General features: G+C 42.7%; 5 protein-coding genes across 5 annotated transcripts; all 5 read right to left on the bottom strand.

Moving 5' to 3' along the window:
- Positions 1–24,535: 24,535 nt before the first annotated feature.
- Positions 24,536–25,030, bottom strand: LOC137657490 (uncharacterized). The gene has a single exon (XM_068391829.1). The coding sequence runs from the start codon at positions 25,028–25,030 to the stop codon at positions 24,536–24,538; it is 495 nt and encodes a 164-aa protein (XP_068247930.1).
- Positions 25,031–26,037: 1,007 nt separating this feature from the next.
- On the bottom strand, positions 26,038–27,255 carry LOC137657489 (uncharacterized). Its single transcript, XM_068391828.1, has one exon. It carries the CDS (start codon positions 27,253–27,255, stop codon positions 26,038–26,040), a length of 1,218 nt encoding a protein of 405 aa, XP_068247929.1.
- A 122-nt stretch (positions 27,256–27,377) lies between these two features.
- Positions 27,378–28,432, bottom strand: LOC137657488 (uncharacterized). Its single transcript, XM_068391827.1, has 2 exons — positions 27,949–28,432; positions 27,378–27,856 (listed from the first exon to the last, which is right to left on the bottom strand). The coding sequence occupies exons 1-2, from the start codon at positions 28,430–28,432 to the stop codon at positions 27,378–27,380; spliced, it is 963 nt and encodes a 320-aa protein (XP_068247928.1).
- A 244-nt stretch (positions 28,433–28,676) lies between these two features.
- Positions 28,677–29,174, bottom strand: LOC137657487 (uncharacterized). The gene has a single exon (XM_068391826.1). It carries the CDS (start codon positions 29,172–29,174, stop codon positions 28,677–28,679), a length of 498 nt encoding a protein of 165 aa, XP_068247927.1.
- A 4,132-nt stretch (positions 29,175–33,306) lies between these two features.
- On the bottom strand, positions 33,307–123,111 carry LOC137657955 (uncharacterized). Its single transcript, XM_068392675.1, has 9 exons — positions 122,959–123,111; positions 112,708–112,846; positions 107,843–108,060; positions 103,971–104,094; positions 103,178–103,251; positions 97,804–97,889; positions 90,810–90,893; positions 48,407–48,491; positions 33,307–33,803 (listed from the first exon to the last, which is right to left on the bottom strand). The coding sequence occupies exons 2-9, from the start codon at positions 112,788–112,790 to the stop codon at positions 33,622–33,624; spliced, it is 936 nt and encodes a 311-aa protein (XP_068248776.1). The 5' UTR covers positions 112,791–112,846; positions 122,959–123,111; the 3' UTR covers positions 33,307–33,621.
- Between the last annotated feature and the right edge of the window lie 9,055 nt (positions 123,112–132,166).

Below are 132,166 nucleotides of genomic sequence, written 5' to 3'. Positions count from 1 at the left end.
ACCAGATGAGCAGTACTTAAAGTAAAAGTAAATAAAGTATACCTAACATCCAAGGTCGAGAATAAGTGACCTGAGGAAGGGAGCAACGAGCTGAGTATTCCACAAAATATAAGACATTACAAGTCAGTACAGGCGACATTTCGTATCGCACTAAAACCATGTAATTAATCCATAACCTCCTTCCAAATACCTATTTAATCTTTTGATAATGGTTCTGTTGTCATTTGTCAAATGGAAGAGATCCTGTTTGAACGCCACAGACATTCACTCGCGAACAAGAGAATTAATTGAGTTATTTTATTGATGAAATGTTTTAAATCCAAAATCTATTTGTGATAAAAGTTAAACTAATGAAGGTAGGGGTGTAACTTCAAGAACACATAAAACTTGTGGTCTTTATCATTTTTCGATTCTCATATGAAAATGGGTTAACTCTCTCTCTCTCTCTCTCTCTCTCTCTCTCTCTCTCTCTCCCATCTTAACCTTGAGTGAAATTGTAAATGCCAGGAGAAACCGGAGCAAGCTTCCAGAATGTGCGAAGAATAACAACATATCTGAATGTTTAGACAGGGATGCGTTATTTGCATTATTCTCTCTCTCTCTCTCTCTCTCTCTCTCTCTCTCTCTCTCTCTCTCTCTCTAGGATATCAGTTATTTATTCATTAGTGGCTAGGGAAATTGATGTAAATCATGTTTTCTATGGAAGAAACTGCGGGAGGGTAGAATATAGTCCGAGGACGCTTGAATATTCAACACAGGCTGCATACTACACCAATCACAACTCTACCTTAATTATCGTCCAGGTGAACTATTATTATTATTATTATTATTATTATTATTATTATTATTATTATTATTATTATTATTATTATTATTATTATCTAAACTACAACCCAAGTTGCAAAAGAATAATGCTATAAGCCCAAAGGCTCCAACAGGGAAAAATAACCTAGTGCGGAAGGGAAATTAAATAAATAAAGTGCAAGCGATGTAATGAACAATTGAAATAAAATAATTTAAGAACAGCATTAAAATAGTCCTTTCATATATAAAATATGAAAGCTTTAAAAAATAACAGGAAGAGAAATAAGGTAGAGTAGTCTTCCAATGTTTATCTTTTTTTGTCTTGTGTATCAACAAAGTGCTAATGTAAGTCCAGTTATTGTAACAGACTTAAAGTCCGTAAGACCAATGTAGCTTATATCAATATGCTTATAGGTCGAAACCAACCATGCCACAAGAGGCCATAAAAGAAATTGGAACCTAACGCTACCCAGCTGTTAAGGATTTACCTGGCGAGACATCAGTCTCTTACCAGCGAGTGTTACCCGACTTCCCGGCCCACCACGTGACACAATTGGTAGTAATTCATTCAAATTACCCCTAATGAGTCAATATGGATAAATATCAACACAACATCGTGTTCAAATAGAAATAAATTTCTACCTCATACTTGGGATCGAACGCTGGCCCCTTCTAATGAAAGGCCAGGTCAAAACCAACCATGCCACGAGAGGCCATATTGACTCATTAGGGGTAATTTGAATGAATTACTACCAATTGTGTCACGTGGTGGGCCGGGAAGTCGGGTAAAACTCGCTGGTAAGAGACTGATGTCTCACCAGGTAAATCCTTAACAGCTGGGTAGCATTAGGTTCCCATTTCTTTTATGGCCTCTCGTGGCATGGTTGGTTTCGACCTGGCCTTTCATTCGAAGGGGCCAGCGTTCGATCCCAAGTATGAGGTAGAAATTTATATATATATATATATATATATATATATATATATATATATATATATATATATATATATATATATATATATATATATATATATATATATATATATATATAATACTGTTTACATGGAAGGACCTGTCTGAGGCCTTTGTCCTGCATTGGACCACAGCACTAGCAACGGCTGATGATCATGAGATATATATATATATATATATATATATATATATATATATATATATATATATATATATATATATATATATATATATGTTTGTATGTATGTACGTATGTATACAACAACAACAACAACAACAACAACAAATGAAGCCGTTTCTAGTCCACTGCAGGACAAAGGCCTCAGACATGTTTTTATTTATGTATGGAGGTTTGGCTAGGCTTCATTACCACTATATCCAGTGCGGATTGGATATATATATATATATATATATATATATATATATATATATATATATATATATATATATATATATATATATATATATACGTGTGTGTGAATAGTAACGTATATATGAACTTTCATATGAAGACAGGTAACAACAGTATATGAGCAAATATCTCTCTCTCTCTCTCTCTCTCTCTCTCTCTCTCTCTCTCTCTCTCTCTCTCTCTCTCAGCTCCAGTATCCTAGACTGGAACTGCAGCCAAAGCAGACGGGAGTGGCAGATGAGATGCCTTAACTTGAGACGAAAACCTAATTTTCGCTTTGCAATTTCTCCCGTACGTCACTCACGCAGGCGGTTACACATCATACGCGTATTATACGTGATAAGTGCAACTCGCTTTGACGTGGATTTGGTCTGCTTCTTAGAGGGAGAGATACTCAAGTGAATTGCAATAACTCGGCGGAGTTTATTTCTGAATTTACTTATGCGAATTTCTTCTTTGGTATAAAGTAAATTTTTCTATTATTTCTCTTTTTAAGTGTTTCTGTTTTGAATTAAATTTTTAGAAGTTTTAGTTAATAATCATTAATTTTTGTACCGTTGTTCAGTTAGTTAGCTTAGCTAATATTAATAATTTTGTTATTTCTCTTATTTTTTCTGTACTAAATGAAGTTTTTAACTTTTAGTTAATAATTAGTAATTCTTGTACCGCGGTTCATTGAGTTAGCTTAGCTAGTAACAACAACAATAATAATAATAATAATAATAATAATAATAATAATAATAATAATAATAATAATAATAATAATATACTTTGAGAGCTCTAAAATGAAATTAAAGGTTACGGGAAAAATGCCGTTCATTTTAAACGTACTTTGATAAATTAAATCCACCAGTTTTATGGCTTCTTAATTTTATAAAACTACCTCCTTGTAACATGTCACTTTTTTTCTGGTAAGACCAACAGATTACACGATGTCTGTACACAAACAAAAAGAAATGAGCTGTGTAGATACTAGAAACTATTACTGTCTTATTTCTGATAGTTTTTTCCTATCATGCTCAATATAGAGATGGGTGTTCGCCTTGAATATTTACCGCCTGTATTATTTTTTCTCACTGGTCATTATCACGAAAATTTTATCATTTATATGAAGATATACAGTAGCCTACGTGAGTTGAGGAACTTTTTTTTTTTTTTTTTTTTTTTTTGTGGGGAGGGGATCTTTCGTACTGCGCAAGGTTTATAATATATTACAGTTCTGCTGCTTGGGTGATTAAGGCTACATTTTACCTAAGCTTCCACCCACAGAAGAAAAAAATGCCATGAGCTTCCAAAGCAAGTTACTATGACTATCGAAAAATAATAACTTGAAAGGGAAGCTATATAGGCCTACATTTAAGTAATAACCGGAATAATTTTGCACTTTAAATTTAGGTACTACATATGATATTTGGTGATATTTTGTGTAATTAAATGTGAGTAGAATTATACTCTCGAAGAAGAAAATGAGCCATAAACCTTAGCAGCAAATGGGTGACCTGTATGCCGTAATTAAAACTAGGTTAACAACTTGGTTTTCTCAAATCCTGATGGGTCTAATTTTTATTGCAATATGTTTGCTGTAAACCAATTCTTCTCACTGATTTACTTGCTCTATAGTTAAAGATATATTTTCCTGATATTAGTGATAATGTAATTTTAATGGTCCTAAATCGCACAGACATCGTATATTAATAAAAAAATCTTTATTATTATTATTATTATTATTATTATTATTATTATTATTACAAGCTAGGCAGGGGTGTAGGAGCAGGGGGCAGGGGGTGACCCACTTTTTTTGCTGAAAATATGCTTTTAAACATTTAGATTTACATTTTGTAAATGCATTTCATCTCTGGGAACAGCTCTTGTACAGTCTGCGACAACAGCTCTTTGTTCTCTCACAGCATTGTTCTTCTGAAATAAGACAGGCAAAGCGACGAGAAATAGTTGAGTTTATTAAAGGCCTTGGTGACCATAAATTGTCTCTTCTTACTGAAGTGACTAAGGTTGTTAAGCTGTTGCTTGTCATGCCAGTATCAAACGCACAGAGCGAACGCGCTTTTAGTGCCATGCGAAGAGTGAAAACGTACCTTCGGAGTACAATGACTCAGTAAAGATTGAATCACTGCATGATACTTCATTGTCATTCGGAAAAATCTGATACCCTTGACTTGATCGATATTGCGAATGAGTTTGTAGTAAAGAATCAACATCGTCAGTATATTTTTGGTAAATTTACCAAGTAGGCCTATCTGTATATATATATTACCTTCCCAGCGAAAGGATGCGTGCTTTGCTGTTCCCGAAAGCGGTTGTGGAAGCTATCATACCCCAGTCACGACCTGAGATCCCTTGCGTCCAGATTCCCGTAGACACAGACGTCCTGCATAGGCAGGACATCCACCTAGATGAGAGGATGTCGGAGGTGTCTGAGGACACTAAAAAGGACCTCCTAGCAGGAGGTACCGAGGAGGAGTCCACCTTGGCTCCTGAAGATAAAGAGGATGACGTCAAATCGGAGTCCCTTCCATCAGTTCCGGCTCAGGAGCCATTACCCTCTACATCTTCTGCCCCTCCATTACATGATATGAGACAGGCAATGGCCAGTCTCATGGCGATGATGGAGAGCCTTCGCAAGCAAGGCAAAGAAAGAGAGGCAAAAATAGAAAGGCAGATGGCCCAACTTCCCGCTTCTCATGGGTCTTATAAGATACTTAAGGTTCAGGATCTACCAACTTGCTCTGATGTGAATCCCTGGAGGTATAAAGAATACATGCCAATGACCAGTGGCAAGATATTCATATCAGAGAAGTTGGGGACCATCGCTATTGAGGAAGTTGAATTCTGGCCAAGCTTTCAGTCTTACCCAGATTGCTTCATCCGTCTGAAGACGGAACCAACATTGAGGGAGGAGACAGAACCTAAGGAGGTCATAGTTCTTGACCACGGTAGAGCTCAGGCTCTTCTATCCAGCAGCCTGAAGCAGAAGGGCTTCACTAACTCCAAAGTGTCAGCCCTTAGCAAGAAACATCCCACCTTTCTTGCTCCAGCCTCATTAGCCTTTCCCTTTACGGATAAATGTTTTAAGGCAGTGATGAAAGCAATAGAGGCAGGCAAACCTTGCCTTACACTCGAGGAGTGTAGACCATTATCCTTAGCCCTGCCCATGGAAGATAAGGACTGGAAAGAAGTCCACCTTGCCTTCTCAGTAGGGAAGTTGGAGGCAGATATCGCTGGACGTCAGTTCAGTGAAAATCTCCCTAAGTTGTCTGACTTTCTCTTGCGTAGAGAGCAAGAGACCAAAGAAAGACTGGCCGCATCTCTGTCTCTACAGATTTGTCTTAAGACGACGGCCAGCAACAGTAGAAGCCCAGATATGAACATGGTTATGGCCAAAACACATTTGGCTACTGTGGTCAAGGACCTGTATGGCTTTGTCAAAGCCAGACGCACGTGCAGGGAGTTCGTGTTTGCCTCGGCAGCAGTAAAGCACAAACCCAGGAAGCTGATAGCTTCCAATATCTGGGGTAAGGACCTCTTCCCGAGTGAAGTGGTCAAAGAAGTCGTAGACAAGGCCGCCACGGAGAATAGAAATCTTCTTCAGAAGTGGGGCATGTCGGCGAAGAGGAAGTCTCCCCCGGTTGAGGGTCCCCAGCCTAAAAGGAAGACTAAACAACCTAGGTTGCCCTCTCGCCCTATCAGACAGCAGCAACAACAAAAACTTCCCGCAGTTCCCATGACCGCGATGTCCCAGATGGTGGCTCAGCCTCAACCAACATATCAGATGGTGCCTCAGCAGCTGGTTGCCCAGTCACCAGCGTTCAACCCTGCATTTGAGAGGCAGACCACTACCTTTCGTCCCAAAGGTAGAGGGTCTAAACGGGGTTCCTCTAGATAACCCCCAAGAGGTAAGGGTGGTAAGGGAGGATGCAGTTAAGGAGGTAAATCCTCCGGAGACCAGAAGCAATGAGTTGCTTTGGGTAGGAGGGAGACTCCAACAATTTCAGGATCGTTGGACTTTCGATCCTTGGGCCCACAGCCTAATCAAGAACAGACTTGGATGGAGCTGGAACGAGGTTCCACCACCATTTCCTCAATTCTTCCAACACTCTACCCCCGTACTGGAAGAATACACCCTAGAACTTTTGAGCAAGCGGGTGATAAGGAGAGCAAAGTCCATCAAATTCCAAGGAAGGCTGTTTTGTGTTCCCAGGAAGGACTCAGACAAACTCAGAGTCATCCTGGACTTGATGCCACTCAACAAGTTCATAGAAAACTACAAGTTCAGGATGTTAACCCTTCAACACATAAGGACCCTGCTACCAAAAGGGGCGTACACGGTCTCGATAGACCTGGCAGATGCCTACTGGAATATTCCAGTCAACCGCCCTCTCTCCTCCTACCTAGGATTCAAGCTACAGAAGAAGCACGTCTTCAGAGCCATGCCCTTTGGACTAAACATAGCCCCAAGGATCTTCACAAAGCTTGCAGACGCAGTCGTTCAACAACTACGCCTAGAAGGTAGTAGCGTACCTGGACGATTGGCTGGTGTGGGCAGCATCTAGGACGGACTGTATGCAAGTATCCAACAAAGTGATCGACTTCATGGAACATCTGGGATTCAAGATCAACGCCAAGAAGTCTTGACTATCTCCATTGGAACTTAAAGTCACACCGTCTCTCCATTCCCCCAGGAAGAGGAGGAAGATAGCCGGATCTGTCAAGAGACTACTGAAATCCAACAGGATCTCAAGATGCCAACAGGAAAGAGTACAGCTAAAAGATGCATAAGGAGTCTGGAGAAAATACCCATCAAACGCTCGAAGAGATCTAAAAAGACCGATACCGACCCTACTACGATCACTTCTCAAGCCATGGTCGAAGGCCAAGAACCTGAAGAGGACCGGGCCCTTGCAACCACCTCCACCATCAGTCACCATCCATACGGATGCCTCGAAGGAAGGATGGGGAGGTCACTCCCATCAACGGAAAGTTCAAGGGATTTGGTCGTCTCTATTCAAGACCTTCCACATCAACTTTCTGGAGGCCATGGCAGTCTTATTGACGCTGAAGAAACTCTCCCCTCGCAAATCAGCCCATGTAAGACTGATCCTGGACAGCGAGGTGATAATAAGATGTTTGAATCGTCAAGGCTCGAGATCACTCCAAATCAACCACATTATGTTGTCCATCTTCCGCCTAGCGGAAAAGAAGAGATGGTATTTATCAGCAGTTCACCTCCAAGGGTTCCGCAGTGTGACAGCAGACGCTCTATCCAGTCTCACGCCGATAGAGTCAGAATGGTCCCTAGATGCAGACTCATTCTCCTTCATCTTACGTCAAGTCCCGGAACTGCAGATCAACCTCTTCGCGACAAGCGACAACAAGAAGCTACCTCGTTATGTGGTCCCATACGAGGACCCTCTAGCGGAAGCGACGGACGCCATGTCCCTCGATTGGGACGGATGGAACCGGATCTACATGTTCCCTCCTACCAATCTCCTAATGAAGGTCCTCAACAAGCTGAGATCCTTTCGGGGAACAGTAGCTCTAGTGGCTCCCAAGTGGCCAAAGAGCAACTGGTTCCCTCTAGTATTGGAACTGAAACTGAGGCTGATCCCTCTGCTGGACCCACCACTGTCTCAACAGGTCCAGAAGTCAACTGTCTTCGCTTCATCACAGAGAACCCAAAGCCTTCATCTCATGATTTTCTCTTCTTAGCAGTTAAGAAAAGATTTGTGATCTCGTAAGGCAGTATAGACTTCTTAGAAGAATATAAGTCTAAGTCAACCAGAAGACAATATGAATCATCTTGGAAAAAGTGGGTTGCTTTCGTTAAAGCAAAAGGACCAAAAGAAATCTCAATGGACTTCTGTCTGTCCTTCTTTATCCACCTTCATGAACAAGGTCTGGCAGCCAATATGATAAATACATGTAAATCAGCTCTGACTAGACCTCTACTATACGCCTTTCAAGTAGACTTGTCAAATGAAATCTTTAACAAGATCTCTAAGGCATGTGCTAGACTTAGGCCTGCAGCCCCTCCGAAGCCCATTTCATGGTCTTAGATAAGGTCCTACACAATGCTTCAACAGTGAGCAATGAGGATTGCTCCCTGAAAGATTTGACTCAGAAAGTCATTTTCCTGTTTGCTATAGCCTCAGGGGCTAGAGTTAGTGAAATAGTGGCCCTATCCAGAGATGAGGGCCATATTCAGTTTACAGAAGTGGGAGAACTGAATCTTTTTCCTGATCCAACATTTCGCACTAAGAACGAGCTACTCAGTAAAAGGTGGGGTCCCTGGAGAGTCTGCCCTCTGAAGGAAGATATCTCGCTGTGTCCAGTTGAGTGTCTAAAGGTCTATCTTCGAAGAACTTCAGACTTCAGGGGAGGACAGCTCTTTAAAGGAGAAACTTCAGGATCAAACCTATCACTAAAACAACTGAGGGCAAAGATCACCTATTTTATTCACAGAGTGGATCCTGACAGTACAACCGCAGGTCACGATCCAAGGAAAATCGCTTCATCACTGAACTTCTTTCAGTATATGGATTTTGAGCGTCATCCAGAGTATTCTACAAGCATTATGCGAAGCAAGTGCAGGAACTTGAGCAATTCGTGGTGGCGGCAGGTATTGTGCTAAAACCTGTAGTCTAGTGCTGCGATGAACAGTGAATTGATTGGGACCATCAATCAAACGGGTGAAGATATTGACACCTCTTAGTGCAATACTTTGATGTGAGTGTCTCCAAGGGGACACTTAAGGACTGTTCTAATTAGATGAGGTGAAGAAACATATATATATATATATATATATATATATATATATATATATATATATATATATATATATATATATATATATATATATATATATATATGTGTGTATGTGTATGTGTATGTGTGTATGTGTATGTGTATGTGTAACACTAGTGCCGTGTGTACTTACACAGTGTGAATAGACATTCAACATTATGAAAATTCATATTAGAAAATTTATCAAATTTTCAAATTACTGTGGCATTAATTAAGCTTTCCCTTTCAGGTGAAAACAAGAATTTTCAATATTAAACTTAGCCGGTGATTATATAAGCTGCAGCTCTGCTGCCCGACAGAAAAACTCTACGTTCAAAATACGCCAGCGATCGCTATGCAGGTAGGGGGTGTACATCAACAGCGCCATCTGTCGAGCAGGTACTCAGTACTCTATGTAAACACAGAACCAATTTTCTCTCTGTCGTGCCACCGGCAAGACCTACTAAATTCGCTGTTGCTTACTGGATTGGTTTTCACAGATTTTGGTGAAGTACACATTTCTAGTTATTAGCTTTCGCTTTGCAGAGGTTATCTTCAATACATCCTTGCATTCTTTTATTGATTTTGGATTATTTGTTGACGACTTTGGATAGATTTTGAATTCCCCTTTGACTAATTCAAGATGGCTGACCCTTCTCAAGTCCCTAAATACAGAAAGTGTAGTGCTAGGGACTGTTCAAGGCGTCTTCCGAAGGCCTCTATCGATCCGCACACCGTTTGTTCCAATTGTCGGGATAAATCCTGTCAATTAGAAGATCGATGTGAGGAATGCGTTGGGCTTTCGGAATTCGATGAAATCGAATTCCAGAAATATTCACGTAGGCTAGAGAGAGATAGAGTCAGGAGAAGTTCATCTCGCTCCGTTGATATTTCCTCTCCTCATGCCCCACAACCTATTCCTTCCCCTGTAGTGGTTGCTCCTGATCCCCCTTCTAGCACTCAACAACCTTCGATGGCAGATATGATGCGTGCCATCCAGGCTCTGGGTGAGAGAGTCGAGTCATTGGCGAGTGACCGTAACCAACTCATGGCAGACGTCAAGGAGTTGAAGTGTAAGAGTGCAGTGGGTAGTGACAAAGTGAGTGGTAGTGTTGTGGAAAGTGTTGTAGATAGTGTTGCGCTTGAGGGTTCGTCTGTTCGTGCCTGTCGTCCTCCCAGTCCGGGACCTCTTGCAAGCTCCCAAGCTCAGGGGAGAAGCAATGTCGTACGACCAAAGGGTTCGAGAGGCTTTAATCAGCGAACAGACGTTCCCTCCGTGGTTTCGGATGTATCTAACCAAGATCGCCCCACCCACAAGAAGATGAGAGAGCCCATTTATTCCTCGTCTGCGGAAGATGTTTCTCGAAAGAAACAATGGACCAAGGTCTCACGGCCTCTTAAACGCAAGTCGGTCCCTTCCGCGCAAGTCCAACGGCCCAGTTGTAGCCACTGGGTCAGTTCGGACTCGCTGCAGTCTTCCGATGACTGCACACCTCCTAAGAGTGGCAAAGCGGTACCGCATCAGGCAGTAACACCGTCTGTTGCCGCACCTGCTACTGTAGACCCTAAGTGGTCTTTGCTGCAGACCATGCAGACACAGTTGACGTCATTAATGCAGGACTTTCGTGCGGAGAAGGTTGACGCTGCACCAACTGCTAGCCTACAACCACCCACGGTTGTGCGTCCAGTGGACGCTGAGGCTACCTTCTCCCGCACTCCAGCTGTGAGAGTCCCGCCACCCATGCGTTCCAGTGTACCCTGCCAGCCGCATGTTGACGTTCAGCGACGCACGGAACCTTCCGTTGACGTTCGCGAGTTACAACAACAACCTAAGTTGTTTTGTTTTGACGCGGTGCGTCAACCTCCGCAACCCAGTGTGGTTACCACTACTCGCCCAAAGCAGACTAGACAGTCAGGAGTAGACGCTTTGCGCCCCCGCGCTGCTATGGTTGTTGCCAGCTCACAGACTGGGCAACAGTTCCATGACGTTGCGTCCGGTTCAGTCACGCATGCACCCGTGCTGCCGGACTCAGCTGACCAGCCAATTCCTACTCCTTTGCCGCTTCCTCCTCAGTATTCAGATGATGGACTCTCTGATGATGACGACGCGGCACACATTGACGACCCGCATACGGACATCGACGAACCCAAGACCACGCAACCCTCCTTGGACTTTAGGAAAGTTCTTGCACTGTTCAGGGAGATGTATCCTGATCAGTTTGTTTCTGCGGCCCCACGCTCTCCTCCATCTGAGTTCGCTTTAGGCACGCAATCATCCGCGCCTGCCTTTACGAAGCTCGTCCTCGCCCGCTCGTCTAAGAGAGCTTTAAGAGTGTTGGGAGAATGGATACAGTCCAAAAAGCACCTTGGGAAGACAGCATTCACGTTTCCTCCTGCGAAACTCTCTTCCAGGTCGAGCGTCTGGTATTCCACGGGAGAAGTTCTCGGCTTGGGAGTTCCTGCCTCTGCCCAGGGCGACTTCTCAAGTCTAGTAGACTCTCCCCGCAGGCTAGCCATGAGACGCTCCAAGATTTGTTGGACTCCTTCAGACTTAGACCATCTGATGAAAGGAGTGTTCAGAGCCTTCGAGGTTTTTAACTTTTTGGATTGGTGTTTGGGAGCGTTGAGCAGGAAGATCTCCCCTTCTGACAAGGAAACTTCCATGCTCATTATGTCCTGTATGGACAAGGCCATACGGGACGGTTCCAGTGAGCTTGCGGCTTCGTTCGTTTCCGGGGTCCTCAAGAAACGGGAGAACCTTTGCTCCTTCTTGTCAGCTGGAGTAACGCAGTGTCAAAGATCGGAACTTATGTTTGCTCCTCTCTCAAAGTGCCTTTTCCCAGAGGAGTTGATAAAGGAGATTGCTGCCTCCTTGATTCAAAAAGACACGCATGACCTGGTTGCGTCATCTGCCCGCAAAGTCACCCCTTTGCCTACCGTGTCTAGACCCAGGATGGACACTCCAGCGTCCAGATTCATTCCGCCCTTTCGTGGCAGAGCCTCCAGCAGAGGAGGTGCTCGTGCCGAAGGGAGACGTGGGAATAAGAAGAAAGGTACCAAGTCCTTTAAGAGCAGAGTCTGACTGCCACCTTCTTCAGACAGCAGTGGGAGTCAGACTCAAGAACTTCTGGCAGTCCTGGGAGAAAAGGGGCGCAGATGCACAATCTGTGAAGTTGCTCAGAGAAGGGTACAAGATCCCGTTTGTACGCAAACCCCCTCTAGCAACGTCTCCCATCGACCCCTCTCCCAGGTACAGAGAGGAGGACAAGAGACTAGCTTTGAAGCAAGAGGTGTCTCTCTTACTAGAAAAGGGAGCGGTAGTCAAAGTCCGGGACCATCAATCCCCGGGGTTGTACAACCGTCTCTTCTTAGTGGTAAAGAAGACAGGAGGGTGGAGACCGGTGCTAGACGTCAGTGCTCTGAATGTCTTTTGTCACAAAGCAGACGTTCGCCATGGAGACGACAAAGTCTGTTCTAGCAGCGGTCAGGAAGGAAGACTGGATGGTCTCTTAGACCTAAAGGACGCTTACTTTCACGTCCCCATCCACCCAGATTCCCAACCTTTTCTAAGGTTCGTTTACGGGAAGGTTGTCTACCAATTTCAAGCCCTGTGCTTTGGCCTAAGCACGGCTCCTCTTGTCTTTACGAAACTGATGAGGAATATTGCCAAATTCCTGCATTTAGCGGACATCAGAGCCTCCCTCTATTTGGACGACTGGCTTCTAAGAGCTTCTTCCAGTCGTCGCTGTCTGGAGAATCTAAAGTGGACTCTAGATCTGACCAAGGAATTGGGTCTCCTGGTCAATATGGAAAAGTCCCAACTGGTCCTATCCCAAACTATAGTGTACTTAGGGATGGAGATTCACAGTCAAGCTTTTCGGGCTTTTCCGTCGGCCCCCAGAACAAGTCAAGCCCAAGGATGCATCCAGAACATGCTAAAGAAGGACCGATGTTCAGTCAGACAGTGGATGAGTCTGATAGGGACGCTTTCATCCCTGGAACAGTTCATTGCGTTAGGGAGACTGCACCTCCGTCCCCTTCAATTTCACCTAGCTGTTCACTGGAAAAAGGACAAGACGCTAGAAGCGGTCTCGATCCCCATTTCCGAGAAGATGAAGTCATCACTGACTTGGTGGAAGGACAACATCTTCCTCAGAGAGGATCTGCCCCTGGCTGTTCAGACCCCCAACCACGTTCTCTTCTCGGACGCATCGGACACGGGCTGGGGTGCGACATTAGACGGTCGGGAATGCTCGGGAACTTGGAACTCGAATCAAAGAACGTTACATATCAACTGCAAGGAGCTACTGGCAGTTCATCTGGCCTTGAAAAGCTTCAAGTCCCTCCTTCAAGGCAAAGTGGTGGAGGTGAACTCGGACAACACCACGGCCTTGGCGTACATCTCCAAGCAAGGAGGGACCCATTCTATGACGTTGTACGAGATCGCAAGGGACCTCCTCACCTGGTCAAGAGATCTAAACCTTTCTCTAGTAACGAGGTTCATTCAAGGCAACATGAATGTCATGGCGGACTACCTCAGTCGGAAGGGTCAAATCATCCCAACAGAATGGACCCTACACAAGGATGTGTGCAAGAGACTATGGGCCACATGGGGCCAACCTACCATAGATCTCTTTGCAACCTCGATGACCAAGAGGCTCCCAATTTATTGCTCACCAATCCCGGACCCAGCAGCAGTTCATATAGATGCCTTTCTACTGGATTGGTCCCATCTAGACCTTTATGCATTCCCCCCGTTCAAGATTGTCAACAAGGTACTGCAGAAGTTCGCCTCTCACGAAGGGACAAGGTTGACGTTAGTTGCTCCCCTCTGGCCCGCGAGAGAATGGTTCACCGAGGTACTTCAATGGCTGGTGGACGTTCCCAGAACTCTTCCTCTAAGAGTGGACCTTCTACGTCAGCCACACGTAAAGAAGGTACACCCAAGCCTCCACGCTCTTCGTCTGACTGCCTCCAGACTATCGAAAGACTCTCGAGAGCTAGAGGCTTTTCGAAGGAGGCAGCCAGGGCAATTGCTAGAGCAAGGAGGACATCCACTCTTAGAGTCTACCAGTCGAAGTGGGAAGTCTTCCGAAGCTGGTGCAAGTCGGTATCAGTATCCTCAACCAGTACCTCTGTAACCCAAATAGCTGACTTCCTATTATACCTGAGGAAGGAAAGATCTCTTTCAGCTCCCACAATCAAAGGTTACAGAAGCATGTTGGCAGCAGTCTTCCGTCACAGAGGCTTAGATCTTTCTAACAACAAAGATCTACAGGACCTCCTTAAGTCTTTTGAGACCTCGAAGGAGCGTCGTTTGGCTACACCGGGTTGGAATTTAGACGTGGTACTAAGATTCCTTATGTCAGCAAGGTTCGAGCCACTTCATTCAGCCTCCTTTAAAGATCTCACTTTAAAGACTCTTTTCCTCGTTTGCTTAGCAACAGCTAAAAGAGTCAGCGAGATACACGCCTTCAGCAGGAACATCGGATTTTCATCTGAAACGGCTACATGTTCTTTACAGCTTGGTTTTCTAGCCAAAAACGAACTACCTTCTCGTCCTTGGCCGAAATCGTTCGATATTCCAAGCCTTTCTAATTTGGTTGGAAATGAACTAGAAAGAGTCTTATGCCCTGTTAGAGCTCTTAAGTTCTATTTAAGACGAACTAAACCTTTACGAGGACAGTCAGAAGCTTTATGGTGTGCTATTAAGAAACCTTCTTTACCTATGTCAAAGAATGCAGTTTCCTATTATATCAGACTGTTGATACGAGAAGCTCATTCCCATCTGAATGAGGAAGACCATGCTTTGCTGAAGGTAAGGACACATGAAGTTAGAGCTGTCGCAACTTCAGTGGCCTTTAAACAAAATAGATCTCTGCAGAGTATAATGGACGCAACCTATTGGAGAAGCAAGTCAGTGTTCGCGTCTTTTTATCTTAAAGATGTCCAGTCTCTTTACGAGAACTGCTACACCCTGGGACCATTCGTAGCAGCGAGTGCAGTAGTGGGTGAGGGCTCAACCACTACATTCCCCTAATTCCATAACCTTTTTTAATCTTTCTCTTGAAATGTTTTTTATTGTTGTTTTTTGGGTTGTCCGGAAGGCTAAGAAGCCTTTCGCATCCTGGTTGATTTGGCGGGTGGTCAAATTCTTTTCTTGAGAAGCGCCTAGATTAGAGGTTTTAATGAGGTCCTTTAGTATGGGTGGCAACCCTTGATACTTCAGCTCCTAGGAGTCGCTCAGCATCCTAAGAGGATCGCGAGGCTCAGTAAGGAAGACGTACTTAAAAAGGCAGAGTAATTGTTCAAGTCGACTTCCTTACCAGGTACTTATTTATTTTATGTTTGTTATTTTGAATAACTGCTAAAATGAAATACAAAATACTTAGCTCATAATAATGTAAACAAGTAATGCTGGTCTCTACCCACCCCCCTGGGTGTGAATCAGCTTATATAATCACCGGCTAAGTTTAATATTGAAAAATGTTATTTTTATTAATAAAATAAATTTTTGAATATACTTACCCGGTGATTATATATTAAAGGACCCTCCCTTCCTCCCCAATAGAGACCCAGTGGACCGAGGAGAAAATTGGTTCTGTGTTTACATAGAGTACTGAGTACCTGCTCGACAGATGGCGCTGTTGATGTACACCCCCTACCTGCATAGCGATCGCTGGCGTATTTTGAACGTAGAGTTTTTCTGTCGGGCAGCAGAGCTGCAGCTTATATAATCACCGGGTAAGTATATTAAAAAATTTATTTTATTAATAAAAATTAACATTTTTCTATGTTTTGTTTACTTGTTATGTTTCTTATATTGTATATTTTACCTGTTATTCCATGTTGGTCATTTCTTGCCAATAAATTATCAATAGGTATTTGCGTCTTATTTCGCCCTACCATTGAAATTTAATAAAATATATCAGAGTTTACTTACCCTTCAATAAAACTGCATATATTTAATTATGAACAAAAGTATAGCTATACCCTTGTTCTGACAAATGATACAACATTATGTAATAATGATTGTTCCAACACGTAATAACATACAGAGAGACCTGTATGTAGGGATACTATGTCTGTTCTGATACTATATACAAACCTTGAGACTCCCTTTCCTTAGTTTAGTATGACTCTTCCCTGTAGGGGGCAGGAAGCACTAACATGGTTTATGCTTAGCAGTAATGACGTATAACGGTAACGCCATATGTCTCAATGGTCGTCTGGATGACCAAGAGGAAAAATTGTCCCAAGGTTAAGGCACTTTTAAAAATCCACAGATACAGTACTTTCTAGTAATTCTCTGCTAAGCTTCCATCAGGACGACATGGCATGAGCCCAAAAAATGGATTTTGGCGACTCGAAAAATCTATTTTTGGGTGAGATAGCCATGCCGTCCTGATGGCCCCGCCCTCCTTTTCTATAAGAAAAGACCTTGGCAGGATCCCTCTCGAAACTGCGATATCTGCAGCACCATGCTCAATGCTACAAGGAATAGCGCACTGGGTTGACTACAGTGCCATCTAGATACTCTACAGTAGTACAAGAGGAAAGGGTACCTTGATAACGGCTTCCCTTCTAAATTTGCCACTTTCCCCCTCGAAGCGAAAACGCTATTCGGGGTGAAGATCGCTATGTGTCGTACCAAGCATACGTTCCCTGATTATGCGATATCCTTGAGAGAAATTTTAAGGATACTCGCGCCAGGAGTTAGAATTCTGGAGACCTAACGGTTAATTCTCTGGGAATATCACTGTAGCCAAATATCCCTTAGAAAGCTACCTATAGGAGCCTTCCATCAGGATGACATGGCTCTCACCCAAAAATAGATTTTTCGCTTCGCTCAAAATCCGTTATATACTGTACAGTACATGTATATTATATATAAGTACTGTATACTGTAGTACAGTGAACCCTCGTTTATCGCGGTAGATAGGTTCCAGACCCGACCGCGATAGGTGAAAATCCGCGAAGTAGTGACACCATATTTACCTATTTATTTAACATGTATATTCAGACTTTTAAAACCTTCCCTTGTACGTAGTACTGTTAATAAACTACCCTTTAATGTACAGAACACTTAATGCATGTACTACAGTACCCTAAACTAAAACAGGCACAAATATTAAAGGCGACTTTATATCATGCGTTTCCTAAACACGCCAAAAAGCACGATAAAAAATGGCAACCAATGTTTTGTTTACGTTTATCTCTGATCATAATGAAGAAACAAACGCATTTACACATCTGTGTATAGGTTAGTTTTTGCATCGATTATATTGATTATTCAGTACAGTATGTTGATTTTGTTATTACCAATGTTTTACTTAAATTTTCTTAGGACTTCCAAATGAAATGTTTTTCTGTATGACGCCGCCTGAAACGACAGCGTCATAAAGTACGCTCAGTAAACAAACGAAGGCATGTAACACGCATGATGAAAGTGATAAATAATGATATTACAGTAAAAGCTTTTATAAAATTTGTCATTACAAATATTATTTACCGTATCTATATAAAATCATACATACGTAGCAAAGCAGGAAAACAATTTACGAGAGAGAGAGAGAGAGAGAGAGAGAGAGAGAGAGAGAGAGAGAGAGAGAGAGAGAGAGAGAGAGAGAGAGAGAGAGAGAGAGAGAGTTGTTTTACATACGTAAATGTAAATTTTAAACAAAAAAAAAAGCCCCATTTCATATAAAATAGATTACAAATATTTTACTTTATCATATTACAGTAGTCTGTAATATGCCATTTGATTACAACAGCTGATTCATTCTCTCTCTCTCTCTCTCTCTCTCTCTCTCTCTCTCTCTCTCTCTCTCTCTCTCTCTCTCTCTCTCTCTCTCTCTCTCTCTTCGTGTTATACAATACTTACATTTAGATGAAGAAACTAAAATTAGTTTTCTTAGTGTCAATTGAATACGAAACGAAAAAATTATGCCGAGTCTACATCCATTTCAATCATAGCTAAAAATATGGCATGCGATTACATCAGCAAACCACTATTTTTTGGGAAACATCATCGTACTCTAGAAAATTGCTACTCTTTAAATAGTTAATTGCACATTAAGAAAGCGTGTACTTTTGTTTTTAAGTTTCGGGTGTGTTTTAAAAATTGATTATTGTTGACTTCTTTTTGTTTTACTTTTGGTTGTGATTAGATCAGCTGACATCTAGCTGCCGCTCGAGAGTGTACGAATACACTAACAAAGTATCGTTTATACAATTTCTTAACTTATTCAAACCGTCTACAGTATACAGTTGATATTACAAAAGCACCAATGTGTTATAACCTATCAAATTTTTTTGTTTATTACATTTAACCCCCCCCTCTCTCTCTCTCTCTCTCTCCTCCTCTCTCTCTCTCTCTCTCTCTCTCTCTCTCTCTCTCTCTCTCTCTCTCTCTCTCTCTAACAAATGATATCTTTGTTGCTCCTCAAAGTTTCATTTATATTGAAAATCAATCATGATTCAATTTTCCTTACTTTCTCCAATCTCGCACCATCGGTCACATCGCGGTATTTTCGAAATTTCCGGAAAATCCGGATATATGTATATACATGGGTTATGAAAAAAATCCACGAAGTGGTGAATCCGCAATGGTCGAACCGCGAAGTAGCGAGGGCTCACTGTACAGTGCTTACTATACTATTTTGTTACTAATTTTTAATATGCATATAAAATTTTGATGTCTTTACCTGGGGTTTTGCACGCATTAGCTATTCTGTTGCCCGCCATACGACATTTTCATCATACGATACCAACTCCGGAATGGATTAATGTCCTATGGCGGGGGTCTACTGTATTTGGTTAATAGTTTGACGTCCCCAGTATTTTCCTATAAAGAAATTCTAGCTATTTAGGCAAAATTATACTAGTGAAGATAAGATCTACACATGTAATATTTCCTCTTCCGATAAAACGTTTCGATCATTTACGATACGGCCTCAGTGGTACTAGCGTAGCCGAGATCCCGACTCGAGTTAAGCTAGCCTAACGCGTTTTAGTATACTTTAGTAACGTTATCCCCCGTTTAACCTCTAGTATCGTTTTATTAATTCGGTCGGAGACATAGATATCTCCTAGAATTACTAGCATAATTCGATACTCTTCTCTTTTAGAGAAATGAGGATAAACCCTTCCTTCCCCCTAAGTGCCGCCATCCCAGGCGACAACCCTAACTTTCATTATTGCCATTGAGTAGTGTACTGCAGCTTGACTGTGATAGTGTTTTCTGTCGATCTTCGATGCTGGTGAGTATCCCGGCTTTGAAATACGACAGTAACTCAGGGTATACTGTCTTGCTGCCGACAACGCTACCGATGGGGGAATAGTCATTCCCCTGCCGGTTACACCGTTGCCGACATAGGAAGCTCGGCTTCCCTAGTCCACAACCGAAAGTGGGTTGTATAATTGCCGCCACCTTTCTCCCTTGTGGACTAGAAGACATGTCTTATATTCGGCAATGTCTCAGGCTAGGGAATCGTTATTCCTCTACCGTCCAAGACGGCGCTGGTATAGGAAACTATGTTTCCTTGATTTACAGCCGAAAGTAGGAGGCATACCTGCCACCACCTTTCTATGTAAAATATAAGACCTTCCCCTTCTGTCCTTTAGCCATCACGATTCCTGTGACCGGTATTCTACAATCACCCCGCTTGTCGGGCTGACTGCGTTACCGGCCGGTCTCCTACAAAGGCGGTTAGGTTGCCACTTTGACTGTCTCCCTAACGGAAGCAATGCTTCAGGGAAGGTTGAGCCGGCCCTGATGGCTGCCGGTGGGAAACCCATTACAACTTTGAGTATTCTTCAGTCCTCCCTTGGACTGCCATCCACAAACCCTGTAACCGGCAGTACAGCCGGCAACAGAAATTGTGGCTGGATGGAAGCTAGAATCAATACATTCTTCTCTCCCCTTCCATTTGAATCCTCATTCTGGAAAGAAGGCAGTTGAGATAGTAGTCCCATTCAACCCTAATTATTGTACTAAACTATAATAATACGGTAGTAATTCCCTCCATTCTTTCTCTCTCTGTCGGCTAGTGCCGCCAGGTACTAGCCTAGGTAGCATACCGGCAGAACTACAGTACAGTAACCAGTATTTCTGCAGTATAACAATACAGCAGTTAGAAAACTACAGTACATAATAATACAGTAGTATGAATTTCCAACATACTCTGTGTATCCTTTCACAGTCCATTGTTGAGACCCCTTAGTAAGTGTTGAGGTGAAGCATTCCTTCAACATTCTGATGTATCCTAGATCATTGGAACACCAATAATTACCCTGCAGTATTAATATTCTACATGTGGTGGAGTTAGTGTTAGTATACACTGACTCCAGCTCTACGTACGAGAGTTATTCCACTGTATTTTCCCTAACAAGAAAATTAAAAATATTAATATTGTGGGAGGTCACAGCAATTGCCTGGATGGGAAACACAGATATGTGTCTTTCCTATTTCCTTTCTAGCCTACTATTCTAAGCTATATTAAGAATAGAAATGTATACTATTTTAATGCATGTGAAAATTTATCAGTGAGATAAATTACCCCATACTCATTTCACTCTTTCTTTCCTTACAGGAGGAGGCCAAGGTGAAGTGTGCAGTCATTGTTCTGCAACCACAAACGCAGGGACTTTTGTGGCCACAAGATGTGCAGGTCTCATGCCCGCTGCTCCATCGCAACTGAAACCCTGAGTTATTGGGATCCGAAGGGTTGCACCGTCTGCTTGGCCTTGATGACCGATGGTTTCGGTGATCCTGAGAAGACCGAGTCGAGGGATACTGCGAGGGAAACGCTTCGAAAGTGGGTAAGAGGCTTCCAGAAGAACTCTCCGAGACCTTACCTGCCAAATGAAGCTATGAGAAGCCTTCTGTTCCCTAAAGCCCAATCCGACGCGGTTGTGCCTCAGGCACAGGTCAAGACTCCCTTCATCGAACTGACGATAGAGGCAGACATTAACAAGGCTCTTGAAGGCATGGACATCCATCAAGAACGGATGTCGGAGGTGTCCTCAGACACCGAAAAGGATCTTCTACAAGAAAATCCTGAAGAAGAGGTGGCCCAGCCACCCGAGGAGAAAGAAGGATCCTTATCAACAATAACGGAAGACCATTAGTTTTCTGTGACGGCATATCAATCTGTGCCGGCAACCTCTTCGGCCCCAACCCCTCATTCGGACCCACTGTTAACCAAGGGCGAAGCACTCATGGCACAGCTGCAACTGATGATGGAATCGTTCCGCAAGGAACAACAAGAGATGAGGAGGGAAGTCAGCGAAGCGCAACGCTCCGGCGCTTTCAGAGGCTCTCACAAGCCTATCAAAGTCTCCGACTTACCCCAATGCTCCTAAACCAGCCCCTGGAGGTATGCGGAGTATATGCCCACGATGAATGGGAAACTATACATCTCTGAGAAGATGGGGGCCAAACCCCTAAAACCCCTCGAAGATCTCTAATTCTGGCTTAACATTTCGGCTTACCCATAATGTTTTGTGAGATTGCGGGATGAACCAGCATCTCGAGAGGAGACGGAACCTAAGGAGGTCATGATCTTTGAACATGACAGGGGGCAGGCTCTCTTGACTACTGTAGTACCCTAAAGAAAGCCAGCTATACCAACTCGAAGGTTTCAGCTTTGAGCAAGAGGCACCCTACCTTCCTTGCTCCTTCCTCCAGAGCTTTTCCCTTTTCGGCCAAAGCTCTTATCTGTGTGCTAAAAGCGGTTGACGCGGGTAAACCATGCCCTACGCTAGAGGAACGCAGACCGTTGTCTCTAGCCCTGCCTACCCGTGAGAAGGAATTGGCCTTCTCAATCTCGAAACTAGGTCCAGAGATAGCAGGACAACAGTTCAACGAGAACCTTCCAAAGTTGTAGGAACATCTTCTGAGAAGGGAACAGGAGACAAAGGAGAGACTAGCCACCTTTTTGTCTCTCCAGAACTGTATGGAGATGTGTGCAGGCCTCTCGAACACCCCAGATATGTACATGGTCTTAGCCAAGATGCACATGGCTACCCTTGTGAAGGACATGTACGCTTTCGTAAAGGCCAGGAGGGCCTGTAGAGAGCATGTGTTTGCCAATGCAATGGTCAAACACGAGCCCAGGAAGTTGATTACTTCATGCATCTGGGGCAAGGACCTCTTCCCAAAAGAAATAGTCCAGGAGGTAGTTGCTGAAGCCGCTACGGAGAATAGGAACTTTCTCCAGAAGTGGGGCATGTCTTCCAAAAGGAGATCATCCTCTGATGCTGGTCCCCAACCCAAGAACAGGAAAACAAAGAAGCCACGAGTGTCTCACAGACCTGCACAACATCCTACTGTTACCATGACCACAGTGTCCCAAATGGTTGCCCAGCCGCAAACCACCTTCCAAATGGTGCTCTAGCAGCTGGTAGCCCAGTCACCTGTTTTTAATCCAGGCTTTGAGAGGCACACCACTACCTTTCGCCCTAAAGGCAAAGGCTTTAGAAGAGGCTCCTCAAGAAACTCTCAAGGGGTAGAGGAGGACGGGGTCAGGGGAACAAACCCTATGGATCATCTCAACAATGAGATGCTCCAGGTAGGAAGAAGACTCTTCCACTTTCGGGATCGTTGGACCTTTGATCCTTGGGCCCCCAGCCTAGTCAAGAATGGACTCGGGTGGAAATGGAACAAAACTCCACCCCCTTTTCCTCAATTCTTCCAACACTCCACCCCCTTATTTGAAGGATATACCTTAGAACTCTTAAACAAAAAGGTAATAAGGAAAACAAAGTCCATCAAATTCCAGGGAAGTCTGTTTTGTGTTCACAAGAAAGACTCGGACAAAGTCAGTCATTCTAGACTTGAATCCACTCAACAAGTTCATCGAGAACAAGAAGTTCTGGATGCTAACCCTACAATACATAAGGACCCTGTTACCAAAAGGGGTGCACACGGTCTCAATAGACCTGGCAGATGCTTATTGGCACCTACCAGTCAGCCGCCCCCTCTCCTCCTACCTAGGATTCAAACTACAGAAGACAAATTTTTTCTTCACAGCCATGCCCTTTGGACTAAATATAACCCCAAGGATATTAAAAAAACTTGCGGACACAGTCGTCCAACAGCTACGCTTAGAAGGCATTCAGGTAGCAGCATACAGTACCTGGATGACTGGCTGGTGTGGGCAGCATCCAAGACAGCTTATCTGCAGGCACCCACGAAGGTGATCCAGTTCCTGGATCATCTGGGCTTTAAGATCAACTACAAGAAGTCTCGCCTCTCTCCAGCTCAAGAGTTCCAATGGTTAGGAATCCATTGGAACTTGCAGTCACACCCTCTCTCCATTCCACTGAAGAAGAGGAGAGAGATTGCGGGTTCTGTCAGGAGACTACCGAAATCCAGCAAGATTTCAAGACGCCAACAGGAAAGAGTACTGGGCTCTCTCCAGTTCACAGAAGTGACAGACCAAGTGCTAAAAGCACAACTAAAGGATGCGTCAGGAGTCTGGAGAAGATACGCATCAAACGCTCGATGAGATCAACAGAGATTAACACCGACCTTACTGCGATCGCTTCTAAGGCCGTGGTCAAAGGTCGAGAGCCTGACAAGGTCAATTCCCTTACAACCACCTCAACCTTCAGTGGTCATCCACACAGATGCCTCGCCGATAGGATGGGGAGGCCATTCCCATCAAAGATATTCGCTCCACTCAAGACAACAACTCTGGGAGCGAACGAAGACAGAAGACATCAAGGCAGGAACAGAAAATTCAGGATGTAAACAAACCACCATTAACAATGCTCACCTTTATTTCGTTAAGTCAAATACAAAATTTCCCAGATAGCTCTTGGTAAATAAGTATGAGTTATTCAAACATAAATAATCACATTTTATACCCAAATTAATATAAGCAAAGAATGAAAATATAAAGAAAATCATTTACAAACAAATTAATCAAATAGGAGGTTTACTCATATCCAACATTCTCCCCACCATAGGAGTACTTACCAATACTGTACTCCTATATATACATAAAGGATCAAACGCATATATAAGGTACAGTATTACAAATTCAATTTCTCTGGAGCCTTTACAGCACGACCCGTACGTGTATATGACAATGTACGTTCAACAACAGGTTGAGCAGTACTACATTCACCTTTATCAACATCCTCGCAAGAATTAACAGAAACGGGTCCAGACAAAGAATTCTCATGAGTATCACTACAAGGTACATTATAATCAGATACTAGGTCAGAGGTACTTGAAATCTCAAGATCATGTAATTTTTGAACGGGTCTATTGATAACACCCTTTGAAGTTTCAACATCAACACTTCTAATGAAACCATCTTTACCCGTATACACTTTTACAATAACTCCAAGCGGCCAAGACAACCTAGGAACATTATCTTCACTGACCAACACCATAGAACCTTTCTTTAAATTACATTTAGACACAAAACCTTTAATGTTACAGGGCAAATTTCTTACATACTCCGAACTCCATTTCTCCCAAAACTTATCTAACTGCCTTTGGCAGGCGGATTCTCGCATGCACAAGTCTCTGGAAGTTACGCAAGAAAAATGTTCATCAACATTATCCGGTTGAAACGACCAATAAGAAAATGTGAAGGAGTCAAAGGATTAGAAATGTCAGGTTCTTCTCCCACAAAGATTAAAGGCCTTGAGTTAATGCATGCTTCGACTTCATGCAGTGTAGTTTCTAATTCACATCTAGATAGGCATTTCGTACCTAAAGTTTTCTTGAGAGCCAACTCAACTGACCTTATCAAGCGCTCCCACCAACCTCCCCACCAAGGAGCATGGGCCACTATAAACTTCCACTGAGGAGCTAGTGGGCCATAATGCTGCTGTAAGACATGAGAAGCACTAACAAATGTTTTTGCATTATCAGAATAAAATGTTGAAGGAATACCACGCCTTGATGTAAATCTACGTCTGGCAAGAAGACAATCTGGCAGAGATAGAGAATCGGTAAGCTCTAAATGTACAGAACGTACAACAGCACATGTAAAGAGTAAAATATACAACTTCTTGAGGGGCATGTCAGCACAAAACAAAGGGCCAGCATAATCTAAACCAGTTACAGTAAAGGGAGGAGCAGATTTGACTTGTAGTTCAGGAAGAGGCGCTACAGGCTGACGGCAGGCCTTCGAATCTTGCCTGCGGCAAGACACATTCTCTATATACAGCTTTAGCTAACCTCCGAAGTCTAACAATCCAATAACTATTTCTCAAAGTAGACATAAGAGTAGACACACCAGCATGTTTTAAAAGAACATATTGGAAGCGAACCAAAGCCTTCACTATATGACTTGGGGGAAGAATAATAGGATCATTGCTTCCATAGCACAGATCAGAGTACTCTAAACGACCTTTGATTCTCAAAAGACCTTCATTATCCAAAAAGGGGTCTAACTTATTCAAAGGGCTTCCCTTTTTAAGCTGTTTACCTTGAGTTAAAGCTAGGATATCCTGAGGATATGCTTCCCTTTGCACACAATGAAACAATTTTGTCTTAGATTTTGTCTTAGCCTTGGTTAACTCATCATAAGTCAATGGACCAAAGTATTTGGTAGATTGAGGTTTACAATTCTTAATAAATCTCAAAGTCCAAGCCACAATATTGAGGGCTTTAGGAAATTTACTCCATCTGAAAAATTCAAAAACTTGGGGAAAAGGTTCTACTGCTAAGCAAGCTATGGGAAAAGGTTCTACTGCTAAGCAAGCTATGGGAAAAGGTTCTACTGCTAAGCAAGCTACTACAATCTTATTACAATTTTCATCATCATTCAAAGACATCTCTACTTGCTCATGCTGTAAAGTTAAGGTCCCTTTAAGCCAAGGTGGACCAAAAAAACAAATATCAGAAAGAACAAGTCTTTCAGCAGCTATCCCTCTAGATGAGATCAGCAGGGTTTTCCTTACCTGGATAATGATACCAAAAACTAGGAGAGGTTAAAGTCTGAATTTCAGTAACTCTGTTTGCTACGAAAGTCTTCCGTCGACTAGGATCTCCCTTAATCCAAGATAAAGCAACAGTCGAATCTGTCTAACAATAATAGGACACCTCCTCCATAAGAAATAGTGCAGTTTTAACAAATACTAATAAACGTGTGCAAAGTAATGCACCTAACAACTCTAAACGAGGCAATGAAACTTTCTTGATAGGGGCTACCTTACCTCTACTCAAAACTAGAGCAACCTGAAATAGATCATCTCCCAGTGGAATTCTTATATACACACAGGCCCCAAAGCCTCCTTCAGATGCATCCCCAAAGGAATGAAGCTCTAAACCCTTTATGCCTTTCCACTGTAGGCTAGGAAAATAACTTCGCTGAATCTTCATAGGGTAAAGTTCCTTAAAACCCTTTAACCAATTTTGAAATTTCAAATTTAATTCTTTAGGCAATACTTCATCCCAGTTAAGCCCAAGTCTCCATATATCCTGAAAAAGAATTTTAGCAAGCATAACAATTGGACTAATTAAGCAAAGAGGGTCAAAGCACCTGGCTATGATGCTTAGAACATTCCTCTTAGTAATCACTTCAAACTGAGATTCAATAATAAAGTCATTAAATGTAAAACAATCTTCAGAAAACCATTGCATACCAAGAATTTTCACAGATTCATCTCCCCCATATAATTCAAATATCTCATGGAATTTCTCCCTTAAAGCTTTACTATTTGAATTCCACCTAGACAATGACATACCAGCTTCAGCCCTAATCTTGCTTGCCTCATTAAACTTGACACATGCTTCAGCATCACTGTCAGCACCTGACAACCAATCATCTACATACAAGTTATTATATAATTCATTAACAACTTTAGAATGGGGATAATTTTTCAAATGAGTTTTGATGGTAGCATTTAATAAAAATGGGCTGCTCTTATTACCAAAGGGAACACGAACAAATCTCATAATACGTACAGTACCATCACAATTCCATAAGAATTTGTGTACATCTTGGTCCTCTCTCCGAACCTTGATCTGCAGGAAAGCCTTAGTAATATCAGCCGTTAAGGCTACCTTCCATCTTCTAAATCTTATCAATACTCCAACAAGATCAGGATTCAGAGAAGGTCCACATTCAAGACAGTCATTTAAGGAAATGCCATTATAACCCACTACCGAGGCATCAAACACAGGCCTAACCTTAGTAGAATTACTACTCTCACGCACAACAGGTCGGCGAGGTAAATAATATACAGGATAAGATGTAACCATTTCAGAGGGAGGAGCTTTCTCAATAATACAATCTCTCATATTCTGTTAAAACCTCATCATATCTTCTCCTTAGATCAGGAAATTTTTCACGTTTGACATTTAAATTATCTAACCTTTTCCTGGCTAGTTGTTCATTATTTTACAGCCTTTTTTTAGCAACATCAGATTTCCAATGTAGCTACCTCATACCTATCATCATTAAATTTTACAGTTTCAGAAAATGTACTCATTACATTACTTAATGCACTATCATTAGAAACAGCCTCTTTAGTACAAATACCCACAGATTCCAAATCCCAAAAGTTATTCAAAGCAGATTCAGAAACATTATTGATACAAAAAAGTTGGGAATTTACATTTCCTTTATCAAAGGATTCATTACAAGAACCAGATAAAATCCATCCAAATAAAGACTCTTGGGCAACTAAGTTTTCATACTGTACATATTTATTAGGTAACATGAACTTCCAATAAGCATCTAACCCTACTAAAATATCAACATTAACATGACGACTATTCATATAATCATCTGCTAACTGTAGGGAAGAAAAATGCTTAATTTTTACATCAGGGTCACTTGGGCGGAACAAAGGTGCACAAATATCAGGTATTTCAGATGCAAGTAAGGAATGACTCTCCCCTTTAATATCAATCAAATTTAAATCATACACATTACATTGATTCCCTTTAGAGGCTTTACCACCCCCAAATGATGAATACGATATACTGTACATTCATTCGTAACCCATCTAGGTTGGACCTTTTTCACAAATTTACAAGAAACATAAGATCTGTCTGATCCAGTGTCAAAAAGTACAATAGCTTGGTACATGCCCTTCTTACCCCAAACCTTGACCTTTGCAGTCTGCAACACACTACAAGTTTGAGACAAAATATTATTTGGGTTAGATTCACAATGAGTCACACCACAATGAGTGACATTTTCGGTAGGATTAGTAAAAGAGGAACCACTTGTGCCTGCAGCTCGTCCATTAGGACTACTCTCATTTGCATTAGATTTAGTGCCAGTACAACACAAAACATTATGCCTTCCTTTACATTTCACACATTTTGCTGAGCAACCCCTGGAAAAGTGTCCCTTTCCCAAACATCTAAAACACAACTTAGCAGACCTAATAGCCTCCTCCCGATCAGCCACAGAGAGTTTCAAAATAGCATTATAATTTTCACTTTTGTGACGTTTATTACAAAACATACACTGAAACCTATACCTATATAGGCCTACACCAACTTCGTTAGACGTTTGAAGGGCTGAGGGTGAACTCTCAAATTTACCTCTTGTTTCAGATTCAACAAAACGATCATCTGACTTTCCTGCATGAATATCCTTAAAGGTGTCTGATCACTCTCGGCGCTCTATTTTTCTCTGTAAAAATTTCGATAACCATGAAAGATCACTCTTATGCCCAGAACCTTCTCTGGACCATTCCAAGCGGATGTCACTGAGTAACCGAGATAAAATAACAGGTGTCATCTACTCCTAAAGCCTCTAGGGTACGTACATGGGTTAAAAGTTCATCTTGCAATTTCAACAAGGATGATATGTGCTTGGAGCTACCAGGAGCAATCTTAGTAGGCAATGCAACACCTAACAAAGCCTGAATATGAGCAAAAATAATACGTTCTGGTTTGCCAAACCTCTCCTTTAACATATTGCAAGCAATAGGATAATTGACACTAGTCTGGGATAATCCTTGAATCACTGCTCGTGCTTCTCCTTCCAACAGTGACTGTAAATAACAAAATTTACTTATGGTAGGAATATCACTGTCATCTACTAAGGTAACAAACCTATCCCAGAATGATTGCCATTCAGTTAAAACTCCACTGAATTTGGGCAACTCCAATTTAGGCAATCTTACATTAACGTTGCACGAAGAATCGACAGAAGCAGAACCGCTTTCACTAAGCCTAGGCTGACTTTCATCTTTAGCCATATCAACTAAACTTTGGGTAGCCTGTATCCTGGGAGCTCTTACCTCTCACCGAAACTTATCTGCATACTCAATGTCCTCTTCTAAGTCCTTGGAATCGCAAATTTCCAATTCCAACATTGACTGCACATCATCCAAAGTGGCCAGACGTTTGTCAAATTCGTCAACGGCGTCTTGCAACTCCACTTTGGTCACGTTCTGGTTGTCCAGCAATACTTGCAAAGCGTTTGATGACCGAGTAGCCCATCCACGGGCTGTGGCGCGGCTCTTCCTTAATTTTCCTTCCTTCATTCTGCCTTACTACACAAAAATTGGATTCAGCAACTATATCCAGAGAATCCCGGGTCTGGGCACCAAATATTTGCTCCATTCAAGACAACAACTCTGGGAGCGAATGAAGACAGAAGACATCAAGGCAGGAACAGAAAATTCAGGATGTAAACAAACCACCATTAACAATTCTCACCTTTATTTCGTTAAGTCAAATACAAAATTTCCCAGATAGCTCTTGGTAAATAAGTATCAGTTATTCAAACATAAATAATCATATTTTACACCCAAATTAATATAAGCAAAGAATGAAAATATAAAGAAAATCATTTACAAACAAATTAATCAAATAGGAGGTTTACTCATATCCAACAAAAGAAAAGTGCAAGGGAACTGGTCGCACCAGTTCAAGACCTTTCATATCAACATTCTGGAAGCCATGGCAGTCTTACTAACGTTGAAGAAACTATCCCCTCACAGATCAGCCCACATCAGGCTGGTCTTGGACAGCGAAGTAATAGTGAAATGTCTGAACCGACAAGGCTCGAGATCGCCTTACATCAATCACGTGATGTTAGCCATCTTTCGCTTGGCAAGAAAGAAAAGATGGCACTTATCAGCAGTTCACCTGCAAGGATTCCGTATTGTGACGGCGGACACTCTATCCAGGCGAAAGCTGATAGAGTCAGAATGGTCCCTAGACGCAGACTCATTCTCCTTCACTTTGGAAAAAGTCTCAGAATTGCAGATCAACCTCTTTGCAACGAGCGACAACAAGAAACTACCTCAATATGTGGCCCCATACGAGGACCCTCGGGCGGAAGTGATGGACGCTACGTCCCTCAATTGGAACAGATGGAATCATACTTATCTGTTCCCACCAACGAATCTCCTGCTGAAGGTCCTCAACAAACTGAGATCCTTCAGGGGAACAGCAGCAGTAGTGCCCCCAAATGTCCCAGGAGCAATTGGTTCCCTCTAGTTATAGAGCTGAAGCTGTTTCCTCTACCGTGTCCAGTTCTATCCCAATTGGTTCAGAAGTTGACTGTCTGCGCTTCATCACTGAGAACCCAAAACCTACATCTCATGATCTTAGCAGCTAAGAAAAGGTTCGGGATCTCAAAAGATAACATCGACTTTATAGAAGAATACAAGTCAAAGTCAACCAGAAGACAATATGAATCGTCTTGGAAGAAGTGGGTTTCCTTTGTCATGCAAACAAACCAGCAAAAATCTCGATAGACTTTTGCCTTTCCTTCTTCATCTATCTTCATGAACAAGGCCTGGCTTCCACCACAATAAGTACGTGTAAGTCAGCTTTGATTAGACATCTTCTTTACGCTTTCCAGGTGGATCTGTCAAACAAAATCTTCAATAAGATTCCGAAAGCATGCGCGAGACTCAAACCAGCAACCCCTCCAAAGCCCATATCATGGTCCTTGGACAAAGTCTTGCACTATGCTTCGAACTTGAACAACGAAGATTGTACCCTAAAGGATCTAACACAGAAAGTGATATTCTTGTTCGCTATAGCCTCAGGGGCTAGAGTTAGTGAAATAGTGGCCCTATCTAGAAATAAGGGCCATATTCAGTTCACAGAAGAGGGAGAACTGAATCTTTTTCCCGATCCTACCTTTCTTGCCAAAAACGAGCTGCCCACCAAAAGGTGGGGTCCTTGGAGAATCTTCCCTCTGAAGGAAGATTGTCTCTCTATATCCAGTAGAGTGTCTTAAGGTCTATCTTCGAAGAACTTCAGACTTCAAGGAGGGACAGCTCTTCCTAGGCGAAACCTCAGGATCAAACTTATCCCTAATACAACTGAGGGCGAAACTCTTCTTCACTCGACGAGTTACTGCACTGTAATTGTTCAGCGGCCACTTTCTTCTTGTTTAGGATAGAAGGGACTCTTCAGCTATGGTTAGCAGCTCTTCTAGGAGAAGGACACTCCGAAATCAAACCATTGTTCTCTAGTCTTGGGTAGTGCCATAACCTCTGTACCATGATCTTCCACTGTCTTGGGTTTGAGTTCTCTTGCTTGAGGGTACACCCAGGCATGCTGTTCTGTCTTGTTTCTCTTCCTCGTGCTTTGATAAAAGTTTTATAGTTTATATAGGAGATATTTATTTCAATGTTACTCTTAAGAATTTTATTTTTCCTTGTTTCCTTTCCTCACTGAGCTATTTTCCCTGTTGGAGCCCCTGGGCTTATAGCATCCTGCTTTTCCAGTTAGGGTTGTAGCTTAACAAGTAATAATAATAATAGTAATACTTTATTCGCAGAGCGGATCCTGACAGTACACCCGCAGGTCATGATCCTAGAAAAGTTGCTTCCTCGTTGAACTTCTTTCAACATATGGACTTTGAGAGACTCCACTCATATACTGGGTGGAAATCTTCCAGAGTTTTCTATAAAAATTACGCGAAGCAAGTGCATGAAATAAAACACTGTGGTGGCGGCAGGTAGTGTTATAAAACTGTCGTCTAGTGCTGCGATAAACAGTGGACTGGTTTGGGACTTAACAGTGGAGTGGGTGAACAGGTATTAGCATCTTCGAGTGTAATACCCTTTTAATGAAAACCACTATGGTGAATTTCGGACTGTTTTATATAAGTGTAGAATCTAACCAATAACACCAGTGCCGTGTGAACATTTGTACACAGTGTTGAGACATTTCCAACATCTAAGTGAAATCAATCAAGTAATTTCACAATTGTGAGTGGCACCTATGGATGATATATAATATATGTATTTCTTCCCTTACAGGTTAAAAATATATATACCCAAAGATGTAAATATGTCACAAGGATTCTATTTATGATACATTTTGCTTTGTATTTTTATATTTGTCTATACAAATAAAATACGTATAAACGTATCTGCGTCTTATTCGCCCTTCATGAATAAGAATAAACGATCCAGTCTTTTATTTTTTTCCTAAAAATAACATACTTGAGAGTATAACCTCTGAAAGAACAACCTGGTAATCTTTAAAAAAGTTCCACTTTGTTCCTACAGAATACAAACTTTGACGCCTTATAGTCGACATCGACAATTTCCCTGCAGGGGGCAGGGAATCCCTAAGTTAGTTCCAAACTTTGTGGATATGACAAATAACGGTAATGTCATACTGTATATGTAAGATCTGGGAGACCATATAAGGAACTCAGTCAAAGTTAAGGAACTTATACAAACCCACAGATATAGTACTTTCAAGTAATTCTCTGGTAAACTTCCATCAGGACGACATGGCTGAGCCCAAAAAACGGATTTTGAGCAAAGCGAAAAATCTATTTTTGGGTGATATGGCCATGTCGTCCTGATGGACCCTCCCTTCTTTAAAAAAAAAAAAAAAGGAGTATACAACTATGTAACGAAAGTCCCCACCCGAAACTACTCTGTCTACAGCTATCCATGCTTAAATGCAACAAGGAATAGTTTGCCGTAGTAGTACGGGGAGGGGATCCACCGGGTAACCTTGATAACGGCTCCCCTTCAATTTCGCCACTCTTCCCCCTCAAAGCATAAAATCTATTTAGGGTGAAGATTGCCATGTGTCGTATCAAGAAATACGTCCCCTGATATTTTGCGATATCCTTAAAAGTTATATTAAGGATATTTGCGGCAGGAGTTAGAATTCTGGAAACCTGTTGTTAATTCTCTGGGAGTATCACTGTAGCCAAATATCCCTTAGAAAGCTGCCTAAAGGAACCTTCCATTAGGATGACATGGCCATATCACCCAAAAATAGATTTTTCGCTTTGCTCAAAATCTGTTATTAGGGTCACTTTATCACTATACTAGTCCTTTTTTGTAAAGTATTACAACACAGTAACAATGTTGTTTAAGTCAAAATTAAATGTCAACATTCATTACTCATTGCCTTTATTACTGGTTACACAAAAAAACTTTCCCAGTTTGTTACTCTTCCATATAAAATATATAAAAAAATATAGGTAACATGCACTTCCAAATCTGTAAATAAGAAAATTTTTTATTTGTACTACATATGCAACACTTGAAAATTTTCAAGTGGTCCCTACAATTCAAATTTCCATTTGTTATCGAAATACCTGCGATGTCATATTATTGTGTTCAATATAGATCCATCCCCTATCCTGATAGTTGTTGCTAAAAGATTATAACTATATACAGCAATGTGCATATTCAATTATTAGGTTCACTAAAAAGTGCCAGTGCCAAAGAGTTGAGAACGCGAGGGATGTCCAGAGACGCCAAATCCTTCAGTAGTAGTTTTCTCAGTTGATAACTCCGATGTTATAACTTCCCAAAATTGTTTTTCTTTCATTTCTTTGGCCAATTCTTTCACATAGTTTTGATTTTCTACAGAAGGTTCATCTTTTGCTGCAAATAACAAAAACACATATACAGTAAATTGAATTTTTTAAACTACATCTACATAAAATGTAAATTCACAGATGATTGATTATGAAATAAATATGAGTGAATTAAAAAATCTGTTGCATAAGTAGTGAAAATAGTAAAAATCTTCTGAATTTAGTGAGCTCTGTAAAGAAGACAAGTTTTCTGAGCACCTTGAAAATGCCATTAATTCTATGAATCTACCCTGATGTTCATATTGCTTTTTCTTCAGGAAATTGTTTTAATCAACACTTGGATAGATCGTAAAATTTAAAAATTTTCTTTCACCTCAAATAATACATGCCCGAAAACTCTACCGTAAGTGGTAGGAAGCTCAGGCTGTTACCTCTAAAAAGTTGTTCCCACACAATATACAAATGCTCATCCTTTACATAGGAGAATGATTACGAAGCTGAAATATCACAAACTTTAAGTAATTTGTATTTTTCCTAACAGTACTTACCTCGAACTACTTTCTTAGGAGTATCTGGGATCTACTCCCAACCGATCAGAGTTTTGTGTAGTTTACCCTAGTCCCGTTTTCTATGAGGGGTAACCTCAGGTGGAGTGATACACTCCCTGAGGCTAACCCCAGGTCAGAGAGCATGCTTGCTCAGGTCTCGATCTCCAGTAAGTTCTTGATAGCTTAGGTATCTATGAAGTCCAGTAAGGCACTCAGGATAGGATGGGCGGGTCATTACCTGAAAGTAGTTCGAGGTAAGTACTGTTAGGAAAAATACAAATTACTTAAAATTTGTGATTTGTTCCAAAACGGAGTACTTACCTCGAACTACTTTCTTAGGAGATTTATACCTTAGAAGGTGGGAGTGTCCTTCAGGACCTAGAGACCGTGACGAGAATAGAAGAGAAACCTAGGTAGGAGACTAGATACTGCTGACCTCAAAGAAAACATGAGAAAATAGGGAAAACTACGCAAAAAACCATCTTAGTGTCTAAGTAACTCACTTCTGCAAGAATCCTAGGAGACATGTCCTTCCAATGATAGTGTATCCCATGGCAGTTTCAGGGGGCTACCCGAGTCATTTCCGGTAAGGGAATAGGGGAAGGAAGAACAAGGGGGATCAGGAAGGAACCTGTGTCTCTTGGACTTACTACCCGCAGTTACCACTGGGGCTACACCTTGAAACCGTTTGGAGTGCGGAAATGACGGGACCGAGCGAGAACCGGCCCAGGGACTTTCTCGAGTAGTCCTTCAAGTAGCGAGCCGTAAAGGTCGACTGGTTAGACCAAGTACTTGCCCTCAGGATTTGGCCCACTGCCATGTTTTTCTCAAATGCCAAATTAGTATTTAGACCCCTAATGCTGTGGGGTCTGGGCTTTCCTGGAAAGGGGACCCCTGCACCACTGTAGGGCCTGACGATCACTTGCCTTATCCAGAAGGAGAAAGTGTTCTTGGAGACTGGTTTCTTCACAGTCCCGAGGAAAATGAACAGACTCTTGATCTCGGGATGAAGTCTAGCTGTCCTCCCTAAATACTGCCATACTGCCCTGACAGGTCACAGCAGCAAGTCCCTCGGGTTGTCCGAGCGAGGAATAGCTGGCACTGAGAACCCTTCAACTTTGAGTTCCCAAACAGCTGGATTCTGAGTCTTGGCTACGAAGGAGGGTAAGAATCTGAAAGTAGTTTCTCGCCATCCCTTCGAGTGTGAGATCTCGTACGACAGGCTAAGAATCTCACCTACTCTTTGCTGATGCCAGAGCTAAACGAAAGACTGCCTTGAGTGTGAGCTCCTTGTCTAGAATGTCTTTTAGTGGCTCGAAGGGAGGTTCCAAAAGCATCTTCAACTACCCTAGCCACATTCCCCTGGGGCACTCTAACGGCTTGGGGGGAAAACGACTGCTCGAAGCCCTTAAAGAGCGTCGAGATCTACCTGGAGGCACCCAGGTCTATGTCCTTCAGGAGGAAGACTTGGGATGGACATGCCAACTTCGTCCCTGAGATAGACCAGGAAGTTTGCTATCTCGTGAATGGAGGCCCCTAACGACCTGATGTTCTTCGAGGAGCACCCCTTAGAAAAGGTAGCCCACTACACCTGGTACACCTCGATTGACGAACACCTCAGGTACCCTGACATCCTTGATGCCGTCCTCGACGGAAATCCTTCCTTTTTCAGGAGACGCTCGATAACCTCCACGCGTGAAGGAGGGACCAAGGGTTTTTGTGGAACCTCTGGAAGTGAGGCTCGTGAATGGAGGCCCTTAACGACCTGATGTTCTTCGAGGAGCACCCCTTAGAAAAGGTAGCCCACTACACCTGGTACACCTCGATTGACGAACACCTCAGGTACCCTGACATCCTTGATGCCGTCCTCGACGGAAATCCTTCCTTTTTCAGGAGACGCTCGATAACCTCCACGCGTGAAGGAGGGACCAAGGGTTTTCGTGGAACCTCCGGAAGTGAGGCTGCCGGAGAAGGTCTGGTCTGTCTGGAAGTGGCCCAGGTGGAAGGCGTGCCAGTTCCTTTAGATCCGCTAACCACTCTCTCTCTCTCTGGCCACCTGGGCGCTACCAAAGTCACCCACAGGTTGGCCGTCCGTCTCATTGGAAGACGTCCTCGAACGCTGCTGCTGGATCTGGCACAGGAAAACAAAACACGGGGAGCTGTGCGTTTAGTCTCGTGGTGAAGAGGTCTATCACCGGCGATCCCCACTTCAGGGAGAGGGTTTTGACCACTTCTGGGTGTAGGGACCACTTGGGCCCTACCACTTGACCCATCCCGTTGAGGCCGTCGGCCAGGACGTTCCTCTTCCCCGGAGAGAACCTGGCTGAAGAATTGATTTGTTCCACTTCAGCCTATTCTAGGAACTTCATCGTGAGACTGCACCGTTCCTTCGACTTCAGTCCTCCTTGCTCTTTCACGTAGGCCACCACCGTGGCGTTGTCGCACCCCGGAGCCAAGGAGCTTCCCCGGGGTAGATGTAAGAACTCTAGGCACGCTCTTTGTACGGTCCTCATCTCCAGCACGTATGTGTGCAGGTTCGTCTCCTCGATTTCCCATTTACCTTTTGCCCTTTTGTCGAGAAGATAGGCACCCCAGCTCTCCTTGGATACGTCCGTGAACAGGTGCATCTCCGGAGGGTCGATAGCAAAGGGCATTCCCTTGAGGGTGTTCGTTCCGATTGCCACCACCCCAGGACTTCCTTCGTCTCCGGGGACACCAGGACTATCTTGTGCGGGGAGTCCTATCAGTCTTTGCCAGTCCTTGGCTCTCCTGGGCTGGCCCGATATGAAGAGCCAGAGTATCTGTTTCAGGGTGTCCAGTTTCTCCGCGGAGGGGAAGGCCCTTGCCATCCGGGAGTCTAGAACCAACCCTAGGTAGGTCATCCTGGTGGAGGAAATCAGCCGGGACTTCTCCAGGTTGATGATGATACTCAAGATGTTGCAGAACTGCAGGAGCTTCTCACCTTGCTCCCTCAGTACTTCCACTGAGACTGAAAGCAACAACCAGTCATCTAGGTACCGAATCTGGCGGACATCCTGTTCGTGCGCCCAGCCTGAAACTGTTGCGAAGACTTTCGTGAAGCTCTGAGGGCTGTCGACAGTCCGAAGCATAGAGTTTTGAACTGCAATGTTTTGGTACTCCATTTTACCCTTAGGAACCTCCTGTTGGAGGGATGAACAGGGACCTGGAAGTAGACATCTTTCAGGCCTATGGACCTCATGAAGTCCTCCTCCTTCAAGGTCGCTAGGACCGACTTTGGAGTGTCCATCTTGAAGTCGGTGTTGCACAAGAATTGTTGAGGGCTGAAAGGTCTATGACCGGTCTCCAGAACCCTGTCGCCTTCTCCACCAGGAAGAGCCTGTTGTAGAACCCTGGACTCGGTTTCTCGACTGGTTCTACTGCCCCTTTCGCCAGCATTGCCGAGCCTTCTTCCTGCAATACTGCTACTCTCAAGGGTCCTTGGGTGCCAACCACTCCGCCTGTTGATCTGGGATCCTGGTGGGGGTCCGCTAGGAAGGGCAGCCTGTACCCCTCCTTTAGTACTGCTACAGTCCACGGATCCGCTCAGTGGTCCTGCCATGCTTGCCAAGATCGTTTGAGGCATCCTCCCACCTGAGGCGCCGGCAGGAGTAGGGGACCTCCCCTCCTAACTCCTTCGAGAGCCGCGGCCTGAATGCCCTCTCCTGGAGCCCGAGTAGGAGGGTCTGAAGGCTAACTGAGGAGTCGAAGCTCCCCTACGGGGGCAAGGCAAGGGAAAGATTACGTGTGCCAACTTCCACATCTGATGGGCGGACGGAGCCGAAGAGGCACTGGGCAAAGGTGTGGGGGTCTCTCTCCAGTGGCCACTAAGGCAGGCACTGAAGAGGCAATAGCCCCGTTCGACCCGCCAGGGGAAAACCACTTTGCCTTCGTCACGGATGGAGCCGTTAGGAACGGGGGTAGCCGTCATGGGTCTACCCCCTCCCGGGGAAATCCGTGGGGTTTAAGTACCCTGCCATGTCAGCGGCCACCTCCGATGCTTGGATGGGGCTGGCCGGGACGATGGAGCAGCTATCTCCATCACGGATGAAGCCACTGGGACGGAGGTAGCCGTCATGGGTCTACCCCTCCCAGGGAAATCCGTTGGGTTTAAGTACCCTGCCATGTCAGCGGCCACCTCCGATGCTTGGATGGGGCTGGCCGGGACGCTGGAACGGCTATCTCCATCACCGATGAAGCCACTGGGACGGATGTAGCCATCATGGGTTTACCTCCTCCCGGGGAATCCATGGGGTGTGAGTACCCTGGTATACTAGCGGTTGACCACGAAGCCTGAATGGAGCTGTCGTGGTACCGGGTATGGATGCCATGCTGCCGGGTCGAGCCAGTGGCTACCTCCGCTGGAAGGATGAAGCTCCTGCGGAGATCCATGGAGTTGCGGGCTTCCCCGTGCTGGCTGGTTGGTTCCTTCATTCAGGGTGGGCCATCGAAGAACTGGAGGCCGGGACAAGGCTGCTAGTCTGAAGGGGCGACTCTCCGCTGGGCGGGAGAAGTCGGAACCTTCGCAGGATTATGCCTGTCGACCGAGACCTGGCTGTCGAAGTCTTGGAGGCTGGGACATGGCTGCCAGACCGAAGGGGCGACTCTCCACTGGGCGGAAGGAGTCGGAACCCTCGCGGACTTATGCCGGTCTGCCAGAGCCTGCTGTAGGGTCGCCGGAGTTCACGTCGAAGGACGGGCAACGCCGTCGGAACGGGGGCCTCCGTCCTGGGTCCAACAACTCTTCCGGAGGTTCTCGTATCTGCGGGCTTGCCCGTTGAGGAAAGCCGAGGGCTGCGCTCGTGATGAGCTAGGTGGCCTTTGGAGGTCAGGACTCGGCTGCCAGACCGAAGGGGCGACTCTCTCCGCTGGGCGGATGGAGCCGGAACCTTCGCGGACTTATGCTTGTCGACTGGAACCTGCCATGATGAGTCCCTCCGTCGGGTGCCGCTGCTGCCAGAGGAGTATCTATCCGGGGAGCTCGTCCTCGAACGCCAACTTGAAGGGCCCGGCGCCGCAGCTAGCTCCAGCAGCCTGTCGAGGTGAACCACCACCCACTCACTGCTCTTGGGGGATCTTGAGTGTCGACTCTCATGGCGCAACCTCGAGGGGGAGCGAGAACACGACAACTTCTTGCGGGACTTCTCCCTTCGTCTCCTAAGCTTCCTCAGCGCCTCGTCTAGGGGGGAATCCACGCAATGGGGTCCGACGGCGGAGAAGGCTCCTCGGCGGCAGAAGTGACTGAAAAACACGCCAAAGAGGCTGGAGAAGAATTAGGGACATTTTTCCCCCACATGGGGTCATCAGAGGAGACGTGGCCTGCTTGCACCAGGACTCCGCCTCCCATACACACTCCCGCCCCTCCCGCAGACCCCTCACTCGTTTGAAACGACCCCACTATCCTGAAGATCAAACTCTTGGGGAAGGGCCGCGGGCCTCTTCCCCGCAACGGACTTACCTCGTCCACTACTCTGGGTAGGGGAGGGTGGTAGGGCAGCTCTGTCAGACGAGACGCCCGGCGAAGCAAGGGAGGAAGGGACGCTAGGCTTCTTAGGCGACCTCTTCGTCCCCTACTTCTTCTTGGTGCTATACTGCACCCACTCAGACTCCTGGGGAAGAGCAATGGGCCTCTTCCCCACAACTGACTTACCTCATCCCCTACTCTGGGTAGGGGAAGGTGGCTGAGAAGCTCCATTCGATAAGGAATCGGGAGAAGTAAGCGGCGAGGAGAGTCTTCCTATGTGACCTCTTGGATGCCTTCTTCTTCTTGGTGCCGAAGCGCACCCACTGCACCTCGTTCCAGGACTCGCACTCCGGACACGTGGCTGTAGGTTAACATAAGCTGCCCTTACACGACGAACACAGAGGATAAGGGTAGGAAAGGGTATAGAATGAACACAATGGGTCCACGTGGGGACCGCGTAAGACACAAAAGGGGGGTCGGGGACACAAAGGATCGCACTGGGTAGGGAGAGAGCGTCAAGATGTTATCGCGACGCGACCAGAGAACTTACTGGAGATCGAGACCTGAGCAAGCATGCTCTCTGACCTGGGGTTAGCCTCAGGGCGTGTATCACTCCACCTGAGGTTACCCCTCATAGAAAACAGGACTAGGGTAAACTACACAAAACTCTGGTCGGTTGGGAGGAGATCCCAGATACTCCTAAGAAAGTAATTCGAGGTAAGAGTACTCCGTGTTGGAACAAACAACAATTAAAATTTATGAAGAGGTAGCATTTAGGTACTGGCCCCCTCCGCTGGCGTACTGACTAACCACTTTTCAGCTGTCGGCGAGACCAGATGTTCCTACTGACCGGAGTTTTGGCTAACTTAATTTTGTATATTAAAAACTTTTCCAGTGTGTTTATGAATTCCATGATTTTAGAAAGGGATTTTGGCATAGTTTCAGTGCCTTCTCGAGTGAGGGAAGTGATCCTTTCCTCTTAGGCTTTCCTGCAGAGAATATGACTACAGCCTAAGGCTTCTTGTGACAAGTGTGTGTGTGTATTGGTATCCTTTAGGGTATGTCACTGCCTGGTCATCGGTGGGACTGGACTTCCAGACCCTTCTCAAGTTTAGTTGGTGGTCCTTGGGGATAACTGTCTTCAGTGGCAGAGAAAATCACTTTCCCCTTGAAATCACCCCTAAGACTGCTTAAGCCTTGACCTTTCACTTAATCACTAATACTTCCCCTCTGTCCTCTTCCGTTCCTTTCGGCTGAGAGGATTCTTTTATTTCAGATTTTTTATTACAATGGAGCCCCAGCTGCCTTCCCGAGAGCTTCGGAACGGGAAAGCAAACCATGGTGTCACCAGCCTGGGAGGTTGTTTCCGGGTCTCAATTAGACCCCTGACTTCCCTCAGAGGGGGGGGGAAGGCAACCTTATATGCTTTAAATGATACAACAGTGCCACAATGCCTCATTGGGATATCTCATGAACAGTCGATCATTGAAGGTACTAGGCACATAGGAAGCGCATACATCACTCAGGATCTCTACAAGAACTTAGTTTTCTAGTGTTTCAAGACCACAGAGGTTCTCCTTCCCCCCGGCAGCTTGTCCCTTCAGTATCTGTAAGGTACTAGGTGCAGTTACAGATCAGCTACCTTTCAACCAGTCATTCTTCTGCAGCAGACCTTGAACATTGGATCATGGTGATGAAGTCTAATTTGGCACTCTAATATGGCCTTTGGACAAGTACCCTCACCTTCTTAACTGACATGGAGGATCCCTTGAACTCATCAGAGATAGCACTTTGGAGAGCATCAGCTGCATGGAATTTGTTCAGGAGAGCTTAGGACTTTTCGTGCTACTATTTTGTGGGCTAACCAGATCTGGAAGAGCACAGAGGCTATTGTTACCAAGGCTCAAAGGCTACTGCCTAACAAAGACTGCAGTCTAGGGGCCTTTCCTATTCCTGAAAGTGGAACCAGAGGCGATGACAAAAGGTGGAAGGAAGTGGTTAATACTAGCCAACGTACCAGGTTCCTTCAGGCATCGATTGTTCTTCCAAGGCCCTGTTAACAATACTCTTACCTTTCGAGGTAGATTTCAGAATCCTCTCCAAGGAACAACCATTGCCCCACCCAGACTACCCATGGGGAGTGACGATGAGATCGGGCACCTTTTTGGAGTAGATGTACTCAACGGCACTGTCAAGCCTGGTAATACTGAATATGGGGAGGGGGGGGGGGGGTGGTCTGCCCCACAGCACCTCCAGTGAAAGTCTCACTTGTACAAGTAAGTTATAATGCATCTGGAGGTTATTGTAAGTTATAATGCATCTGGAGGTTATTGTTAGGCATGGCTGCTTGAAGCTGGCCACCACCTTGTCCCTCCGAATGTATCTCTCCAACCAAACCAGCGATCAACCGATTTTCTTTCAGGTGCTGTGTACCAAGCTTATCTCGCCCAAGTGTGGTTTGGTTAGCGATTTTTTCATATATTTTTCTGATTTCTTTTCGAATAACCCATTTACATTTCCTCAGACATATCGTAGCATCAAAATTAATCTTGAAATGTTTGACCTAACTTTTATTTATCTTATTCATAATTTCATTTCAAAATGTTTCGTTTTTTTTTTTTTTCATAGGTTTTGGTGATGTGGTCGAGTAGCTCTTAGAAATTCATGCTGAAAGGGAAGCAGCAACAGAGGAAGCCATAATGAGTGCCGCTGCAGTTGAGGACACACTTCAACAAGAACCTTGGCAGCAGCTAACAGATGAGGATGCTGCTCTTGTGGATCTTTGAATGTGTGCCGTGTCTGCCATTTTGGTAGCAGTCGGCAACTTGAAATCCATCGTTGCTGAACATGAAGTAGGCCTACTGTAAGAATTTTTTTGTCTAGGTTAACTTGCTTTGATTAACTTTAGGCATTTAATAATATTTTTTTTTTTTTTAAAGATTTTGATGAGCATTATTAGTAAAAGTAATTAACAGAGTTGTGCCTGAGAGAAAGAGTTGATAATTTAAAATTTTCAAGAAACTGTAATTTCAAGTTGAATTTTTTTATTTCTTCCTAAGATATAGTAATTTCACATCAAATTTTCGTTTTTTATCTGTTCTTTTTTATCACAGAGTAAATTTAGATGAAAAAGATTACGATGTGAAAGTGCTGGACTGAGAAAGAGAATCATTCAGTCTAAACTTCATTATAAATTGTCATTAAATTTTAATTTTTAATGTTTCTTTTTCATTTTTTCATTGCAGATTTCCTGAGATGGTTCAGTGCGAACCAAACATTCAAACTTTATTCAGATCTTCATATTCAAAAACAGAACAAATTGAGACAGGAGCTCATACCCAAGTTTGTTATAACAGGAGTGAAGACATGCATGAGCCATCAGTCCCTGAAACCTCAAATGGTTCACAAAACTTTCCTTCTGCTGAAGAAATCTTCACAGAGGATGAGATAGAGGTGTTTAAAGGGTTTTTGGCAGTGGATGGGTAAGAGGAAATTCCACCCAAGGGTTTTTAAAGATTTTGAAAGCAGGAAATTACTGTAGCGTAAAGTATACTTGCACCCAATGGTGGTAGTGTTTGCGTGTTGGAGTTTTCACCATCCTTGGTGTAATTTTACACTTTTTCAAGTTAAAGTCATTAAAACTTAAAAACCTTTTAAAATCATTTTAATGTTTTATTTATCCATAAGAACAGTTTCATAGTAGAATATACAGTATAAGTCATAGTATTGAAAATGGGTAGTAAAAATGTTGGATTACTGTATATTGGACTGGGTAAGTTGCCATTTGCTTTGGCTAACGGCATTATTCCCGTTACTGAATGTGTATCAAAATCTGCTATTTTCCAGTTCTGCGAGGCCATAGATCCACCAAATTTGTGCATAATTGAGGAATATATTGTACATTTTGTTTCTTGTTTTTTGTTATCAGTCAGGCACATGAGAGAGCAATAATTAGTAGTGTTGGTTCTTGGAGTCGAAGCAATAGGCTACGTCGTCTATAACCCCCAATGCGTTTGTGCACCAGACCAAAAGACTGACCAGACGTTCATTCCGTAGGCGTGAGTAGTCTCCTTCTAGTACCCCTTTTGCTTGGCGACACGTGGGTCATTGGTCTGTGCTGGCGACTTGGGCTGGGTTAACATAACCCACGTCTTTGGACAATGAACTATTCCTCTCAAGTACGAAGTGGAGGAACATCCTTACATACCAATGGATTGGCATTAAAAAGTATGCATTTTTCAGGTTTAGATACGGCATAAAGTTGTTCCTTCTGATGGCAGCTGATAGGGTGCTCACTATCTCATCGTGAATGGAGACTGCAGAACATACTCATTTAATGGGGAGAGATCAATGACAGGTCTCCAGGCCCCAGTTGATTTCTTCACGACAGGGCTGTAAAAGTCTGACGATCCATCTTGTGTGATCTCCTAGCGTGCCTTTGTCCAGCATCTTGTCCACTTCTGATTGGAGGGCGAGGAGTTTCTCTGAAGTTGGATGGTATATCAATCATGTCATCAGAATCCGAGAGCCAATGATTGGTTTGATAAGCATTCCCCCCACTTGTTTCAGCCACAGAAGGGGACTGGTTCATCTTTTACTTTGTCCCCTTCTGGAAAAGTCAGGGCGGGGTCAAAAGGATTGTCTAGGGTCAGATGTCCTACACGAGCAAGAGGTCAACAATAGTTTCTTCAAATCAGACTATCAGAATCATTGATTTCACTGCTTGTTTTTGGTGTCTTTATGCTCTTGAAAGAGACCACTTTGTGAAAAAGTCCTGGGAGGGAAGAGGGATGGGCTTTGTTTAATGGAGGTATTTCTCAGAGCCAGAGCTTCTTGCTGTTGAGCTGACTTCCAAATTTTTCCATCAGGCTTTGAAAGGTCGTGAGAAGACCCAAAGAAGACCACAGCCGGCAACCAATAGTCCAGCTAGGAGGCTTACCATGGAAATGGCTTTCATTTTGGCAGACTCTGAAGTTGAGAAACCTTTTGGCAGACTCTTAAGTTGAGAAACCTTTTGGCTCTGAACCAAATCTCTCCATAGATGTCTCTGGAGTCAGGGTAATCACAGCAGCAGACAGAGGAGACAGGATGATGTCCTCAGGTACATAAAAACCTTCTCTGCTGTGAGAAAGAGACTTGGCAAAATCTTAACAAAGTGATTTGTTCAGAGAATTACTTCTCCCAGATACTCAAGAGTCAGCAGTATTGGTTGCTCCAACCAATAAGTTTTAGGGTGGGCTTTCAGCCCTTAAGAGTACTGAATAAACGGTTAATGGTGGCCTTACACGACCTGAATGGGACCATGGAAACTTCCCCTAGGGTGTGGCCATTCATTTTCCTGATCAGGGTAAAAACATTAAGGAAGGTTGACTTGGTCTTCAGGTTTTTTTGTCTCCGCTAGGACAGGACCTACTGTAAGTCTTGACCAGATGGATCCGTGTTCTTCAAATTGCTTTCCAATAGAGGAAGTTGGAAAGATCCAAGGGGTTGTTGAGGTTCAACTCGTTTCCTTTCAGGTGCAAGTACGGAGCATGGCGACAATGGCAAATAGACTGTTGTCTCTTGCAGCCCTGGAGGTAAACTTTTATACCGTGCTATCCTTGGTAGACCGGGTAACAACTTGTACCTCTGAAGGGCAAGCACGTTCACTACGGGATGAGCTGGCGACTGTTTTGTCCTTGAGTTGCTTTTCCGAGGTCCTCTTCAATCAGATTGAGGTGAGTTTGAGTACCTAGAGGTAGGATCTCTATCCCCTTCAGGAGTTACTAGCATGCCTGGAAGATCCTTTGCATGATTGGTACCTTCTATACTTAGACTCCAGGGACTGTGCCTGCAAATGTTCACATGTATGCTTCAGTTCGCAAACCTGACCTTGCTCACTAACAAGTTTGACAAGTGAACTCTTGCAAACTGAGCGCACACAAACAGGAGATTGTGCTTCCACAGGCAAGTGTGAGTGCCAGGTATAGTTCTTACTCGCACAAACAGGACAGTACACTTTCACTGGTGAGGGAGAGTACAGTGAACCCTCGTTTATCGTGGTAGATAGGTTCCAGACCCGGCCGCGATAGGTGAAAATCCGCGAAGTAGTAACACCATATTTACCTGTTTATTTAACATGTATATTCAGACTTTTAAAACCTTCCCTTGTACGTAGTACTGTTAACAAACTACCCTTTAATGTACAGAACACTTAATGCATGTACTAACGTACCCTAAACTAAAACAGGCACAAATATTAAAGGCGACTTTATATCATGCGTTTCCTAAACACGCCAAAAAGCACGATAAAAAATGGCAACCAATGTTTTGTTTACGTTTATCTCTGATTATAATGAAGAAACAAACGTATTTACACATCTGTGTATAGGTTAGTTTTTGCATCAATTATATTGATTATTCAGTACAGTATGTTGATTTGGTTATTACTAATGTTTTACTTAATTTTTCTTAGGACTTCCAAATGAAATGTTTTTCTTTATGACGCCGCCTGAAACGACGGCGTCATAAAGTACGCTCAGTAAACAAACTAAGGAATTTAACGCGCATGATGAAAGTGATAAATAATGATATTACAGTAAAAGCTTTTATAAAATATGTTATTACAAATATTATTTACCGTATCTATATAAAATCATACATACGTAGCAAAGCAGGAAAACAATCTACGAGAGAGAGAGAGAGAGAGAGAGAGAGAGAGAGAGAGAGAGAGAGAGAGAGAGAGTTGTTTTACATACGTAAATGTAAATTTTAAACAAAACAAAAAAAACTCCATTTCATATAAAATAGATTACAAATATTTTACTTTATCATATTACAGTAGTCTGTATAATACTGTAAAGTTCAGTACAGTATGTTGTTGTTAAAGTCGTGGCGATGAAATTCTCACGAAACAAAAACACGCCATTTGATTACAACAGCTGATTCATTCTCTCTCTCTCTCTCTCTCTCTCTCTCTCTCTCTCTCTCTCTCTCTCTCTCTCTCTCTCTCTCTCTCTTCGTGTTATACAATACTTACATTTAGATGAAGAAACTAAAATTAGTTTTCTTAGTGTCAATTAAATACGAAACGAAATAATTAGGCCGAGTCTACATCCATTTCAATCATAGCTAAAAATAGGGCATCCGATTTCATCAGCAAACCACTATTTTTTGGGAAATATCATTTTATTCTAGAAAATTGCCACTCTTTAAATAGTTAATTGCACATTAAGAAAGCGTGTACTTTTTCTTTTAAATTTCGGGTGTGTTTTAAAAGTCGAGTATTGTTGACTTTTTTTTTTTTACTTTTGGCTGTGATTAGATCAGCTGTCATCTAGCTGCCGCTCTTGAGTGTGTACGAATACACTAACAAAGTATCATTTATACCATTTCTTAACTTATTCAAACCGTCTGCAGTATACAGTTGATATTACATAAGCACCAATGTGTTATAACCTATCAAATTTTTTTGTTTATTACATTTAAACCCCCTCTCTCTCTCTCTCTCTCTCTCTCTCTCTCTCTCTCTCTCTCTCTCTCTCTCTCTCTCTCTCTCTCTCTCTCTCTCTCTCTCTCTACCTACCTCTCTCTCTCTCTCTCTCTCTCTCTACCTCTCTCTCTCTCTCTCTACCTCTCTCTCTCTCTCTCTCTCTCTCTACCTCTCTCTACCTCTCTCTCTCTCTCTCTCTCTCTCTCTCTCTATACCTCTCTCTCTCTCTCTCTCTCTCTCTCTCTCTCTCTCTCTCTCTCTCTCTCTCTCTCTACCTCTCTGTGGGCTACTTTTCACTACCTCCCATTCCTTACCTCTCTCTATCTCTCTAACAAATGATAGCTTTGTTGCTCCTCAAAGTTTCATTTATATTGAAAATCAATCATGATTCAATTTTCCTTACTTTCTCCAATCTCGCACCATCGGTCACATCGCGGTATTTTCGATATTTCCGGAAAATCCGCGATATATGTACTGTATATACATGGGTTATGAAAAAAATCCGCGAAGTGGTGAATCCGCGATGGTCGAACCGCGAAGTAGCGAGGGTTCACTGTATATGCACGCTATCACTACAAGGCGAAGGGTGGGTCTATTATGCTACCCACCAGGAACATTGCTGAAATTATACTTCTATGACAGGAAGATGGTTTGTATGTGTGTAAAATTAAAAAGCAGCTAAGTTAGGAACACAGAGAGTATGTCTGTACTGTTTGACAGCTGAAGTCAAAGTGGCCTTTTGGCGGTTAAGGGGGAAGAGGCAACTCAGTGGGGGGGGGGGGGGGGGGGTGTCAGGGCTTCCACACCATCTGCCAGCAACCACCAACACTCCTTTGTAAATTTTATCAGCCAAGTTCCAGTTTTGCTGAAATCATACTCCTGTTAAAGAATTAAGGTTTGTATTAGTGTAGGAGCAAACAACTTATTCATGAGGTAAGCTGAAATTTTAAGTTAAACACCTTATGCAATTAAAAGAAGAGAGAAATCACTACAGGTAGGGCTGAAGAGAAATAGTACAGAACCTTTGGCTCTGCTTACTACAGGCATGGCCCAAAATAATTATTATCACTTCAATTCAGTAAGATCTTAATATGGCAATGAGGTTGTCTCAAAGCACAAGCATTTTCATGCATCTAGTTCTGTGGTGAAAAAAAAATATCAATACTTACAGAAGTGAGATATTTTAACTTCATATGGTAGAATGTCCATAATCTCATATTTCAGCAGAAATTCATATGTGCCACTTACACCATTCTGAAAAAAATGGAGCACTTGATTATTGACAGAACACCTAAATAAATATAATGATTTAATTGTTTTACTTTGAAAGCTATGAAAAAAAAAATCACTACTTTCTTCAGAAATAAAAATTAATAAGGGATCATTATAAAGGTTCTTCCAGCCAACAGATTCACCCTAATGAAATCATATTTGATTTTATCAAAATTCTTGGCTTAAAATAATTTTTATATAGAAAGTTTGGTGAATATTTTTATTCCTTAAGATTCTGTCATAAACTATTCACATATTTAGTCCTATATATTTACAAGGAAATATCACAATTCTTTTTAGTAATTTGTATTTTCCTTAGTTATACAAACCAGGGACCTTTAATAAGGATGTGACTCCAGCAAAGCTGGAATAGTTGTTAAACTTTTAACTATGTAAACAATTGTTCTTTCTCTGGTAAAGCAAACCTCACTTTGACCTTTAACCTATGACTTGTGGGGTTGCTGAGGTGGGTAGTGAAACTTGAAAGATCTCAGATTTGTACTGCATAGTTATGACAAATACAAATTCCTCTAAAAATTTGGGATTTTTTCCATTGACCTTTTTATGGGTGTTGGCATTCATACAGTTTGAATTTGTATAATGGAAAGTATTTTCCCAAGTTTTACTTTGAGAATAGCTTTTATTGATGTTTTTTTCTACTTTTTATGCTTTTTAAATTATCTCCCACATTTAAAAAAAAAATCACAATTTAGTATCGAATATAAGTTACTTGTACAGTACTCTCTTGCCTTCTTCACTCATGTGTCCCAAGAATCTATAGATTTAACTTTCTTTTTCTGGCATATGGACTTAGGCCTTTCATTTATCCCTATGACCTTACTGAGGGTGAAGTGGCTGACATTGAGTCTTGGGAGAATACGTACCTATAACTATTGTATTACTGGTCTTGTTCCTAGCTGTTTAAAGTTTTTTCTAGCTGTTTAACCAAAGATTCTTTTTGGTTAGTAGCCTCCTCACAAGACCCTGAGACCCCACAACGAGAGGGGCCGAAGGCACAAACAACTGGCAGTGAGGGAGGAGAGACAGACCCCGGACCCCCTGTCACAAGGGTTGGAGTAGCAGACACAGGGGAAGGGGTGGAGAGCATTAGCACTATGGCAGGGATCAGGATCACACAACAGATAAGAGGGAACACTGATCTACCCGTTTAGATACTAACGCTATTGTGTTATTGGGTCCTTTGACTGCTCAGACAGTACTACGTTGGATTACTCTTTCTGGTTACGGTTCATTTTTACTTTACCAACGTATACACCAAAGAGTCTGCCCTATTCTTTCCACATTCTCCTCTGTCCTCATTTATTATTATTATTATTATTATTATTATTATTATTATTATTATTATTATTAGCCAAGCTACAACCATAGTTGGAAAAGCAAGATGCTATAAGCCCAATGGGTCCAACAGGGAAAAATAGCCGGTGAGGAAAGGAAACAAGGAAATAAATAACAATATAAGTAGTAATGAAAAATTTAAAAAGTTATTTTAAAAATAATAACATTAAAACAGGTAATTCATATATAACTATAAAAAGACTTATGTCAGCTTGTTCAACATACTGTATAAACATTTGCTGCAATTTTGAACTTTTGAAGTTCTACTGATTCAACTCCCGGGCTTAAGTCCTGCTATCAATGTGGATGTCATGAGATTCAGGTAATAAAAGTTTATGGCAGGCATAACAACTTTTATTTGTGTTCCATCTACCGGAATCCAGACATGGATGATTCTATCTTTGCTTGTCTTCTTACCATTATGGCTAAGATACAAGAAGATGATAGAAAGGCTTCTTTTGTCTTTGTTGGTGATTTTAATGCTCACCATAGGGAGTGATTAAGTTCTATCTCTCCTACCGATTGCCATGGCTTAAGAGCTTTAGACTTTGCCTCTGAATCAGGCTGTGAGCAAATCATAAATGAAGCTACTCACAGGTCTGGTAATTGCTTGGACCTCGTATACACCGACTCCTCTGGCATTATAACTAGTAAGGTTGGTTCTCCAGTCGGGACATCTGATCATGCCTTGATTTCATTAGTAGTGAAGACTGAGCAGCCTGTCCCTAATATATCATACTCTTGTAAAATTTATATGAAATCCCAAGCAGACTGGAATGGGATTTTGCATGATCCTCTGTGCTTGAATTGGTCACAATTATATAGTAGTGTAGATCCTGTTGTCCCTTTGAATGAGAATCTAGTCAACATAATTGATAGGCGTATCCCTTCTCGTGTGCTAAGGTACCGAGTGAAGGACAAACCGTAGTTCAATGATGATAGTAGACGTGCTTATTTGGAGAAGCAGGAGGCCTATCATCTTTGGAAGGGTAACAGATCAGATTTGACCTGGAACAACTATACTCGGCTTCGAGATTTTTCTCAGAGAGTTTATGCCTCAACTGAAAAGGAGTAAAATTTAACCGTAAAAGAATCCCTTTCTGGTACAACTCGGGAACATAAGTGCTGGTCTACCCTTAAATCTGCACTCTTTGGTGTAGATGTAACAGTTCCTCCTTTACTTAAACCAGATGGCTCAGTCACTCACTGTCCAAATGAAAAGGCAACCTTGTTGGCTGATGTTTTTGACAGTAAACAGAGTAATGAAAAACTTGAACTTCCTCATTCCTGTTTTTCTGAGGCTAAACTAACTAGTTTAGCTTTTTGATCTCGTGAGATTAAAGCTCTGTTGATGGACCTTGATGCTTTTGGAGGTGTAGACCCAAATGGCATTTTTCCTTTGTTTTATTTATAAAGACAGCAGATTTCTTAGCGCCAAAGTTATCTGTTATTTTGTGCAAGTTAGCAAGAAGAGGAACTTTTAGCACTTATTGGAGAATTTGTAATGTTACTCCTCTATGTAAATGTGTTTGTGGTAGCTCAAGTCCCACTGATTACTGCCCAATTTCCATAACTCCTATATTATCTGAAGTTTTTGAACGTCTTCTGGCAAAACGTCTTAATAGGTATGCTGAAGGTAATCATCTATTCCCTAGTTTGCAATTTGGTTTTCGTAAAGGCCTTGGAGCATGTGATGCCCTTCTTACAATCTCCAATGCTGTACAGAAATCCCTTGATTGTGGTCAGGAAATTTGTATGATTGGCCTTGATTTTAGTGCTGCCTTTGACCATGTTAATCATGAGGCCCTCGTTTTCAAACTCAAACAATTGGGAGTGGGTGGGTCGTTTCTTAGCATTATTATGTTATTTTCATTAGTAAAATAAATTTTTGAATATACTTACCCGATAATCATGTAGCTGTCAACTCTGTTGCCGACAGAAATCTATGGTCGGGATACGCCAGCGATCGCTATACAGGTGGGGGTGTACACAACAGCGCCATCTGTGGTCAGGTACTCCAGTACTTCTTGTCAACACCACCTCAATTTTTTCCTCGGTCCACTGGCTCTCTATGGGGAGGAAGGGTGGGTCAATTAAATCATGATTATCGGGTAAGTATATTCAAAAATTTATTTTACTAATGAAAATAACATTTTTCAATATTAATCTTACCCGATAATCATGTAGCTGATTCACACCCAGGGTGGTGGGTGGAGACCAGCATACATGTTAACAAAGAAGCTAAGTATCCCGTATTTTATTTTATTAGTTATTCAAAAATAACATAAAATAAATAAGTACCTGGTAAGGAAGACGACTTGAACCATTACTTTGCCTTTATTAAGTACGTCTTCCTTACTGAGCGTAGCGGTCCTCTTAGGATGCTGAACGACTCTTAGGTGCTGAAGTATAAAGGGCTGCAACCCATACTAAAGGACCTCATCACAACCTTTAACCTCGGCGCTTCTCAAGAAAGAATTGACCACCCGCCAAATCAACAAGGATGTGGAAGGCTTCTTAGCCGACCGTACAACCCATAAAAAGTATTCAAGAGAAAGGTTAAAAAGGTTATGGGATTATGGGAATGTAGTGGCTGAGCCCCCGCCTACTACTGCATTCGTTCCTACGAATGTTCCCAGGGTGTAGCAGTTCTCGTAAAGAGACTGGACATCTTTGAGATAGAATGATGCAAACAATGACTTGCTTCTCCAATAGGTTGCATCCATAACACTCTGCAGAGAACGGTTCTGTTTGAAGGCCACTGAAGTAGCCACAGCTCTCACTTCATGTGTCCTTACCTTCAGCAAAGCAAGGTCTTCTTCCTTCAGATGAGAATGTGCTTCCCTAATCAGGAGCCTGAATTAGTAAGAAACTGAGTTCTTAGACCTTGGAAGAGAAGGCTTCTTGATAGCACACCATAAGGCTTCTGATTGTCCTCGTAAAGGTTATGACCTTTTTAGATAGTACCTAAGAGCTCTAACTGGGCAAAGTACTCTCTCCAGTTCGTTCCCCACCAAGTTGGACAGGCTTGGGATCTCGAACGACTTAGGCCAAGGACGTGAAGGAAGCTCGATTTAGCAAAAAACCGAGCTGCAAGGAACATGTAGCCGTTTCAGATGTGAAAACTATGTTCCTGCTGAAGGCGTGGATCTCAGTTACTCTTTTAGCTGTTGTCAAGCACACGAGGAAAAGAGTTTTAATGTGAGGTCCTTAAAAGAGGCTGATTGGAGAGGTTCAAATCTTGATGACATAAGGAACCTTAGGACCACGTCTAGATTCCAGCCTGGAGTGGACAACCGACGTTCCTTTGAGGTCTCAAAAGACCTAAGGAGGTCCTGTAGATCTTTGTTGGTGGAAAGATCCAAGCCTCTGTGGCGGAAAACCGCTGCCAACATACTTCTGTAACCCTTGATCGTAGGAGCTGAAAGGGATCTTACGTTCCTTAGATGTAACAGGAAGTCAGCAATCTGGGTTACAGTGGTACTGGTTGAGGAAACTGCATTGGCCTTGTACCAGCTTCGGAAGACTTCCCCTTTAGACTGATAGACTCTGAGAGTGGATGTCCTCCTTGCTCTGGCAATCGCTCTGGCTGCCTCCTTCGAAAAGCCCCTAGCTCTTGAGAGTCTTTCGAAAGTCTGAAGGCAGTCAGACGAAGAGCGTGGAGGTTTGGGTGTACCTTCTTTACGTGAGGTAGACGTAGAAGGTCCACTCCTAGGGGAAGAGTCCTGGGAATGTCGACCAGCCATTGCAGTACCTCTAAGAACCATTCTCTCGCGGGCCAGAGCGGAGCTAACCAACGTCAGCCGTGTCCCTTTGCGAGAGGTGAACTTCTGAAGTACCCTGTTGACAATCTTGAACGGCGGGAATGCATACAGGTCGAGATGGGACCAATCCAGCAGAAAAGCATCCACGTGAACTGCTGCTGGGTCTGGAATCGGAGAACAATACAACGGGAGCCTCTAGGTTATCGAGGTAGCGAACAGATCTATGGTTGGCTGACCCCACAGGGCCCAAAGTCTGCTGCCAACATTCTTGTGAAGGGTCCACTCTGTGGGGATGACCTGACCCTTCCGGCTAAGGCGATCTGCCATGACATTCATATCGCCCTGAATGAACCTCGTTACCAGCGTGAGCTTTCGATCTTTTGACCAGATGAGGAGGTCCCTTGCGATCTAGAACAACTTCCACGAATGAGTCCCTCCCTGCTTGGAGATGTAAGCCAAGGCTGTGGTGTTGTCAGAGTCCACCTCCACCACCTTGTTAAGCTGGAGGGACTTGAAGTTTATCAAGGCCAGATGAACCGCCAACAGCTCCTTGCAATTGATGTGAAGTGTCCTTTGCTCCTGATTCCATGTTCCCGAGCATTCCTGTCCGTCCAAAGTCGCACCCCAGCCCGTGTCTGATGCGTCAGAGAAGAGACGGCGGTCGGGTTTCTGAACAGCCAAAGGTAGACTTCCTTGAGAAGAAAGCTGTTCTTTCACCACGTGAGAGTAGACCTCCTCTCTTCGGAAACAGGAACTGAGACCGTCTCTAGCGTCATGTCCTTTATCCAGTGAGCAGCTAGATGATACTGAAGGGGGCGGAGGTGGCGTCTCCCTAACTCGATGAACAGGGCCAGCGATGAAAGTGTCCCTGTTAGACTCATCCACTACCTGACTGAGCATCGGTTCCTTCTCAGCATGCTCTGGATGCATTCTAGGGCTTGGTAGATCCTTGGGGCCGACGGAAAAGCCCGAAAAGCTCGATTCTGAAGATCCATACCCAGGTAGACAATGGTCTGGGATGGGACGAGCTGGGACTCCTCAAAATTGACCAGGAGGCCCAGTTCCTTGGTCAGATCCATAGTCCATCTGAGAATCTCCAGACAGCGACGACTTGTGGGAGCTCTTAAAAGCCAGTCGTCTGACGGAGCCGGACACAAGATCATGGTAATGCTGCACAGTCTGTGAACTGTCAACCATGGGGAAGCGAGGAAGTACAGCGACAACCCGAAGCTGTCTAGACTGTCTGGGTCGTACAGACAACTCCTTATCGGGTTGCTGAGGTTGCCGCACTGCGTCACAACAAGTCACTTCTGCTGGTTGTTGAACGTCTTCCCAGTGACACACTGACTCCGTAAACAAAAAATCCTCTAACAAGGACTAAGCTTGGACTGCATGTCTTGCAACAAAGCTCAAGGTCTATGGGAGCAGGTGTGGTAACAGACGGGGTTAGCGACTGAAGTGGAACCATTACCCTCCCTGGAAGCATGTTATGCTTAAATAAAAGTCCATAGGAGGCTAAGCAGCTAAAGGCTCCTCTCCAAATGACAGAGTCCTCAAGGGAATATCAGAAGGAGGGAGAATAGCACTTTCTCATCTACAGGAACCATATCCAAGAAAAGCTAAGTTCTCTCAGTGAGGGTTTCACTGGTGCAAAAGCAGCAGACCAGAAGGCAACGTTATGAAACTGCTTGACAGTATTGTGAGTTGGCAACAACCAAAGATGTGTGACTGAGGAGCATGCGGTAAGGTATGCAGAGCATGCTGTATGTAGAGCATGCTGTAAGGAAAGCAGAGCATGTTGCATGGCGTGCGGCTTATGCTGCATGGGATGAGGCTCATGCTGTATGGGATGAGGCTCATGCTGCATGGGATGAGGCTCATGCTGCATGGGATGAGGCTCATGCTGCAAGGGATGAGGCTCATGCCGCATGCGTTGAGGAGGATGCCGCATAGTATGAGGCTCCTGCCTCATGGGTTGAGGCGGTTGCCGCATAGCATGAGGCTCCTGCCTCATGGTTTGAGGAGGATGCCGCATAGCATGAGGCTCCTCATAGCATGAGGCTCCTGCCTCATGGGTTGAGGAGGATGCCGCATAGCATGAGGCTCCTGCCTCATGGGTTGAGGAGGATGCCGCATAGCATGAGGCTCCTGCCTCATGGGTAGAGGAGGTTGCCGCATAGCATGAGGCTCCTGCCTCATGGGTTGAGGAGGATGCCGCATAGCATGAGGCTCCTCATAGCATGAGGTCCCTGCCTCATGGGTTGAGGAGGATGCCGCATAGCATGAGGCTCCTCATAGCATGAGGCTCCTGCCTCATGGGTTGAGGAGGATGCCGCATAGCATGAGGCTCCTGCCTCATGGTTTGAGGAGGATGCCGCATAGCATGAGGCTCCTGCCTCATGGGTAGAGGAGGTTGCCGCATAGCATGAGGCTCCTGCCTCATGGGTTGAGGAGGATGCCGCATAGCATGAGGCTCCTCATAGCATGAGGCTCCTGCCTCATGGGTAGAGGAGGTTGCCGCATAGCATGAGGCTGCTGCCTCATGGGTGGAGGAGGTTGCCGCAACGCATGAGGCTCCTGCCTCATGGGTGGAGGAGGTTGCCTCAACGCATGAGGCTCCTGCCTCAAGGGTTGAGGAGGTTGCCGCATAGCAAGAGGCTCCTGCCTCAAGGTAAGAGGAGGTTGCTGCATAGCGCTGGTACCTGGCAACTCCCAATGCGGCAGCTCACGCATGGAGGCAGGAGGAGCCTCAACATCATACGTCTGGCAGGGTGGACTGCGCAGAGGTGGAGGAGCGCTCGCAGGAGGAGGTGTGCTAACCTTCTCTGCCTGAAACTCCTGCATCAAAACCGCAAGCTGAGACTGCATTGTCTGCAGCATAGACCACTAGGGTCTATGAAAGACAACAACAAACGGAGCTACTGTCCGTTGAGACTGAGGGTCTAAAACAGCTGGTGCGGCAACAGACGGAGTTACTGCCTGTTGCGGTACCACCTTGCCTCTCTGGGAGGTGTGCAGTTGTCGTACTGCAGCAAGTCCGAACTGACCCAGTGCTAATGGCTACACCTAGGAGTTGGACTTGCGCGGAAGGGACCGACTTGCACTTAAAAGCTGCAAGATTTGCTCCATGGTTTCTGCGAGAAACCTCTTCCGCAGACGAGGAATAAATGGGCTCTCTCGTCTTTGTGTGGGTGGGGTGATCACGTTGGCTACGTGAGTTGGTTACACCCGAAACCACGGAGGGAAACGTCTGTTCGTCGATCAAGGCCTGATGAACCCATAAGTCCTTCGACGTTACTTCTCCCCTGGGCTTGGGAGCTTGTAAGAGGTCCCAGACTAGGCGAACAACTGGCACGAACAGACGAACCCTCGAACACAACACTGTAACACTTTGCGCTTATCACTTTATCACTTTTGATTTTCTGTTTGCACTTATTTCACTGAACTCGAAACTTTAAGTGGTTTGTACCTGAAACACGCAATTCTATCCTTCATTAAAAGTTAGTAATCGCGAAAACAGTATTACAATGTAACAGAAAAACATAATGAAAGATAAATAATTCAGTGGCTGGAAAAGAGACTAAACACTAGATCAAATAAACTACGTTTAAAATCTCTCACCGCAAAAAGCCTGGGAACAAGAATAAAACTCTAGAAACGTTTACCTTCTTCCCCTAAAGAGACTAGGGAGAAGAGCAAAAACGATAACAACGTTACCCGCTTGAACGAAACGTTTACCCTCCTCTCTCTCCCTCCGTCTCTATCTCTCTCTCTCTCTCTTTTGACTTAGAACCTGAGAGATGAGCCCAATTATATATATCGTTAAAACATATTATTGCTAAAGGAAAAAACTGAAAGATTTCCCAAATAAAAAGTTCCTTTATTAGAATTAAAACCATTTAAGCTAAGAAAGAATGAACAAAACGCTAGAATCGGTTTACTCTTACTGCAACGTGAAACCGTGAATCTCTCTCTCTATCGTAACGATAGAGCGCAAGTTGAACGTTCTGAACGTCAACAACTGCAGAGACAAAACAAAACGTTAGTTCAACTTTGAAAACAGTACGAGACTATCAAAGAAATTCTTTCAAAAACATTAAAATAGCATAAAATGTTAACAGGTAAAAACGAAATGACGGGCTCAATGTTAATTAACTTCGGTTCCAAGAAAAGACCGCCTACTATTAGGAAAGGTCGCATATTTTAATAAGTTTATAATAAAAGGAAGTTAATCGAAGAGGCCTATAAAAGGCGGAGAGATATAAAATAAATCTATAACTTTGTTAAGCAAAATTAAGAGAGTCTATACTCTCTTCGACACCAACCTTTCCGACTAAGGGAAGGGTCGGCCATTTAAAAGTGAAAGAGAGTTCATACTCTCTTCTTCACCAAAATTAAATCAAATTAATTCCAAAAAACTTGCTAAGCTAATGATAAAGCTTCCTGAATAGCGAAGGCTAAACTCTAGAGCAAATACATCACCAAATCGTGAACAATAACTCCAGAATCAACAGCGTATCCATGTAGGTCTAGCCGGAGGCACGACAGAGGAAAAATTGAGGTGGTGTTGACAAGAAGTACTGGAGTACCTGACCACAGATGGCGCTGTTGTGTACACCCCCACCTGTATAGCGATCGCTGGCGTATCCCGACCGTAGATTTCTGTCGGCAACAGAGTTGACAGCTACATGATTATCGGGTAAGATTAATATTGAAAAATTGATTTTTCCAGTAATAGATCTCAAAGAGTTGTTGTTGATGGGCACCATAGTGAGTATAGGAATGTGATATCCGGTGTTCCACAGGGTAGTGCTCTTGGCCCATTACTTTTCATACATGACATATGGTTTGGCCTAGAAAACAAGCTTGTTGCATATGCAGATGATGCTACTCTCTTTGCATCAATTCCATCCCCTGAATGTAGATCTGGGTTGGTGAATCCCTTAATAGAGACTTAAGCTAAAATTAGTGCATGGTGCAAATTATGGGGTATAAAGTTGAATCCTAACAAAACTCAAAGTATGATTGTAAGTAGGCCAAGGACGGTGGCTCCTCAACATCCGGATCTCAGTATTGATAGTGTTTCTTTAAATTTGTATGACTTTTAAAATTTTAGGTGTGATTCTCGACAGCAAATTTACTTTTGAGAAACACATTAGGTCTGTGTCTTCTTCAATTGCACAAAAAATTGGCTTATTGAGAAAGTCTTACAAGATTTTTGGTAATCACTCTATTCTGAAGAAGTGTTTTAATTCTTTCATTCTACCTTGTTTTGAGTAGTGTTCTCCTGTCTGGTGTTCAGCTGCTGATTCTCATCTTAATTTGTTGGACAGAAACTTACGGTCTATTAAATTTCTTATTCCTGATCTAGATATTAATCTTTGGCACCATCTTTCAATTAGTTCATTATGCATGTTGCATAGGATTTTTTCATAACTCTGACCATCCTTTACATTCAGATCTCCCTGGACAATTCTATCCTGTTCGTAATACTAGGCAGGCAGTTAATTCTAGTAGCCAGGCCTTCTCCATCATGAGGCTCAATACCACACAGTATTCTAGAAGTTTTATTCCAGCTGTTACCAAGTTGTGGAATGATCTTCCTAATCAGGTAGTTGAAATCAGTAGAACTTCAAAAGTTCAAAGTTGGAGCAAATGTTTTTATGTTGACCAGGCTGACATGAGTCTTTTTATAGTTTATATATGACATATCTCTTTTTGACGTTGTTAATAGTTTATGTAGGTCATATCTGTTTTGACGTCACTGTTTTTAGAATGATTTTTTGGGTTCAGGCCATGTCGTCCTGATGGAAGGTTCCTTTAAGTAGCTTCCTTGGGTATATTTGACTACAGTGATATTCCCAGAGAAGAGGTCTCCAGAATTCTAACTCCTGGCACGAATATCCTTAAAGTTTCCTTTAAGGATATCGCATAATATCAGGAGACATATTCTTGACATGCCACATAGCAATCTGCACCTTGCATAGCGTTTACGCTTCGAGGGGGAAAAGTGGCAAAATAAAAGGAGCCGTTAATAAGGTTCCCTTCCTCCTTTACTGTTTGAGTACTTAGATGGCGCCATAATCGCCGCCATCTTTATTCCTTTATCTGTAGTGAACTCGCTCGGTGATTTTCCCGGTAGCTCTCTCGATATTTTGGATTTATCATGCAATCTCCAGCTTCTTCTGCCACTGGAAAGTTGAATATTTGATCCTTACGTTGCATAAATATTAGCTCTTGCCTCACAGTAAAAAATTAAGTCAAAATTAAGTTAATTTTTGGCAGAGCTATTGCCTGAACCGAAGTCGGCTTGGGCGCTGTCATTCGTAACGCATGAGTTATTTAGTTAGCCAGAACGAATTCCCCGGTATTAAGCGTAAAACGGATTTTGAGCGAATCGAAAAATCTATTTTTGGGTGAGATAGCCATGGCGTCCTGATGGAAGGTTCCTTTTTGGTAGCTTCCTTGGGTAAATAACTACTAAGATATTCCCAGAGAATTTAACCACAGGTTATCACAGAATTCTAACTTCTGGAGCGAGTATCCTAAAGGTTTCCTTTTTAAGACATCGTATATCAACAGGGGACGCATGTATTAAAGCGCCACATAGCTATCTACACCCCGAACAGAGTTAATGCTTCGGTGTGTAAGGGCTGAGAATAGCTGGGAGCCGTTCCATAGCTAATCTCATCCGTGGCTACTTCTGGTACTCGAGACGTAAACAAACGGGCGCCATTGCTTAAATGACGTCACGACCGTCTTCATCCTGAAGCCAGTTGCTTGCCGATCACCATGATACAGCAGAGCAGGGTGGGACCTAAAAACTGGACGAAGTAGCAGGGAGGGTCCATCAGGACGCCATGGCTATCTCACCCAAAAATAGATTTTTCGCTTCGCTCAAAATCCGTTTTTTGGGCTCAAGCCATGGCGTCCTGATGGAAGAATACCAGAGAATCAATGTATCGTGGTAGATTTTCCCCTATTAGTAAGTGCCAAAGGCTTTGACAAAATAGCATAGTAATCTTAGTAAAGAACCGTAGGGAAGAATCTTCCAGCCCCCCTTGGCAGTGAAGTTCCCACGGGCCATGCCGACGTCAAAGTGGTATTGAAGGGCTATTCACCCTGATAGAAGAACTTGAAGAACTTGGAGACGAAGCTGAATGTTTGGCATTCGTATAGGAACATTCTGAAAAGTAGACCAGTGGTGGTTGGACACTGTGTGCTGAGAAGGTTGGTTTCATCTCCAGGGTATGAAGAGTAAGTATTCGTATTGGAACATTACATAATCAGAGTGAATATAAATTAAGAGTTAGTATCTTAATTTCTCCATGAACCATAAGGAAAAGGGGATAATAAAACTATGACAGGCATGTATTTCATAGTAAGTAGGAGCTGATTGAGACGCACAGTAAATAAAATAGAAATTTTATTTCACAAATGCAGAAATTAAATGAATTGCAGCAATAAGTAAAGTTCATTTACAGTAATTATAATGTACATAGTAATAAAGACTTGCTCTTGAATCTGAAAAGGAATTTCAAATTTATTAGTAGGCACTCGTTCTCGAGGAACGTTAGTCTTTGATTAAAACACATCATGCTCAGGGCATGCGGCACTTGTGTGACAACTATGACATTTCACCTGGGATAAGAACAGTTATAAAAGCACTAAGTGTTTTCGACATCACTATGTATCACTCGAGGGTCAACATAGGCACCCGAAGAGTTAGAGTCCCAAGTAACTCACTGTTCTATGCAGAGTTAGGTGCAGGTTTCATAACACTACCTGCGGCTACCACAAAATGTTTGACTTCGTGCACTTGTTTCGCATAATGTTTAAAGAAAACGCGCGAGGACTTCCAGCCTGTGAAGCTTTTAAGGCTTTCAAAGTCCATACTCTGAAAGAAATTCAGAGATGATGCAACTTTCCTAGGATCATGACCGGCGGGTGTACTGTCAGGATCCGCTCTGCGAATGAAGTAGGTGATTTTCGCTCTTAATTGTTTCAGTGACAGGTCGCTGCCCGATGTTTCTCCTTTGAAGAGTTGGCCTCCACCAAAGTTCGAAGTTCTGCGAAGATAGACCTTGAGGCTCTCTACTGGGCATAAAGAGACATCTTCCTTCAGGGGGCATATTCTCCAGGGGCCGCATCTTTTGGTGGGTAATTCATTTTTGGCGAGAAACGTCGGATCAGGGGAGAGGGTAATGTCTCCTGTATCAGTAAACAGGATGTGACCCTCTTCTCTTGATAATGCCACTATTTCGCTGACTCGGGCTCCCGAAGCAAGAGCAAAGAGAAATATAACTTTCTGAGTCAGATCCTTGAGAGGGCATGAATCATTATCCAAGTTGGAGGCGAAATGGAGCACCTTGTCTAGTGACCAGGAGATCGGTTTCGGTGGGGGTGCTGGGCGTAGACGAGCACATGCTTTCGGTGGTTTATTGAAGATGTCGCTGGACAGATCAATTTGGAAGGCATACAGAATTGGTCTGGTCAAGGCCGATTTGCAGGTTGAAATCGTATTGGCTGCTAATCCTTGTCCATGAAGGTGAATGAAGAAGGACATGCAGAAATCAATTGTGATTTCTTTAGGATTTTTTGTCTTGACGAAAGAGACCCATTTTCTCCAGGATGATTCGTATTGCCGTCTTGTGGATTCGGTCTTGTATTCCTCGAGAAAGTCTAGACTTTTCTTCGAGATCCCAAACCTCTTCTTTGCGGCTAGGGAGAGAAAATCATGAGATGAAGGTCCTTGATTTTCGATGATGAAGCGAAGACAGTCGACTTCTGTACTTGTTGGGAGAGAACTGGGCCCGGGAGAGGGATCAGCTTGGGCTGCAGCTCCAGGACCAGGGGGTACCAGTTGCTCCGGGGCCACTTGGGAGCCACTAGGGCCGCTGTCCCTTTGAAGGTTCTCAGTTTGGAGAGGACTTTCAGCAGAAGGTTGGTGGGAGGGAACAGGTAGATCTTGCGTCTAGAGACCATTCCGACTCTATCGGGTTTGTTCGAGATAGAGCATCCGCTGTCACGTTGCGGAATCCTTGTAGGTGAACTGCAGACAGGTGCCACTTCTTCTTCTCTGCCAGACGGAAGATTGGGAGAAGCACCTGATTTATCTGGGGCGATCTTGAGCCTTGGCGATTGAGACATCGAACTACCACCGAGTTGTCTAGGGTTAGACGAATGTGGATCGAGGGAGGCGGGGATAGTTTCTTCAGAGTTAGAAGGACCGCCATGGCCTCCAAGATGTTGATGTGGAACGTCTTGAACAGGGGAGACCAGGTGCCTTGAGCCTGTTTTTGGTGGGAGTGACCTCCCCAACCCTCCAGCGAAGCGTCCGTGTGGATGTTGAGTGATGGAGGTGGGTGTTGAAGAGGAATGGACCTTTTCAGGGCCTTTGCTTCCGACCACGGCTTGAGGAGAAGTCGAAGTCTGTTTGGGAGCCGTCTCTTGAGGTCTCTTCGAGCGATGGATGCAGAACGTCTCCAGACTCCCGCGGCATCCTTTAGCTGTGCACGAAGCACTGGGTTTGTTACTGAGGCGAACTGTAGAGAGCCTAGAACTCGTTCCTGCTAGCGTCTTGAAATCCGTTTGGATTTTAGTAGTCGCTTGACAGACCCTGCTATTTCCTTCCTTTTCTTCTGGGGGATGGAAAGGCGGTGTGACTGAAGGTTCCATTGGATTCCTAACCACTGGAACTTCTGAGCTGGAGAGAGGCGAGATTTCTTCTCGTTTATCTTGAATCCCAGGTATTCTAGGTACTGGGTGACTTTGTTGCAGGATTTTACACAATCCTCGGGCAATGGAGCCCAAACTAGCCAGTCGTCGAGGTAGGCCATCACCTGGACGTTTCGGAGGCGGAGCTGTTGTACTATGGCGTCCGCCAGCTTTGTGAAGATCCGAGGGGCCACATTGAGGCCGAAGGGCATGGCCCTGAAGGCGTAGCTTTTCCTTTGGAGTCGAAATCCTAGGTAGGAGGAAGCGTGATGGTTCATTGGAACGTGCCAGTAGGCATCCGCCAGGTCTATGGAGACCGTGTAGGAACCTCGAGGCAGAAGGGTCCTTATTTGTTGAAGAGTCAGCATCTTGAACTTGTCGTTCGCTATGAACTTGTTGAGGGGGGATAAGCCCAGAATGACTCTGAGTTTGTCGGAGTCTTTCTTGGGGACACAAAACAGTCTTCCTTGGAACCTGGTGGACTTTACCTTCCTTATCACCTTCTTGTTCAAGAGATCTAGGACATATTCTTCCAGAAGGGGGGTTGATTGTTGGAAGAACTGCTGGAATGTTGGGGGTGGTTGAGTCCAACTCCAGCCTAGACCCTTCTTGACGATGCTGTGTGCCCAGGGATCGAAGGTCCAACGATCCTTGAATTGGCGGAGTCTTCCTCCCACCGGAAGCACTTCATTGCTTCTGGTGTCCCGAGGGCTTGCTGCCTCGGCCGCTAGCTCCCTTTCCTCCTCTGCCTCTGGAGGGACGGCGAGACGCGTCTCTGCCTGCACCTCTGTTTGAGCCTCTACCTTTGGGACGAAAGGTAGTCGTCTGTTGCTCGAAAGCAGGGGTGAAGACCGGTGACTGTGACAACACCGGTTGGGTGACCAGTTGAAAGGTCTGTTGTGGCTGAGCTGCCACTTGGGAGGTAGCGGGTCCCAGAAACTGACGTCTTGGTTGACGTTGCTGGGGTTTCTGTTTTGAGGCTTTCCTCTTAGGTTGAGGTCCGTCGTCCTGAGAGGGTTTTCTCTTCTTTGACATGCCCCATTTGTGGAGAAGGTTCCTATTCTCCGTGGCGGCTTTGTCAGTGATCTCCTTCACAAGGTCAGAAGGAAAGAGGTGTTTGCCCCAGATGTTGGAGGAAATCAGCCTCCGGGGTTCATGTTTCACAGTGGCACCTGCGAACACGAATTCACGACAGGCTCTCCGAGCCTTCATGAAGTGGTACAAGTCCTTCATCAGGGTTGCCATATGGGATTTGGCAAGTACCATGTAGTGGTCTGGTACTCTGGTGTCACAGGCCATAATTTCAAGTTGGACTTGGTGGGACATGGATGCTGCGAGCCTCTCCTTCGTATCTTGTTCCCGACGAAGGAGGTGATCGTTGAGCTTCGGGAGGTCTTCATTAAACTGACGTCCGGCGACGTCAGGATCTAGCTTTCCCACGACGAAAGTATGCTGGATGTCCTTCCAGTGTCGAGCGTCAGGGGGAGTAACTATGGAGAAGGGTCTGCACTCCTCCAGTGCAGGGCAGGCTTTCCCCTCTTCCACAGCTTTAAGGCACGCAGCGAAGGCTTTTTCCATGAATGGAAGTACCGCATCTTCAGGTGCGACGTAGGTAGGGTGCTTCTTGCTCAGGGCCGGAAGCTTAGAGCAGGTAAAACCCCTACTCTTGAACGTGTTGGCTAGCATAGCCTGGGCCTTCGCGAGATCGAACACTATCTCTTCTTTCGGTTCGGTCTCTTCTTTAGAGGCAGGTTCAGAGCGAAGTCGGACGTAACAGTCCGGGTAGGCCTCAAAATTGGGGAAGAATTCCACATCTTCCAGGGGGACCGAGCCGATCTTGTCGCTGACAAAGATCCTGCCGGTCGCTATCACCATATGCTCAGCATACCTCCATGGGTTGGCATGAGAGCAAGCGGGGAGATCCTTAACCGAGATCTTCTTCGGTTCTTTGGATCCTATCATGGACCTGATGAACTCCTGATTCTCCTTTAACTTGTCGTCCATGACGGCTTTAATCAACCGGAGCATTTCCTGAGTGGATGATGAGGGTTCCGGGGTCGTGGAGGTAGACGGGAGAGACACTTCCGTCGGTGTAGGAGTAGGGGCGAAGATGGAAGGAGGAGCGACCTCTTGCTCCGACTCGGCGTATTCCACCTGGTCTTCTTCATCTTCAGCTCCTTGAGCCATGAGGGTCTTCTCTGTACCCTCCGAGACATCCGACATGTGTTCGTCATCATCGGAATCTAGGTGGCAATCGTGCATGGACTGGGCCATGACTACATCAGGTTCCACCATAATTTGGACAGTGGGGATCAAATCCTTGGGCACCACAGAATCAGGGGAGGCCTTTGGGAACAGCAGTGACCTCAATTCTTCAGTGGCCAGGTACGGTCCGGTGGCATTCTTCAGGAAGCCACGCACCCATTTGCGTAGCTTCTCTCGAGCAATGTCCCTGATCTCCGCTGAGGGAGAGTTATGGAAGCCATCAGCTATGTGAGCCTGGCAGACCGTACAGTTCAGCGGGTCCCAGAATTTCAAATCCCCTTTCTTGTTAGCACAAGGGGCGTGAGTCCTGCAAGCTGTATGCCCGTAGAAGTGCGGGCGTTTCACAGCGCAGAAGTCGAAGTCACACTTCATCTGCTCCTCCTGTGGAAGAAAGAGAAAATGAGTATGGGGGGAGTCATAAGAATGGCTCTTAATCTAAGTTAATATTAATCATTAATTTTTAACTTAATGAAGGGTGTGATGCATAGAGATTGAAGTAGTAAAGAAAACATACTCCATGCATCCCGCCCGGCTGGCTACCGCAAGCTTTATCCTTGGATAATCCGAGATGGCCGAAGGCACAGGATAGTATTCCTTAGAAGTCCATAGGGCAATGGAATTCCATGGAAAATGCCAAGGATAAGTTTGGGACCGAGGCCACTCAGTCCCAAATTAGGGGGCTAACAGGTCCCTTAGGGTAACTGCTTCCGGCAACCAGCCGCGCTAAGATACAAGCAGCATGCTGGAATTTTGAAGAATGCAAAGAGACAGCATGATTACCAATAGAATAGTACCAAGGCACTGATCTAAGAGCGCAAACAGGCCATCTGTTTTTGCAGTGTAGGGCTATCAGTATTCATATGATAGCTAGTAGAAGGGGGTGCAAGTAGTCTTGACGCCTCCGGGGGGTTCCGGCAGACCTCCGGCACGCCGGAGGCCGCTCCAGCAGAGTTTCTGGCATTAGAACAGACAATATATAAGTCAAGAGTAATACCAGGGTGGCGGCCGCCGGCACAACGGCGGCACGCCGGAAGAGGAGCGGCGGCTTCGGCAGTCGGAGGATGCCGGATTGGTGACTGGGACAAGGATGGTTATAGCGGAACCAGGTTGCCGGCAGTAGATGCCGGCACTCCGGTGGCCGACCGGCAGGCGGACGGCGAAGCTAGGAGGAAGGAGGAGAGCCATCGGCAGGAGCCGGCGGCGGTCGGAAGTCCCCCGGCACGCGGGGGGCTGGCGGCATGAGGGTAAGGGGAGAGTCACCAAGGTAGGAGGCGGGTATCGCCGACAGTGGAGGCGGCAAGGGACCGGCACCCGGATAGTGAGAGAGACAGGGGGAGGGATGTAAGAAGTCCAGTCATGGACTTCCCAGACATCCCACCCTGAGAGGGTGTACCCATGATAGAGGCTGGCTCTATCACCCAGAAGCAGGGGTCTCAGAGGACCGGGAGCTAGGGTAGCCCAAGGGAGGGCTAGGGGACACCCAAAGAGGGGGAGACCTCTACATACAGAACACATCCAGTGGCTAACCCCATAGGACACTATGAAGGGTATATGTACCAGAGCGGACTGCACATAGAAGCTCAAGGTAGCCCTATCACTCCACCCTAAGGAGGAGTTGTAGGACAGGGGACAGATGGGTATAGACTAACCTAAGTGTAGGCTAGGCTATACAAGAGATAGGTGGGGAGGGGAGAAGAGAAGAGTCTTCCATGGAAGGGGTTCTGTACCAGAGCGGCCACTAGGGAAAGGGAGGACACTCCCTAACCTAAGATAAGGCAGCCTGGCTGAAACGGTGCATGGGTACAGTTTCAGCAGGGGACAGAATAACCTTTCCAAAACCTAACCTAGAGCAGGGCTAAGAGCCCTGAACTAGGAAAGATAGAAGACATATCGCTATCGCAGGACAGTCATAGACTAGTCCTAGCCATAGAGGAAGGGCTAGCCGTTCCTCACTCTCGGACGCAACCCTAAGGGGGGTTCATTCCCTTAGGGAGGACTGAGAGGCGATAATATACTCCGTTAGGCGCTTGATCCCTTTACTTAGTAAGGGAATCAAGGCTAAACAGAGGGAATGCCAAGGGCAGGGGGATGAAGGAAGCATATAGGGGTCCTACAAGTAGGTTGGGTTAGGAAGGGACACTAACTAACCTATCCCCTATATGGTCCCTGAAGGCGAAAAACACTTGCATCACAGTCGAAAGTATTGTAAAATAATGCCACTATCTTCATAACTTAGCCTAGGATCACTAATAAAATCATGCATGAACACTGATATATAGGCGCTCTGGCCTGGGGGCTATAGTAGCCGACTGGTATGAGGTCAATCGATGACCGATAAAAAGCGTCAAAACACGATATAAAAGTTCCTAGCTATGAAGACTAAATAAACTAATGTTATCGATTAGTAAATGAGGCCGGAAGCGTTGTTGTGGCTAACTAAATAAGGCATGCATAACAACAACGACGCCATAAAATGGCGGGTCCGGTAGAGGCACAGCTCTGCCACAAAACAACGAATATCTCGGAAAGTAATATTTACTTTACGGTCAGAGCTTAACTAAACAATAATGGAACCTTGTACTCAACTTTCCAGAAGAAGGCGAGGCCGAAGGTAGCGACATAACGTAGATGCAAAGCGATAAGTAAGGCACAGGGAAAATCTGTCTAAGTAGGGCGAGCTACTGAACAAAGGATGAAGACGGTCGTGACGTCATTTAAGCAATGGCGCCCGTTTGTTTACGTCTCGAGTACCAGAAGTAGCCACGGATGAGATTAGCTATGGAACGGCTCCCAGCTATTCTCAGCCCTTACACACCGAAGCATTAACTCTGTTCGGGGTGTAGATAGCTATGTGGCGCGTTAATACATGCGTCCCCTGTTGATATACGATGTCTTAAAAGGGAAACCTTTAGGATACTCGCTCCAGAAGTTAGAATTCTGTGATAACCTGTGGTTAAATTCTCTGGGAATATCTTAGTAGTTATTTACCCAAGGAAGCTACCAAAAAGGAACCTTCCATCAGGACGCCATGTCTTGAGCCCAAAAATAATATTAGCTATTTAGTCTTCATTGCTAGGAATTAATTATATTATGCCGATAGTATTCGTTTTAGTTTCGGCGATTTAGGTAACTGAACCTTGCTTACACTAGTCTTCCTAGCCTAAGCGTTTTAGTTTACTTTCATGCATGATATAATAACCATTCCTAGTGATTTTTTAAAATTAAATGAAGCTATTAGGCAGTTTATACATTTAAGATATATCGATTGCATTTAAATATTTCCTTTTCTAAGATAGTATACGAGAGAGCTTCGATGATTTAGGTAGTCGATTCTCGCTGTCGCTGGTCTAGTAGCCTAGTGGCTTTAGTATACTTTCATACATATTCCCCGGTTACCCTTGTGTATTGTTTTATCAGTTCAGGCGGGAATAGATATCCCCTGGAATTATTATATAAAGCAATACTCGCCTCCAGTGGAGAATAAAGGGTAATCCCTCTTCCCTCTGAGTGTAGCCTTAGGCTACAACCCTAGTTGGTTGTGCCTCGAGTTGTCATTCAGGCAGGACTAGGCTAGGGTTTTTTCTGCCCCTTCTCTTAGCTGCAGATGGCAAGCTTAGGGTTTAGGTCAGAACCTTAGAGTACATAGTCGTGTGCCGGCAGCTGGTCGACAGGGTGAATACCTATTCCCCTGTCGGATTACGCTGCCGGAATAGGAGGCTAGACCTCCCTAGACTGCACTTGAAGGGGTTAGATGATTTTAACTCCTTCTCCCTGTGGTCTAGTAGACTAGTCCTGTGCTTGCAGACCCTAGGCTGAAGAATAGATATTCTTCTGCCCCCTAGGATAGCGCCGGCACTGGAACTCTGTTTCTCTCTTGTTTAGGGGTGGCAGCTAGATGGCTGCCGGCCCCTTAACTGTATTGCCAGACCCTAGGCTGGAGAATAGATTCTCTCCTACTGCTTAGGATGGCACCAATACTGAAACAGAGTTTCCCTAGGGTGTGATAGAACCGGCAACCAGCCGGCTCCTTTCATACCTTACACAGGACCCTTTTCCCTCCCCCCCCCCTTCTGTACTTTAGTGATGGCCTAGCCATCACAATCATTTGGCCATCGTCCTACAATCTCACCGCTTGCCAGCAGGTTGTAGGGCCGGCTCGGTCTTCTGCTTGTAGTGGTGATAGATGATCAGTTATGAATGACCCTCATTATTAATCCTTTTGGAAGTTGGTGTTAAGTTACACTTATCTATCCTTATAGGTTAGAACACTTCCAATGGGCCCCTAGGCTTTAATCTTGAGGGAGGTCACAGGAATTGGCTGGGCAGGAAACACACGTACAGTGATGCCTCAGGATACGAAAATAATCCGTTCAGGATGCGGTTTCGTATCCTGGTATTTTCGTATCCTGAGTCGCGTTTTACATGTAAATAGCCTAATCCGTTCCAAGCCTTACAAAAAGTCACCTTTTCTTTCATAAACACGCTAAACTGTAGTAATAAACATGCAATGAAGCCATTTCTATCATTCAATAATTAACACAACCGTTAAAAACAGCCTAATCCATTCCAGAAACCACTATGAGATTATTCAATAATGTAGTTATAGCCAAGGTATCCCCCCCCAAGCCCAAAGAAAACGGTCCGTTTTCTTTACTACTGTATAAAAGTTACGGTACTGTATGTACGTAAAGCATTTAGATCATTGAAGGTGTATTGTTACCTGTACGTACACCTAAATTAAGGATTGATACCTGTACACTCTGAAAAAAAGGTTACAGTTAATTAGTGTAATAAAAAAGTTGAAACTTACCTTTTGATTGAGACGATGTCCGATAGCGAAATCGCGGCAGAGGAGGATGGCATAAGGCAGAAAACGTAACAAGTGACAGACTACGTACAGTAATTTACACACTTAGGCCTAACACATTAACACTTAAACTTTACGAAATAAAAAAATGGCAGAAATAATTAACACTTAACATTACGTATGGAAAACTATAAAATGAAAGAAAAAATTACTTTAACAATCAATGGTAACATAAAACTTAAAATTGAATTTTTTTTTTTTGCTTTTTTATAACTTTACGTTTTTCATATTTTCTAAATCTCTTCTACTACTTCATCACTTTCTTTTTTCTGTTTCTTTTCTTTACTTTCACCTACTTCTTCATCACTTTTTTTTCTGTTTCTTTTCTTTACTTTCACCTTCTAATTCTTCACCCCTTCCTCTTTTCTGTTTCTTTTCTTCACTTTCACCTTCGTCTTGGCCTACTAATACCGCTGGCCTCTTTAATAAGAAACTATCCATTGAAGCTTGTTTCTGCCTACTTTTCAACACATTTCTAAAATGCGTTAGGCAACATTCTTGGGACCCATGGCTACAGTAATACGTAATATAATACACTACATAACGTTATATACAGTCTATGTATAGTAAACACTAATACAGTACAGTGCACAGTAACAAATGTTTATTAACGATAACACGTGGCGTACGAATGTACTGTATATTAATACTAAGTCAAACAAGCGAAAGCACACAATGTCTATTAACGATACCGCGGTCGGAACGAAAAGAGAGAGAGAGAGATGAACGCCCGTGCGTAGGCAAGCTGGGATAGTTGCCGACCAATAGGAAAGCAGGATCCTATGGCGTCAGCTAGCGTCTGAGTAGGGAGATAACCAATGGGTGAGCGGGAGGCTGTAAGTGAGTCTACCCAAGTTCAAAGTCTGGCGGCGCGTGCTTTTTAAAATTACTCTCAGCGAAGAGTTGGGATCTCGTAAGGTTTTCGTATCCTGAAATTTTATCCGTATCCTGGGGCATAAAAATCTTCGAATCACTTTTCGCATCCTGAATTTTTCGTAAGCAGAAACTTTCGTATCCAGAGGTATCACTGTATATGTCTTAACTAAATTCATTTCCAGCTTACCTATCCTAAGCTATATGCAATAAAATAAAATGAAAAATATTATTAATAATATTTATTAGTTTATCTAGTGAGATGAACTACCTTATACTCATTTTATTTTCCTCTCTTTACAGGAGGACCATGTGAAGTGCCGTAGTGTCTTCTGCAACGTCCGGAGCAAGGTTTTCTGCGGCCACGAGGAGTGCAGGACGCACTCCCACTGTTCCATCACCAAGGGACCTCTCAAATATTGGGACCGCCAGGTATGTAATGTGTGCAAAGCCTTGGTTACTGAGGCCTTTGATGACCCCAAGACAACAGAGTCAAGGGATGCAGCTCGGAGTAAGTTGCGTAGATGGGTTCCTGGCTTCCAGAAAAATGCCATGGGGCCTTACCTCCCGAATGAACGAATGAGGGACTATCTTTTTCCTAGAGCATCTGCGGATGCTGTTATTCCACAGCCTCACCCTGAGATCCCTTGTGTCCAGATTTCCGTAAATACGGATGTCTCGGATGCGATGAAGGACATCCATCTAGATGAGAGGATGTCAGAGGTGTCAGAAGACACCGAAAAGGACCTTCTTGCGGAAGGTCAGGAAGAGGAGTCAAGGTTGGCTCCGGAAACGGAAGAGGATGAAGTCGAAACGGTGTCTGTTTCGTCGGTTCCAGCCCCAGAACCAGTGCCTTCTATGTCCTCTGCTCCTCCATCTGATGAAACAGGGAAAAGACTGTCTACCCTGATGTCGATGATGGAGAGGTTCCAAAAGCAGAGCGAAGAAAGGGAAGCTGCATTGAGGAAGGAGATTCATCAGCTTGCAGCGTCCCTTGGGTCTCACAGGAGACTCAATGTAAAAGATCTTCCCTCGTGCTCTGAGGTAAACCCATGGAGGCATGCAGAGTACATGCCAATCACGAATGGGAAGATTTTCATCTCAGAAAAGCTGGGAGCTGTTCTTATTGAGGACATCGAATTCTGGCCAAGCTTTGAGTCTTATCCAGACTGCTTCGTCCGTCTAAAGGCGGAACCCATATCCAAAGAGGAGACAGAGCCGAAAGAGGTCATAGTGCTTGACCATGCAAAGGCTCAAGCTTTATTGGCTAGCAGTCTGAAGGACAGGGGCTTTACTAATTTTAAGGTGCCCGCCCTGAGTAAGAAACACCCTTCCTTTCTTGCTCCATCTACAATAGCCTTTCCCTTTGCGGAAAAAGGGTTCAAGGCGGTGATGAAGGCAGTGGAAGCTGGGAAACCTTGCCCTACACTTGAGGAGTGTAGGCCCCTTTCCCTAGCCCTGCCTACAGATCACAAGGACTGGAAGGATATACAGCTTACCTTCTCAGTCGGGAAGTTGGAGGCAGATATTGCTGACGTCAGTTCAGTGAAAACCTCCCTAAGTTGTCTGACTTTCTCCTGCGCAGGGAGCAGGAGACGAAGGAAAGGATTGCGGCATCTCTGTCCCTCCAGACCACCTTGGAGGCTTTGGCCAGTGAGCACAGATCCCCAGATATGTTCATGGTCGTGGCCAAAACACATTTGGCAACCCTAATCAAAGACTTTATGGTTTTGTTAGGGCTAGAAGGGCTTGCAGGGAGTTCGTGTTTGCCTCGGCTGCGGTAAAACACAAACCTAGGAAGCTGATATCTTCCAATATCTGGGGAAAGGACCTCTTCCCAAGTGAAGTGGTCAAGGAAATAATCGACAAGGCTGCCACGGAGAACAGGAACCTTCTTTAGAAGTGGGGTATGCCGGCTAAAAGGAAGTCTTTCCCGGATGAGGGTCCCCAACCGAAAAGGAAGACAAAGAGGCCAAGGTTGCCCTCTCACCCCGCAAGACAACAACAGCAACTTCCAATGACTGCGGTGCCCCAGATGGTGGCACAGCCCCAACTCACATACCAGATGGTACCCCCAGCAAGTGGTGACTCAGTCACCAGCCTTCACTCCCGCCTATAAGAGGCAGACCACTACCTTTCACCCTAAAGGTAGAGGGTCAAGTAGAGGTTCCTCTAGACGGCCCTCAAGAGGAAAAGGAGGTAGGGGAGGACACGGTCAAGGAGGCAAGCCCTCCGGACACCAAAAGCAATGAGATGCTTCCAGTAGGAGGAAGACTTCGACTATTCCGGGATCGCTGGGCCTTCGATCTCTGGGCCCAAAGCCTGATCAAGAACGGACTAGGCTGGAGCTGGAAGACAGCTCCACCATCATTTCCTCAATTCTTCCAACACTCCACCCCCGTTCTGGAAGAATATACCCAAGAACTTTTGAGCAAACGGGTGATAAGGAGGGAAAAGTCCATCAAATTCCAAGGAAGGCTGTTTTGTGTTCCCAAGAAGGACTCCGACAAACTCAGAGTCATTCTGGACTTATCGCCACTCAACAAGTTCATAGAAAATGACAAGTTCAGGATGCTGACCCTTCAACACCTAAGGACCCTATTGCCCAAAAGGGCATACATAGTCTCCATAGACATGGCAGATGCCTATTGGCACATTCCGATCAATCGCCAACTCTCCTCCTACCTAGGATTCCGGCTACAAAAAAGAAAGTACGCTTTCAGAGCCATGCCCTTCGGACTAAACATAGCCCCAAGGATCTTCACGAAGCTTGCAGATGCAGTTGTTCAACAACTACGCCTAGAAGGTGTCCAGGTGATGGCCTACCTGGACGACTGGCTGGTGTGGGCAGCATCCGAGACGGAGTGCATGCAAGCATCCAAAAAAGTGATCCAGTTCCTGGAACATCTGGGATTTAAGATCAACATCAAAAAGTCTCGACTATCTCCAGCTCAGAGGTTTCAATGGCTAGGTATACATTGGAACTTCAGTCACATCACCTCTCCATTCCATTAAAGAAGAGGAGAGAGATAACGGGATCTGTCAAGAGACTACTGAAATCGAACAGGATATCAAGACGCCAACAGGAGAGTGCTGGGCTCCCTTCAGTTTGCATCAGTGACAGACCCAGTGCTAAGAGCGCAGCTAAAAGATGCATCAGGAGTCTGGAGAAGATACGCATCAAACACTCGAAGAGATCTAATAAGACCGATGCCGATCTTACTATGATCGGTTTTCAAGCCATGGTCGAAGGTCAAGATCCTAAAGAGGTCGATGCCTCTGCAACCGCCTCCACCCTCAGTCATCATCCACATGGACGCATCAAAGGAAGGATGGGGAGGTCACTCTCATCAACGGAAAGTCCAGGGAACTTGGTCCTCTCTATTCAAGACCTTCCATATCAACATTTTGGAGGCCATGGCAGTCTTCCTCACACTGAAGAAATTGTCCCCTCACCCTTCAGTCCACATAAGACTAATTCTAGACAGCGAGGTGATAATGAGATGTCTGAATCGTCAAGATTCGAGATCACCTCAACTCAACCAAGTGATGTTAGCCATCTTCCACTTAGCAAAAAAGAAGAGATGGCACTTAACAGTAGTTCACCTTCAAGGTTTCCGCAATGTGACAGCGGACGCTCTATCCAGACTAACGCCGATAGAGTCAGAATGGTCCCTAGACGCAAGATTATTCTCCTTCATCTTACATCAAGTCCCAGAACTGCAGATCGACCTCTTCGCGACGAGCGACAACAAGAAACTACCTCGTTATGTGGCCCCATACGAGGACCCTCTAGGGGAAACAGTGGACGCCATCTCCCTCGACTGGAACAGATGGACCAGGATTTATCTGTTCCCTCCAACCAACCTGCTCATGAAGGTCCTCAACAAGCTGAGATCTTTTCAAGGAACAACAGTCCTAGTGGCCCCCAAGCGGCCCCGGAACAACTGTTTCCCTCTAGTTTTGGAATTGTAACTGAGGCTGATTCCTCTGCCGGACCCAGTTCTGACTCAACTAGTACAGAAGTCGACTGTCTTCGCTTCATTACGGAAAACCCAAGACCTTCATCTCATGATTTTCTCTCCTTAGCAGTAAGGAAAAGGTTTGGGATTTCGAAAGAAAGTATAGACTTCTTAGAGGAATGTAAGTCTAAATCTACCAGAAGGCAATATGGTCGTCTTAGTGGGTTGCTTTTGTCAAGGCAAGAAAACCAAAAGAAATCTCAACAGAAATATGTTTATCCTTCTTTATTCATCTTCATGAACAAGGTTTAGCAGCCAACACGATAACTACGTGTAAATCTGCCTTGACTAGACCTTTACTTTACCCTTTCCAAGTAGACTTTTCTAATGAAATCTTTAACAAGACTCCCAAGGCCTGTGCTAGGCTTAGGCCTGCAGCACCTCCAAAGCCCATCTCATGGTCCTTGGATAAGGTACTACACTTTGCCTCCACATTGGACAGTGAGAACTGAAAGATTTTACTCAAAAAGTTATATTCTTGTTTGCTCTAGCTTCGGGGGGCTAGAGTTAGTGAGATAGTGGCCCTTTCCTGGTGAGAGGGCCATATTCAGTTTACTGAAGTGGGAGAAATGAATCTCTTTCCTGACCCAACGTTTCTCGCCAAGGAAGATGTCTCTCTGTGTCCAGTGGAGTGTCTAAAGGTTTATCTTCATAGAACTTCAGACTTCAGGGGAAGACAGCTCTTTAAAGGGGAAACATTGGGCTCAAACTTATCCCTGAAACAACTAAGGGCGAAGATCACCTACTTTATTCGCAGAGCGGATCCTGACAGTATACCCGCAGGTCATGATCCTAGAAAAATTGCTTCGTCATTGAATTTTTTCCAGTTCATGGATTTTGAGGGTCTAAGCTCGTACACTGGATGGAAGTCATCCAGAGTGTTTTTCAAGCACTACTCGAAGCAAGTGCAAGAATTAAAGAGATACGTGGTGGCGGCAGGTAGTGTACTAAAACCTGTCACTTAGTGCTGCGAGGAACAATGAATTAATTGGGACTGTAATTCTATAGAGTGGACATGTTGACACCTTACAGTGCAACATGGTGTGTGAAATGTCACCAAGGTGACATTATGAACTGTTCCAGTTACTAAAGGTGAACAAACATAGACTGAACACTAGTGCCGTGTGTTTTTACACAACTGTAAAAGACAGACTTTATCAGAAATGTATTAGAAAATTATTGAATTTTCAATTGAGTGGCATGAACTTTTGTTTTCAGATAAAACAAATACTTCTGGTCTGGCCTACATTTTCTATGTCTATTTTTGGGCTCAAGCCATGTCGTCCTGATGGAAGTTCCCATAGGGTAGCTTCCTAGGGTATATTACAACTACGGCGATATTCCCAGAGAATTTACCTTAAGGTACCCAGAATTCTAACTCCTGGAGCGAATATCCCTAATGAAAGTACCAGGGATATCGCGAAATATCAGAGGACGTATTCTTGACACGCCACATGGCAATCTGCACCCCGAACAGAGATAACACTTCGAAGGGGTCAATTGGCAAGAAAACGAAAACGAGAAAGAAAAAGGAGAGCAGTTCGCAAGGCTCTCTCTTCTCCCGTTTCGTAAGCGTGCAGTGCGCCGATTCTGGCACCATCTGTATTCCTTTTTGCGTAGCTTAACAACTCGGTGTTTTTTTCCTGTGTTTCTCGCAAAATCTTGGATTTAATCGCTTTATTATGCTTTCTCCAGCTTTGTCTGCCTCTGATAAGTTGAGTATTATTTCTTTTATGTACAAATGTAGGCTCTTGGTAATTTTTAAAGTGATTAATAGTAATAATCTTTGTTACAAGAGCCGTTGCCTACCGGAGGCGTCCTGGACGCTGTCGCTCGCTAGGTATGAGTTTTAGTTAGCCAGAGCGACGTTCCCGGCTGTTTTGCTTTAATAATTTTAGCTATTTAGCGTTACATAGGATTTCCTTATTCGTGCTTTAGTATTGTTTGTTTTGGCGAAGTATTCGCCAATTCTGGCCTACGCTAGACCATGTAGCCTAGTCGTTTGGCCCTAGTACTTTCCTGCATGAATTTTGGATTTCCAAGTGCTTTAAAATTTTATTGAAGCTTTAGGCAGTTTTATACATTTAAGATTATATTGATTATTTCCAATTTAGTATACGAGTTTCGGTGATTTAGGTAATTTATTCTCTTGGTGCCTAGGCTAAGTTACCTATGGAGCCTTAGTATGCTTTCTTTTCTTCGGAGAAGGTATGCAATCTCTTTCCCTCTGTTTAAGCCTTGGGCTTAACCCTAGTGGTTTATCTTAATTAACTTTCGATACAACTATATTGGGGTGTTACTGTACCTTCCTGTTCCAGTAAGTCTGGCTTCAGAGAGGGGCAGAACATCAGAGTTTTTAGTCTGAATCTGTGTTTGTCTGGCTTGGGGTAGAGTCTCCCTCGCTAGTCTGACGCAGACATAGGAGGCTTAGCCTCCTTAGGTCACTCCCGAAGGTTTCTGTACGAGATGATTCCTTCTTTTGTGATCTAGCAGACTAGTCCTTGTTGCTGTTCTCGGTGGGAGGATGAGATCCTTTCCCTGGGAGTAGCAACACCTTCCTTGCTTTGGTTCAGTGGGGGTTGGCAAGTATTGCTGGCCTCCCCTCTTGGATCTCCCTTAGGCTAAGATGAGTTTTCTTGGCTGCGGGTGATTCTTTACTAAAGCAAGGTTGGTAGGACCCTCTTTGTCCCTTCCCCCTCTATCTCTGTAATGGCCTAGCCGTTACAGTACTGTACGTCATTCTACATCTGGACCTAGTACAGGTTAGGATGTGGAATTGACTCAGTCCCTTGCCGGCCGGCAGAGTGTGCCGGCCGGCAAAGGTCTTCTGCTTTGAGTGCTGCCCGGACCTCCCTTGGTCCCTCATCCATGTCTGTCTGTAGAGCCAGACGGCATTGGTCAGGAAGCCTGAATTAGATTCTCCCCTTCCTTTTATGCACTCTTTCGGATTGCCGGGCTTGGAGGTAGTATACTCTCTTATCCTGGCATCCATTCTGTTTTCTTCTAGTGCTGTACCCGACCCGGCTGTCGGCCTATGTGGCCGGCAGCCGGGCAGTCGGAGTTCTCTGGTTCTTTTGCTGCTGGCTGGCATCAATTGTGTACCTTTGCCGGCCAGCTATTGTCACGCCCTTGTCTGCCGGTCGCTACGAGCGGTGGCCGGCAGCCGGGTGCTACCTTGTGTAATTGCCGGCCGACATTGGCTGTTGCCGGCTGGCACATGCATTTGAACCAGCGTTCTGCCGCCTTATAGCTGTTAAGTAGTATACTTTAAAGCTAGTTATGATGTGTGCCGGCCGGAGCATTACCTTCTATACTGTATCAGTATTCTTCAGTATAGCATATACTGTAGGGAGAAAACTATAGTATGGTATTGGTACAACACTGTGTGTTCTAACACTTTTGTGTTGTCTTGCACAGCCCTTTGGTGTTGCCTTACAGATAAGAAAGTGAGTTCTTTCTTGTCTATTATCCGGTATTTTAAAATCATATCTTAGGTGTGAGCTCCACCTGTTTCCTCTGGAAATTTGTCATTGGTTACTCTAGGACAGATTAACCATACGATTTTATCATCTGGAAGGCTGCAACAATTAGTTGTGCGGGAAACACGAGTGTGTGTCTTTCCTTTCTGATTTGTTATGCTAAACTGTGCATATCCAGTGATACGTAGTTCACTTGATACTCATGGAAATTTCTTCTCTTTACAGGAGGAAAGTCCGAAGTGCGGAAGTGCTTTCTGCAACGTCCGCAGTAAGAACTTCTGCGGACATGAGTTATGTAGGAGGCACGCAGCATGCGCTGTCTCCAAGGGTGATCTCCGGTATTGGGACCCTCAGGTATGTACCGTGTGCTCTAACCTGCTTACTGAGGCTTTTGATTCCCCTAGGACGGCGGAATCAAGGGATATAGCAAGGGAGAAGCTCCGTACCTGGGTAAGGGACTTCCAGAAGAACACCTCTGGACCTTATCTTCCAAGTGAGAAGATGAGGGCTTACCTTTTCCCTAGGGCATCAGCTGATGCAGTGATTCCCCAGCCTCAAGAGGAAATCCCCCTAGTTCAGATCCAGGTGGATGCTGAAGTCGCGGTCGCCTTGCAAGACATCCAGTTGGACGACAGGATGTCAGACGTGTCCGAGCGTCTGGAGGAAGACCTCCTGGCAGGAGGCCAGGATGAAGATCAAGCCCCAGACATTGTAGAGGAAGAGGCCGACGAGGTGTCGGCTGCTCCGGTTCAGATCTCTGAACCTATTCCCTCAACATCGTCCGCTCTCCCAGTAGAGCTGGGACAGGCCCTCTCCTCCATTGTTGGAATGATCCAACAAATGCAGAAGGAGAATATTGAGAAGGCGGCTGCAATGGAACTGCAGATGCAGAAGCTTGCAGCATCACGTGGGCCCCAGAAAAGGCTCAATGTGAAAGACCTTCCCTTGTGCTCAGATGCTAACCCGTGGAGATATGCTGAGCACATGCCGATGACGACTGGAAAGATCGTCATGTCGGATAAGTTGGGTTCAGTTCCCCTAGAGGAGGTGGAATTCTGGCCCAGCAAAGGGTCATATCCGGACTGTTATGTCCAGTTGAGGAAGGAACCAGCTTCAAAGGAGGAGACAGAGCCGAAGGAGGTCATAGTGATGGACCATGCTAAGGCTCAAGTTTTGTTTTCATCTTCAATGAAAGAGAGGGGCTTCACGAACTCAAAGGTAGCTGCAGTGAGTAAGAAGCTCCCTTCCTTTGTGTCCTCTCCTGCTAGAGCCTTCCCCTTTTTGCAGAAAGGGTTTGCGGCTGTATTAAAAGCAGTCGAGGCTGGCAAGCCTTGCCCCTCCCTGGAGGAGTGTAAACCCTTGTCGCTGGCCCTACCTATGGACCACAAGGACTGGAAGGATGTCCATCTTACCTTCTCAGTCGGGAAGTTGGAGGCTGATATTGCCGGACGTCAGTTCGGTGAGAACCTCCCTAAGCTGTCTGACTTTCTTTTGCGGAGAGAGCTCGAGACAAAAGAAAGACTGGCTGCCTCAATGTCTCTTCAGACCACTTTTGAGACGATGGCAAGTGACCCCAAGGTCCATGAAATGTTCATGGTAGTGGCCAACACTCATCTGGCCACAGTGACGAAGGATCTTTACAGCTTCGTCAGGGCGAGGAGAGCTTGTAGGGAGTTCGTGTTCACCTCGACTACGGTGAGGCACGAGCCAAGGAAACTAATCTCCTCCAACATTTGGGGCAAAGACCTTTTCCCTAGCGAATTGGTCAAAGAAGTTGTTGATAAGGCCGCCACGGAGAATAGAAACCTTCTCCAGAAGTGGGGCCTGTCTATCAAGAGAAAGTCTTTCCCCGGATGAGGGTCCCCAACCAAAGAGGAAGACTAAGAGGACTAGGCTACCGTCTCGGCCAGCCAAGCCATTTGGACAGCAACAGCAACAGCAATTACCGATGCTTTCAGTGCCCCAGATGGTGGCACAAACCCCGACCACATTCCAGTGGGTACCCCAGGCCGTGATGACGCAGTCCCCGGCATTCAACCCAACGTTCGAAGGGCAGTCAACTTCCTTTCGAGCAAAGCCTAGAGGAGCAGCCAGAGGCTCGTCTAGGCGCCCCTCAAGGGGAAGGGGATTCAGGGGTGGTCGCGGTCAGGGAGGCAAGACCTCAGGACAACAGTCCAAGTGAGATGATACCGGTAGGAGGGAGACTTCAGAATTTTCGGGATCGGTGGACCTTCGATCCCTGGGCCCACAGCCTACTCAAGAATGGACTGGGCTGGAGCTGGTACAGCACTCCACCCCCGTGCCCTCGGTTTTTCCAACACTCCATCCCCGTTCTGGAGGAGTACATCCAAGATCTGTTGGAGAAAAAAGTGATCCAAAGGGTAAAGTCCATCAAATTCCAAGGGAGGCTGTTTTGTGTTCCCAAGAAGGACTCGGAAAAACTCAGAGTCATTCTGGACTTGTCGCCACTCAACAAGTTCATAGTGAACTGCAGGTTCAAGATGCTAACACTGCAACACATAAGGACCTTACTGCCCAAGAGGGCATATACCGTCTCCATAGACTTGTCAGACGCCTATTGGCAAGTTCCAATCAACCGTCGACTCTCCCCCTACCTAGGGTTCAAGCTACAACGAAGACTATACGCCTTCAGAGCCATGCCATTCGGGCTAAATATAGCTCCAAGGATCTTCACGAAGCTTGCGAGCGTAGCTATCAAACAATTACGCCTAAAGGGAATTCAGGTAGTAGCCTACCTGGACGACTGGCTGGTGTGGGCAGCATCCAAGACAGAATGCTTGCAAACTTCCATTCAAGTGATCCAGTTCCTAGAGTATCTAGGCTTCAAGATCAACAGAAATAAAGTCTTGACTTTCTCCATCTCAAAAGTTCCAGTGGCTGGGAATCCACTGGGACCTAATGTCACACCGTTTCTCCATCCCGGCGAAGAAAAGGAAGGAGATAGCGGGTTCTGTCAAGAGACTTCTAGATTCCAAAAGGATATCAAGACGCGAACAGGAGAGAGTACTGGATTCTCTCCAGTTTGCTTCGGTGACAGACCCGGTGCTAAGAGCACAGCTAAAGGATGCAACCGGAGTTTGGAGAAGTTATGCATCAAACGCGCGAAGAGACCTGAGAAGACCAGTTCCGCTTCGTCTACGTACTCTTCTCAGGCCTTGGTCCCAAGCCAGACATCTAAAGAAGTCGGTTCTTCTTCAGCCACCTCCCCCGTCGGTGACGATTCACTCAGACGCCTCGAAGGAGGGATGGGGAGGTCACTCTCATCGGAAAAAGGTCCAGGGGACTTGGTCCAAGCTATTCAAGACCTTTCACATAAACTTTCTAGAAGCTATGGCAGTGCTCCTTACCTTAAAGAAAGTCTCCCCGCGTCACTCGATCCACATAAGGTTGGTGCTGGACAGCGAGGTAGTTGTGAGATGCTTGAATCGACAAGGATCAAGGTCACCACCTCTCAACCAGGTGATGTTGGCCATCTTCCGATTGGCGGAAAAGAAGAAGTGGTACCTGTCAGCAGTTCACCTTCAAGGAGTCCGCAATGTGACAGCGGACGCTCTATCCAGGTTCACACCGATAGAGTCGGAATGGTCCCTAGACGCAGGATCATTCTCCTTCATCTTGAGTCAAGTCCCAGAACTGCAGATAGACCTCTTTGCGACGAAAGACAACAAGAAGTTGCCCCTGTACGTGTCCCCGTACGAGGACCCCTTAGCGGAAGCAGTAGACGCGATGTCCCTCGACTGGAACAGATGGTCCAGGATTTATCTGTTCCCTCCTCACAACCTTCTGTTGAGGGTCCTCAACAAACTGAGATCCTTCAAGGGGGTAGCGGCAATAGTGGCCCACAAGTGGCTGAACAGCGTGTGGTTCCCCTTGGCATTGGAACTACGGTTGAAGTTTCTACCGCTACCAGATCCAGTTCTGACCCAGCGAGTCCAGAAGTCGACTGTCTGCGCTTCATTACAGAAAACCCGTACCCTGCAGCTCATGATTTTCTCTCCCTAGCGGTGAGAAAGCGTTTCGGGATTTCGAAAGCCAGCATAGACTTCCTAGAGGAATATAAGTGCAAATCTACTAGAAGGCAATATGAGTCATCTTGGAGAAAATGGGTGGCCTTTGTCAAGGCAAAGAATCCGCAGGAGATCTCGATGGACTTCTGCTTATCTTTCTTCATCCACCTCCATGGTCAAGGGTTGGCAGCTAACACGATTTCGATGTGTAAGTCTGCTTTGACAAGACCCATTCTATGTGCCTTCCAGGTCGACCTCGCTAACGAGATCTTTAATAAAGTTCCGAAAGCCTGCGCTAGGCTCAGACCTTAGCACCTCCAAAGCCCATTTCATGGTCTTTAGACAAAGTTCTTAATTTCGCTTCTCTGTTGAGCAATGAGGAGTGTGCGTTAAAGGATTTGACCCAAATAGTTATTTTCCTATTTGCACTCGCGTCTGGGGCCAGGGTTAGTGAGATTGTAGCCCTCTCGAGAGAGGAAGGTTGTGTTCAGTTCCTGGATGGGGGAGAACTGAACCTGTTTCCGGATCCTACGTTTCTCGCCAAGAATGAGTTACACACCAACAGGTGGGGTCCCTGGAGAATCTGCCCTCTGAAAGAAGATGCATCTCTATGTCCAGTAGAATGCCTAAAGGTCTATCTTCGTAGAACTTCAGACTTCAAGGGTGGTCAACTATTCAGGGGAGAAACATCAGGCTCAAATTTATCACTGAGTCAACTCAGGGCGAAAATCACATATCTTATTCGCAGAGAGGATCCTGACAGTACACCCGCAGGTCACGATCCGAGGAAAGTTGTCTCATCCTTAAATTTCTTTAATTGTATGGATTTTGAACATCTTCGTTCATACACTGGCCGGAAGTCTTCCAGAGTGTTCTTTCGCCACTATGCGAAGCAAGTGGAGCAACTAAAGAGATCTGTGGTAGCAGTGGGTTGCGTCGTTAACCCTGCTGTTTAACTCTGTGAGGAACAGTGGTTTTAATTGGGACGATTAATTCCAGGGTGAGTGTGTAGTTACATACTGTGCTACAAACTAAGTGAGGGCACTGAGTTGCCCACGTTGACTGTTCCACTTCCAAAGGTGAACCTAGCATAAGTGCAGACATGTGTGCCGAGCTTTTTTAACGCTAATGTGACTGATTAGTAATACAGACTTTTATGACTTTGATACCTCGGTATGTTAAAAGTGGCACTAATGTTTTTCTTTCAGATAAACAAGTTTCTGTTTACTATCATACTTATGCTTAAAGTTTTGGTTATCCTCTTCTTATATATATATATATATATATATATATATATATATATATATATATATATATATATATATATATATATATATATATATATATATATATATATATATATATATATATATATATATATATATATATATATATATATATATATATATATATATATATATATATATATATATAATTGTTGTTAACCTGTCTATTTATTGTCTGTCAATTAACTTGTTCTTGAGAACCTTGCGTCTCCTTCACCTGTGTCAATTTATTGGTATAATTGAGCATTCATTCTATGTATATTTATCGGGGATAATTCTAATAGATTGTTCCTTTATGCAAGCTAATGTTGCATTGGTTTATGCTTTCCCTTAGCGGGAGGACTCCATCCCATAAGGAGACGGTGGCGGATTTACAAGTTTCCTCCTATGCGGATATAAACCTTTGTCCAATACAAGCATTGAGCGGAGAACTGGTCGATATTTCATATTGACGCAGTGGTTCTTTACAAACTATGCTTTACTTAATATAGGGAGAGACCACTATATTGGCTTGCCTGGTATTCATACATAGGTACAGTGATACCTCTGGATACGAAAGTTTCTGCTTACGAAAAATTCAGGATGCGAAAAGTGATTCGAAGATTTTTATGCCCCAGGATACGGATAAAATTTCAGGATACGAAAACCTTACGAGATCCCAACTCTTCGCCGAGAGTAATTTTAAAAAGCGCGTGCCGCCAGACTTTGAACTTGGGTAGACTCACTTACAGCCTCCCGCTCACCCATTGGTTATCTCCCTACTCAGACGCTAGCTGACGCCATAAGATCCTGCTTTCCTATTGGTCGGCAACTATCCCAGCTTGCCTACGCACGGGCGTTCATCTCTCTCTCTCTCTTTTCGTTCCGACCGCGGTATCGTTAATAGACATTGTGTGCTTTCGCTTGTTTGACTTAGTGTTAATATAGAGTACATTCATACGCCACGTGTTATCGTTAATAAACATTTGTTACTGTGCACTGTACTGTATTAGTGTTAACTATACATAGACTGTATATAACGTTATGTAGTGTATTATATTACGTATTACTGTAGCCATGGGTCCCAAGAATGTTGCCTAACGCATTTTAGAAATGTGTTGAAAAGTAGGCAGAAACAAGCTTCAATGGATAGTTTCTTATTAAAGAGGCCAGCGGTATTAGTAGGCCAAGACGAAGGTGAAAGTGAAGAAAAGAAACAGAAAAGAGGAAGGGGTGAAGAATTAGAAGGTAAAAGTAAAGAAAAGAAACAGAAAAAAAAGTGATGAAGAAGTAGAAGGTGAAAGTAAAGAAAAGAAACAGAAAAAAGAAAGTGATGAAGAAGTAGAAGAGATTTAGAAAATATGAAAAACGTAAAGTTATAAAAAAGCAAAAAAAAAAAAATTCAATTTTAAGTTTTATGTTACCATTGATTGTTAAAGTAATTTTTTCTTTCATTTTATAGTTTTCCATACGTAATGTTAAGTGTTAATTATTTCTGCCATTTTTTTATTTCGTAAAGTTTAAGTGTTAATGTGTTAAGTGTGTAAATTACTGTACGTAGTCTGTTACTTGTTACGTTTTCTGCCTTATGCTATCCTCCTCTGCCGCGATTTCGCTATCGGACATTGTCTCAATCAAAAGGTAAGTTTCAACTTTTATGTTACACTAATTAACTGTAACCTTTTTTTCAGAGTGTACAGGTATCAATCCTTAATTTAGGTGTACGTACAGGTAACAATACACCTTCAATGATCTAAATGCTTTACGTACATACAGTACCGTAACTTTTATACAGTAGTAAAGAAAACGGACCGTTTTCTTTGGGCTTGGGGGGGATAACTTGGCTATAACTACATTATTGAATAATCTCATAGTGGTTTCTGGAATGGATTAGGCTGTTTTTAACGGTTGTGTTAATTATTGAATGATAGAAATGGCTGCATTGCATGTTTATTACTACAGTTTAGCGTGTTTATGAAAGAAAAGGTGACTTTTTGTAAGGCTTGGAACGGATTAGGCTATTTACATGTAAAACGCGACTCAGGATACTAAAATATCAGGATACGAAACCGCATCCTGAACGGATTACTTTCGTATCCTGAGGCATCACTGTATATGTACTCTTCGAGACTTTTCCAGAGTCTAGTAGGACTCTTCCCTGTAGGGGGCAGGAAGCTCTAACATGGTTTATGGTTAGTTGAAAAGATGTATAACGGTAACATCTTAGGTCTCTAGGTCTAGTCGACTGGGGAAATACCTCCGGGGAGTACGGCACGTTCTGAGAATCCAGATACAGTAATGCTCTGGTATACTTCCATTAGGACGACATGGCTTGAGCCCAAAAAACGGATTTTGAGCGAAGCGAAAAATCTATTTTTGGGTGAGATAGCCATGTCGTCCTGATGGACCCGCCCTTCCCTTTCTATGAAAGGACTGTAGGACCCCTCCCTACATACAGTATCTGTAGCACCTCGTGTATCGCTGCAAGGAATACAAATGGCGCCAGAATCGGCGCAATGCACGCTTACGAAACGGGAGAAGAGAGAGCCTTGCAAACGGCTCTCCTTTTTCTTTCTCGTTTTCGTTTTCTTGCCAATTGACCCCTTCGAAGTGTTATCTCTGTTCAGGGTGCAGATTGCCATGTGGCGTGTCAAGAATACGTCCTCTGATATTTCGCGATATCCCTGGTACTTTCATTAGGGATATTCGCTCCAGGAGTTAGAATTCTGGATACCTTAAGGTAAATTCTCTGGGAATATCGCCGTAGTTGTAATATACCCTAGGACTTAGGTAACCCTTTGTTCGTTTTGAAAATAGAAACTTCGGCTGGTGGGGTATACAGTGAGACCTGTACGCCCTTTTTGTTGCTAGGTTGGTCATATGAAATATGCAAACTTCAAAACTTTTTCCTGAGTCTAGTATGACTCTTCCCTGTAGGAGGCAGGAAGCACTAACATGTTCATGATTAGAAGCAATGACGTATTACGGTAACGTCATAGGTCTCTAAGGTCTAAAGCGACCAAGGAAATATTGTCTTGAGGTTAAGGCACTATTGGAAAATCCACAGATACATTAATGCTCTGGTAAACTTCCATCAGGACGACATGGCCTGAGCCCAAAAAACGGAGAAAAATCTATTTTTGGGTGAGATAGCCATGTCGTCCTGATGGACTCGACCTCCTTTCCATGAAAGGCCTTGGCAGGATCACTCCCAATACTACTGTATCTGTAGCACCTGCTCAATGCTACAAGGAATAAAGATGGCGGCGATGATGGCGCCATCTAGGTACTCAAACAGTAACTTAGGAAGGGAACCTTATTAACAGCTCCTCTTTTATTTTGCCACTTTTCCCCCTCGAAGCGTAAACGCTGTGCGGGGTGCAGATTGCTATGTGGCGTGTCAAGAATATGTCCCCTAATATGCGATATCCTTAAAGGAAACTTTAAGGATATTCGCGCCAGAAGTTAGAATTCTGGAGACCTTAAGTTAAATTCTCTGGGAATATCACTGTAGTCAAATATACCCAAGGAAGCTACTTAAAGGAACCTTCCATCAGGACGACATGGCTATCTCACCCAAAAATAGATGTATTGGTAATTTATTCTCATCATTTATTTATTTCCTTTCCTCACTAGGCTATTTTTCCCTATTGGAGCCCTTGGGCTTATAGCATCTTGCTTTTCCAACTAGGGTTGTAGCTTGGCTAGTAATAATAATAATAATAATAATAATAATAATAATAATAATACTGAGATTACCAAACAATTCTTCACTTAAGGGGTTATGAACTGCACTGTAATTGTTTAGTGGCTACTTTCCTCTTGGTAAGGGTAGAAGAGACTCTCTAGCTATGGTAAGTGGCTCTTCTAGTAGGACACTCCAAAATCAAACAGTATTGTTCTCTAGTCTTGGGTAGTGCTAAAGCCTCTGTACCATGGTCTTCCACTGTCTTAGGTAGAGTTCTCTTGCTTGAGGGTACACTCAGGTACACTATTCAATCTTATTTCTCTTCCTCTTGTTTTTTTTGGAGTTTTTATAGTTTATACATGTGGAATCTGTCTTGGTGTTGTTGCTGTTCTTGTGGTGTTTTATTTTAATTGATCATTACTTCTCCTATAGCTGCTTGTTTCCTTTCCTCACTAGGCTGTTTTTCCCTGTTGGAGAACTTGGGTTGTAGCATCTTGCTTTTCCAACTAGGGTTATGGGTTATCTGATGATAATAATAATAATACTCCTACCTTTCTCTTTAACTTTATCATTGTCTTGCTTGGGACCAGGGCCTTGCCGGCCAGGCCAGATACAACCACGCTTGACTTACTGACCTCTGGACTCTATGACACCAGGGTATCCACTATGCCCTTCACAACTCCACTGGCGCCACAGGAGCCACAATATAACAAACCTACACAGGGAGAATTGGGGTAGAGGTAACCTTGACTACTACCTACATCAAAACAGTCATGGAGGGCCTACCTGTAAAACCTACAGAAACCCAAGCCTTCCTTAGGTCAAACTCATTGTCAACAGCCTGCACTGTCAAGTCAGAAGTTCTTCAGCCTCTAGAGGGGAGCAGCAAATACTCAGGGATTCCAGTACAATAGCAAAGCTGAAAAGGAAGCTGATGTCGAACCGCGCTCTCCTGACCAGTGTCTTACTTCCTGGAGACCGATCCAGGGACATAAGCACAAGGGCGTTAGCAGCAGACTCTCTCCACGAAGAGCCAGCAGCAGCCTTAGCCAATATCTTCTTGGGCAGTGCCTGGTCTGACCCCGACAAATGCTTTATGCGCTTCTTCCCCTTCAGAGCATAAGGCTGCCACTGCACTAGAGGCCACAATCGACACTCGTCACTAGGGGATGTCTGTGAACAGACATGCCCCTTACACAAAGCACAGGGAAGTGTGGATCTACGGTACATCTGTCTTCTCCATGAAGGAATTGCAGCGTCCACCCTTCCCCCAGCCAACATGAATTTCCTGATTCTATTCCACGTTACAGTCATACCTCTCGACACAAAAGAATCTGCTACAAAATTTTCACTCTGTGAAGCGAGATGCGAAGAATTTTACTTGTTATCACGAAAAATGTTTCGGGCAACGAAAGGAAGTACTGTGCAAGACCCTGACCGTGTCCGAGACTGATTTTAAAATTCACGTGGCGCCAGCCCGTAAACTTGCCTCCATCCTCCCGCAGTCCCATTGGTTATCTCCCTACTCAGATGCTAGTTACCACTATAAGATCCTGCTCTCCAATTGGTCAGCATCTACTGTACTGTATCCCATCATGCATCTACGCATTGGCGTTCCTCAGCCATTTTGTGTCGTCAGCACTATCATACGCATAAACTTTGTGTTTGCGATTTCACATTCGTGACTATTGTGCTGTATAGTGTTGCGATATTATGTTATTTTACTCTATTAGCCATGGGTCCCAAGGAAGTTGCTGATGTGCAGATAGAGGATGGATGATCCTTTCTATGGAGACAAAGATGGAAATAATCAAGATATACGAGGCTGGCATGTGGTTAAGTGTGATCGCTAAGAAATATGGCCAAGATCCCTCTACGATAGGAACAATACAGAATAATTTCAGGAAAATTTTCAGAAGTAGAAAGAAACAAGCTTCTTTGGATGATTTTTTTAAAAATAAGGCCTTCGGTACAAACAAACCAAGCACAAGATAAAAAAACGAAAGAAAAGTGGCAGTGATGAAGAAAATACGTAATTAAATTTAGAAAATACAAAATGTAATTTAGAAAATACAAAATGTAAAGTCAAAAAAGAAAAACAAACTTAGAAAAAGGCAAGTATTGTAAAGTTAAGTTAATATTTCATGCCATTTGTTAATGTGCTTCCTAAAATTAAGTGTTAATGTTTTCTGTCATTCATTAATCTGTTCGGTAAAGTTAAGTGTTTATGTTTTCTGCCACTTGTTAACGTTTTCTGCCATTTGTTATCTTCCTCTACCGCCCTGCCACTTCGCTCTCAGACATCGCCTCACTCCAAAGGAAAGGTTTCACATTTTTGTTACTGTATTTTACTGTTTGCTCTAATTATACTTTTCTTTTACAGATAACCAAAGATCAAGTTATTATTGAATTATCTAAAATTTAGTCATTCATTGAGCATTGTATAGTGAAGTGTATCCTTTTTACAATCATTTAATGTGGTGTTTTTATAAGGTCTGGAACAAATTAGGCTATTTACATGTAAAAGGCGACTCACAAGACGAAAAAAATCACGTTATGAAAACCACTACGGAACCAATTAATTTTGTGTTGTGAGGCATTACCGTACCATACCAAACATTGTAAGAGAAAGCAGTTTGAAAGAGCGCTGCGAACACATGTGAATGGCACAATGGTCGAAGCAAAGATGGAGAGAGAACCAACTGAAAGGGGGGGCCAGGTCTCTGCTCTACACCCACTCCGGTCAGATAACTGCTTGTTATCCATTTCAACAACCAATTCCAGCTCACGCCGAATTAATCTCCCTAACTAAAGGATGAGGGTTTGTACGTTATGTTGGAACAAATTCGGAATATACTGTAAGCTATCAATACTTAGCAGATCCTAATCCATCAGTAATTTTGGGTGCGACTGAAGCTCTCAGCAAACACTAAAATTGAAAAACTTACTATTGTACATCATTCATACAGCACTTACCTTTTCTAATGGTACAGTGAAGGACATCAGCGTACAATCTTTAAAGCGGTACACATGGTTGCTCTGTGACAGACAATCACTTTTCTGAAATAGGAAAGTATACAAGTATATAATTTTATGCTAAATAAATCTCATTATGACACAACACACTAATTTTCTTATGAAGGGGAAGAGTGACTGGTTACTAATACAACATACTTCATAAATACTACTGTATTCTAAATCTTTTGCTTGACAAATAAAGATGATAATGGCATGCTGACATACATGATGAAAATTCTCACCAGTGAAAATCTCTCTACTTGCTTTGCATATTGAAGTATTCAGCTAAAAAATCTCCCTAAGATTTATGAACATGTGAAATATGATATTTTAGTTATAAAATAAATTTTTGAATATACTTACCCGGTGAATATATAATAGCTGCAACTCTGTTCCTCGACAGACACATACAGTAAAAAACTCGCCAGCGATCGCTATACAGGTTGCGGGTGTGCCCACCAGCGCCAACTGTCGGCCAGATACCACTCTCGATGTAAACAAAGACTCAATTTCTTCTCATCCCACTGCGTCTCTATTGGGGAGGAAGGGAGGGTAGTTTAATTTATATATTCACCGGGTAAGTATATTCAAAAATTTATTTTATAATTAAAATATCATTTTTAAATATTTAACTTAGCCGGTGAATATATAATAGCTGATTCACACCCAAGGAGGTGGGTAGAGACCAGAGTTAAATATGTTTACATCGTATAAGCTAAGAGTTTTTTTATTTCATTTTGGCAGTTATCAATATAACAAAACCAAAATAAAGAGGTACCTGGTAAGGAAGTCGACTTAGACGATTACTCTGCCTTGTAAGTACGTCTTCCTTACAGAGCCCAGCGATCCTCTTAGGATGCTGACAGACCCCCAGGAGCTGAAGTATCAAGGGCTGCAACCCATACAACAGGACCTCATCAAACCCCTAATCTGGGCGCTCTCAAGAAATGACTTTGACCACCCGCCAAATCAACCAGGATGCGAAAGGCTTCTTAGCCTTCCGGACAACCCATAAAAACATTAAAACATTTCAAGAGACAGATTAAAAGGATATGGAATTAGGGAATTGTAGTGGTTGAGCCCTCACCCACTACTGCACTCGCTGCTACGAATGGTCCCAGTGTGTAGCAGTTCTCGTAAAGAGACTGGACATCTTTCAAGTAAAATGACGCGAACACTGACTTGCTTCTCCAATAGGTTGCGTCCATTATACTTTGCAGAGATCTATTTTGCTTAAAGGCCACGGAAGTTGCTACAGCTCTAACCTCGTGCGTCTTAACCTTAAGCAAAGATCGGTCTTCCTCACTCAAGTGTGAATGAGCTTCTCGTATTAACAATCTGATAAAACATAACAAAGCATTCTTTGACATAGGCAAGGATGGTTTCTTAACCGAACACCATAACGCTTCAGATTGGCCTCGTAAAGGTTTAGTACGAGCTAAGTAGAACTTAAGAGCTCTAACAGGGCATAAGACTCTTTCTAGTTCATTGCCTACGATCTCTGATAATCTAGGAATATCGAAAGATTTAGGCCAAGGACGAGAAGGTAGCTCATTTTTGGCTAGGAAACCAAGTTGCAGAGAACAAGTAGCTTTTTCTGACGAAAACCCGATGTTCTTGCTGAAGGCATGAATCTCACTGACTCTTTTAGCCGAGGCTAAGCATACCAGGAAAAGTCTTAAGAATGAGATCTTTCAGAGAGGCTGACTGCAAAGGCTCAAACCTGTCTGACATGAGGAATCTTAGGACCACGTCTAAATTCCACCCAGGAGTAGCCAAACGACGCTCCTTAGAGGTCTCGAAAGACTTAAGGAGGTCTTGCAGATCTTTATTGTTGGAAAGATCTAAGCCTCTATGCCGGAAGACCGAGGCCAACATGCTTCTGTAGCCCTTGATAGTAGGAGCTGAAAGGGATCGTACTTTTCTCAGGTATAAGAGAAAATCAGCTATTTGGGCTACAGAGGTACTGGTCGAGGATACGGAAATTGACTTGCACCAGTCTCAGAAGACTTCCCACTTCGATTGGTAGACTCTAATGGTAGACGCTCTCCTTGCTCTAGCAATCGCACTGGCTGCCTCCTTCGAAAAGCCTCTAGCTCTCGAGAGTCTTTCGATAGTCTGAAGGCAGTCAGATGAAGAGCGTGGAGGCTTTGGTGTACCTTCTTTACGTGTGGTTGACGTAGAAGGTCTACTCTTAGAGGAAGACTTCTGGGAACGTCTACTAGCCATCGAAGTACCTCGGTGAACCATTCTCTCGCGGGCCAGAGGGGAGCAACTAACGTCAACCTTGTCCCTTCGTGAGAGGCGAATTTCTGCAGTACCTTGTTGACAATCTTGAATGGTGGGAATGCGTAAAGATCTAGATGTGACCAATCTAGGAGGAAGGCATCTATATGTATTGCTGCTGGGTCCGGGACTGGATAGCAATAGATTGGAAGCCTCTTGGTCAGCGAGGTTGCAAAGAGATCTATGGTGGGTTGACCCCAAGTCGCCCAAAGTCTCTTGCACACATCCTTGTGGAGGGTCCATTCGATTGGAATTACTTGACCTTTCCGACTGAGACAATCTGCTAGGACGTTCAAGTCGCCCTGGATGAACCTCGTTACTAGGGAGATGCCTCGATCTTTTGATCAGATGAGCAGGTCCCTTGCGATCTCGTACAAAGTCAGTGAGTGGGTACCTCCCTGTTTGGAAATGTACGCCAAGGCCGTGGTGTTGTCCGAGTTTACCTCCACCACCTTGCCTCGAAGGAGATTCTCGAAGCTTATCAAGGCCAGATGAACCGCCAAAAGCTCCTTGCTGATGATATGCATGCTCCTCTGACTCGAGTTCCACAGACCTGAGCATTCCCGACCGTCCAGCGTCGCGCCCCAGCCCAAGTCCGATGCGTCCGAGAAGAGAACGTGGTTGGGTATCTGAACTGCCAGGGGAAGACCCTCTCGTAGGCTGATATTGTCCTTCCACCAAGTCAGACAAGACTTTATCTTTTCGGAAATCGGGATCGAGACCGCCTCTAGCGTCTTGTCCTTTTTCCAGTGAAAAGCCAGATGGAATTGAAGAGGACGGAGGTGTAGCCTTCCTAGCGAGACAAATTGCTCCAGGGATGACAGCGTCCCTACCAGACTCATCCACAGCCTGACTGAGCAGCGTTCTTTCTTCAGCATCTTCTGGATGGAGAGCAGGGCTTGATCTATTCTGGGGGCCGACGGAAAAGCCCGAAAAACTTGACTGTGAATCTCCATCCCTAAATACAGAATAGTTTGGGATGGGACCAGCTGTGACTTTTCCAAATTGACTAGGAGTCCCAATTCCTTGGCCAGATCTAGAGTCCAATTGAGATCCTTCAGACAGCGATGACTGGAAGAGGCTCTGAGAAGCCAGTCGTCCAAGTACAGGGAGGCTCTGATCTCCGATAGCTCGAAAATGGTACCCCACATTCCTGTAAACAAACCTCAGAAACGGTTGGGAATCCGGGTGTATAGGAATGTGGAAGTATGCCTCCTGAAGGTCGAGAGAGACCATCCAGTCGCCTTCCATAAATGCTGTCAAGACAGCCTGGTAGACTTCATCGCGAAGTTTGTCTTGACAATGAACACATTGAGCGCACTTGCCTCTTACGTACTCCTGCAGTGAACATGGCTGCCAAATCATGGAGCCATCCCTGAGGGACTTGTCCCTGCAGAGAACGTGGCTGTCAGATCATTGGAGCCATCCCTGAAAGCCTTGTTTATGCATGACATAATTGTACAGCAAAACTTCAAAGGCTCGAAAACAGCTGTGAAGTTGACCTGTAAAATCTTGGAGCGTCTCCTGGCCAGGCGCCAGGGAGAGTCTACGAGATTTGAGAAGTCTATCTGGGCAGAGGCAGGAACTCCCAAGCCGAGAACTTCTCTCGTGTCATATCAGACTCTCGCTCTATAAGCCAGTTTAAAAGAAGGGAAAGCAAAGGCTGTATCCCCCAAACTCCTCCTGGTGATAAACCAGTCGCCTAGCAAACGTAAAGCTCTCTAGGAGAGCGAGAGAGCACGCGCTTATAAAACAACGGCTTCGAAGTAGCTAGGCCTAGTGTAAGCTCTGACGTTTAGGCGAACGAGGAGCAGCAGTTACAAAAAGATCCGGACAAAGATCCTTAAAAATCAGCATGATTTATTTAAAGTCCATAGAGGGCTAAGCAGCTTTAGGCTCCTCTCCGTCTGACAGAGTCCTCAAGGGAATATCAGTAGGAGGGGGAACAGCAACTTCCTCATCTAAAGGAACCTTGTCCGATAATAGCTGAGTCTCAAGCAAGGGAGAGACCTACCGTGGTGGCAATGCTTTACAAGCAGAGTCCACACGCACTGGTGCATTAGTAGCGGACCAGGACGCAACGTCATGTAACTGCTTGACAGTCTGTGAACTGTCAACAACAACAGGTGCGAGAGACCAGGACGCAACGTCATGTAACTGCTTGACAGTCTGTGAACTGTCAACAACAACAGGTGCGTGAGGACGCACAGCGTCCACTCGAGACTGCTTTGACCGCCTAGATTGAGCAGTCAAAACAACTCTAGAATGCGGAGGTTGACGCACAGCGTCAAAACAAGTCAACTCCGTTTGTTAGTGAACGTCCTGAACGTCAACAGGAGCATCAGCAAGTGGCCTAACGTCCAAATGTGGCTGAAAATCCACACGAGACCGCATCGAGTGTGGTTCTAAACAACCTGACTGACGTGACTTAGCTACGCCAACGTCACCAGGACGCACAAAGGAACGTTAGGTTGGCTGAAAGCCAGGATCTCGATGAGATAAACGGCTAGGCTCAACGGACTAATCGGCAGAATAGTCTTCCATAAGGGAGGCAAGCTTATTCTGCATGTCTTGCCGTACAACCCATTTAGGATCAACGGAAATGGTTGTGGTAAGAGACGAGGGTAACGTCTGTGACCGCAAAACCTTGCCAACAAAAAGACTCTCGGAGTCTGTGTTACGCTTTTGTTAGGCGGCGAGCAGTTTTCCGATGACTGCATAGGGTCAGAGCTGTCCTAATGGCTACAACCAGGACGCTGGACCTGTCCTGAAAGGACTGACTTTCGCTTAAGGGCCTCAAAACCTTGTTTCAGGTTTCTTATGCGAAAAGCCTTCGGATGACGAGGAGAAAATTGTCTCTCTCGCCTTATGGTAGGGGAGATCTTGGTAAGATACACCCGATACCATAGAGGGAATGTCTGTTCGCTGATCAAGGCCTCTCGAACCCATAAGTCGTACGACATTACTCCTCCGCTGGGCTTGGGAGCTTGCAAGAGGTCCCGGACTAGGTGAACGACAGGCACGAACAGACGAACCCTCGGTTACGCAACACTGTAACACTTTGCGCAATATCACTTTATCACTACGATTTTCTGTTTTGCACTTATTTCACTGAAATCGAAACTTTAACTGATTTCTACCGGAAGCACGCAATTCTACCCTCATCAAAAGGTAGTAAATGCGAAATCAGTCGTATAATGCAAGCACATTAATACCAGCAAAAAACAGTAAACATCTTTTAAGATAAAAAAATCAGTGGCAGGGGAAGAGACTAAACACTAGTTCATTCAAAACTACGTTTTCAATCTCTCACCGTACATTGCCTGGGGACGAGAATAAAACTAAAAAAGTTTTATCCTTTCTCCCCGTACAGAGACTAGGGACGAGAGTAACTCGAGAACAACGTTACCCGCTTGAACGGAACGTTTTCTCTCCTCTCTCTCCCTCTATCTCTCTCTCTCTCTCTCTCTTGATTTCGCACCTAAGAGAAGAGCCCAATTACGTTTCGTCAAAAAAACATGTTATTTGACCAAAGGAAAAAACTGAAAGGTTTTTCAATTAAAAAGTTCCTTTAAAATAGAATTTAAAACATTTAAGCTTTGAAAGAAGAATGAACAAAACGTCAGAATCGATTTACTCTTTCTGCAAAGTGAAACCGTGATACTCTCTCTCTCTATCGTAACGATAGAGCGCAAACTGCGTAGCATAAATAAACTAAACGTTAGTTCATCTTTGAAAACAGTACGAAGACTATTCAAAGAAAATCTTTCATAAAATATTTTTTAAAAATATTCATTTAAAAAGTTTTAAATCATTAGCTCTTTAAAAGCTATTTACGATTGAAAGGGCTCAACGTTGTTTAACTTCGGTTTCCAAGTTAGGACCGCCTACTCTCAGGAAAGGTCGCATATAAACAAATCATTAAAATCTTTTTTTTTTTTTTTTTTTATTATAAATGGAAAGTTAATCGAAGAGGCCTAATAAAGGCGGTGAGATATAAAATATATAGAGGAAAATCTATAATTAATTTATAACGTGATAAGATAATTGCTAAAAGCCTAAACACACTTCCGTCTAAGGGAAGGGTCGGCCATTTAAAAGTCAAAGAAAGTCCATACTCTCTTTGTCATCAAAAATTCAATCTATCCAAAAAAGAGTTCAAGATTTAAGATGAAGATAAAACACCTGCACAGCGAAAGCTCAAACCAAAATGAAGTACTTCACCAAATATGTTGAGAAAACTCCAGGTTCTACAGCGAGTAAAAGTACGTCTTGTCGACACGTCGACAGAGAAGAAATTGAGTCTTTGTTTACATCGAGAGTGGTATCTGGCCGACAGTTCGCGCTGGTGGGCACACCCGCAACCTGTATAGCGATCGCTGGCGAGTTTTTTACTGTATGTGTCTGTCGAGCAACAGAGTTGCAGCTATTATATATTCACCGGCTAAGTTAAATATTTAAAAAGAAAGTTTCCCTTCATGGTTATATATCAACTTTAACAATTCTTTCAACCTTTAAGTCATAAAAATATCTACCGGTATATAATTCTTTTTAAAATGAGCTTTTTTTAGCATAGAACCAACAGTCTTCAAAAATTAGTACCAAAATACTTTGTGACACTATTACTAAGCTACAGTAAAATATTTAATGTCTTCTTGATACATACATGAAATTTAAATGCTTGATATTCGCGGTGGAAAAGTGGCCACAGGTACTGTTTAACAACTGTGCTAAACCTCTTGATACCATCATCTAAAAAATAAAAAGTGAAATCAATAAAAACATTGCTATACTATAACTAATTTTAGGAAAGTTTACATGTTTTGTGGATCTTAAAAAGATGTATGACAAGGTACCAAGGTTAGTTTATTGGTACCTGAGAAAGAGAATATTCCCAGATAAGTTGGTAATGATGTATGAGGGGGAAAGAACCTCTGTAAAGACAAAATATGGAGAGACAGGGGCATTCCCTTAGGGTTGGCCTCTATAACGGATAAGCTCCGAGTCCATTATTGTTCCTCGTCATTATAGACAATTTGACATCTGAACTAAGGAACAAACAAAGAATTATGATAACTGATGTTTTCAGGTAATTTAGTCATTATACGAAACACAGAACTACATGGAAAAGATCCCAAGGAAGGGAAGGATTAAAAGTGAATATTAGAAAGAGAACAAATATTTAGTAGTAGAGGAGGACATGAAGAAGTAAGCAGTCAAGTGGAAGATGGAACAGTGCTGAAGCAGAACAATGAGTGTAACTATTTGGGATCAATAATAACAAGGAGGGATACTGAGAAAGCATTGAGACAGAGTGAAAGCAGCATGGCAAATTTTAGACAATTTTTAGGACAATTATCAGGCCTGTACTATTATATGGGGCAGAAACTTGGTGACTTAAGGAGAGAGGAGGGACTTTAGAAAAGAGCCAAGATAAGGATGGTGAGACAGAATGCTGGAATATCACTACTTGGAAGGAGGGAGAGTCAAGATTTAAGAAGAATGTGTGGTATATGTAATGTAAAGAATCTCATCTGAAATTAGATACTATGGTCATGTAATGAGATAGGAGGAGGTGGTACCAATTAAGAGAGCTAAAAACATGCCAGTGATGGGGAGGAGTGTGGGGCATCAGTGGATGAGGTGTATGGATGTGGTGTGTAGGGATATAGGCACGGTGGGACCAGGGGAAGATGTAAGGAATAGTGGAGATACTATGGCTAGAGTTATTGGGTCCTTTGACTGTCTAGATTGCATTACATTGGACCTCTCCCTGTTTACAGCTCATTTTTTACTTTGCCTACACATACACAAAATTAGTCTGGCCTATTCTTTACAAATTCTCCTCTTTCCTCATACAAGTGACAACACTAAAATAACAAAGATTCTTCTTTACTCGGGGGTTAACTACTGCACTGTAATTGATCAGTGGATACTTTCTTCTTGGTAAGGGTACAATGGAATGGGATAAGAATCAACATGGAGAAGACAGAGATAATGAATCTAGCATGAATACCAAGAAACATAGATATATTATTAGAGGTCCAGACTTTAAACCAGTGTAGACATTTCAAATACTGTACTTAGGGAGTAGAATTTAATGACCAAAACAGCCTATATCTGAAAATAACTCCCAGAATCCAGAAATTTAGTAATAATCTGTATCAGCTCTGCCCACTAATGAAAGACCAAAATGAACCTTGCTATTTTAAGATCAATGCTATGTAATGTAAAGAATCTCATCTGAAATTAGATACTATGGTCATGTAATGAGATAGGAGGAGGTGGTACCAATTAAGAGAGCTAAAAACATGCCAGTGATGGGGAGGAGTGTGGGGCATCAGTGGATGAGGTGTATGGATGTGGTGTGTAGGGATATAGGCACGGTGGGACCAGGGGAAGATGTAAGGAATAGTGGAGATACTATGGCTAGAGTTATTGGGTCCTTTGACTGTCTAGATTGCATTACATTGGACCTCTCCCTGTTTACAGCTCATTTTTTACTTTGCCTACACATACACAAAATTAGTCTGGCCTATTCTTTACAAATTCTCCTCTTTCCTCATACAAGTGACAACACTAAAATAACAAAGATTCTTCTTTACTCGGGGGTTAACTACTGCACTGTAATTGATCAGTGGATACTTTCTTCTTGGTAAGGGTACAATGGAATGGGATAAGAATCAACATGGAGAAGACAGAGATAATGAATCTAGCATGAATACCAAGAAACATAGATATATTATTAGAGGTCCAGACTTTAAACCAGTGTAGACATTTCAAATACTGTACTTAGGGAGTAGAATTTAATGACCAAAACAGCCTATATCTGAAAATAACTCCCAGAATCCAGAAATTTAGTAATAATCTGTATCAGCTCTGCCCACTAATGAAAGACCAAAATGAACCTTGCTATTTTAAGATCAATGCTATGTAATGTAAAGAATCTCATCTGAAATTAGATACTATGGTCATGTAATGAGATAGGAGGAGGTGGTACCAATTAAGAGAGCTAAAAACATGCCAGTGATGGGGAGGAGTGTGGGGCATCAGTGGATGAGGTGTATGGATGTGGTGTGTAGGGATATAGGCACGGTGGGACCAGGGGAAGATGTAAGGAATAGTGGAGATACTATGGCTAGAGTTATTGGGTCCTTTGACTGTCTAGATTGCATTACATTGGACCTCTCCCTGTTTACAGCTCATTTTTTACTTTGCCTACACATACACAAAATTAGTCTGGCCTATTCTTTACAAATTCTCCTCTTTCCTCATACAAGTGACAACACTAAAATAACAAAGATTCTTCTTTACTCGGGGGTTAACTACTGCACTGTAATTGATCAGTGGATACTTTCTTCTTGGTAAGGGTACAATGGAATGGGATAAGAATCAACATGGAGAAGACAGAGATAATGAATCTAGCATGAATACCAAGAAACATAGATATATTATTAGAGGTCCAGACTTTAAACCAGTGTAGACATTTCAAATACTGTACTTAGGGAGTAGAATTTAATGACCAAAACAGCCTATATCTGAAAATAACTCCCAGAATCCAGAAATTTAGTAATAATCTGTATCAGCTCTGCCCACTAATGAAAGACCAAAATGAACCTTGCTATTTTAAGATCAATTTTAACTCATGGCCATGAATCCTGGACACTAACATCTGGGACAAGAAGTCAACTACAAGCAACAGAAATTAAAGTCTTGAGACTTATAAAGGGCATAACGAGACTGGATAGGCTACGTAACGTGGACATTAAGAGCTGGGAATGGAAGGTATACTGGAGTTTGTGGAGAGAGCTGGGAGGTGATTTAGACTGCTGCTGCTATCCATGTGTTGCATGTTGCTTCAAGATGAATACCACATGCTGGAAAATGTAGGCCATTAAGCAAGGATAGGCAAGAAATGTTCAAAGATGTCCCATCATTTAAGTATCCATGAGCTGTACAGCTCATGTACAGGGAGAGTCACTCACACCACACACTGTGGCAGACGCACCACATCAAAGCTCACATAGTTCAGATAATTTGCACTGAATTAGTCATTCCTTTTCTTCTCATGGCTTTTCTATCTCATTCAACAATGTTAACTTGCAACAGGGTTGTGTGCTCATATCTCTTATGTAAGCCCACAAGGGCCTCACTCCTCTTTACATTTTCATAAATTCTCTCTCAGCTTTTGCTGTTAACACCGAGTCATAAGAAAAAGCTCCCAAGAGTCCTCCTTCCCCATACTCTTATTGCTTACTCCATTACTATGCCTAGTTAGTGACCTTTAAATGACACCTACATTTATTTTACATTTTCTGATACACCTGACACAATGTTTACTGTTATTAAAGAGTAATATCACCAACTTGATGAGTCTTCTTGGTATTTCTGTCTCCATATATTCATTTAAATACTTTATAAAATAGATAGTTTCACTTGTTAATCTCTTTGGCATGAAGCTAAACTGACAATTAAAAATTCTTAATATATTTTTTAGCCTTTCCTCAAGCACCTCTCTGATATCTTCAAAGCATACTCAAAAAGTCTTAAACTTCTTGTCAGTTATGAATTGTAGCCTATCCACTTTTTCTTTGTAAACCATAACCGTGAGGGGAAGCTTGTCGTCTTATCTCTTCCTTTATCCAATTTTTATGTATAGTATTCTGGGAAGATGAGGGATAACAGGTTCTCTGATACTTAATTCACTTCTTAGTCTATATGGTCTCGAAGCTTTCCCATTTTCCACTTTCCTGAGAGCCTTTCAAATCTCTTCAACTAATATGTTTGCTACTGATCCCTCTACCATGCTAATAACCTATAAGTCATCTTTATTTTCTTCATTAAGAAGACGTTTCAAAATGCTGCCTCCATTGTTTCAATAACTCTTTAATCTCAGCTTTTTGTCTACTAGCACAAATAAATGGAATGTGACCAAAGTGCACTCTTTTGGCTACTGTATGCTTACTCTTCAAAATCTGAGTCTTAAAGTATCCAATATAACGATTCTTTTAAAATGAATTTGGATATTAGTATACTTTTAAATATAGAAACATTAAAGTCCCCAATGACTTATTTTAAAAATATAGTTAACCAATACATTTCTGGATTTCCATTAATTTCGCCCTATTATAGCCACGGGCCATATAGTGTCTCGATCTGAGAAGCAGGTGGTAAAATTCATCACCCTCATCTTTTGACACCATTACAGATGTTTGGGGTTACCTATATTGTGTGAGTAAGCATCCTTCTCCTTTTGTTCAACAGCTAGAAAGTGCAATTAAGCACAGATTATAACCTTATCCATGAATTTTCTTGGATTCTCCTCTTCACTGGACACTTGTAGATCCTATGCCACTGGTAATTAACTGATAAATGTATCCAGGTCAACAGATCCATCCTACCTATACATAACTATTCAGATTATCATATGGTATTGTAAAAAGTTTGTCCAGAAACAAATGCATTGGTTCTTAATATAAGTTTTCTATATACAATGCCACAACTTAAAAGTTTCTAGCCTCCAATTTGTAGCTAGTTCAAATAATGAAGAGAATAGCCCATTTTCACTATTATGGAGACAGATGCCTACTCAATCCAAGTAAAAGGGAAACTTCTTTAAAGTGCATGAAGATTGTTTTCAGTATGAAAATGTTAACTTTACTTTTTTGAGACTATCTTATGACCTGGAATACTTAGACAACTATTATAAGTAAATATCTATCTAAAACATAATAAAACCAGTCTTCGTTGTTTTCTAAAAAGACAAAGCACACTTATTAGTCCAACACGTAAAAATTACAATGAAGTGCCACTTTGGTTGTAATAGTAATCAATCCAAGTACCACCCTACATGGAATACTGTAAATGATTACTTGTACCAGCAATAAAAAATGGCAAAAACCACAGCATTATGTATGCTATAAAGGAAAATGTCGCCTACATTCTAAACCTTGTCACTAGACTAATCTACAGGTTATGATTAAAGCACTTGCACAGAAAGGTTTTAATTCATGTAATTTCAAGAAGGCAATATAACTTACCCCGCCCACTTGCTATTTGCTCCTGGAGTATTTCTGACACAGGAATGGTGTCCGGAAAATTATGATGCTTTATTCTGTAGAAAGAGAAAAATCATTATTACAGAAGTGCTTGTACTAACACAAACAAACTAAAAGGATTACAGTATTACAACAAACTAAAAGAGTGTAAGATTTGTATTCTGGTGTTGGCACCAACTGGAATTATAGCACTAACTATCATCAAGCTGGTGCCCAAGATTTAGGGGTGCAGGAGTGACACAATTGTCCAACTAACTGAGGATAATTTTATTTGAAGTGGTTAAGGATTCTCTACACTTCCTGGAGACCATGAAAAAGGCTGATGTATCACATTGGTTTATTGTGAGACAAATTTCTAATTTAGAATCAAAAGTTTTTGTGAAGCATAGAATTACACACCTTGAAATTCTTAAATTACTAAACCTTATATTCATGCATTTTGTGAGTGCGAAAAATAAAGTAGTATTCATATAATACCCAACATGTTTCACAGAGCTTAACAGTAACAAAATACTCTCATATTACATATTGTAAATTTCCCATACATAATGCAATTAGATGCCGAGAACATACATGCTGCTTTAAGTGTTATTTAAGGCAACTTTCTTACATATTTATAAGATCAAAGAGGTAAGGAGACTTCACAAGGCTTTCTTCTCATATGGAGGTGTTACTACAGTACCAAGATTTGATTTTGTGTACCAATTAATACTTAAATCATCAGAGATAAAAGGGTGTGACAACTTCTGACAATCCAACAAGTGAAAATTCTTACTCATATTCATTGTTCTCAGTGGTGGTCAACCAAACTGAAAACTTGGAACGTGTTTCACCGGGGAAAGGTGAAGAGAACTCTAAGAGTGTATCTCCCTCGTCTGTTGTACAAGCACGGCAGAAGTCTGAAACGACATTGTTCAAATGAGCGTGATAACTTAGGTAATAACTATAGTCCATTTCTTTTAGCGAGGCAAATTTGCACCAACTCGCAATGGTGCCCTTTTAGCTCGGAAAAGTTTCCTGATCGCTGATTGGTTAGAATCAAGCTAATAGGGCACCGCTGTGAGTCGGTGTAAATATGCCTCGCTAAAAGAAATTGACTATAGTGTTATGTTAAATTGTTAGATTTTTTTTTTTAGGAGTTTTATATAAAAGACGAGCTACCAGTCAAGAAAGTTCAAGTTACACTGTACTGTATTCTCCCATTTGAAAGCAGTTTATTCACTTAAAAGGCAGTTTATTCATTTATAGTAGTTACCTTTATGACAAACTTTGGGCAGTAATAATCAAACCTTAAAGTTAATATGCTTAATCCCCCTCAAATAAATGGCCTTATCTATTCTAAAAATTAATTGTCACAATCTATCAACTAAAACAAAATCTCGCTGAAAAGACACTACATTTACTGTATAGTAACCATCTTTTATTATTACAGTTGATGTTAGTTGATATAAAAAAAATTCAAAAGCACTGTAATTTTTTTTCCCTAGAAATACAAACTTGAGTCCTTTAAATTAGGAATGTGTCTTTAGTGATGATAGAACGACCTTTGAATTATTTACACAGTATTTGGTTAACAACAGATAGAGGAAGAGTAACACCAACTGGCCTTTCACAGAATAACCACTTTAGGCCTAGTGCTGAGAGGGGTGGTTGAGTTGGGAAATTTAATTTCAGCGTCTCAGGTTTGTATTGCTACGAAATACATAAATTACTATTAAAATTTAATATTTATTTATATACAACCCTTTCATTCATTAAACTTATAACAAATTTTACAATATTTTTAATTTTTCCTAAGTATACAAACCTGAGACCTTTAATAAGAGCATAACTTAAGCTAAACTGGAAATGGGCAATAACTTTAAACAAGGTAAACAATGGTTGATTATTGTATGGTTGAGCAAAGGTCACTTGACCTTTTAAAATTTGTGATTTGTTCCTACAAATTAATACAAACCATTGACTTTTAATAGGAGACTCATCTTTAAAAGGGTGAAGGTCCCTTTTAACCAATGAAGCTGCTTAACTAATCCAGGAAATGTCAATGTACTTTGGTTCGGTAGAGGGGGGAAGTTATGAATCCCGTCTACTTCAAAACTACATTGACATGATGTTGCAGGTGTTAGGCTAGGTCCCTACCAGAAATGTGGGCAGTCACTGAAGAATGTATATCCCAAAGGATATGTAGTTCGAATGCAAGGGCATTATGATAAATGGGTAGTAGGTGTCACGGCACCAGCCACCTGCTGAGATACTACCACTAGTCATTGGGTCCTTGGACTGGCCAGACAGTACTACATTGGATCCTTTTCTCTGGTTATAGCTCATTTTCCCTTTGCCTACACATACAAAGAATAGTCTGGCCTATTTTTTACACATTCTCCTCTGTCCTCATACCCCTGACAACACAGATTAATAAAAAGTTCTTCTTCGCTCAAGGGGTTAACTGCTGCACTGTAATTGTTCAGTGGCTACTTTCCTCTTGGTAAGGGTACAAGAGACTCTTTAGCTATGGTAAGCAGCTCTTCTAAGAGAAGCACACTCCAAAATAAAACCATTGTTCTCTACTCTTGGGCAGTGCCATAGCATCTGTACCATGGTCTTTCACTGTTTTGGGGTACAGTTCTCTTGCTTGAGGGTACACTCAGGCACACTATTCTATATTATTTCTCTTCCTCTTGTTTTTTGAAGTTTTAATAGTTTATGCATGAAAAATCCATTTTAATATTACTGCTCTTGAAATACTTCATTTTAATTGTTAATTACTTCTAATGTAGTTTATTCATTTCCTTATTTCCTTTCCTCCCTGGGCTCTCTTTTCCCGGTTGGAGCCCTTCGGCTAATAGCATCTTGCTTTTCCAACTAGGGTTTTAGATTAGCGCGTAATAATAAAAATAATAATAAAAACCCCATCCATCCCCCCCCCCTTGAACAGGAGAATGGGGATATACCTAAGTACAACTCAAATTGTAATGAAAATTTATTTGGTTACATACTTTACCTGCACCCAGTGTCTGGTCCAGCAACAAAATGCCATGACTGCTGCATCCCTTGGAAGGGAAAAAGAGAAAAATGGTTAGACCTTCCCTTTCATTCCTAAATTTAGGTCGTAACCTCTATCCTAGACGAGATGCTTCATGTCACAAGTGGGATTGAGGCTTACTACACAACCTGAGCAGCTATCACAGGTCCCAGTGTAATAGCATACAGCGAATTGATGGTATAATCCTGAAGGCAGTGGGCGTTGAAGTTTGTCTGGTACCTGTAAATTCCCCCCTTCTTCTTGAAGGCTAAGGTAGAACTGGTGCCCTCGACTTCGTGAGCTATTGCTCTTGACGATTCCATTGTAGGCCCTTCGGAAGCAATTTAAGCAAGCTTGATGGTCTCACGAAGCCTCTGTTGCTCTGGTCTGAAGTACCGAGTTCTCTTGAAGTAAAGCTGCAGTGCCCTCACAAGACATACAAGCAGGTCATACCAACTGCGAAACACGAATTGGAGAGAAGAGATGGAGAAGGACTTGAACCTGAGCTGAATAGTGTTGTACGCGCTGATGTTTCTCCTCTCAGTACTCACTCACAGAGGGAGGTTACTGGTACTGCACTGCCTCTCCCACAGAGGAGAATAATGGTAGGACCCATGCCCACGTGACTCCTAATGATCAGTTTTCCTGGACTTCTTCAAAGACACCTTCTACTTGTTCTTCTCAAAGTTGCATCAAGAGAGAGAGCATAAGAGCACAGCCAAGTGATACATTCCATGGGCCTTCAGAAATCAGTGGACAACGAAGGAAAAAGGAAGGCGGTGGCCCTCCCTTCACACTCAGGGTCTGAAGAACTCTTCTTCCGGTGAAGTACCACTGATGTCCAAGGAAAACCAACTTCCTTAGGTTCACATTGTCGCCATTGTATGGCCCCACTCATGCACACAGATGAGGGATAGAACAGTAATGGAACCAAGTATGAGGGATAACTGCAGATAACAAAGAAAAGTCCTAAAATTCATTATTAAAAAACACTTCATATCCTTGGCTTCTTCCATTAATATCCCTTGACACTACTGTCTACAAGATCATTTATCAATCTGAAAGAAAAAGTAAAAGAATAAAATAGCTAGAGGAGGACACTGGGAAATACATCTGTACACTCCAGCAGTTTTAGTCAAGGTGAATACAGCTCAGGCTTTCTCGCCACCTGGCAGGCAACTATGTTTACCTCGAGCAGCTCAATGGCTGTTTGTAGCTTCGCTGAAGTCATACTCCTATCAAAGGTAAAACATTTGCATTATATGTAGGAATAAACATCAATTCACCATGTGTAATTTCACACAATAAATATTCAAGTCCCAAACTAATAAAGAAATAATTGGCAGGGCACGTAATACTGTAGATGATCCAAGCTTTTTGACGAAGGGTAGTAATGTAGCTAATAAAAGAAGTCTGTGATAAGTATACACAATTCATTGCTTTTGGTCACCATGTAAATCTCCTTTATGCTTCACAATGATCCTGAACAAATACTACAGGCTTGTGGATTCTGTTGCCAAACTTCAGTTAAAAGCTTTCCTAGACATTTTTGGTGTTGTAAAATCATGGCTGTGTTTGTTGACACCATCTTGGATTACTAAGATACACAATGGCAGTAAACTTACCAACATGAGAATAAGCTGTAACCATTTCGGAAAGGTCCTTGTACTCCAGGAGAATTTCCGTTTCCTCTTCAGATAAAGTATGCGTTTCAGGAAGCATGGAAACCAGTTCGTTAGCTTCTTCCACTGAAGATGTCTGGAGAACCTGTGACCATGTATTAAGCTCCATGATTTTCTGACTTATTTTGCTCTGAAGATCTTCTTTCTCTATCATCATCTTGCTGGAAAGTATAAAAAATGAAAAATTTTATGAATAATTTGTATTTCTAAATACAGTATACAAATCCAAGTCTTTTCATAGAAGTATGATTTCAGGGAAGCTGGAAACTCGGCTATTAAAGTGTATAACTGGGTGTCAGTAGTTACAGACTGGTAGCAGGGGAACCAGCTCACAGAGTAACCGCTTTGACGTTTGACTAGGAATTGCTGGGTGGATAGGACAGGAATTTAGGTCAAAGGGCTTGGGTTTGCATAGTTAGCAAAAATAAAAATTATTTTTGTAATACATCATTTGTTCCTACAAGAAAACAAACCTTCGTCCTTTAATAGGAGACTTATCCTTAGGAGAGAGAAAGTTCCCATACCACACTGGCTGGTGTAAAATCCAAGGATATCGAGACACTCAGACCAGAAGAGGTGCAGGAGTAGACTCCCATCCACACCTATTAACCTAAAAGCAGTTAGGTGATAGGTTAGGCTTCTGCCATTGAGCAGATGGTATATGAAGGAACCTATATTCTTACTATATAATGTAAAAATGTAAAGCTAATTTGAAGTAAAGAATTTACATTTACATTATATCCACCCTCCCTTCACCCTGAGGTTTGGGAAACAACTTCTACCTACTTTTATATAAGTATATTAGTGCTAGGTATGGTAGCTTACCTGCATCTAGGTCTGTTCCAGCAACAAAAAGGTCTAACCACTGCACCCCAAGGAAGGAGAAACAAAAATGAATAAAGGCCAGACATTCTAACTCTTATCCTAGTCTGATACAACTATTATCTCAAGAAGAGATACTGTACTGCCAATTGTTAAGTTCCTTGGTAACCTTGGATAGTAACATCAGGAGGTCTGGGTACCACTCTCCCTGTGGCCGTTTGGGGACCCACTAAAGTCATTCTGAGATTTAGTGTATCATTATTATCATTACTAGCTAAGTTACAACCCCAGTAGGAAAAGCAAGATGCTATAAGCCCACGGGCTCCAACAGGGTGGTAGAATAGCCCAGTGAGGAAATTAATAAGGAAACAGATAGAATAGTGTGCCTGAGTCTACCCTCAGCCAAGCGAACTCTAATCCAAGACAGTGAAACACCATGATGCAGAGGCTATGGCATTACCCAGGACTAGAGAAGGATGGTCTAATTTTGTAGTGTCTTTCTCCTAGAAGAGCTGCTTACCATAGCTAGTCTCTCTTCTACCCTTATCCAGTGGAAAGTAACCACGAAATAATTACAGTGCAGTATTAAGAAGACTTTTTCAGTTATCTTAGACTTTGTCGGTTATATTAGTGTTGTCTAGTGTTTCAAGGAAAGAGGAGAATGTGTAAAAAATAAGACTATTCGGTGTATGTGTAGGCGGCAAGGGAAAAATGAGCCATAACCAAAGACGAGCTGGAAATAGGCGGAGGCAAAGCCGGGCACTGTCTATAAGATCCACGCAGCGAAGATTACTCCAGAGAAACCCTAACCCGTGAACGGTAAAGGTGACCCCCCAGAGGAACAGGAACATGCCTCGGACTTTGCCTCCCTTCCGCAGGCTAAGCGTTCTCAGAACGAGGGGAAGCGTGGTCGTTGGCAGCAGGAGCTGTAGCAGGTGAAGGTGGAGAACTCAGAACCGGCAACATAGTGCTGGCAGAAGAAGCAAGGAACTCTAGCGCAAAGCCTTCGGAGGAGGATCCAATTCCACCTCTGAAGAAGCTGGTGTTCACTTCCTCTCGGCTCCTAACTCCAACAACTCTATAAGACCTTCCTTTAACAGGGGACCAGCAAGACCAAGCATAGGGCAGAACTGTTAACAAATCGCCAAATGAGATTGATTGATTGATTGATTTAAAGTTTTCAGGCATTAAATCAATCAATCAATCAATCTCATTTGGCGATTTGATAACAGTTCTACCCTATGAGAAGGACTCCCTTGCGGGGAAGGGCACCACAACTTCGCCAGGGAAGCGGCAGCATCCTTCAAACCTATGGGTCGTACTTAAGTTAAATGGTCTACACTCCTGTTCGATTGATCCCCTGGGGAAACCAAGCGAGAAAGAGCTACGGGAAGTGACCGAGGGATTGAAGAAGTCCGATTTTCTTCGACTTGAAGGATGACCCCGAAGAAGGAAAATCCCATTTAAACTTCTTATGTCGCCATTTAAATCTCTCCCGCTCGACCAATCCCAACATTCCTCACACGTTATCCTGCGTACACGGTCGTCCTTGACAGGCAGGACACAACGCATGAGGGTCAATCTCAACCGCGGACATGTAGATGCTGCATTTGCGCCCTTCAGGTCTTAAACAAGTTCGCATGACAACCTGAAGAAGTCACAATCACTCCTGAAAAGAAACAGAAAAGAAAATAATTAGACAAAATCACAGTCAAGGTTGGGAGGTGGAGAGACTACGTCCACTCTCAGCCAAGCCAAAAGAAAAAGTGACAAGACAACACCAGTGTGTGTGTGTGTGTGTGTGTGTGTGTGTGTGTGTGTGTGTGTGTGTGTGTGAGCAGGGTAGCTGGTACTATCCCCTACCATCCCCCACTAACTAGTGATGGGGTAGTTACACCTCGCTAAATGTCTTCCAACTTCGCCGAAAGTATATCCCTAATAAAGTGCAAAAGAATTTGTCTTTAGTGTTGGAACAACTGGACATATTAAGGTGCAGAGCATAGCATCCGAAACCAGGTTCAAAAGTACTGTCAGGTACACAGCCCAGGCAACCGTGGCTGTTGCACAAGAAAATCTCTCTTCCTTAGACTTGTGAAGCGCGTCTAGAGATTAAAGCGTGTTGAAGTGGGGCACATCCTGGAGTAGAGTTTTCAGAAGCGTGTCTGGAGATTGAGGAATGGTGACGAGAGGCGTTTAGGGGTGAGGCGCATCTAGGAGAGGCATGTAGGAGTGAGACGCATCTAGGAGAGGCGTGCTGGGGTGAAGTGATTCTGGGAGTCACTAGCAGGTGAGGTTGGTCTGATTGAGGCGCACGATGGTGAAGCGCGTCTGGAAGAGGATAAGTTGTCCTTGGAAGATCATCCAAAGGTGGTGAAGAGTAGGTTTGCCTGCAAGAGGCTTACCTATGATCCCCCTCCAATGTGGAAGGATCTAGCAGAGAATGTGCAACAATTCTGCATACTCACTCCAAAGAGACAGAGAGCTCTGAAGGAGGACACCTTGAGGGGAAAGTCCTCTGGGCAGATGAAGGGCGTTTTCCTCAGGAAAGACAGCTGGGAGACAAATCTGTCTCTGAAGACTCCGAAAGTGGCTGGGGGACGACTGAAGATTTTCCTAGAGACATTCGAGGACCAGAATTCTTGGAAGCAGGAACCTTCTGCTGGAATCTAGATGAAAGCAACTTCAGCAACTTTTCCTCCAAAAGGGAACCCTGTACACTTAAGGAGAGCTACAGCAAATGCAAAGCATCACACTTCTGAAAAGAGAGAGGCTCCTCCTGAGATAGCAGCCCACCATTTCACTAGAGGAAACATAAAAACACCCTTGCCCTTGGGCTTGTCCTAAGGTTAATGGATCACCACTCTTGCTCAATTGACCCCAGAAGGAAGCCAAAGGAGAAGAGGCAGAATAAAGAATACCAGAGGTTGGAAAAGAAGTTGGGCCTTCTTAGATTTCGAGGAAGACCCCGAAAGCAAGAATCCCTTTTCGACCTCTTCTTTCTCCTCCTGCTATACTTTTCCCACTGGGAGAATGACTCATAAACAAGGAGAGGCCTGGCTACTGGAATTTTCCTTGCATAACAAGCATTACTGATGAGGACCTGTCTAAAGCACTCATAAAAGTGGCGCAGGTCTTAGGTAATACTGCAGGGTACTTCTGCATTTCGACAGGCCTCCCCAAAGTCGAAAGCAGTCACTCATTACGTTACAAACACCCTGGAAAAAGAGAAAGAATGAATTAAAGCTGCTAAATATTCCAGTCACTGAGAACGTTTGACTTCACTGGTGGCCGATATCTAAGAGGTTTGTCAGTGAGTCAGCCGGAGGCCGGTTGCCTCCTTGCTACCAGTAGACAACTACCTTGTTTTAATTTTTAACTACCATATTCCCAGCTTTGCTGTTATCGTTCTCCCATGTTAAAGGACAATGGTTTGCATTTTCTGTAGGAACAAACAGAAAGTAAACCTTAAAATGGGTCAAAGTAGGACACAGGGAAGAGTACATCGATATATCACCGTGGCCAAAGTCATAGCGAAGGTAACGTTGCCTGTTGGTTGGGGAGAGCTACTGCCAATTGGCGGCCAGCCTTTATCTCGTAAATACCTTGTCGGACGTTTTAGCTTCGTTGAAGTCGTATTCTTATTAAATGTCCTAGGTTTGTACAGTATTATGTATAGGAACAAACACTAAAAATCACATGGAACAGAACAACCACAAATGTTGGTGTCAAGGCAAACTTGAACTAGTGCTTAACAGCCTGTTAGTGAGCTAGGAAGAGAAATACTTACAATTGCTTCTGAAGAATTTGTTAACAAACCTTAAGAAAGAACCATCATCACATATTTGAAGGTATTTCACAAAGCAAATTTTTCTAAACTTTGTTGGAAAATAAATGTTCATTCAAAAGATAAATATATTATTGATATCCTGTGTAATTATCTGTATTAGACTTAAAATTATAAAAATGAAAAACAAGGTGAAACTTACTTTATAATCTGCATGAAGTCATCACTATCTAGACATGACATGGTAGACTTTGTCAGTCTATTGAGATTTGGTGGGTTACTCATGATGGTTTTATAATGACTACCTGAACTAATGCCAATGACTAACTCTCTTCAATTACCTATAAAAGAAAACAGTAATTAATTTCATAAAAAATAAAGAAATTAGATATATTGTACAGTGATAAACATACAATAATCTTTTATTAGACTAGCATTTTATAAGCCAAATTCCATGGAGTAAACAATTATTCAGATCTTAGTACCTAGAGGATAAGTGCATACTCTACAGCAGAAATATTGCTATCCAAGGAGTAATCCTACACTGTAGTTGATATCTTATTTCCTGAATTTTCAATTAACGGATTTTGAGCAAAACGAAAAATCTATTTTTGGGTGAGGTAACCATGTCGTCCTGATGGAAGTTCCTTCTTAGTAGCTTCCTAGGTTATATTTCACTACAGTGATATATCCCAGGGAATTTTACTAAAGGTATCCAGAATTCTAACTCCTGGCGTGAGTATCCCTTGTATTATCTTATAGGGATATCGCATAAGATCAGAGGACGTATTCTTGACACACCACATAGCTATCTACACCCCTAATAGCGTTTACGCTTCGAGAGGGGAAAGTGGCAAGAATTGTAGGAGAGCCGTTATTAAGGCATTACTCCTACTCGTACTGTAATTGGGCACCAGCACGCCGCCGCATGGCGCCATCTAGTCATTCTTTTGTGTATAGCGTTTCTGACCGGTGTTTATCCCGTGTAATCTCTCGCTATTTCTGAATTTTCAATAAATACAGTAGTAACCTTATCTAATGACACTGATATGGCTTTTAAATCACTGGCAGTAAGAAGATATAACTTACCATTACATAACCATAAGCCTGAGAGCTGAAAAAAGTCATTGCAAAAATTGGCGAGGGTACAAATTTTTGCCTGGTGAAAAAAGCATAAGAGACTGAAATTCATTCCCAAAATGTCAAATCCTTTAATCAATTTGTACTTTTCCTAACCATACAAACCTGAAACCTTTTAAAAGGTATATGAACTCAGTGAAGCTTGAACGGCCATTAAGCTTTTTGACGAGATGGTGGGTAGGCACCACCCACCCAACAGGTAGCGCTACTTTCCCTTCGACCTTTGACCAAAGACTTGCCGGGTGTTTGAAGCACGCAGTGTAACTTGAAGGTCTTGGATATGTATGGTTAAGAAAAATACAATGAAAATATTTGTGATTTGTTCTTTTATGTAATACAAACCTTACGACCTATAATTGGCGACTTATTCTGAGGAGGCCAGAAGTCCCTATGATGAAACTAGCTAGTTTACTGACTTGGGAAGTGTCAATGTAATTGGCCCTGCATAAGAGCAAAAGTCATGACTCCTGGCAATCTCCTAACTACCTGAGTATGAAGATATCTCCACCAGGGGACTGGTGGATCATTGCTGAAGAATCTATACACTCCTCTTGAACAGAAGGATGGTTATGATGCTTCAATAGTGTGCAAAATCTTTGTAAAGAAAAGGTACTGTTGAGCAGCTCACCAGCATCAACCATCCAGTCCAGCTTCATAACGTCACAACTGTTGTACCCCAAGAGAGGGGAAGGAAGGAAAAAAAACAGCCAGACATTCTTACCTTTCATTCTTGGACTTACTGTACGTCACAACTGCTATTTAGAATGTGATGTCTCTTACCCAATGAGAGAGCTAGGCTTGCTATGAAATCTGTTGAGCAGCTAGCACAGGTCCCAGGGTAAAGGTATCAATGGACATGTGGTCATACAGTACTCCAGCAGGTAGTGGAACTTTTCAGGCTCTTCCAGACTCCGCCTTTAGAACTTGCACCATGGAAAGATTCTTGAGGGCTAGGATGGAGCCGATACTTCTGACCTCTTGAGCTCTCACTATTGATGGTCTGTTTATGGGGTCTGCAAAGCAACTTCTACATGTTCGGTGATCTCATGAAGCCAGAGTGAGATGGTACTCTGGGATATTGACTTTTTCAACAACCTCTAGTACTCTGGTCTGAAGCGCTGGGTTCTCTTGAGGTAGCACCACAGCCCCCTCACAAAACAGAAGCAAGAGGTCAAGACTGTTCTGTTTTGGAGCGTGAAGGTTTCATATGAGAATGGAATCGTGGATGGTTTGTTCAAGGAGGTGATCGTGCATGTGCTGGTTATCGTGCGTTTGCCAAGGATTGAGCACATGGAGATGCTCATGCCATTGATCGTGCGCATGGAGGTGATTACGATTATGGAGACAAGAAAAAAGCAATAGTGATCGTGGATGATCTTTCTTGTAGAGCATGGTTTCGTGGAGATCATTCTCTTATACATGGGATCATTGAGCTCAGGCCAGTGGAGAGGCAGGAAAATGGGGACCACGAGCAGGATTCTTAACACTTGTATATGGGGGAAGGTATTTTTTGCTCATGAGAGCCAGATAGGCAACTGGAGAATTCAGCAATCTGAGGAGAATTCATCAGAGCAGCTCATGAACATAATGGTCATCTAGAAGTTTGTGCACATGAAAATAGTGTCATGGAGGCCTCCTGGAAACATCCCTGGGCAGGAGAGAGAGACAAAAACAAGGCTTTGCATCCTGACCAACAGATCTTATGTTAGATCTCGGCAAGACTTGCCACTAAATTATCTTACCTCAATACCTTCCCAAAGGGAAAGGTTTTAGTACAGTGCTGATCCTCACACACAACAATGCAAAGGAATAAGGCATTTCATAAGAGCCATCATGACTGGTTATCCTGTGCCTTGGTGACCTCTTCATCTTTTTCCTTAGAACAGGAGGCAGCTACTCCAAAGGGTTGGCAGACGAGGATTTCTAGGCTCTGGGTGAACTTTCTGCGAAAGATGAAGGAATCTCCCTCGCAGCAGCAGGCAAGGCCACATTAGGGGACACTAACACAAAGCTCTCCTCTGCAGGTGGAACAGATAAAACAGTAGTAGGAAGTAAGGTATCTAACGGCCGCTGGAATCTTGAGGAGTTTCTCTGCTGAGGCACCATCAATTCCATGAGCAGGTCATAGCAAACCAAGGTCTAGATATTTGCGAGTCATCAACAGCAGTCACAATGGTGGGAACGCTATGAAAGACAGGCAGGGGAATATTGCTTTCACCAGTGGAAGGGAATACTCTTAGTCTCACTCAAAGAACTCCCTGAGGCAAAGGGGTAATTCCCTTTCTTTGTTCCCTTCCTCTGCCAGACTCTGCTCCACAGGAAGAAGAGAACACAGCAGGTTTCCACACAAAAATGAGATGAAGGAGCTTAAAAGTTTGTTTGGCATCAGCTTGGGCACTGTCCAATGCTCATGAAACCCTCTTCAACTTCATCTTCGAGAATTCCGCCCACTCCACAGGAGGCCATTCCCTACATTGAGAAACAGGGGAAGCCTGTAAGCACTCTTGTCCCCTATGGAAACTATATAGATAATGAGTCTACCAGATTTACTCAAGTACCTACCATATCCTCGACCAGGCTTGCCAGGGCATAGCCACATGTCTGAAGAAAGCAAATACTATAAATTGGGCCAAAGCAGGTAAATGGGAGAATACGTCAGTACACCACCATGGCCGATGTCAAAATGGAGGTACTGCTATCTGTTGGGTGGATGGGTATTACCGCCCATCTGCGTTTACCTTATTAAAAAGCTTAACAACCACCAATTATACATTTCAGGTTTGTATGATGTATAGTAACAATTTATCGGTGGTCTTTTAGAGATACCTTGGCCCTGCTTCAAGCAGTGATTCATTTAAAACATGATTCCACCAGTTTTATTGACTTATGGTCTATTACTATACAGTAAATAGGAAATTGATAAGTCTATAATAAAGTGGAAATATATCAAGTCTATTTCTTTTAGCCAATTACATCACCTATGCTAAGCCTATAAAACCATTACAAATGCAGAATAGGAGATAAAATAAGTGTAATTTAGCACTAGGAGCTAAATGGTGAGCAAGCAGAATACTGTACAGCATTTAATTCACAACTAAATTTCATACCTCCACTTCAACCTGTCAAACTCTGATATGTAAATTCTTCGTTAAAAAGATAAACAAAGTTTATGAGTAAATCAAAATTAAAATCAAGCTTGTTTTATATCTACAAAAACATATCAATCAATTACATAGAAAAAAGATTCAGTATGACATATATGACAAATTTGGAAGTAATTTGTATTTTTCCTAACGATACAAACCTGTAGCTATTTGTAGGGATTATCTTTCGACAAAGTTGGAAAACTAGCCATAAAGGCTTTAAAGCAAGGTGGAACTACCCTACCGCTAGTTAGTGGGGGTGTAAGCCAGGTAGTCGTCCACCCTGTTCCCACACACACACACACACACACACCCCTGTGTTATTTCATCACTTTCCATTGCAAGCAGGACTTCTTAGGGGATTGACTCACTCCTCAGGAGAGTGGAAGTCCAGACCACCAGGCTGGTCTTTGAGCCAGTGTTTCCCCGTATGTGCTCCATGCGTAACCGGGAGAAACACTAACACCTCACTTAACAATTTGTGCAAAGCACGGTTAGTGGCCTGAGCAATCTGTGTGAATTTATGATGCTAGTCTAGGTAAGGATTCTCAGAAACATAGAAATCTTAGAAACAACCATAGAGGTTACCCAATCCCACCTCGTCAGTGGGTATGGGGACATAACAAGTATATCTTTCTATACCAGGTTACACAAGGGAAATGGTGCCACCTGCAGACAGTGGAGGCCAGCTTTGCAGTACCGTAGGTGCTGTTACCCCTCAGAGGGAAGATGAAAAAAAGAAAAGAGCAAGTCATTCTTTGTTATTCATCCCACACTTAACCATGGTTAACCTCTGCCCCTCCCCCATCTACTACTTGTCCATCAAGGAGCCTGCCTCACAGTAGTTTTCATAAACGCTAAGGGGCGTACTCCTGCTCCTAACGTTATAAGCTCTAGGTCTCCTCTATGAGGAGAAGGATCCAGATACAATGCTCGGTCCCTGACCTTGAGAATCCAACCCGAGAATTTGTTCTTGGTGATCCTTCTCTTGACCTTCCCCAGGCTGATTAAGAATACCGACACTCGGGGGAGAGCTCCTGTAGTTTCCTTGAGGTAATACCTGAAGTTCTTCCCTGGCATAGTGGCCATCGATGTGGATATAGGCCATGCAACGAAGGACTCCCAGAGCTCCTGGCAGTGTTACCTGACCCATCGCTGTGAAAGAAACTTTGAGGGCGGCCCATGGAACACGTCGACTCTCTTGAACGAGGCTAACACGAACAGAAGACCTGTACTCGAGGTCAGGAAATCTGCTGCTTGTAGTCCCGGGTCGTTGAGGGAACCAACGGATATGAACCATGCCCCGTGGAAGAGGATTCCCTTCGAACTGAGGGTAGGTAGGTTGGAAACTGTATGAAGAGAGATGATGCCAACGTAGAGGAATGATTAACTCCTTTCAGTCTGAGGGCGAGGCTTAAGGATGAGCGGTGGCCTTTCCTCCCCCGAGACTAAGAGCAGCTTTCCTCCCTTAGGCAAAAGAGGAACTTCGCTATTACTGGAGAAGTGGCATCGAGGGGAGAAAAAACCCTTCCATGATCCTAACCACAGAAGACAGCCAACTTGGCCCAAGAGACCAAAGCTGAAAATTTTTCACAGGTAGCAGGGTACTCTCTTCGTAACTTGTGAAAAGGGGACTCTCTGAGAGAGGAGCTGAATAGTGTCCAGGCATGAAGTCACAGCAAAGATACTGCTTTGTGAAAGACGTTCACATGTGGCTGTCAGGGTAGATCATGTCGTAGAGGGAGTTCTCTTAGGATGTGACGAGTCTGCATAGCAAGACTAGTCTTGCTGGCGAGATGAGTTTGTTGGACAAGACGAGTTTCGGCGAAGTGGCAATCGGCGAGCTGGCGATTGGTGAGCTGGTGATCGGGGAGCTGACGAACAGCAAGCTGGCAGACAGTGAGTGACGATCACAAGCTGGTGAACGAGAAGTGATGATCACAGGCTGGAAAACAGCGAGCTGGCGAATGTCGGTGGTCGCGAGCTGAAAAAGATGATCGTGGGCAATCCTGAGCTGACGATGTAGCTGCCGCCGGGCTGTGCAAGGAGGTCTGCTCCCAAAGAAGAAGAAGAGGGTGGAATGGATGAATCCAATTCCTGCTGGAGGAATCTCCAGATGGGTACACCGAACAGGTGATGGAAGACTCTCCTGCGGACGGAAAAGGCAACCGACATCTGGTGCCCCTGTAAACAATTCCAACATAGGGAGGAAGATTGCCGATTAGTGGCTGGTGGAGGGACTCTCCCTCGGATGGTTAGGTTCCAACACCTAGGGTTGCTGTGGCCTGATTAGTAACGCCTCTGCCTGGTGTTTGCCAGTCGGGGATTCCACTCCCGCTCAGACTCGTTAGTGCCATTAGTGTCTGCAACCTCACCATCCTTGGGGTTTGGGGGAGCCTAGAGGTCTATCTGCTGAGTCATCAGCAGCCACTGCCTGGCCCTCCCTGGTCCTAGCTTGGGTGAGAGGAGGCTTGGGCGCTGATCATATAAAGCAAGGTCAATCTCTAGGGCATTGTCCTGATTGCTAAGGTAATGTCACTGTTCCTTGCCTCTGCCATTCATGAGCAACCTTTAAACCTTTAGAGAACCCCCAGGCAGCACTCTCTGCATCCCTTCAACGAGCTCTAGCTCCACTTAAAGCCTGACATTTTAGTGTTGCCAGAGAACAAAGCCACAGCTTGTTCTTTGGGTTTCCCCAAAGGTATTAACTGAAGAACAACGTCAGCGCAATGGACAAGAATGGACGAATCTAATTCCTGTTGGAGGAATCTCCCAAAGGGTGAAACCAAACAGGTGAAGGAAGTCTCCCCCCCGCGGACGGGAAAAGACAATCATCCCCTGCTGCCGCTGTCGGCAATTCTCCTCGCAACGGGAAGATTGCCGAACAGTGGTTTGTGGCGGGACTTTCCCTCAGAAGGGAAAGTTCCAACACCTGGAGGCAAACCTCCGGCAAGCATCTCTGCTTCCCCTCAATGAGCTCTAGCTTAAATTATAGGTCGACATCGAGTGTTACCTGAGAAACAAAGTCGAAGCTTGTTTCTTGGTCCCCCCAAAGGGGTTACCCAAAGAATTCAGAGGAGTCATCAACAGCCACTGCTCCCGTGGCTCCAGAACTACCGCACATGCAGGCGCAGGCGAAGAAGGTGGAGACTGGTTGGATCACCTGACTTCGCACTCCTTACGTTGGCTTCTAGGGCTGAGGAAAAAACACCCTCATAAGCCAACCAATCCCGTGGACAGGAAAGGTATCCCCCAAGAGATACAGGAACAAGCTAAAGACTAAGCACTCCCTTCGCCACCTGTCATCGCCGAACAGAGAAGGGCAGCGTCAATAGTGCTGTAGAAAAATTAATTAACAATTTTATTCAAAATCTACTTTACTTCTAATTAGCTGGAGTAAAACCACTCGGGAGAACAACCTAAACCGCGGGCAGGAAAGGTGTTCCCCGAAAGGCACAGGATCTGCCGCTCCCCACGTAACGAGGGAGTGCAGCGTCCTCAGCAAAGAGGAGCAAGGCCAATGTCAAGATCTAGGTAGGCCGCAAGCAGTCTTCCCTACGATGAACTTGCAGGGAGCAAGCAACGTCAACATCCGAATGGAGGAGTATTCATACAAGATGACTCCCCTATGGCAGAGGCCAGGTCCCTGCACTTTGAGAAGCGAGGAAAGCCACCAGCCAACGGGTTGTCCGGCGTCAAAAGGGATGAGACTGTCAGAGAAGGTCTCACTGTCCTCAAGATCACCGCATTATGCCGACACGAAAAACAGCAACATTCATACTATAATGATAAAAGAATGTTTATATATATATATATATATATATATATATATATATATATATATATATATATACACATATAAACATTACAAGAATGTCTAAATATATATAAAAATATAAGAAGAAAAACATAAGAAAAGTCAAAGGCCAGTAAAGCAGTTGGGAGGAGAGACACACAAACGTCCACTCTCTCCAAGCCAAAAGAAAAGAGTGATGAAACAACACAGGTGTGTGTGTGTGTGTGTGTGTGGGGTGCCGGCTACCCTACATGCCCTAACTAGCGGTAGGGTAATTCCACCTTGCCCTAAAGTCTTTATGGCTAGTCTTTCTGCTTCACCAAAAGATAATCTCTATAAATAGCAAGGGTTTGTATTTAGTGTTGAATCAATTGGAAGTAATTTGTATTTTTTCTAACTATACAAACCTGAAGTTCTTTACATGAGAGTTAGATTCAGTGAAAGCTGGTGTTTTGGCCATGATAATTTTGACTAAAACACTATCTACAAGTTCTATTGTAAAACCTTCATGTACATTTTCTATATATACTAGTGAATTTTCCAAATATGGTAATATTTCCACAAAAGTTAACTGCATTTCCCCCAGGATCTATTGTTATTAATTACTATTATCATTATTATAAAAGGGAAAAGATGAACCACATCAATGAGTCAAGCCTGACTCTTACTGAGGTGGCAATCTCTTCAGGATAAAAAACTTTAGTGTCTTTGTAGGATTATCTTATCAAATCCTAGTTCAATCACTTAGGTTTGGTTACAGAACGTAAGATTACGATGTACAATATTACTAAAACTGGCCTTGAAATATCTTTCCTTTGTGATTGATACATACTATAAACATGATATGTATTTTCACTTTACAGTATTTATACTGCACAGTGGTTTATGAATTTTAAAGGCCATAAATGCCATAACTTAGTTAAATTCATGTTTTTTGTTTCCCCCCTTTGCATTGTAAGTGAGGTTAGATAAGGAAACTTTAGGCTAGAATTCATTCAAATACTCTCTTTCACTCAAAATTAATTCTGTTAAGTTAGTTATAACAGAAGCACAACAGCAGATGCAGTCAACTGTGGCACCAAGAATGGGATGGAAATTCCAGTTTTTTTAGCATCTAATCATCAGTTATCAGCAAAATTACATTTGCATCTGGTTTTGGTCACCCATTATTGTCAGATATAGGTATATAAATATATATATATATATATATATATATATATATATATATATATATATATATATATATATATATTTCACCAAGTATTTATTTGCAATGAAAATAAGTGTAATTTTCGAAGAAAACGGGCATTTTTCTAAAGGAAAAAGTTAGTTTTTTAGTACGAAAGCTTTCCCTGTCCGTAACTATATTAAATCTGTTCTGCTTTCTCTCCCACATAAAAACCCATGTTAACCACTTTAGGGTAGCATGTACATTTGCATACTGAACGATTATTTCATCTTATTTCCAACCATTCATAGAATTGCATTGAAAATGAGTTGCTCAGCATATCTCAGAACCTCAGAAAATTATGTTACCAGATCAATTATTCATAAATTCAATTTTACTTATTGGACATGTTAGGATTTATTGAGTTTTGAAATGCCAGCACTGTATAAATGGGAGGGGGTTTAACAAGTTCCCAGCCACATCCCACCCCCCCAAGAAAAGATATGACACTCTATGTTAGGTTAGGTAGGGGTACCTTAGGCTAGGACATATCCAAAAGACATTATTACTACAAAAAGCACAAAAGAAGATTCAATTGACGGCGACATCGAAAACAGGATTGAAATTCTTGACATCTATACATTTTCATAATATTGAAGGTCAGATTGGTTTGAAGTAAAATTATGATTATTTTAATGATCGAATCAAGATCTAGGAGCCTTTGCATATCAGGGGCCAGTTCCTCATGCGTGGAAAAGTAGTTTTTTCCTATGTTACATTACCCTGTAATACACTACAATAATACCGATAAAAACATAAACTTTCCCACCTAACCAATAAGACGTGTCCTCACCTAATTACCTAACGGGGGGGGGGGGGGGGGTTAACAGGCCCCTGCGAACCCCCCTTACACTGCCGTATTCTAAGCTAACCATAATAACTACACACCTATTCCAAACTGTAAACTAACGGTTAATCTTAACTGATAACCAATAGGGTAGTGATCTACACTAACTACACATACATACATAATAAAAAAGAAGAATTGCAAAACACAAGTTCAAAAAATTGGTCAGGACTTAAATTAAACCAAATACGCATATGCAGGTTTGAGTAGGCTTAGCTGTCATAAATGAAGGACTCCCAGGATCTTAGGTTAAATTTCGCCTGCCTCGACCTGAAGAAACAATTCCTTAATTTACTTACCTGACAGAAGAACAAGTCACTAGTAGCTATTTCAATTTTTAAACTTCAAACTAAACTTCTCAATTTCAGTAGAGTCCAGTATTTATTAGGCCGTTCTTTATAACGGCGCTCCTGTGTGGTTTTTCTTTGTTTAGGTTTCACTTTTCCAATATTGTTTTAGAGTTTAACATTCATTTTCAGGTTTTGAATTTCTAAAATATTATTTATATATTTAGATTCGCTTTCCATATTTTCTACTTCAATTTATAGGATGCTTTTTTATTATGCCATTTTTTCTGGGTGAGATTTCATTAGTAAAATGCACTAATTTTCTACGGCATTTCGATTTTGCGGCCCATTTATGAGCGTCAAAGTTTCTTTCTTCCTCTTCACATAAATTGCATTTTGTAAATTTGTATCAGTATTTTCGCATTTCTTCCATCACTGCAGATCTTGTGTGTTGTGCTGATTCCTTTACATATGGTTTTCGCATTAGATATATGATTTCCATCTGTAGTAAAGTTGTAACTTTTCTCTATTTTATATCTTCCTCTCTCATTGTTGAGTTCAATGGTTTTAAGTTCAGAATTTGAAGATACTGTTTTGCCTACTTCAAGAAATGTTTCTTTCATCAATACATTTCCGTTTTCTTTCTTGATATATTCCACATAGTTGATGTATTATGAATATGGCAGGCAAAGATATAAATTAAACGTTTTAGGGAAAGTGATAGGTAAGAGTCCTGTCGGACATACAAAGGAACTAGAAGGAAATGTAAGACAAGGAGCAGGTATTCTTGGATCGAACATATGTCCAATTGTTAAAAGTGAGAAGAAAACCTTGATTAGAAGCATCAGAAAAGATACCCTGATATGTAGGTAGATAGCAGCCAGGGCACCAGCCACCCATTGAGATACTACCGCTAGAGAGTTATGGGGTCCTTTGGCCAGACAGTACTACATTGGATCCTTCTTTCTGGTTACGGTTCACTTTTCCTTTGCCTACACATTCACCAAATAGTCTGGCCTATTCTTTACACATTCTCTTGTCCTCATACACATGACAACACTGAGATTACCAAACAATTCTTCTCCGCCCAAGGGGTTACTGTACTGTCATTGATCAGCTACCATTTCCCTGTAGGTAAGGGTAAAAAACTCTATAGCTATGGTAAGCAGCTCTTCCAGGAGAAAGACACTCCAAAATCAAGCCAGTGTTCTCTAGTCTTGGGTATGCCATAGCCTCTGTACCATGGTCTTGGGTTAGAGTTCTCTTGCTTGAGGGTACACTTGGGCACACTATTCTTATTTTATTTCTCTCCCTCTTGTTTTGTTAAAGTTCTTTATAGTTTGTATAGTAGATATTTGTTTGAACGTTGTTACTGTTCTTGAAATATTTTATTGTTCCTTGCTTCCTTTCTTTACTGGGCTATTGTCCCTGTTGGAGCTCCTAGGCTTATAGTATCCTGCTTTTCCAACTAGGGTTGTAGACTAGCAAGTAGTAGTAATAATAATAATAATAAATAATAATAATAACAATAACAATAACAATGTGAAGATATAATTTTCCTTAATATAATAACAGATGCAAAATAGAAAAGCCATAAACAACTACCCCAGTTTGGAAGAACTAACAAAACCATTTTTAGTACTAATTAGTCCACAAGAGTCAGCAGTGCCAGTAATGAAACAAAATAAGATGTTAGAAAGGTTAATGGAGTTGTTAGAAATGGAAGGATGGAAACAATTAATTGACATAAATAATTTGGAGAATGGTAGGCCTACTTAAGGAGACCATGGTCTTAGCATAAGCAAAAGGGAAGAATAAATCGAATACATATGGTGTAAGAAGTTAGGAAGTATGGAGACAGTAACAGGGTAATAGATTTGCCATGGCAGGTGAGAATAACGATCTATGAAACAATAGTATTACCTATAATGTTCAATATTGCTAACATTGTTGGTACTACTACGGTTTCATAAATCTTTCTTTTCACTAGCAATGGCAAAACTCCTTTGTTAGTTTCCATACTTCCTAACTTTTGCATCATGTATTCTATTTTTGCTTCCATATTACTTATGCCAAGACTATGGTCTCCCTTTTTTGAGTAATATTCTCCTTAAGTATTTATATTCCTTATTCTATCTAGTTTTCCATTTCTAACCATCCAGTTAATCTTTACTTTACCTTAACATTACTAACACCGTTGACTTCTGTGGACTGGTGCTTAAAGTAAATTAACTTCCTTCTTCAACACTTGCTTGAGGCCTCGTACACTCAAGCACACTATTCTATCTTGTTTATCTTCTTGTTGTTTTAAAGTTTTAATTCGCTTGTTATTTTCAAGTTGATATATGAAAGATTTATTTTAATGTTATTATTGTTTTTCCTTATTTCCTTTCCTCACTGGGATACTTTTCCTGTTGGAGCCCTGGGACTTATAACATCCCAGTTTTCCAACTAGGTTTGTAGCTTAGCAAGTAATAATAATAATAATAATAATACATACATACATACATACATACATACATATACCAAGGCACTTCCCCCAATTTTGGGGGGTAGCCGACATCAACAAATGAAACAAAACCAAAAGGGGACCTCTACTCTCTACGTTCCTCTCAGCCTGACAAGGGACTCAACCGAGTTCAGCTGGTACCGCTAGGGTGCCACAGCCCACCCTCCCCCGTTATCCACCACAGATGAAGCTTCATAATGCTGAATCCCCTACTGCTGCTACCTCCGCGGTCATCTAAGGCATCGGAGGAAGCAGCAGGGCCTACCGAAACTGCGTCACAATCGCTCGCCATTCATTCCTATTTCTAGCACGCTCTCTTGCCTCTCTCACAACTATCCTCCTATCACCCAGAGCTTTCTTCACTCCATCCATCCACCCAAACCTCAGCCTTCCTCTTGTACTTCTCCCATCAACTCTTGCATTCATCACCTTCTTTAGCAGACAACCATTTTCCATTCTCTCAACATGGCCAAACCACCTCAACACATTCATATTCACTCTAGCTGCTAACTCATTTCTTACACCCGTTCTCACCCTCACCACTTCGTTCCTAACCCTATCTACTTGAGATACACCAGCCATACTCCTTAGACACTTCATCTCAAACACATTCAATTTCTGTCTCTCCGTCACTTTCAATTCCCCCACAACTCTGATCCATATATCACAGTTGGTACAATCACTTTCTCATATAGAACTCTCTTTACATTCATGCCCAACCCTCTATTTTTTACTACTCCCTTAACTGCCCCCAACACTTTGCAACCTTCATTCACTCTCTGACATACATCTGCTTCCACTCCACCATTTGCTGCAACAACAGACCCCAAGTACTTAAACTGATCCACCTCCTCAACTAACTCTCCATTCAACATGACATTTAACCTTGCACCACTTTCCCTTCTCGTACATCTCATAACCTTACTCTTACCCACATTAACTCTCAACTTCCTTCTCTCACACACCCTTCCAAATTCTGTCAATGGTCGGTCAAGCTTCTCTTCTGTGTCTGCAACCAGTAGAGTATCATCCGCAAACAACAACTGATTTACCTCCCATTCATGGTCATTCTCGTCTACCAGTTTTAATCCTCGTCCAAGCACTCGAGCATTCACCTCTCACCACTCCATAATAATAATAATAACAATAATAATAATAATTAATTTTGCAAAAGAAATATTGCTATTTATAACGGTTTATGAGTTTTGATTTAATTTGAGCCTTATCGAAGTTCCCTACTTGGTTATGATATTTAGTTATATGTAAATTAACAAGTATTCAGAATGGTAGATTTTTAATGACTATACTGTGCATAACTTACTAAGAATAGGACTTTGGCGATAAATATATCTTTGAGGATTTTGATACAGACAACTACGCTTCCGAAGTTTTCTCAACTAGGAGCTGGTTTTGTGCAGCTCCACTGTTTGAGGTCTACTAATGTACAATTAACCAAGAGTTCATTATTCTACAGTATATTTGGATTGAATTTGTGTAGTTAGCTATAATTCTAAAGATATACTGTACTGTACAATGTAAGTTTAATTGTACTTTTTCTAATTGCGGGATTTTTAGATTTTCCTTAGTATATACTGGAAATATTTTTTTAAAGTTCATATTGCTTTTCTTTCCATAACTTGACCATTTCCTCACCCGTTCAGTTTATTTGATTTAGTAAATCTTAATTTTGAGAGTAATAAAAACCAAATCCTACCCAAAATTCTACCTGTATGAATTCTAGTGCAGTATTTGCACATTAAAAAATCTTACCTGAGGATTAAATAGATCGTTGGGTCCCCTTGCCAAGAAGTAAAAACACAAAAGGGTGTCTCCATATCTTGTTCTTACAACATTAAACTGTCTGGGGGCATCTATCTAAATGTATACTGTAGATTGGGGTTGGCATCCTGATATTTAGTCTACGTGACATACACAGCTGCATTCCGTTAACCACTGCAACAAGTATGTACTTTGAGTCTTCAATTCCAGCAGAGTAATTTTGTATGTTGCAAATATAACACTTCAATTGCTTTTTCCATTAGAAACCATTATTTTTTTCCATCATGAACATACCGTGCCACCTCAACATAAGATAACAATTGCTGATCTGAGTATCCCTACGAGTCTTGCATAGAGCAAGTATTTTTCATACCCAATCATCTATAACTCTCCTTTATGAAATGCCTTCTACAAACTATCCAATATACACATAATACTATTTTGTGTGGTTATAAAACAAAGAGAAGTGAAAGTTTTTTAATGAAACTAACTGGTCATAAAAATGAGCTGATTTGCTCTTAAAATATTCTATTATAATTTTTCTTCAAACTATAGTTTACAGTACTAAATTCTGTAAATGTTAAAAATTTGTACTAGTATAAAAATACAGTTCAGTATTGGTTTCCTTTTAAGGCTATATGCACAAAATTATTTTTAAAAAATTAATCATTGCATTCATTAAATACAAACCTTTAAACTAGCCTGAAACCAATTAGGCACTAGTCAATCTATTGCCAACTATCATTTTGAACTAGAGAAGTGATTATCACAAGCTAACACTCCGCCAGGACAAGGAAGCTTCTTGTCTCACATGCAGCACAATTGAGTTTTAACTAGTATTTACAAGCCCAAAATTATCCTGATGTCTCCTCACATACATTGAGAGAAGGCGAAGGATAATCCAATTCAACATAATGTTCAGCATCTCCTGCAAGTCAAGCCTATTAGACAATTATAATTCATCTGCGTTGACCAATTCCTTACATATCACAATAGAAGAGACTGAATCCAGAATCTCCAGGTAGAAATATATGTTTCGGCAAAATACTGTAATTGTGAATAATTCTGACTGTGTATACACATTATATACAGCACCACTAACTAGAGCTCATAACCCTGGGAAGGTCAATTCTCGGCACAAATAAAATTGCATGTCTATTATAGTTGCTCAGATATCTTGCAATTTATCTTCACAAATTCTAACGTAGAACTATTATACATAATGCATCCAAATATTTTAGGTTATTTATATTTTCTTTCAAAAATTCAGAACTCCTATATTCCAGACATTCTCTTCAATCTCTCATAAAATTGGTATGCTGAAAGAGTCAGTAAAGATTTCAGTAAACCTGAATATCTTGCGGAAATTAATTTTTTATTCTACCGTATTTTGAATCTTGTTCTCCTGTCTTGTCTTTGGCAGTTGACTCTTATCTGGAAATGTTGGACAAAAAGTAGTAGTCTAAAACCTTCTTTAACCATTTTCTGGATATCAATCTTTGGCACCATTGTTCAATTAGCTATATCACTTAACAATGTAAGCATGACATACAAAAATAGCTAATTATAATTTCTATTCAAAATGAGAAGATAACCTCATATGGAGACATCTAAAAAGTTGTTTGATTATTAAAACATATTTTTGCAGACCAAAGACTCATATGAGAGAAGAGAAAGAAAAGGATTAACAAATAAATAAAGTTCAATTAACAAAAAATGTAAACTACACTACATATATACATAAGAAATCAGTAACACTAATAAAAAGACTAATTTTTTAAAGTAAAGTTAGCTTCATTAATTCCAGTACACTTCACGGGAAGCTAAGGAGACGTCTGACAGTTATATATTATGGCACGTAATGCTGTGCATCGCAAAAGAGAAACTGTTGGAAATGCTGCCTGTAAAACAGTCACTGAGATTGTAAACATATGATAAAAAACATTATCAATTTCACAAAGTGCTGCTATGCAAATAATATTTTCTAAATATAACATAAACTAAGAAACATATTTTAGTTAAATTGAATGAAAATTCACTTATAATCGTGTTTTAACTACATAACTTTTGCTGCCTCTCTTTCTGTTTGTAAGCCATTAATTCAGTCTCTCTTTCTCTGCGTCTAATTCATTCTTTCAGTTCTATTCCTTTATTTCCCCATCAATTCTTTCATTTCCTCTCTTATCCATTCTTTCATTTCCCTTTCTCTAATCTATTCCATTTCCCCTTTCTCTTTTTTTATCCATTCCTTTCTTCCCCATCCCTTTTTTTATTCTCTCTCTCCATTCCTTTCCATCATCCCCCACTTCTCTCATCCTTTTTTTTCTTTCTTTTATCCTTTATACATAAATTTTTCTTTCTCTCTAATTCATGATTTTATTCTCTCACTCCGTTGAGTATAATTTTTCACTGCGTCACTATTTATATTTAATCTATTCTTTCATTATCTGTAATCTATTGTTTCATTACCTCTCTCTCGTTCATTGTTTCGTTTCCTGTGACTCTCTCGCTAATCCAGTCTAGTCCATTCTTGTATTTCCCCCTTTATAGGTTATTAAAATTATGAATGTAGTTTGCCATATTACAGTGAATAACACACACGTTAAACTTTTAGAATGATCTCATACGGCAGGAATATGTAACACCAATCTCTATCGATTTATAAATTTGTTACGGCTTTCAGATGTGTATATTTGCCTTGTCAGAAATAATAGTAGTAACAATATTGATATTATTATCATTATTATTATTATTGTTATTGTTGTTGTTGTTAATATTATTATTACTGTACTGCTAGCTAAGTAATAACCCTAGTTGGAAAAGCAGGATGCTATAAGCTTTGTGGCTTTAACAGGATAAAAATAGCCCAGTGTAGAAAGGAAAAAAATAAACTGTATATGAGAAGTAATGAATAAAAAATAAAAAATATCTTAAGACCAGTAACAACATTAAAATACACATGTCATATATAAACTATGAAGACAGACCCGTGTCAGCCTGCTCAACATAAAAACATTCACTGCTAGTTTGAACTTCTGAAGTTCCACAGATTCACCTGCCTGATTAGGAAGATCATTCCACAATCTAGTTATAGCTAGAATAAAACTTCTAGAATATTATGTAGTATTGAGCCTTGTGATAGAGAAGGCAAGACTGTTAGAGCCAATATCTAGTACTACGTACAGGATGGCACAGTCTAGGAAGATTTGAATGCAAAGGATACTATGAATTATAAAAAAAAAAAAAAAATATTGTGCAACATATAAAAAGAACTAACTGAACAACAGTGCCAGAGACTAATATGAAGATCAGAAATAAGAAATTTAGTGGATGTCATATTTTTGTCCTAGAAATTGAAATGAATGTCACCAGCTGAAGATCAACCATTAGAACAATATTCAAAACAAGGTAGAATGAAAGAATTAAAACATTTCTTCAGAATAGTAGTAATAGTAGAAGTAATAATAACAATATTAATAACAATAAGAATGATAATGATAATCCCATCAATTAGAAAAATAATGATAATGAAGATGTTTATAATCATGATGATAGATGGTAATGATGATACAGTAATAATACAGTAATGTATTGATGATCATAACAACTTTAATAAGAATATCATGATTAGCTCTTTAGAGGGAGAGACCTGTTTTATAGAAAGCTTATGTTTTGGTGTGGGAGCTTTCATTTTTCTTAAAATGACACTAATAAATTTATTGCGGTGCAGTCGCTTTTTTATTCTTCTTCTTCAAATAAGTTTTGTTTAGGTGTGGTTTGGTCAAGCCTTTTTCTTTTTTTGGTGTTGTGTTTCATGGGTTTTTTCTTTTGGTTGTGGTGATTGTATGTGTTTGTGTTTGTATGACTGAGAAGCTCAAAGTTCCAAATGAGGAGTCTAAATTTTTCAAAACATTCATTTTCTAGAAGTAGCTCCTTTGGGTAACAACCTTAATAGGGTTATGATTATAATACATTTAGCGTTAATACTGACAACGTGATTCTATGAATAGTAGTATTAAATGACAACAATAATTGCTTCCCCAAAATATGAGACCAAAATTTAAAGAAGGATAAGCATGGAACGGAAGGCTTTTGGTAAACAAAATGAGATTATGAAACGTAAAATGCCACTTTCACTAAAAAAGAAAGGTATTTAATCAGATAGTCCTACCAGTATTAACCTCAGTATTAACCTATGCATCAAAAACTTGGAGCCTTACTAAAGCCTTAGAACATAAGCTAGTTACATCTCTAAAGGGCTTTGGAAAGAATAATAATGGGAATAACCCTAAGAGACAGAAAAAGAGCAACATGGAAACGAGAGGAAACTAAAGAACATATTCTAACATGTAGAAAAAGATATGGACAAGGGCAGGACATATAATGAGAATGACAGATAAACGATAGACATTAGGAATAAAAGAATGGGTCCCTAGAGACTGCAAGCAAAGCAGGGGAAGGTATAAAGGATGATGAATTGATGAGCTACGAAAATTTACAAGCATAGATTAGTACAGAAAGACACGTGTGAAAGGCTATGTCTGAAGCCTTTGTCCTGCAGTGTACTACTAATAGCTGATGATGAAGATGATACATAAATATATAAATACATGTATTCTATATATTTTTGTTTTATCTATTATTTTAATAATTTACTTAGCCTTATTTACATATTCACTTTGGTTTTATCTATATAATTATTATTGTATTCATATCACAATTTTCATTTATTCAATTATTTGTGATTAGTTTATTCAATTACAATTTATTTTATTTTCCATTTACTTTATTAATTTCTATCCTTATTTCTTATGTACTTGATAATTCATCTATTATTCTTTATTCTTATATTACTCTTTTTCAACATTAAACTTACCCGATAATCATGTAGCTGTCAACTCTGTTGCCCGACAGAATTCTATGGAGGGATAC

This window comes from Palaemon carinicauda, chromosome 18, assembly GCF_036898095.1.
Source record: "Palaemon carinicauda isolate YSFRI2023 chromosome 18, ASM3689809v2, whole genome shotgun sequence".
NCBI classification, from domain to species: domain Eukaryota; kingdom Metazoa; phylum Arthropoda; class Malacostraca; order Decapoda; family Palaemonidae; genus Palaemon; species Palaemon carinicauda.
The sequence above is the reverse complement of the archived record's forward strand: the minus strand, read 5'-3'. Positions and strand labels throughout refer to the sequence as shown.

What these genes read in the sequence shown, in the direction of transcription:
- LOC137657487 (XM_068391826.1), bottom strand. Translation starts at nt 29,174, where the DNA reads ATGGCTAAAGATGAAAGTCAGCCTAGGCTTAGTGAAAGCGGTTCTGCT.
- LOC137657489 (XM_068391828.1), bottom strand. Translation starts at nt 27,255, where the DNA reads ATGAGAGATTGTATTATTGAGAAAGCTCCTCCCTCTGAAATGGTTACA.
- LOC137657488 (XM_068391827.1), bottom strand. Translation starts at nt 28,432, where the DNA reads ATGTTTTGTAATAAACGTCACAAAAGTGAAAATTATAATGCTATTTTG. An exon ending in TAGATGGGTTACGAATGAAT is followed by an intron (nt 27,857 to 27,948) that starts GTACAGTATATC and finishes TTGATATTAAAG; the next exon opens with GGGAGAGTCATTCCTTACTT.
- LOC137657490 (XM_068391829.1), bottom strand. Translation starts at nt 25,030, where the DNA reads ATGCCCCTCAAGAAGTTGTATATTTTACTCTTTACATGTGCTGTTGTA.
- LOC137657955 (XM_068392675.1), bottom strand. Translation starts at nt 112,790, where the DNA reads ATGAGTAACCCACCAAATCTCAATAGACTGACAAAGTCTACCATGTCA. An exon ending in GACTTCATGCAGATTATAAA is followed by an intron (nt 108,061 to 112,707) that starts GTAAGTTTCACC and finishes TATACTTTCCAG; the next exon opens with CAAGATGATGATAGAGAAAG. An exon ending in ACTGAGAACAATGAATATGA is followed by an intron (nt 103,252 to 103,970) that starts GTAAGAATTTTC and finishes CTCTTTCTACAG; the next exon opens with AATAAAGCATCATAATTTTC.